Consider the following 143416-nt stretch of genomic DNA (forward strand, 5'->3'; position numbering starts at 1 on the left):
ATCTTCCCGGATCAGGGATTGAACCCATGTCTCCTGCATTGGCAGGCGGGTTTTGTTTTTTGTTTTTTGTTTTTTTTTACCACTGAGCCACCAGGGAAGTCCTGTAGAGAGAGGTTTTGATTCCTCCTCTCTGTCATGGAGAAGCCATCACCACTTCCCTTGTGGCACTTCTGTTGTGGGCAGATAATTCCTTAGACTTAAGACCACTCACTCCAACTAGAGCAGAAAACAGACTGCTCATATCAGGTACATCAGACTGCAGGTACATCACTTTGGATTTATTTAAGTGGCCAGAGAGTACCCTCCTTTGATGAGAGAATGGGGTATAATTGTTGCTTGAAACTGTTGATACAGCCATTTTCAGATATGAGTTAGGTGTCATGTTTCTTTTAGGGGGATACAATTTGTGCTTCCAACCAAATGCGTTCTTGAATCTAGTTATACATGTTTGTATCGGATCTTATCTAAATAGAGTACAGATTGCAGAGGCATCCCCATCATCCAATAGAAATAATGTTTGTAACATAGTTGTTAAGGAAGCAAGACATGAGAAAACAAGTCCAGTGTGAACCACTTACATGCTGTGTAAAAGATCTAGATCTGAAAACAGAAATACCAGCAAGGCCCTGAGGAGTAGGATTAGGTGTGCAGTTTTGTGGGCAGGAGAGAAGCAAAGGAAGGTGGCTCTATCCACTGCGTGTCTTGAGGGAGAAGGAAGGTGAGCCTCCTGTTCACGATGTCTGTTTATGAGAGGCAGGCCAATGGTAGGGAAGGGACGTCAGCAGCGTACTATGCAAGGGTGTGCCCTCTGCCCCTCGACCCACCCAAGCCATGGTTGGGTTCCCCGGCCCCTCCTTTACCTTATGGTTCAGAACCACAGCCTGAGTGCTCCTCACAGACCAAGCTTGGTGGGTGCTTGGGGAACCAATCAACTGATGAAAAGGACCAGAGAAGTCAAAAGGAATTTTCTTCTGTTTTCCTTTGTCAACCAACAAGACAAAGAAGAAAAGAGTATATTTGACATCATAAGAATTGCAATTTGGGGCTTCAATCATGGTCCAGTGGTTAAGAATCTGCCTTGCAATACAAGGGACACCTGTTTCACCCCTGGACCAGGAAGATCCCACATGCTTCAGAGCAAGGAAGCCCATGTGCCACAACTCCTGAGCCCACATTCTGCAACTCCTGAAGTCCACACACACCCTAGAGCCCACGCCCTCCCACAAGAGAAGCCACCACAATGCAAAGCCCATGCACCACGAGAGAAGCTCCCACTCACCGCAACTAGAGAAAGCCCATGTGCAGCAATAAAGACCCAGTGCAGCCCCCCAAAATAAATAAATCAATAAATCTTAAAGAAGTCACAGTTTAGAAGACACAGATTTGAGTATAATGGAAAGTGTGTTCCAGGGAAGAGAATCAGGGACTTATGAAGACAAATGCCTTGAGGCTGTACTCTGACACAAGAAAGGAAATAGTCCTTTAGGGATGATGGTCACGAGTTGTTTTAGGGTAAGGGTCTGATACAGATAGGCTGTCATGAGTTATATTTGGGTAAGGGTAATAAGCATTGAGTTTCTGGCAGATGTTTTGAATGCCTTCATTAGGACAGTGAGTGGTCAGAAGGTCAGACTTCACTGCCGTGCTGTGCTTAGTCACTCGGTGGTGTCTGATTCTCTGTGACCCCATGGACTGTAGCCTGCCAGGCTCCTCTGTCCATGGAGATTCTCCAGGCAAGAATACTGGAGTGGCTTGCCATTTCCTTCTCCAGGGGATCTTCCCGACCCAGGGATTGAGCCTAAGTCTCCCACATTGCAGGAGGATTCTTTACCACCTGAGCCACCAGGGAAGCCCTGGGGTCCAGAAGATACAGACACTGCAGACAGATAAGGGGGTCTTACGGAAGCCTTTTCACGGTGACTTCCCTGGTGGCGCAGACGGTAAAGCGTCTGTCTGCAATGTGAGAGACCTGGGTTGGAGGAGCCTGGTGTCCATGGGCGTCACAAAAAGTCAGACACGACTGAGCAACTTCACTTCACTTCTTCACGGAAGCCTTGCATAAGTTACACTTTATCAGTGGCCTTCCAGCTCCATTTTAGAGAGCTCTCTTAGCAATAATGACTCTTTGGATTTTCCTTTTACGCCATCTTTTCCTTTTTTCTTCTAATAATTTTTTTCCGATTTTAAAGTTCACATTTTCTTTGAGGAACATGAGCATCTGGGAAATACAGGAAAGTTTGGAGAAGAAATAAAAATTGTCCACAATTCCAGCATACATAAGTACACAAAAATACTAACCATGGTTTTTTTCTTGCCATTTGAGAAACCTTTTTAATAAAATTTAATCTTTTACATACTTTGTAATTGAAACTGAGTCTCCCCCACTCCTGAAACCAAGTTCCCTTACTGAGTTTATGATAAATCTCTCCACAACTTTACTCCCTTTCTTAACCTCCTCTGATCTCAGTCTGATGCTAACTGAACACTAATCAACCAGAGTCAGATGACTAAAATTGCTGTTGTTGATAACCTCATTAATGTAGTAAACTTGCTATTATAGATGTCATTGTTAAGGTACAAACTCAAGTTGTTTCTCCAGAGGAAGGTGAGCTAACAGATCCCAGAGGCATGGACCACGTGGCCAGAGAATTGTAAACTAGAGACATATCCTAACTCCCCAAACTACTATTTAAAAATGGCACAAGATGATGATTAATCTCTCTTTGTTCTTCCCCTCAAAAAAATCCCCTAACTCAAAGACCAAGTTGAAGGGACCTGAGGCTTGCCTCCCACTTCCTTGCTTGACACCCTGCAATAAGTCTTTCAGCTCAATTCAGTTCAGTCGTGTCCTACTCTTTGCGACCCCATGAATCCAGCATGCCTGGCCTCCCTGTCCATCACCAACTCCCGGAGTTTACCCAAACTCATGTCCATCGAGTCAGTGATGCCATCCAGCCATCTCATCCTCTGTCGTCCCCTTCTTTTGGCTCCATCCCTTCATTCTTTCTGGAGTTATTTCTCCACTGATCTCCAGTAGCATATTGGGCACCTACGGACCTGGGGAGTTCCTCTTTTGGTATCCTATCATTTTGCCTTTTCATACTGTTCATGGGGTTCTCAAGGCAAGAATACTGAAGTGGTTTGCCATTCCCTTCTCCAGTGGACCATGTTCTGTCAGACCTCTCCACCATGACCTGCCCATCTTGGGTGGCCCCACATGGCATGGCTTAGTTTCATTGAGTTAGACAAGGCTGTGGTCTGTGTGATCAGACTGACTAGCTTTCTGTGATTATGGTTGCAGTGTGTCTGCCCTCTGATGCCCTCTCGCAATGCCTACCATCTTATTTGGGGTTTCTCTTACCTCGGACGTGGGGTGTATCTTCACAGCTGCTCCAGCAAAGCGCAGCCGCTGCTCTTTACCTTGGACGAGGGGTATCTCCTCACAGCTGCCCCTCCTGACCTTGAACGTGAAATAGCTCCTCTCGGCCATCGTGCAGCCTCCATTCCTCTGGTGTGGGGTGGCTCATCTACAAATTCCCACTGTCAGAGTTTGGCTTTTTTCGCTTGGGGCACAAGAGGCCTTTACTCCATTACACATATGCTGCAAAGTATTTTTCAAAAAAAGAAAAGTATGCATCCAGCTGTTTATGTCATACAGCAGCTTCCCACTGTTTCACACATGGTGGTGTGTATATGTCAATCCTACTATCTCAATTCATCCCACGCTCCCCTTCACCTGCTGAGTCCACAAGTCCATTCTGTACATCTGCCTCTCTATTCCAATTTAATTATTTTTTTAACCAGTGATAACTGCCATTGGATAAATTCCTCGAATTGAAAAGAATGAATCAAAAGCTATGCACAATTTTAGGGTTTTTTTTTTTTTAATATCAAATTGCCACAATACTCTAGAAAGCTTTGCCTTAGTATACCTGCAGTGTGTGGGAGTGCCTAACACAATGTTTTTGCCATTCAATGGGTGAAAAGCATTTGAAAACTATTTTGCATGTCTTTGAGGAAATTTCAATATTGATCATATTGTCCATTGTCTTCATGAGTGCTCCTTCACATCCATTGCCTGTATTTTTTGTGTGACATTCATTTTCTTGTTAATTTGCAAGAGCTCTTTACATAGAGGGACATCGGTTTTCTAACCTGTTAGAAGTTTTGGTTGGGAGTTCCAAATCCCAGGCCAAACACCATCCTTAGGCTACTTAGGCCGAAGACCCGGCGGTGCGCGTCGCTGAGAAACTACTACCGGAGGTGTGAAGCCCTTCGCTCACAGCCCAGCCCTGTCTAGGGCCGGCGGACTGGCCACACCCTCGGGCTCCGCCCACTCGGCGCCGATAGGCTGCCGGCGTGCGCAGGAACGGAAGCTGGGCCGCCCCTCCCCCACCTGCTTCCGGCCGCGGCTCACTTCTCCCGCCTCCGCCTCCGCCGCGGCTCGTGGTCGTCCCGCCATGGCACTGTCGCGGGGGCTGCCCCGGGAACTGGCTGAGGCCGTGGCCGGGGGCCGGGTCCTGGTGGTGGGGGCGGGCGGCATCGGCTGCGAACTCCTCAAAAACCTCGTGCTCACCGGCTTCTCCCACATCGACCTGGTGAGGGCCAGGCGTGCGCGCGGACTGAATGGCGGGCTGTGGAGCCGGGGTCCGGGGGCTTGGGGCCCGGAGGTCGGGACTGGAGCTGAGAGCACGGGGCCAGACCCAGAGGCCCCAGGGTCGTGGCTGTCCACGGAGAGGGAGCCCTTCACAGCGACGGGGCGGGCCTTGCCGCTCGCCGGGCCCGCTCCGCATGCTGAGGCCGAGGGCCCGGGTCTTCCGGGCGTCCTGCGGTGGGCCTCCCTACCCCCCCGCCCGCGCCCCGCCAATTTGTGGCGGCTCTGGGCTGTGGAGGAGCCCTCGTGCTTTCGCTTCAGAGCGGTACGCCAGTTTGAACGGGAGGCAGGAGATGGTTGTTTCGAGTCCCTTGAGGATGTTGCGAGTGTTCAATTCAAAGTCCCTCTTAATATCCAGAGCAGAGTATGGCGCGGTAATAACAATCAGGACCTACTGAGCGTTTGTCCCGAGTCCGACTCTGTCCTGAGGTTTTTACTCGCCTTAACGTATTTAATCGTCACTGCTATCAGGCTTTATAAGCGCTGTTTTCATCCCATTTTATTTTTAACAAATAAGAGGAAAAGTGAGATGCAGTTTGGTAACTTACTTTGGGTCGCCAGGCAACTGGTAGGACTCCTTTGGGGCTTGCGCTCCTCTCTTCTGGGTACAGACAATCTGCCTGACAATCATTTTTATCACCATAGATTATTTCGTTAAAGGTATTGGTTAGGATTTTAACTTTTGCGTTGGTGTGCAGTAGCGAGAATCTGCTGCAGTTTTGAGTCAGGTTATTTCTGTTATGTAAACTTAAGAGGTTTGGAGTTGTAACCTACAATTTGGTTGTGAGTTTATAGCGTTTTAAGGTGTAGTGGAAACATGGAATTAGAGATGACCAACTGAACTAATAAATGGGTGACTGGAGGGAAAAGCATTTATGCATTTTCCTTTGGTTTTTATAGGGTTTGTTTTCCCATTCAGTTCTGTATCACAAATCCCAAAAATGAATGTGGCATAGCTGATAATTACTGATACTCGTTTAAAAGGTTCATTTTGTCATAGACAATGAGTTGGGGCATCTGAGAAATAAATGTTGATCTTTTTTTATTTGGTTTGGTTTTTGTAGTAATTTAGAAAGCACGAATAAAAAAAATGTTATGTGATTATATGTACTGGTAATTTTCACAAATTATAGCCAAAACCATGGATGTTATACAGAACGTTTGATTACCTTTCATGTAAGTTTATTGAAGTGGAATGAAAGTGGTTTTAGTTATAATTATTTTTTATTCCCTTGTATTTAACGTTTAAACAGCAATTAGGTAAGACTTAAAACTTGAGACACTTAACCTTGTGTAGAAGGTTCCCTCCACAGGCCTCAGGTAATAATTGTAAATAAAATTGTGGATGGGTAAGGACTTTTGAATTAAAGAACGTGCTAAAAATTCAATAAATCTGTCAAGTATCATTTAAGAAAAAGAAGGCACAGTTTATTATATTGGATTTGAAAGAGTGATGAGATTAATAGAGAAGTGATGGAAATTGAAAAAAGGAAAAAAATTTTAATGCATTTTCAACATGATTATGTGCCATCTAAGGAATTTCCTAACATATTTGCCAGGATGATTAAACAAGCAAATGAAGAAAAGAATCAGTTTTTTGGGGGGAGAGAGGACGTTATCTTTGAAAGTAAACCTTGTTTTTTTAAATATGTATTGAATTATTTTATCAATTTAACACTTTGGTATTAAGAGCCTTTTCTCCTCTATATGTAGCAAATACCAAAAGTTTTGGGTTATGGTTGAAGAGAATAGTGATATTTATTGCTCAAACATAAGAAAATTGGTGATTTATCTGATCTATGTATTTGTAGATTGATCTGGATACTATTGATGTCAGCAACCTCAACAGGCAGTTTTTGTTTCAAAAGAAACATGTTGGAAGATCAAAGGCCCAGGTAATTGTATTTCTCATATGGTTTCTATTTATCTGTTCATTATTATTTCTGCCCTTGGGGGATCTTCTATTTATGGCATTAGATTAACTTGGGGTTTCTAGCAGGAGGGAGAATATGGGGGAAATTGTCTCTTTTTCAGCTGAGGGATTATGAAGAATAGAAAGATCTGTCTAGTAAAGGACTGAAGGCTGTGCTGTCTTTTTTTTGTCTGCAGAGAAGATAAGTGCTTTTCCTGACCCTGTAAATGGGTCCCCTTCTTGCTTAAGTTTCGGAGTGTTTACTTAGAGTGAGCCTTGTGTTCTACATTCCTCAGAGGTTGGCTTCTGTATTTTGGGCAGGTGAAGCTACAACTTAGGCCATTGTTCACTTTAGAAGAAGACAGCGTCCCCTGAGTTCTTGCCATTCTGACCTTTCTTTAGTTCCTTGAATGTTCCATCTTGATTCAAGGTTTTGAAATACCTTTTGCCTTTGCCTTTTTCTCAGCCTTTTGGGTGAACTTTCACTCTTTTCCCCTTTTCATTTTTCACATTTTCTCTAGGAGTTCTTTCCTAAATCTCTAAATCAGATCTTCCTTTCATTACAGTCTCTGCTTTTTCTGTGTATCATTATCATATTTTGTAGTTACATGTATCTAGATGATTATTTGATATATGTCACTCCTATTCACCAAGTGCCATACACAAATTCTGATAATATGGAAGATGCTTAGTGAATAGTCGTTGAATGGATGAATGATACTTGGTTAAAGCATTTGATACTTTTGCTGAAGCTGGCCATTCACGTACAAGTGTGTATGAGAGGAGGCAGCTGTCCTGTTAGTTTATAAATAGGTATATATAGCTTAATCTTGTTGAAATTTTCCTGTTACATTTTTGTATTTTATTTTTAATGTAAATATTATATAAGGTGAAGTAGCAGTTGTCTGCCATAAATAGATTTTGTATATAATTAGAATGTTATAGTAATTTAGTACATTAGTAATTTAGTGTTGTTTGTTTTTCCAGGTTGCCAAAGAGAGTGTACTGCAGTTTTACCCGAAAGCTAATATCATAGCCTACCATGACAGCATCATGAAGTATGCTCTGATTATTATGTCACAGAATTGCATTTGCTGTGAATTTTTAATTAAACCTTCAAAGTATATTTTTCTTGGCTAAATATATGAACTCAAAGTCATTCTGCTTTCTAAGTTTTTCTGGAATAATAAAAATGCAGTAGGTTATGCCCACATAAGTTAAGTGGCATTCTTTTAGCAGTATATTTGTATATACATATGTATATATTCATACACAGACACATATGGTTTGAATGATTTAGATAAGTGAGATACTTTAATACTTTCAATAAATCTTAAATAAGTTATGAAAACTTAAAAGGAACTTATACTCCTGTTTTAAATATATAATTCTATGAAAAATCATTATATGTGATGATTCAGACCTTTCTAAATATATTACTCATTCTGGTTGACTTCAGCTACAGCCTTTCTCAGTTTAAAAGGTTCCTTCCACAAATAATTTGTTTATTAGGGCTGTGAGTTCTGTAATATAACATTGGGGATTGTGATGGGGCAGTAATTCTGATGGTACATAAGTATTCTCTGATCTCAGTAGAGATAGGATAAATAAATAATTTTGGAGGTGTTGGGGCAAAGGAACCCTGTGTCTAAAATAATCCTTTATCTGTAGTTGTCCAGCTAACAAGTATAAATGGTATTAAAAACAATGAGTTCTTTTTTGAGGCCTGGAATTAAAGAAAGTCTTATGCTTTCTCAGGGAATTTATGTCTCCAGGTTCCTTTTAATTCTCTGGATGTTTGCTCTACAAGCTTGCTGATAGCCTTACAACCTTCTTACCCTGTGTTGCTTTCCCAGTGCTTCTAAAAGCAGGGACCCTAGGGGCCTGAACCCTGCTGATCTTGACCATGTGAGGTGAAGCCACAGGCTAGGCAGATCCTGGGAATGTATTCTTCGTATGTTCCCAGGCACTTGCTGCCCCGGGAAGGCCTGGTGGAACTCGTAAGTCGTGCCAGTTTGGGTTTTCTGCTCAGTGCCCAAGGTAACTGGCCAAGAAGGATGTGTAGTTATTCACAGGGATTAAAGGGAAATAATTTCTTTTAAATCTGTTGATGGTATTTGGGGATAGTCAGACCTATATATATATGGTAGAGACCCCTAATACCAGTTATTTTTGCACTGTTATTAGTTTAATATGCTTTTTAGTACCCTGTTTTATTCTGTAAAGCTCATGTATAAGGCCAGTTGTTTTGGTGACTTGTTTTTGTTGTTTTACTTTGTAGCCCTGACTATAATGTGGAATTTTTTCGACAATTTATATTGGTTATGAATGCTTTAGATAACAGAGGTGAGATTATTTTAATAATTTTAAGTATTTCCTTTCTTCCGTAACAAGGTTGTTTATTCAATTAGTGTTAATTAAAATATTTCCTTAACAAGTTACATCTTAAAAGAGCTAAAGGGAAGTAAGATCAGGTTTAAAGATTGCCATTTGATTGTAGTTTTAACTGGAACTGCTGTGAAATAGGGGAAGCTAAAATTATTAAAGAGGATGACTGCGTATGTTGTGTGCATGTTTATTTGTTTCACATTATCCCAGCACTTAAACACAGTGACTTCCTTTGTTTATGTGGAGATCTAAGAAATATCAGGGTCCAGATTTCACCCAAGTCCAATTAAATCAGACTCTGTAAGTGGGACCTAATGATCTTTTTTTTTTTTTGTAGTTTCCCAGATGATCTAAAGGGCAATTAGGGCTAAAAACCACTGTTTTGAGAGTAAGGCAACAGGATGCCAAAGTTATAGAAGTCATAGCTCTTGAATTAGTTTCAGTATATCTGGTGCTGTGAGATACCAGACTGGATCCTGTTGCATGTACACATTTCAGACCATTTAAACTTCTACAAGTTGGTGATATTTCATATATCAAATACTGTATAGCCAGTTATTGTTAACAGATCTGTGTGTCTGAAATGTGGAATGAAAATACTTAGTCTTTTTCTAAGGACTTCCACATGTAAAAGTGCATCTGTCAAGTGAGTTTGTAACAATTTCAGGTCAGAAATATCAAAAGAAAAGACATACAAAGTAGCATAAGAAAGAGGCAGGATAACTCTTTAACCAGACTCATCTTTTTTCCCTTTATCTTGTTTCCGCACCCCCCCCAATTTTAAACTGCCTTAATAGTTCCAAGTTGATATTCCATATTCTCCATTCATTTCAATGTATTGTCTGATAATTTTAGTAGAATAAGAGCAAGTTAAGGGCTTGCAAAACATTGAAACAATGTTTTAGCCAAGTTTAATAAAAGGTAGCCACAGTAGTTGGAGAAGGCAATGGCACCCCACTCCAGTACTCTTGCCTGGAAAATCCCATGGGCAGAGGAGCCTGGTAGGCTGCAGTCCATGGGGTTGCTAAGAGTCAAGACACGACTGAGCGACTTCACTTTCATGCATTGGAGAAGGAAATGGCAACCCACTCCAGTGTTCTTGCCTAGAGAATCCCAGGGATGGGGGAGCTTGGTGGGTTGCCGTCTGTGGGGTCGCACAGAGTTGGACACGACTGAAGCGACTTAGCAGCAGCAGCAGCAGCCACAGCAGTAGAAGAGGAAGATGGCACTTTGGAATTAAAAAGTAGTATATAGTGGTGCTTCTCATATAGTAAATTTGTAATACGAATTTCTTACGTTAGAAATTTTACTGTTGCATGTCTCTTAAATGTCTATAATAGTTGTATTATTCTGGTCATAGTTGTAAGAGAATTGTACATGAAATAAAAACAGTAGAGAATGGTTCGGGTAAATTTCATTCTGATTACAGGTAACTACGTAACCTTTTTTTTTTTTTTTTCCCTATGAACTCCTGTTAATTAGTATTTTTCTTCCAGCTGCCCGCAACCATGTTAATAGAATGTGTCTAGCAGCTGATGTCCCTCTTATTGAGAGTGGAACTGCTGGTTATCTTGGGCAAGTAACCACTATCAAAAAGGTAAAGAACATCTTTTTTGTTTGTTTTTGCTCCCCAAATATTTATTTGGGACCTTAAGGAGGGAAGAAGTTAACTTTGGCTATGTATTACATGGGTTTGTCAGCCTCCAGAACGTAAGGATTTTTTTGTGCTCCTCTAAAACTTAGGATGCTATGAAGGTACGAAAGAGTACAGGCAAAGATCTTATGTATTAAAATCCTTGCATGTATTAAAATGTAGCTTGTGTATTAAAATCCTTAGGTTGGCAAGCATAAGAGACTACATGACATGTTGATGTATGCTAAACCAGCTTCTAAAAAGTTAGTTTTGGCTGGAGTCCAGATTTATAGTCTGGAGTACTTTGAAAAATTTTTTTGTCTATTTGTGAAGTATTTCAAGTATTTAGATAAAACTAAAGAGTAAGAACAAGTACCTGTATGTTCATAACTCAGTTTTCTATCATCTTAATATTGTTATTCATTTTCTGCTCAAATCTTTTTTTCTCTTAATTCTTTTAAGAAATTAAACAGATACATTGGAAGAATCATTTGCAGGTCTTGAAACTAAAAGAAGTTATATACTTTACTTGAAATTTGATACTTTTGTCTGTCTTTGGCAGTTTATCCATACCGAAAATGGTGGCTCTGCTTCAGTTGTTTTTAGTATTTAGTATTACTTTTTGGGAGCTTAATTCATATCATTCTACAAAAACTTGTAAATATTAATTTATGAGGGATAGACTGCTTGCTATATGGCTGGCCCCAAGAAAGCATGTTGGAAGGACACCAGAAATGGCATTATGGAGAAAACCCTGGATCTGCTGCAATTTTATTAAAATGGTATTTGCAGGTTTGGGGTCTTTAACCATTATTAGAAAGACATTGCTCATTACCATGATCCACTACTGAGACGCTAGTATGTATTAAGACTGAGATAGAGAACTGCCAGAATGAGGAATATTCATTTGAAGTTTTGAAAAATTATCACAGGTGTTGTAGACTTCTTTCAGAGATTCCTTCCAGTGTAAATTTAAACATAACCCTTTAGCAATGAAATGAAGAGTATTTGGTTTAGCAATACCTAAGACTTTTTTCCATGTACCTGGTTAGCTCTAGAAATTAAATGCTTTCGATTCACTTACTCTTTAGGAGCTTATAAGGGAAAGCTATAAATAATATTTAAATAATAGAGTTTCACAACTTTGGAAGATAACTGGTTGGAAAGCTGTTATTTGTCTTCCCAGTAGTTTCCTCTATTCACTGTGATCAAGATAAACTTGTGTTTTCTCCTTACTGGGCCAGGACTCAAGAGTCCTGGCTTAGCCTTAGCTGTGACTGGTAGATTCAGTTAGGTTTTATGTTAGAGTTTCTTATCTGTAAAGTAAGGATTTGGGGAGTCACTAATATTTTAAAATTTTCTTGATAGTTGGAATGTAAATGAAAGAATGGATTACAGTACTGAGAAACCATTGTCATGGGTTAAATGTTTTTCTCACATCTTTACTTTGCAGGGTGTGACTGAGTGTTATGAATGTCATCCCAAACCAACCCAGAGAACTTTTCCTGGCTGTACAATTCGTAACACACCTTCAGAACCTATTCATTGCATTGTCTGGGCGAAATATTTGTTCAAGTAAGAGTATATATATTTCTGGGCATATTTTTAGTACTGTTGATGAACAGTGGGGTTATTTATTTAAATACCGTGGAGAAATTGTACTTAACGATGATGGAGCTTACTCTGACTGGAAATAGGCATATAACTAAATGAGCACAAGTCTTTGTATTTGAAAACACTAAAACAGACTTAGAAGTAATTCACTGGTTAAATAAGAAATAATGGAAGTTGAAAATAGTTTGTAATAATACTGAAAATACATGTGGAACTTGTAGGATACGTTGTATGTGGTAGTTGAAAGAAGTTAACAGGCTTACACAGATGAAGAGTGGTGATCATTAATTGGCAAAGGATGCAACTTATGTTGGAAAAAGAATAACATAAAGTCAAAAAAATTAGGATGTAATTGAGATAAAAGTGGAAAATAAATTGTCAGGTTTGACTGTGAAAAGGAAAGAGGGGGACTTCTCTGGTGGTCCGGTGATTGAGAGTCCACCTGCCAGTGCAGGGGATGCACGTTCAGTCCCTGGTCCAGAAATACTCCACGTGCCACGGAGCAGCTAAGCCTGTGCTCCACGAGTGCTGGAGCCCGTGCAGCCAAGTGCCTGTGCTCCGCAGCAGGAGCAGCCACCACATCACACCTGGAGGACCCAGCACAGCCAAAAATAAAGTAAAAAGATCTAAATGGTGTAAAATGGAAAGGATGCCACGTTGTATTTATTCCAGGAATGCAAGCATGATTTAACACTGGAAAGATCTATAAATGCCGTTTATTTCATTAAGAAAGAGAAACTGTATAATCTTCATAGATAAAGGAAAAATGTTTGGTAAAATTTAGCAAATACTTTTTCACCTTCTTAGTAAACTAAGAAGAGAACGTTATCAAGTTGATTATCTTCTAGAAGTCTGCAGCAAACAGTTTTATGTTTTGATTAAGGTATAACATATTCACTCAGGAAAGTACACATATAACGGTATAATGACAAAATTTCACAAGAAATACACTTGCAGGTTTTATTTATTTGGGAAACTTTTTTTTTTCTTTTCAGTAGACTTTAGTTTTTAGAACAGTTTCAAATTTAGAAAACAGTTGAGAAGGTAGCAAGTTCCCACATTTGGTTTCCTCTATTGTCAACATCTTACCATACTAATGTATGATATACAGGTTAACAGTGGATCAATAATGATACATTGTTTATTAACTGAAGTCCAAAGATTATTTAAATCTCCTTAGTTTTTACCCAGTGTTTCTTTTCTATTCCAGGATACCACATAATTACTTCCCATGTCCTTAGATCCCCCTTAAGGGGGCTGTGACAGTTTTTCAGACTTTGCTTGTTTTTGAGGACCTTGTTAATTTTGAAGAGTACTAGTCAGGTATTTTGTAGGATGCCCCACTATTGGAATTTGTCTGATGTTTTTCTTATTGATATCAGTGTGGTTATAGGTTATTGGAAGGAAGACCTCAGAGATAAAGTGTTGTTTTCCTCATATCATATGAGGGATACATGTTATCAACGTAATTTATGACTATTAATGTAGGCCTTGATCACTTAAGGTAGTGTTTGTCATCCATGTAGATTCATTGATATTGAATGTATTTTATAGTTTGGGTTATAATCTAGTGGGTTTTTCCTCCCTGATAGCTCAGTTGGTAAAGAATCCACCTGCAGTGTAGGAGACCCCAAATCAATTTCCTGGGTTGGGAAGATCCACTGGAGAAGGGAAATGGTACCCACTCCAGTATCCTGGACTGGAGAATTGCATGGACTGTATAGTCCATGGCGTGGCAAAGAGTCAGATGTGACTGAGCGACTTTCACTATAATCTAATACACTGTTTAATTTTGTTGCTCAGATTGTTCCATCTTTGACCATTGGGAGCTCTTCAGTTGGCCTTGTGCTCTTTGATATGTAGCCATTAAAGTGTGACGGGGGGTTTTCTTTTGGAGTAATTCCTTACTTTCTGGGACTATAAGATGCTCCAGGTTCATCTTGTGTATTTCCTGCTTCAGCCCTAGAATTAGACATTTCTTCAAGGAAACCTGGTTCCTTTTATTGAAGAATGATATTAGAAGCCCAGATACAACTGCTTAGGCATAGATGTGGGTGCCATTTGTTTTAGGCCTTCTTAGCTGACAGAGCAAAATGTACATTTATTTTAGTTTGTGTATATAAAGTATTAATGATTCAGTACAATTCTGATTAAAATTTTATCAGGGATTTTGATGGAACTTGTTCATCTGATTATAAAATTTATATGGAAGACTAAAGCCTAAGTGGAACCAATGTGGAAAAAATTGTTCTCTACTTAAAACAATATGTGTAATTTAATAATGTATAGAAATTAAGTCCAAGTGGATTAATTATTCATATGTGAAAGGCAAAATTTTAAATTGTTCTGATATAGCATATAGGAGAAAATCTTTATCCTTTGGGTTAAAGAACAATTTCTCAAGATATAAAAGTGGTAATTATAAAAAAGGATTGATACATTCAAATTCATTTAGTATTTCATCATCAAGAGAGGTCCAATGATGTGTATACAATTAAGCTCTTACATGGGATGAACTAACTGCAACATAAGGAACTAAGATTGTGGTCTGGAATATAGTCCTGTAATAAGAGAAGGACAACCTGACAATACTTATAGACACTTTTTTTTTACTTAAAGGGAAATCTAGGCAATAAACAAAGATAATGTTCAACTGTATGATTAACTTGGAAAATCAAGAATAAAGCCACAGTAACATACTGTTGATATTTTATACTTGCTAGTTTGGCAAAATGTTTTGGAGAGATCGGTAGGAACTTATGCATGCTATTTTGGGAGTGTATTTTGGGGGTACAACCAGTGTTGGAAACAATTTTCTTGTAAAATATATCAAGATCTTTGGGATTTTAATGTAAGTCCTGTGCTTAAAGAAGGTTGAAAAGTTATTAAACAGTTTTTAGGATAGCTTGATTAATAAGAGGGAGTTTCAGCTTAATACTTTCCCATTATTTCAAATGACTCTTAAGTGGTAAAGATAGGTAAAGATACATATTACTATGATAAAATGTCTTACTGCTGAGTTTCCTGCACCTTCAGCAGTGCCTCACACATAATAGGTGTGTCAGTGTTTGTTTAATAGCTAGTTGCAGGTATACTTCACAGCTGTCATTCTCTAAGTGAAATATTGTCTGTTTTGGAATGTAAAGCCACTCACCTGTCTCTTGATGAGTGATTTTAACAGGAATTTGCAGAAGCTAGCAGACAGAAATGAATCTGGGTCTATTAAAATTTTGACTTCTCTGTGTTGTGGTTCAAATGAGAATGCAAGCTGTTTTAAACAGATTGGTTAAATACTTTGAGGTTTCTAGAATATAATTTATCAATTATTTAATTTTCATCCCTAACTGAAGATTTGAGGAAGCTTGGAAAAGGTAACATTTGTTCAGAATATTTTGGTATACATAAGTATTTACTATTCTTAAATTATAGCCAGTTGTTTGGAGAAGAAGATGCTGATCAAGAAGTATCTCCTGACAGAGCTGACCCTGAAGCTTCCTGTGAGTAAACTAGTTGGGATATATTTTTTTATTGATGACCACTGTCTTTATTTTGCTAATTTAATATTGGTAGCTTAAGGCAGGGAGAGGGGGAGATAATTGCTGTTATAAGCTAGATAATGTATTATGTTCTTGTTTGATCTTTAAATGATGTTTTAAAAAACAAGTCATGCCATTTTACTTGTGAAGAGACACGCTGCAGAGAAATCTCACAAATCTAGTAAATCGAGCTGGGTAGGAGTTGTTCCCAGGTCTATACTTGTACTACTCTGCATGTGGCCTTCAGAAACTGAAGTAGAAAAAAACGGTGATGAGCATGTTCTGATTCTTTCTCCTTGAATTCAGAATGTGTCACATGCTGGTGGCTTCCATGAGTGACCCCATGCTACCCCACACCTCAAAGGTGGGTGAGAGATTCATTCTACATGAACTACAGTTGAAAATAAACTAGTGTGTGTTTTGTAGGGGAACCAATGGAAGCCGAAGCCAGAGCCAGAGCGTCTAATGAAGATGGTGACATTAAACGTGTTTCCACCAAGGAATGGGCTAAATCAACTGGATATGATCCAGTTAAGCTTTTTACCAAGGTTAGGATTGCCTTTTTTATAACTGTGGATCGATTTTTATTATGCTGTTTTAAGCTAGTGTGTGATTTAATTGGGCTTTCCAGGTGGCACAGTGGTAAAGAATCCGCCTGCCAGTGCAGTAGACATGGGTTTGATCCCTGGACTGGGAAGATCCCCTGGAGAAGGATATGGTAACCCCAGTATTATTGGCTGAGAAATCCCATGGACAGAGGAGCCTGGTGGGCTACAGTCCCTGGGTTGCAAAGAGTCAAACACCACTGAGCACACACAGAGAACACAGCATTGTCTTAGTGAATTCATTGTGATGTAGTTGGGATAAACAGGTTTGAAATTTTAACATGAATACTAAATCAGTATAGCATCTTTATAGAAGATAAATACAGAGGCTTATTTATGCACTCTTACTTGTCTTTCCTTCCCTCACTTTCACTGATTTTCTTTATATAACTCACCTTTGGTTTCTGCTGTTTCTCTTCTTTCACTCCTTTGCTGATTTTGATTATGCTTAAAATCCAGTGTGCTTAACTCTGATATGGATAGTGACAGTATTTTCTAAACTAGTGTCCATATGCCTATTTCCATTCCAATTTGAGCAGTTGAATGCCAGAATAATCTGAAGTATGTCTCCAGTCTGTTGTTCAACAGGTAACTTTAAGCATCTGCTGTGTGCCACACACTTAAACTACAGAAGCTTTAACAGTGACAGAGACAGAAAATAGGGTCCCAGCTCTTTGTAGGGGAGAGAACTCAGAGTCTAGAAGGGAAGTCAAACATTGAACAAGCAGTTTCGAGTTCAGGGTGTAATGAGATTAAGTTCAAATGTATTGGAACCCTGTAATAATAAGTAGACTTAACCCTCCCTGTTATTAAACATTATTATTGACTGGAATGAGGGTTCAGAAGAGGCTGTCCAGAGGAAATGGCATTTCAACTCCAGATTTCAAAAAATAAGGGTGGGGATGAGAATGCAGCATGTAGAAAGTCAGTCTCAGGTTGAAGAACTGAAATAATTCCCATTAAAAGGGAGAGTGGAAAGAGGACTGTAAAGGTAAGCTGAGACTCTATCTGGCAGGATTTTCTAGGTCATGGTAAGGATATTACACCAAGACAGTGGGAATCCATTGAAGGGTAGTCTGTAGGGTCAGTATAAGGTATAGGAAATATGCAGTGCACTCTTGTAGGACCTGGTGTTCCTCTTGTAACCAGCATGGGACAGTGCCTTCTGGAGTAATTGGAAGTAGAACCCATCTGCAGTCCCATTGGAGTGTGGATTATCCATTTTATACAGACTGAACTTTGTATAACATGAGAAACCAAGAATACTTGCCGGTTTCCTGCTGGGCAGCAGGTGAATAGTGGTGCCAGTCTCTGAGGTAGCTAGGGAGACAGGTGGGTGCATAGGGATCGGGGGAGTGTGGAAGGCAACAGACAGAGATTCCTCTGTGGAGCATGAGCGAGATGATGCATGGTTCTGTGGGTAATTAACCAGTTTAGAGATTTGGTTGAGTTAGGTTTATAGAAAGAGACAGAGTGTGAAGATCTTAGTATTTAATAGTTGAACAGAGAAGGCTGTGGAGCTGGTGTTTGGAAATCCATGCTAATTCCCCATTGCCTGGCAGGCTTTACAGCCAAGCACTAAGGTTCCTCTATAAAATGTCTCTAGCTAAATTTGTTACGCAAATCATACAGGACCCCTTATTTCCTTCCTTTTATACCCATGTCAGATGTTACCAACTCTGACCCTGTTCCTCAAGTAGAACAGAATAACTTAACAGTACTCAGAGCTGTGTGATTTTCACACTAAATTGTACTATTATTTGTATATTTGGCTGATTTTCCAAAGATTAAGGATGTTTGATAGATACTCAGTTGAGTATATTTTGACAAATAGTTCTAACTTTTAGCCATATCTAAATTCATATCTGATATATTCAAAAAATGTGTGGAATAAATCAACAATAGGAAATACAACTAAGGAAAATGTAAAACTATTAAAATCATCTGAAATTCTATCACATAGAAAGTGTGATTCGTGTGATCGTCTCAATCTATATGTGGTAATGTTTGGTTTTAGTTTTGAAATAGGAACTGTTTTGTGTGTTTGAGGTTCTTTGTGGGGGGTGGCAGGGGAGGCCATTTCAAAAGTGTTGCAGGCGTTCTTAATTTCTGTTTGAGCACTTTTAAAATGTGTATGCTTTATTGGCAAGTGCCCACAAACTTGAAGGTGTTGCTAACTGGCACCTCTAGGCTCACTTCTGTGGAGTTGGTGTGTGTTTACTCAGTCCCTTGAATGGCATGGTTGTGATTGCAGCTGATCTGGGGAGCCAATATGGGGAAGTGGTTTGAGAGGACGGGGTCCAGTCAGCACAGTTCAGAGCTCCCTTACTCTGCTTTTCTCAGCATCTCTGATTTTAACTGTTTCAAGTGTAAGCGTTGTGTGTAAAATTTCTTTTTACACAAAGATTTTAGGTGCACACCTTCCCCCCTGCCCTTCCCCCTTGAGAATTGTAATCTACTGTTATATAACATGTCCTCAAATCTTTAAATCAGATTTTATAATGTGAAGTCAGCAGGGTAATTTTGTTATATTTTTATCAGGATAGGGACAGTAGGGTTCATGGAATTTATCTTTCTTCCTTTCTGTCTTAGCTTTTTAAAGATGATATCAGGTATCTGTTGACGATGGACAAACTATGGCGGAAAAGGAAACCTCCAGTTCCATTGGATTGGGCTGAAGTGCAAAGTCAAGGTGAAGGGTACATTTTTTCTCTTTGGGATTCCTAAGTTGGAAATTCTCTCACCTGAAGTCTTTAAATAGCCTTGTTATTTCTTGGTATACAGTGGTATACACCCATGGTAAGAAATTCAAACAGTTCAGAAAAGTTTGAAGAAGCAAAATCACTGGACACCTCATCACCTGGAGAAATAATTACTACGAATGTTTTAAGAATGTCTTGGTGATAACTGCACATAGACACAGGCAGTTGTGTGGTCACTTTATGTAAATAGAATCATACTACTTACATACTCTGACTTGCTGTTTTCAGCCAGTATCTTTTAAGCTAGTCCCTTATCAGTTAACATTTAATTGTTTCATATTCTCCCTGATGTGAAGTGTTGTTCCTTAAACTTTGGGACATATTTGTAGCTTTAAGTGAGGAAAAACTAATGTAGTAGTGACTGCTTCCTTACCCCTCTCAACACATTGTGTCTCAACTTGTTTTGCATAGCAGTGTTTAGCATATTGGAATTTAAAAGGTCCCCGGGAGATTTAGGGTGTCAGTTTGAAGCGGTTTCCTGTAGTTATCTATAGTAACAAATACTTCCTTTTACAGCTCAATTCTAGTATTGCTGTGATAGCTTCCACTTATTGATACTATGTTCTAGGCATAATGCTTATTACCTTGCCTACATTGTATTCTTGAATCCTCCAGTAATCTGAAATTCTGAGACAGTCTCACACCTTTCCCACGTCAAATATTGACCATTTTCTTGCTTAATTTTTCATAATATTGACCAATTTCTTGCATATGTATGCATAATTGTGTCATAGTGATAATTACTTTAATGGAATTTGTTTCATATTATATAATTTTTTTATTGTCAGGCATTGAATGTTAAACTGAGTAGGGGAAAGATGTTAGGAGTAAATTTTCTAATACTTTTTTTCCAGGAGAAGAAACCAGTGCATCAGATCAACAAAATGAACCCCAGTTAGGTCTGAAAGACCAGCAGGTTCTAGATGTCAAGAGCTATGCGTGTCTTTTTTCAAAGAGCATTGAGACTTTGAGAGTTCATTTAGCAGAAAAGGGGGATGGAGCTGAGCTCATATGGGACAAGGTTTGTGTCAAAAATGTGTGGCAGTTACTTGTATATCAAATGTGTGTTTCAGTTCTTGAGCTATATCAGAATCTAGTAATGTTGGGATATTGTTTTTATTCTACCAGATTTTGAGGACATTGATTTTGTTTTGATGTGTTCACCTCTAATTACTACATTGAACTATGAATTTTCTATATGTGAATTTAAGCAATATCATAAAACCTCATTTTAAATTCTAATATGTTCATGGTTTGTAACTGTTGACTAGAGAAATAATGTGACTTTACTGGAGTAAAATATTTCTCTGACTTAAGAAAATAGCCTTAAGAGAGCTTCTTACGTAATAGAGATTTATTAATAGAAGTCATAATATCCTTTTGGAGACAACAGCTTATAGGCCTTATTTGGCCTTGAAAGTAATAAAATTGCCTTTCTATTGAAATAGTTAATAATGCTTTGAGTTCTGAGAGACTTATCTGTACAATAAGGATATGTAATTATTCTTACAAGTTAAAACAATATTTAATAGTATCTTGCAGTTAAATGTTACATTTTGGTATTTAGTGAATTAATTTTACTTTTTTAAAATTATACTCAATACTTTCTATGAGTATAAGTGATTAATCTGCTAAAGTTTGTTCAGATGTTGGTAAAGATTTGCCATTAATTTCAAAGTAAGGAGAAAAGTTTGATCAGTTTTAGAGAACTAAGATAACTTAGAGAAGGCAATGGCAACCCACTCCAGTATTCTTGCCTGGAGAATCCCTTGGACAGAGGAGTCTGGCGGGCTACAGTCCATGGTGTTGCAAAGAGTCGGACACAACTGAGCACATGATAGCTTTATATGTGCAGATTTTGAAATGGGGGTTGAATCAGACATCTGAAATAAGGCTGGTAAATTTAGATTTTGGAGAGTTGCTAACATTAGTCTTTAGGTTTTGTGTGCTGTAAGGGATCAGTATTAAAACCTTTTTTCATTGTATTTTTATAACTGGTTTAGGAGATTTTCATCTGTATACAGGGACTCAATGACAAAACTTGGGACTGCAGATTGTTACTCTCTTTGAGTAAAATCTGTAACTAATGGATGTGATAAGCCAGTTGCCTGGGGAAGTACCTGTTGGACCCTGTTTTGGGTACTCTTAAGTAATCATACTTATCCTCACCACAGCCTTTTAAGATGTTTATATAATTTTTCCCATTTAACACATTAAAGAATTTGGGGTCAGGGGGATTTATTTGCCTGTGGTTACTCAGCCAGCCAGATAAGTATGTGAAGAACCTACGTCCTATCAGTGCTTTTTCTTTCATACTTTGGTGTTTCTGCATTATGGGCTAGGATGGTTTTTCTCAGTTCAAAGAACGAAACTTTGCTGAAATTGAATTAGAGTAGGATATATGCTTAGGAATAATGGAAAACTTTCTTTGTCCTGCCACATCTGAAAAGAATCAGCCAATATAGGAGTGCAGTGCTTGTGAAGGGAGTTTGGAGAAACAAAGCAAAAAGAGGTAGTCTAGGTATTTCTGAGGCTTTAATGAAGTAGCTTTCTTAAACCAGTCTGTGTCTTCATCCCTGAGTTCTGTACTCGTCAGACAAGCTTATTATTGACTATATGGACCCAGGGAAGGTTTGCCACCATCAGTAAATAGAATTGGTGTTCTGATCTTCTACGCTTCGTCTCCAGTGCATTTGTGGACGCAGGAGTGAGTTCCTAAAACCTGTTGGCTCTTGGCAGGCCCCATGCCTGTATCCCTGGAGCTGATGATCCCAAGCAAGCACTTGCTCACTTCTCATCCAGACCAGCCTTTCCCTGGAGGGCATCTCTTGTTCTAGTTGACGTGTTAGAAACTTGTGAAAGAGCTGTTCTGAAAGCAGTACTAGCCAAATTAGTAAATTTGTGGGGAGACTTGTTAAGTTGTTTAAATTATTGACAGGATGACCCATCTGCAATGGATTTTGTCACCTCTGCTGCAAATCTCAGGATGCATATTTTCAGTATGAATATGAAAAGCAGATTCGATATCAAATGTAAGTTGTTTGTACTTCAGTTGTATCATCTAAATTCTAAGTTTATTCTTTTGTTTTTTTTTAACAGCTAATCTTTTTTTTTTTCTTCCAGCAATGGCAGGGAACATTATTCCTGCTATCGCTACTACTAATGCAGTGATTGCTGGATTGATAGTATTGGAAGGATTGAAGATTTTATCAGGAAAAATAGACCAGTGTAGAACAGTGAGTGTTTCTATTTGCAGTTTTAAAATTAAAACAATAACATTCGGTTTAAAGCAATGGAAAAGTAATTGTTCAAGTTACCTTGTGAGTTGCATGTTTAAATAAGCTTCCTGGAAGTTACAAAAAGGAAAACACATTTGCTTCTCTTATTTTTGTCTAAAATGGAAGCAGAAGCTAGTTTACTTCTAACATTTCTAGTTTTACTGAATTCTTAGAAGAACTCATTCTGTGGGTCCTTTGTATTAACTTTTTTTCATTGTTTTCCAATTCTAAGAGTACTTTGGTTTTAAAATTCTGTTTGGTCACTTTATAGTCCCCTGTTCTTCAGGTATTTTTGTCAGTCTCCCGGTTTACTTTAAACTTTATGTTATTGTGACTTTATGTTATATTTGGTTGTGTTAATGCCTGAAATCTTTATGGATGAGCTTATGTCATTTCTGTTAGATCTCTCTCAAAGTGTTTTGTTTGCTTATGTGATTTATATATGTGTGTATATATATATATATTTAAACAATTATATTTGTTAACACTGTATCTGTGGTAATTCTTTAAGGACCCACTGAAGGTGTATTTCTTCAAAGAGGATTTGTGTTTGTTTATATCTGGGTACCTGGGGTTCTACCAACCTGAGACCACTTTTACATTCTGTTTTAGCTTCTTAACCCACATGTATATTCAGACAGCAAATCTGCATGAACCCTATCTTACTGTAATGAATTATAAAGGAAGATATTCTTCCCTCACGAAGCACCAAGTTTGAGATAATTTTTCTTGCTATTTCTGCAGGGAAGAAATTTTTCTCCTCTTTGTTTATACTCCCCTTACTTGATGTGAACATCTCCTATCATGAGTTTCCTGCATTAGTAGTGGTTGGACTGGATGTATCTCTTAAGAGTAAAGCCACTTGAATATTCCCTTTGGATTCCTGCTTTCTTTCTGAATTGAATTTGCATGTCTGAAGATACTTTGCTTTCATACCACTGAGGATTTAAAAAAACTTCCTATAAATATTGGAGCCAATATTTTGCTATTGTTTTAGGTTGTCCTTTTTACAGTAATGTTGAAATAAGTTTACTTTCAGGAATGTCTTCTAAAAACAAAAGCAAAAAACCTAGTCTAGTCTATGATGGTATTCTTACTTTTCAGTGTCATTATTAATGCATTCTTAAAATACTTTAGGGTAAGGGAATGTAGAACCATAATGCCAGTCTGACATCTTGGTTCAGCTTTCTCTTTAAATTATTTTGGCTATCATGTTTTTAATTTCTAAGAACTATATTTTTTTATGTCTTATCTTTTTATAGTAGCCTGAACAAGTGTCTTACTTTGTCCTGTAACATTTTTCTTGTTTTTTTTACTTGCTCATCTCTGTTCCTCTCTTGGGCTAATGATATCCATATGTCTGGGCTTCCTTTGTTCCCATTTATAAATGAATATCAGGATAGGTTAATAGAAGTGTTAGCCTGAGTATTAGTAGTATTAGCAGATGTTTTTATTACTGTCGATTTCTCTTAGCGGAGTTACCCTCCCAGTGAAGCTCAAGGTCAACCATTGTCCCCTATTCCAGCCTTGGCAGTACAAGTGTATATGCCTAGTATTCATGGTGGGGAGAGGCTACAGGAGGCCTCTGCCTAGCACTTAATGCCTGTCAAGGGATTTACTTAAGTTGGGGGGAATCGATAGGGTTCTTCTTTAGAGATAATTCATCTTAACAGATACCATATTACATGGTAGTTCCACAGTAAGAATTTGTGTATTAGCGTCCAGTGTTCTCTTGAGAATTGTAACTTCAGTGCAGTTTGTTTTTTATTTCCCTTGGTTCATGTAATTTTTTTTTTTTTGGTTTGGATATTAGGAAAATGGTAATAGTGCCAGACATACATTATTTTTCCTTTAGTTATGTGAATGTTAATATCACAATCATCAGAAAATTAGAAAAGAAATGCAGCTCATTTGGTCCTTGTATCTGTGCAGACATTAATTAGAGAAATTAGTGCACTGGTCTTGTTAGAAATTGACTTAAAGTTGATAAGAATAACCACTAGGAAGGCACTCCAAACTGATTCAGTGATGATACCAGAAACAAGTATGATTAGGCGCTTATTCATGCTAAGTTAGTTTGCAGAATAGTCTAGTCTTCAGTACAATGAGATTTCAGTAAGCTCAGCCTTATTTACAAGGTGGCTAATTTGAAAAGGTTGGGAAAAAAGTCAGCCTTTTTTTAAGGTCTTGATTTTCCTTATCTTTTGCCTTCTGGAAGGGAGTATTTAAGTGAATATTCTATGGTATATAAATTATAACTCAGATTACTGATTTCTGCTGGGTTTTTTTTTTTTTTTGCCAAAGATTTTTTTGAATAAACAACCAAACCCAAGAAAGAAGCTTCTTGTGCCTTGTGCACTGGATGCTCCCAACCCTAACTGTTATGTATGTGCCAGCAAGCCAGAGGTGACTGTGCGGCTGAATGTTCATAAAGTGACTGTTCTCACCTTACAAGATAAGGTAAGTGCAGAGCCTGGTTCTCTTCCACAAGGTTACTGTTTGTAAGAAAAAAAACAAGTCCCCTTTTGCCTTTTACAGTGTACTGTGATAAACTAAAAGCCAAATAATTACCCTGAATACTGAGGTGTGTTCCTTTGCCATCTGTGTCCTGTTGACTTTTCTCTCTGTGGTTCCAGAATGTGTGTTTCACATCCCAGAGAGGAATGTGTGTATTTGGCTAGAATGTGGACCACAGGTGGCACATAGATAGGTAGCATAGTATCTTTACAAGCAAATTCTGTGTTCCTTGGGTTTCTAGTGATGGTGTATTAAGCTAGTCCCTGAGCACACCTGGATTCACCTGTAGAGCTTTGGTGTGAGAGATGGACGGTTAAGGTATGGTTTGGTCCTATAGCCTGGTCCTTCAGTTCCTCCTAGTATTTTTTTAATTAGGAAAGAGCAAGTGACCTGAATGGTGACACTTCTCAGTTTGGAAATCACTTCACATAGTTCCTCTGATTATGTACATTGTGATGTTTCGTGTTTCTGTGCCTCCCGACAAGGAGGAGTAGACTTCGTGGCCCTAAAGGCTGCTTGAGAATGAATGGCCTTTCTCCCAGAACTGGTTACATTGGACAGGTTAATTTGAACTTATGTTTTGGATGGAGAAGGAGCTGGACTTGATATGTTGGCCAGCAGAGGGTGGTTGCCCCGTGTTCTTTCTTAGGAAAGAAATGATTATAAGTGGTGTAATTGGATCTTTAGAGAGTTATCTGTTGTTTGGTTTTTTGATTTGCTTGTTTGTTTAGGATCAGATAAGATTTAATAGTATTTTCACTCCTGATCCATCTTGGAATTTGCGAAGGGGATATGGAACTTGGGAAGAGATGGAGCTTGGGAAGGGGAAAGCTATTTATCTGAGAATCAGATTGATGATAAGTTTTTCATCTATAAAACATCTTCCAATATTGAGTTGTAATAGAGACTAAGATAAAATATGTTAAGTGTCTAGCTTAGTACCTAATCTGCTGGGAAGGACAAAATACCAAGAGTCAGCCAAGAGTTCTTAGTCTCTATCTGGAGGAAGTGTTACCTGATCTTTATCAGTGGTCAAACATGGGATAGAATGTGCTGCTGCTGCTGCTAAGTTGCCTCAGTCGTGTCCAACTCTGTGCGACCCCATAGACGGCAGCCCACCCGGCTCCCCCGTCCCTGGGATTCTCCGGGCAAGAACAATGGAGTGGGTTGCCATTTCCTTCTCCAATGCATGAAAATAAAAAGTGAAAGTGAAGTTGCTCAGTCGTGTCCGACTCTTTGCGAGCCCATGGACTGCAGTCCACCAGGCTCCTCCATCCATGGGATTTTCCAGGCAAGAGTACTGGAGTTGGGTGCCATTGCCTTCTCCGGATAGAACGTGGGCATGAGGTAATTGGATGAATTCCAGTGGAAGGAGAGAATTAAGCGCCTTTATAAGAAGTCGAGGCTATTTGTGGTCTTTTAATTCCATATGTTAACATTTTGAAGTTTTTTCTTTATAGATTGTGAAAGAAAAATTTGCTATGGTAGCACCAGATGTCCAAATTGAAGATGGAAAAGGAACAATCCTAATATCTTCAGAAGAGGGAGAGACAGAAGGTATTATACATTGCCTTGTTCACTCACCCTCATTTGGATGGAGACTGCCTGAGTGAAGGGGTGCACATTAGTTTTTCCATTTACTGTAAACAGTACTGAGGGTCACACTGGTCAATCTGAATAGACTTCGAAGTTCCCATACCTCATCTGTCTTGTTGGAGAGTGTCAGGATTCTTTTTGGCTATAGTTCCTTGCCCAGAAATTTGGGGGTATTGGGTCATAAGTAATTGGAGGTTGTGCTTTGGCTGGGTAGTAGTCTGTTTTTTATTAAAAGTCTAGTTAAATATGTTTTCACCAAAAAGAAAAAATGACTAAACATCCTCCCATTAGTTCTAGCCAGCTGTTTTAAAGGCTAGGACCTTAAAATGGAAACTGGTCTAGAATCTCAGTGGCTTAAATATGACCCTTTTCCACAGAATACATGTGCTATTGAGGGTGAGAGAGCATTTATTCTAGTAGCCTTTGGAGTGCTGTATTACAGGCATAGTTATAGATATTTGTAATTCAAGGATAAGTAAGATAATAGTCCCTGGCTTAAAGTATTTCACAGCCTAGAAGGAGATGAGAGATTAGCAACAAGTAGATTTAGTGTCATCTAAGAAATACTATAGAGAGAAGGTGTACAAAGTTTGAATTAAGTTTTGTAAAGGGAAGGTTAACAGGGCAAGGGGGCATATCACAGGAGAGAGGATTCCTGGGCCAATTCTTGAAGAACTGAGAGGGGAGATTGCATTTGGGCAGAATGAACAGCATCTGCAAAGGCATGAACTTACAAAGCAATATAAAGGGCTTTAGGAATGAGCAGCTGTTTTGTTTCCTGGTAGGTGGGGTGCTGTGGGGTTGGCAGCAGTGATGCAACTTGAGGATTTTGTGTGTCATGTGTGTAGTGTATGGGTGTGTGTGTGTGTGTGTGTGTGTCCCCCCCCCCCCCCCGCCGATTTCCTGCTCCCTCTAGGGTTTAAGCAGGGGCGTAATGTGTAGTCTGCAGAAGATTAAGGCAAGGATGTGACAGTGGAGGTGGGGAGCCAGTTAGAAAAAAATTGAGGGAAGTGAGAGATTTTTACTAATGCAAAAGCAAATGACAGTTTTGAGATTTGCAGAGTCTGAATATAGAGTACAGGTGAGGAAGAGTAGCATTGTTAGGCTTAGACAGAACTGTTGCCAAGACTCTGGCTTCGGAAGTGATGCTAATTTACCCGGATAGAATTGCTCAGAGGCTATTTCCCTTTTGAACATGTTGGGCTGTGGAATTTGAGTGAAAGAGCTTGGCAATGGAAGTCTGGGTAGGAATTAACTGTTCTCCAGAGACATTCCAGGTAGACTGAAAAGGTATAAAAGAAGAAGAAAAAAAAGATAGTTGTGCTGTGCTTAGTTGCTCAGTCATGTCCGACTCTTTGTGACCCCATGGACTGTAGCTCACCATGCTCCTCTGTCCATGGATTCTTTAGGCAAGAATACTAGAGTGGGTTGCCCTACCCTCCTCCAGGGGATCTTCCCAACTCAGGAATCAAAGTGGGATCTCCTGGATTGCGGGTAGATTCTTCACCAGCTGAGCTGCCAGAGAATCCATTGGATTATGTAGAAAACAACATAAATTTTAAAATTACAAGAAAAATCTAAGAATTTAAAATACATTTTACTTTGTATGTGCCAGGCACTGTGGCTATACAGATTCTATACAGTCCGTAGGCAAGAGCAAATTCTCAGTAAAGCAGACTGACTATTGTGAGGAGAGAGTGTAAATTGGGAGCTAAATGAGGAGGCAGTTTTGTAAATGAAATGTGAGCATTTGAACATGCAGGAGAGAAAGGATGGTTAAAGACAGGAAGGCCCTAGAATAGGCAGGAGGAGATGGTAACACCAAAAGTTTTATTGTAGAGTTTGTTCTTCACTGGAATATTTATAATCCATGAGGCAAAGGCTTACTGAGTGCTAGTGGGCGCTTGGCATCGTGTGCTACATCCTGGGGCTGTTCAGATTTAGCAGAAATGACATGGAAGAGAGGATTGAGTTGGAGTGATTAGCTTTTGGGGACCTCTCTGGCTGTCCATTGAGAAATGCAGAAAATTTATGTTGAAAAAATTATTGAAATAAAGTTTACAGTTCAATAACTGAATTGTAAAATTGGCTGATGGTTGATATTGTGGGTAGCCTTTTTAGAAATAGTATGTTTTGAACAATTCTAAAAGTTGTCGTTGACTGCTGTAGGATTCCATATTAATTTGGTTTCAAAGGGAGAAGTTTCTCAGAACTTCTCAGTTTAGTTTCCTTGTTTTGGTAGTTGAGTTTTCGGGGCTGAGTTCCTAAGTGCCTGAAATTTTAGTGAACTAGATTACTAGGGCCATCACACCCAAACACACAGACAAGTGACTTAACACATTTTATCCTGGTTCCAGAGGCTAGAAGTCTTAAGATGCAAGGGTCTAGCAAGAGTGTTGGAGGGGTGGTTGATGGGTTTGGTTTCTCCTGAGGCCCCTCTCCTTGGCTTCTTCTAAGGATACCAATTAGATTGGATTAGGGTCCACCCCAACAGCCTCATTTTAATTTAACGCCTCTTTAAAAAAAATATTGTCTCCAAGTACAGTCACATTCTGAGACATTTCAGCATGTGAATTTTGGGGAGATACAATTCAGCTTATAGCAGGGGATTTATCTTGTAAAAACTAAGGTTGACTGCTTCATGGAGATATAACTAAAGCATCTAAATTTCTTTAAAACAATTTTTAGCTAATAATCACAAGAAATTGTCAGAATTTGGAATTAGAAATGGGAGCCGACTTCAAGCAGATGACTTCCTTCAGGACTACACTTTATTGATCAACATCCTTCATAGGTAGGAACTGTTAATATTTTAAGTGCAAGAAGTTATTTGAATATATAAACTTAAAGTGGAGAGAAAATGTTTTCTTACCCTTAAATCCTACTGTTCATTTGAAGCTGCACCATACATATGCTCAAGTTGGCCATTAAGTTCCCTGAGGTTTGACCTACAGAAAAATCTGAGAATCCAGAAAGAAATGTTTGAGGGTAACTCATCAGTGGTAGCTGATCAGAAAGACCTAGAGAGGGTAGAAATTATAATCAGGGGTACATTCCTTTTCATAGTTGAACTGGAACAAAAAATTTTAATTGTTAGAGATTCATTTGGAAGGAAGAAATATCTCTCCCGTAAAACAAATATTTCTTTGTGATCTGGAAGAGTAACAAGAGAGCATTAAATATTACCATATACAGATCCCTGAGTCACATTTTTTTTTTCTCTTTATTTTATATCCTGCCCACTTTATTTGAAAAAGTATCCATACTGTTTGCATTACAGGATATTTGTACATGTGTAGCACAGCTTAAATACAGATGGTTCTCCATTTGGTGTGGTTATCTGTTGAATAAGGTTGGTTCATGCTCATTGATACCTCTAAGCTGCACCCTGGCTCATTTCTTCAGGTTATATCTAACTATATAGATATTTTTGCCAGTGTTGCCATCTATCCCCAAATATACAGAACTTGTATAATTGTTCAAGAGTATTACAGTATATATACTTAGTTTATAAAAAGCAGGAAAGGACAGGAAGAACTGAATGTGGGTTATTAATAATAGTATAAAATGAGACAGGTGAGTCAGAGATAGGTCTTGCTGGGGGTGATCTCTGGCCTCAGTTACACACTAGTTGGATGTCAGTGGTGTGCTTGTGTTCAGTTGTGGAAGGACATGTACAATGAAATGGAAATACATCAGTTGGTGTCTAAAAGAGGAGGCATAATTAGGGTCTTTTTTATCATATCTTTTAGCTCCCTGGGAACAGAACCCCCCTTATAACATGTAAGTCTTTTGTTTGACTTCCATGTGTTAAATTTTTGTACATGTTTTTGGGAACTCATTACAAAAGCAGGGTGCTGCCTGTGAAGATGGAGGGAAAACCAAGAAGCTGTGTAACTCTGCCCCCAAACACTCATCAGAAGAGTGTGTATAGAATCTTTTCATATAGCTGAAGAAAGAATGCCTAAGAATTACACCAGGCCTCACAATTTTTGACTCAAGTTTTCTGCTTTAGGTATAAAAGTTAAAAATTTTTTCCCTGAATTGAAAGGACAGTGTTATTGACCATTTGAATTGAGCTTCGAATACATAAAAACCTATTATGTGTCTTTTTTTAACTCTTTGAAAATCAGAAGCCAAATAAAAGGTGTGTATGTAGTATATGCCTTTCGAGGTTTGAGGACAATTTCTCTTTGTTGTGCCTTTTCTTTTGTAAGTAGTCATAGCAGTGGTTCAGTGTTACAGTATGCTATTCTCCTTACAGTGAAGACCTAGGAAAGGATGTTGAATTTGAAGTTGTTGGTGATGCTCCAGAAAAAGTGGGGCCCAAGCAAGCTGAAGATGCTGCCAAAAGCATAACCAATGGCAGCGATGATGGAGCTCAGCCTTCCACATCCACAGGTGAGTCACAGCCCCAGCCAGCAGTCACCCACCAAGCAGGACGGTTTACAACAAACTGATTGTCTTATGAACGTTGACCATAAAATAGAACTACTCACAGGACTACTAGAGGTGTGTGTTGGTTCGGCATTGTTTTAATGGAACTTTGAATGTATAACCCATGAAGATATTTAAGACTGGGTAAAATTTTTATAGAAAATACATAGATTTTATTGTTTTTACAACTGGAAATGTCAGTTTACTAGTGCGTAAAGATAGTTCATTCTCAGTACTACTACTTTGGGATTTTATATGCATGTTTTGGGGGACAGTGAATCAGTGCATCTGACTATTTTGAATGAACAGGTGCTTGGTAAGTACAGCATTTCAGTTTTCTCAGAACCAGTGACTTTGGTAGAGTGTGTCAGAAGCTCTGTTTCCTGGGTTTTCAGTGTTGGTGCTTTACTGTACTCCAGTGTGAATGTACGCTACCTGCACCACCCGCCCCCCAAACACACACGCACACCTCTTCGTTCTTTAGTGTCAGGAAACTAAAAGTTACTCATTTGTTCCTTCTCTATTTTCATTTCTTTGACCCTGTGTCTTTGGTATTCTTTGGAATATTGGTGTTTCTTTGGTTCTGATATTCTCTGAGCGTTGTGAAAATAAATTTAGTGATCGTCTAGAGCAAGGTTGCCCAACCTCTGGGCCATCAGCCAGTATCCTGTTAGATTAGCGGTGGCATTAGATTCGAAATAAAGTGCACAACAAATGTAATGCACTTCAGTCATCACCAAACCATCACCCCACCCTCAATCCATGGAAAAATTGTCTTCCATGAGGTTGGTTCCTGGTGCCAAAAAGGTTGAGGTCCAGACTGCTGGTCTAGAGTGGGCCATGACCCTTCACCCCTGCCCCCCCCACCCCCGAAAAATACAAAGGTTCATCATCCTATTTTGAGTAAAGGACTGGTAGTTTTCAAAAATCATAATTTGCAGCGTGCATTTATTTTCCACCATGTGGGCAGGTTTTTGGAGATTAGCAGTAAGGTAGGTACTGTGCCTTTGACTTGGTGGAATGTCGGGGGTGGGTGACACAATTCCAGCCATAGTGTAAGTTAAGCGCATGCACTGTAGAGCCCCCCTTCGTGGGTTTGAATCGATCCCGTCCTCTGCTGCTACTATGTGACCTTGGGCAAGTCTCTGTACCTCCGTTTCCTCTTCTGGAAAATGGATAATAATGTTATCTTCTTTATAGGGTGGTTGTGATGATTAAATGAGTTGTATATGCAAAGTGCTCAGAACAGTTCCTGGCACATTGTAAGTGCTATGTATATGTTGTTATTGTTGTTGTTTATTATTATTATCACTGCTACAAATATTAGGATATGCACCCTCCCCTTTTCTGTTGGAGAAATAGAAACAAGGAACTGTAACAGTTCCTCTGAATTATATAATGCTTGTTAAAATTTTTTGTTTTGATTAGGAAAGAAATAGGTGCTTGTAACAGAAAACAGTGAAACAGTACAGAAATATGTAATGTGTAAAGGTTCTCTAAGGGTAGGCATTCGGAAGTTTGATGTGTGTTAGAAGAGTTAGTTTTTCATGTACATAAAATTGTAGTGAGCTTCTAGTTGCCCCCCACTTTTAACCATTTCTTTTCCCTTTTTTTCTGAAATAAGCACAAGAGCAAGATGATGTGCTCATAGTTGATTCGGATGAAGAAGGTCCCTCAAATAATGCTGATATCAGTGAAGAAGAAAGAAGTCGCAAGAGGAAGCTAGATGAGAAAGAGAGTGTCAGTGCGAAAAGGTCACGCATAGAGCAGGCAGAGGAGCTTGATGAGGTTATAGCATTAGATTGAACAGAAATGCCTCTGAACGGAACCTCTTATACTCCATTAAGGCCTTCTGGGCAGAACCAGGTTATTTGTTACGTCCTTTGTTCCAAAGGGAAAAAATAGACACCAGTGACTTGAAGATGATTCTGCTCTCTTTGAAAGCATTCATTTTGCTAGAACTATTAGAAACATTGCAGTATGCTGTATTGAAAGTAGGAATATAGTTTTAAAACCCTTTGAACAAAGTATGTGCAGGTCCATGAGATGAAACAACACAATGCATGTTGCCTTTTTAATGTAAATACCCTTAGGTATCATTTGACAGTTTTAAAATATTGTGGTTTAGTAAAGTTGATACCTGGTTATAAATATTATGCTTTATTTTTGGTTAGAAGAAGAATTATTTTTAGCCTAGATCTAACCATTTTCATACTCTTAACTGACTGAAACAGATTCAAAGAAGTATCAAGTGCTATGCATTGAAACTTGTTTTTAAATGTTAACTGGCACTATGTATATTAATGTAAAACAGTTGTTAATTTACTCAAGTTTTCAGCTTGTACTGCCTGGTATGTCTGTGTAAGAAGCCAATTTTTGTGTATTGTTACAGTTTCAGGTTATTTATATTTGATGTTTTGTAAAACTCAAATACAACTATACTGTACTTATGGACCAAATAAATGACATCTGCATACTTGTTATACATGCCTGCACAGTTCATGTTTCTGCTGCCTTACTGGGTTTGTACATTGTATTTGCTGCAGGCATACTATTTTGTTTCCTTTTAGAAAATTAACTCAGAAATGGACATAGATGAGTACTGTTTACCACAGATGAGTACTTTTTAAAAGACAGTTTTTAAAGGCATGTTGCTTTTTAAATGATTGTAAACTGTTGGCCTTCTGTTGAGAACATTCAAGTGATCTTTGCTCAGCCCCAGTAACTTGGAGTCATGGATTTGAGATTTTACATGGCAAGTCTCCTCCACTCTGGGTGTCCCCAGGTCATCCAGGGCCCTTCTTGCATGTACTCTTCCGGGCCCAACTCTGACCAGCACATGTGGCCAGGCCAGTCCGACGGATCAGCTCTCATATCTCCTGAACCTCCCAACGCCTTGGCCCCTAGGCTGCTCTCCTGCAGATGTGCCTGGAGTTTTCAGATAACAGAAACCCATGAAGCTGTTGTCCCTGTTCTGTACCTCTGCCTTGGTGTTTTTGGCCACTGTCAATGAAATTTCAACTTGGTAATTCATTATGTTGTTTGCCGTTGTATAATTCTTACTCTGCCATCCAGCTTACGAAGGTTTCATTTTCCTCCAGAAAAAAAATTTTTTTTGAAATTATAGAACTGTGTTACAGATAAAAATGGAATATCCTGAAATACCCTCTCAGAAGCAAATTTTGGTTAACTGGTTGGTCACTGATGGTCATCTCCTGTTTTGAAATTTTGAAATCTGAAGAGTTGTCAAGAAAATCTGAATTTTGGAAGTCTCTCCATTCCTTTAAACCTCATCCATCCTGCATTTTTCAACACAGTTACCAACAGTGTATTTCTAGCATTTTGTTTATGTTCTATTTTCTTTCTTTTGTGAATGTATAGTGGTATTAAATGCCAGTGTGATTTGTAGAGATGTGTTTCTCTCTTGGCAGACCAGCAGTTTTCAGTTTTGCAACAACTCTGTTATTACTTTTCCAGCAGTTTCTGTTTTTATAAAATCTGGGTTTACCAGCAAAGCAGGCCTGACCGTAGTGGTCTTGTTTAACTAGACTAAGATCCAAACTGCTACTCTGTCCCTGGAGTGTGGAGGTACTTTAGATCTGGCCTTTGTATTCATGGTTTTCCCACGTGAGTTTTCTCAGTTTATGGAGCCGGAAGCAGGCTCGACAAGCATGTTTCCCGAGCAGCTCCATCCTGAAACAGTCTGACAAACCATATTCCAGCCTCACTGGGAGCAGTCCAGTGACTCAAGTTTACCTAGAGAGTCCATTGTCCCAAAGATCATGCTGCGTACTTGGCAGGTACCATGAAAGGATTTGATGTTTTAATGAGAGCCTGAACCATTAACAGAATAACTGATCAGGCCAAGATCATCTGTGGATGCAAAACCTAAAAGGCTACTAAGGAACAGAATCTTTGTGGAGTGCTCAAATGTTGCTATATAAACTTGCAAAAGTGAAAAGCTCTCTGTCTTGACAATAGACTGATCTATCATCATTGTAATCAAGTGATCAAACCTGGCATCACTAATGGGACAGCCTGGTATGTGCTTCCTGATAGGAGATGATGATTTGAAGGATCCAACATCTAGGCCCCTCACCACAAAAAGGTAACTTGAATTTAGCATCTAGAGACTTCCAAATAACAGGAAGCAGAGGGAGTAGAGAAAAGTTAAACATTAAGGGGAAATAATTGGATGAATATAGAATGTGTGACATTCTAGAGCTCAAGTGTAAAATAAATGATTCTTGTGACAATTGGAAACTTGAAAATGGAACAAATTGAGTGATAATGGAATTATTTTCTTAGCTATGGTATTGTTCTTATAGTTATGTAGGCCATTGTCCTTATTCTTGAGAGAGATTAGAGATGAAGCTCACAATACCTACAACTTCCAAATGGCTCAGCAAAATAAAAAATACAGGAAGAAAAACCAAATTAACATTGGATCTCAATGGAGCCTATATATATTGTTTATTGTGCCATCTAACTTTTCTCTGAGAACTTTAATAATAAAAGTGGAGATATATTTTGTATTTTCCTTTAGTGCCTCTGTGACTTTTTCAAGTTTTGTACTGAATATATATCCTATGATTGGAATCAGAAAAGTAATAAAGATTATTAAAAATGCCAGTTGGAATGAGAAAGTGTTACAGCAATTCCTGGGTTGGCATTGATGAAATCAGCTTTACTCATCCTTATTGCTAGGCTGTGACTTAGGAAGAAGTCTCTCTCATTTGATTTTCTAGGGAAGTCAAGAGAACCAGTTGCTTCCAGTAGGTTAGTGGTCCACTGGGAAGCTGCCAGAACACACTTGGTTCGTGATCGATGTTCCTGAAACTCACCTGTTGGTGGCACATATGTCTGAAGTGGACTTGCTCTATGACCCAGTTCAGTCAGCCATCCAGCCATCTCATCCTCTGTTGTGCCCTTCTGCCTTCAGTCTTTCCCAGCATCAAGATCTTTTTCAATGAGTCAGTTCTTCCCCATCAGGTGGCCAAAGTATTGGAGTTTCAGCTTCGGCATCAGTCCTTCCGATGAATATTCAGGGTTGATTTCCTTTAGGATTGACTGTTTGACCTTGCTGTCCAAGGAACTCTCAAGAGTCTTCTCCAACACCAGAGTTCAAAAGCATCAATTCTTTTGGTGCTCGACTTTCTTTATAGTCCCAACTCTCACATCCATACACGATTATTGGAAAAACCATAGCTTTGACCAGATGGGCCTTTGTTGGCAAAGTAATATCTCTGCTTTTTAATATGCTGTCTACGTTGATCATAGCTTTTCTTCCAAGGAGCAAGCGTCTTTTAATTTCATGGCTGCAGTCACCATCTGCAGTGATTTTGGGGTCCAAAATAATAAAGTCTGTCACTGTTTCCATTGTTTTTCCCCATCATTGTTCCCATTGTTTCCTATGACCCAGGAACATGGGCTTACACCTCTTGTAATAAACAAAAAGCAAATCTTAAAAACCCAGAAAAATCAGGGAAGAAGAAATGTTGGCACGTGTTTCTAGTCATTGTGGCTTGCAGATGTGAAGATCTCCCGTTTCCTTCGTAAAGTAGTGTAGCTAAGGACCAGAATCCATTTGACTGTCTTGCAAGATATATTTAGCAAAGTATTTTTATAGACCCTTTCATGCTGGGAATACATTATTTGTATTCTGCATACAGAAGGGACTTCTTTTGTTTTTCCTGCATGTAATTTAAGTTCTAGCCAAAAATTTGAGAAATGTTTGAACTGCTTCACTAAGCAACTGGGTTGAACTACAGGTTTCTGAGGCTACTGTGCACTTGCTTATATTTCTGAAGACAGTTATTAACTGGTAACATTTTTTGGAAGTTCTGCTAAATGTATCTCATAAAAGTTTTTTTTTTTTTTGTCAACACCATGCAGCTTATGGCATCTTAGTTCCCCAACCATAGACTGAACCCAGACCCTCAGCAGTTAAAGCTCAGAGTCCTCACCATTGGACTGCCACGGAATTCCCTATAACAGTTTTAAAAACTTTTAAATATTGCAACAAATGGTAACTTACTACATACGGAAAGACTGAGGAAAGTATATCAATATTAGAATATATAATGCTCCAAGAAGTTCCTCAGGATTTACTTTAGAAGAGTTCTTTCTCAGATCAGTTTCAGAAGATGTAGGCATTGTGCACACCATCATTCATTTTATAAACATACTGTTGTTCAGTCACTCAGTTGTTTCCAACTCTTTGCGACCCCATGGACTGCATCACGCCAGGCTTCCTTGTCCCTCACCAGCTCCTGGAGCTTGCTCAAACTCATGTCCATTGAGTCAGTGATGCCATCCAACCATCTTGTCCTCTGCTGTCCCCTTCTGCCTTCAGACTTTCCCAGCATCAGGGTCTTTTACAATGAGTCTGCTCTTCGCATCAGGTGGCCAAAGTATTGGAGCTTCAGATAGTAAATGTATTGCATCCCTACTTGGCACTATGCTTCATTTGGAAAACCTTGCCAAGTTTGACAGTCTGATAGAAGTCTTTGAAAGTCGAAAGACACTAAGTGCTGGTGTACACAGAAACGTAACTTCTTACTGTAGCAATAGGTAGGTAGTGGGAGGAGGATCTGAGAACCCACATCCTCAGTTGCCAAGCTTTCCAGTTGGTCCTGGCAGCAGCTTCTAGCAGTACTGCAAGTCATCAACACCAACCTCTTGCTTAATGTGATTCCAAAAGCTGTAGCATCCCCAAATAGCTCCTCCCCATGGAGCTGCAGACTGACTAGGGTTTTTGCCCTGTGAAGTTAATGCATACATTGCCATTCCTGAATGCAGGATAAGGTCCCAACCCTAATTCTTTGAAACTTCTGTGCCCCTGCTGCTGCTGCTAAGTTGCTTCAGTCGTGTCCGACTCTGTTGGACCCCACAGATGGCAGCCCACCTGCCTCCCCTGTCCCTGGGGTTTTCCAGGCAAGAACACTGGAGTGGGTTGCCATTTCCTTCTCCAAGGCATGAAAGTGAAAAGTGAAAGTGAAGTCGCTCAGTCATGTCCGACTCTTTGAGACCCCATGGACTGCAGCCTACCAGGCTCCTCCGTCCATGGGATTTTCCAGGCAAGAGTACTGAAGTGGGATGCCATTGCCTTCCCCGTCTGTGCCCCTAGAGAGGCCTAAGGGGTGTCTAGGACCAAGGGAAGTTGGTAGACTCAATCTGGTAGGAAGAGTTGGACCTCAGAAAATGGATGGAAAAATCCCTTTGGGCACAACTCCCAGTGCACAGCCTTCACAGTGGCTTAAGCAGAACATGCATGTTGGGTCTAGTGCAGTGTTTTGATGGGGTTGGCACACAGGTGCTGAGCTGGGAAGGGTCCATATGTGGTTTAGGTGAAAGATTCTGCTCTCCCCAGGAAAACTTATAAAGGTAGAGAAATGTGGATCTCAGCGATTCTTAGATGTGGTATTTGATTGCATGCCATCCCCTTCCCTGGTAACCCAAGTTACTTAGTCCACATTTGATTGACATCTGAGTGTGTCCCAAGACTGAGAAAACCCCTGAATTGTGATCATAATTGTGCCGTTCTTAGTCACTCAGTTGTGTCTGACTCTTTGTGACCCCGTGGACTGTAGCCTGCCAGGCTCCTCTGTTCATGGGGATTCTCTAGGCAAGAATACTGGAGTGGGTTGCCATTTCCTTCTCCAGGGGATCTTCCCAACCCAGGGACTGAACCAAGTCTCCCGCATTGCACAAGGATTCTTTACCATCTGAGCCACCAGGGATGCCCTTGGGGTCCAGAAAATACACTACAGACAGATAAGGGGGTCTTATGGAAGCTAGACTACAAGGAGAGACAATGGGATCTGTTTAAAAAAAAAAAAAATCACTGTTAGTGTAGACAGTGTGGATAGGATCAGCCTTAGAAAAAAAGATGGTGGCTCAGGATTTGGTGTGAGACTAGATTGAACATGCCCTGTTCTAGCCTTCTGAGTGTTGGTTTGTCTCAACAGAAGATCCTAGTTGAAACAATGATAGAATCAGAGAACTGGCAGTTCTATTGTGAAACTTTTCCAACAGTGGGATGCAGGCAGTAGTCATTGGAGCCAGCTCTATTCTAGCTTTCAAGAGCTGATTATACCCATTTCTTTCCAACTCTGTTTAATAACACCATATTTGCAGTTTAAAGTTGATCATGGGGGTACTTCCCTCATGGTCCAGTGGTTAAGAATCTGCCTTACAAGGCAGGAGACACAGGTTTGATCCCTGGTCAGGAAACAAAGATCCTACATGCCACAGGGCAACCAACTCACGATGCAGCCAAAAATAAATATTTTAAAAAATAAAATTGACCCTAGTGAAGGACTTCCCTAGTGGTCTAGTGGACTCCTCACTTATACTGCAGAGGATGGGGGTTAGAACCCTGGTTGGCAAATTAGAGCCCACATCCTGTGCAGTGCAGTGAAAAGAAATTTTTTTAATAAAAACATAAAATTGACCATGGTGTTATTGGCAAATGCTATAAATCAGGGGCCCTTCACTTCTCAGGCAGAAAGAGCCAGCTAACAGATCAGACACACCTTTAGTGAGGAAAGGAAGATGGGGTCTGGGACGCATTCAGTTAATGTATAAAGGAGAGCATACAATTTCAAATTCTACTTTGTATCCACTTCGTGGAATGATGGTAGGATTCCCCACTGCATTAAATATTTTAAAGGTATTTAAAATAATTAATGAGTTTCCCACTTCGTGGAAGTACTTTAATGTTGAACAGTGAATATTTATTTAAACAGGTTCTGGTTGACTTTATTAAAGAATAATTTAGTGTGATTTACTTTTCACCAGTCTGTTTGGGTATGTTTCTAAACAGGGTCACTTAGAATAATGATAGCCAGTGTTGGAACTCTGTAATATTTTCTACCCGTTCTGCTCAATTCAATATTATTGCCACTGCAGTAGTGATGGACACAAATTTTGGCCAACAGGTGTAGATCTCTATTTCAGATTTCCTCAGGGCTGGGACATTGTGGAGGCTATCTGGTTTTGTTCTGCCGTGTCTGATCATTTTCAGAGTTGGCGTGTACCCCAGCAGTACTTTCCACTTTTCATAATGATTAGGAGCCTAGAGTGGACTGACTCCAGCAACTTTTTCATCTTTGCTGCCACCAGCTTCCTGTCTTAGATGTGGGATGTCCCCCAGCCAAGAACAGCTGCCAAGCCACGACTGCCAGAAAGCAAACATATTTTAGGTTGCTTCTGTTCCAGTGTGTTGGTCGTTATTGTCATCTATCTATTTGAGTAAGAAAGCCCTTTAGGTGACCCTGGACGCCAATATATTATTTAAATATTGAAAGCTCTAAGTGGGCAGATAAGGGTGGAACTTAAGTTACATTGGAGGGCAGAGAGCTCCCTCTGAGCTCCAAAGGCTGGAGATTCTAGGATTGTATAGATTACATAAATAATGTGATAAACAGTTGTGCCTACACTGTCATCTGCGATGGGATTACTTCCCCGGAATAGATTCTTGGAGCATTACTGCTTTCAAGAATGTTTTTGTTTGTGAGGATGTTAACACCAAACTGCTCTTTCTGACAGGAGGTACCCAGCTTACACTCATTACCAGTAAAATACACACGTTTCCCCACAGTCTTGCCAATATTTCCATTTTTAGGTGGTAGATAATGTGATCAGTGGAATAGGATACCTTATTGTTGACAATTTATTTTCTTTTCGCGGAGTGGAAGATCATTTTTCACCAGGAGGCGCCTCTGGATTTTTTGCTCCCCACAAAGGGCTTGCCCCCACCTGTGCCTCCTTGCCACCCAGTAGGGGCTGGAATTCTCCCAGCTCTGAAAGGTGGAAGCAGGGAGGAGTAGCTGGGTCAGACATTGCTCCCCTCCCAGCTGAGAATGCGCCACAGCCCGCTCCTCAGCAACGTTGAGGCCAGACGCCCTGGTCAGCCTGCGCCCAGACCTTTCCCTACCCAGGCTCCCTGTTCCCTGAGGCACTGTAGTTGCCTTCCTTGAATTCTCTGAGGAATGAAGTGCCTGGAAGTAAGAGAACTCTTTCACTCAAGGTTGTTTTCTGGGATCCATCAGGTCCTGACAGATAATGGTTTGCTTTTCTTCCCTACAAGCTGTTTCAAATGTGTGACAAGGACTTTGTAGCTTGTGTTTTGGGGGACAAAGCCCTAGTCATCTCTCCTTCCCCTCCCCCACCTTCGCCCCCCCCCACTTCCCCCCAAAGGCCCCATCTGGTCCCAGGATGTGCTTTCAGAAGTAGCATCTCCTTGGTGTCTCACCTAAGCTCCTGTGGGCAGGTGTTGGAGAAACGAAGAGTCTTCACACCCCTTGGTGACTGAACCTTGGGTCACACCTGAGGCTTCCCCGCCCACTGGCTTAGCCTGATGCCTGTTTCCGGCCTCGTCTGGCCTTAGGCGCTTGTGCCCAGTGACCAGATTTGGAGACCAGTCTCCATCCAGCCGCAACTCCTAGTACAAGGCGCCTTCCTAACAAAGCAGGTGGGGACACCCGGAACCAGTGCGCAGCCGCATGGCCCTGGGAGGGGCTGGGGTCTCGGGGTCAAGTCAGGCAAGATGCTGTGGGCGCAAATGTCAGAGACGCGCAGTGGTCCCCAGTGTCCTGGGGTGGGCGGTTGCAGTGCTTCTGCCTAAGGCCAAACTTGTCCGGCCCAGCGCTTGAAACCGTGGCGGCGCAGAAAAGTAAGATGGGGGAGGATGTGGGAAACGTCTGTCAACTGCTCATATTTCTCTGGCCTGGACTGGGGGAGCCGCCTCTTGCTCAGCCCGCTGGAATACGGGACCTTTCCAGCGGCCCGACGGTCGGGGCGCACGACGGAGGCCGGGCCCTCACCGCGGCGCCACACACAGTTGGCCGCTCCTCCCCTCGAGGGCCAGCTCCAAGCCGCACGGCCCGGCGGCCCGGCCCAGCCCCCGCGCCCCTCCGAGCTCCGGGCGAAGCGCGGACAACGCGGCTCCGCCGCCGCCACTCCCCCCACATTCCAGAGGCCGCAGCGCCGTCTCCTTCCTCGCATTCCTGCCCCCACAAAGGAGTCCCTCCGCCCCCCGCACGGCCGCGGGGAGGAGGGGAGGCGGCCCGGCGCCTCCGAGCGCACATTCCTCCGCCGCGCGCGCCACCGAGCGAAGCGCCGCGGCCCCCGGACCGCGCGTGGCCGGCGGAGCGACCCCGGGCCCGGCTCCGGCCCCGCCCCACCCCGCGCCCAGGGGTCCCGGGGCGGGCTCCGGGCTTCGGGCGGACGATGCGGCGGCGCGGCCGGAGCGGCGGCGGGAAGCGGAGGCGGAGGTGACGCGCCGGGGCCGGCGGGCCGGGCCATGCAGCGCTCCCGGGCGGCCGCGGACGAGGCGGCTCTGCTCCTGGCCGGGCTGGCCCTGCGGGAGCTGGAGCCGGGCGGCGACTCTCCGGGCCGGGGTCGGCGGGGGCCGCGGCCCGGGCCGGCAGACGAGACGGCCCAGGCGTTGGGCCGCAGGGGGCAGGGCGGCGGCGGCGGTGGCCCCGAGGCCGGGGTGGACGGACTGAGCCGCGGGGAGCGAGGCCCGCGGCGCGCGGCGGCCCCGGAGCTCAGCGCGCAGCCGGCGGGCAGCCCACGGGCCAGCCTGGCGGGCTCCGACGGCGGCGGGGGCAGCGGCAGCGCCCGCTCCAGCGGCATCAGTCTCGGCTACGACCAGCGCCACGGCAGCCCGCGCTCGGGCCGCTCGGACCCGCGCGCGGGCCCCGGGCCGCCGTCGGTGGGCAGCGCCCGCTCCAGCGTGTCCAGCCTCGGTTCCCGCGGCTCGGCTGGCGCCTACCCGGACCTGCTCCTGCCCGGCGCCTGCCCCGCGCCGGCTCGCTCCCCGGAGCCCGCCGGGCCGGCCCCTTTCGCTCTGCCTTCGCTCCAGCTGCCCCCGGGCCGGGAGGGCGGCCCGAGCGCGGCGGAGCGGCGGCTGGAGGCGCTGACCCGAGAGCTGGAGCGGGCGCTGGAGGCGCGCACGGCGCGGGACTACTTCGGTGAGCGAGCTCGGCCGCGCCTCCCGCGCGCCTGGGCACCGGGGCCTCCGCTCTCCTCGTCGGGGGTTGAGGACGGCCTCCGGGTAGGCGGCCGGCTCGGTCGAGGAGAGCGCGAGGTGGGCCGGGATGCGAAAGGCGCGTCTCCCTCCCGAGGGACTGGGAGCCGGCGACGTTTGTTCCCGCAGACTGTGTGTGTTTGTGTGTGTGTGCGTGCGTGTGTGTATGTATGTGTGAACCACCAGTTCTGGGGCTTGTGCAGAACAGTGAGTTAGCCTCTGGGTCTCCGGGCCCGGAGTTCTGGCATCATTAGGGGATGCGTTGCTCCTGAGAGAAAACGTCAGGTTAATAAGCAGAATAAGCTATTTTCGAATAATTTCTTCTTAACTCTCGGTACTTGACTTCAGCTCATCGTATTCGGTGCTTGGTGATCAGCTGAAGCTGTTTTAGGGCCCCGCGGTCCCGGTGTCTTCCTTCCCTCAGCAGTAGGGGCCCTGAACAGGGTACAGGTACAGGGCAGGGAGGGAGGCGGCCGGCCAGATGCCACCGGGGCCCACCTGACCTGAGGCTTTGATAATGGTAGCGGCTGGAGGTAGAGGCCGAGGGACGGGAAGCCCACCCTGAGTGGGAGGGAACTGAGCTGGTCACACTGGGCTGGGCTGTGTATATGGCATGTTCCCCAAGGGAACCCTACTTCGCATCATTTGCAAAGATCATCAATCTCTGACAGCCTGCTTTGCCCAGTCTGACCTTGGCCCTTTGATCCCATCCTTTGGACAACTCTTGGGACTCTTAGGCTTGTGGTTCTGAGAGGAGGCTTGGGGAGGGGCTTCTGTCCCTCTTAGACTGATAAGCAGGCACCTGGCTTTGGAGGGGGTGGTGGGTATCATGTCTGGGAATGAGGCCCCTCCTGGGGTTTGTCTTTCATGCATTCATTCCAGCTGGCAGCTCCGGACTGGCCTGAACTGGATCTTGAGAGAGAAGGAGGTTGTAGACGACTAGTCAGTAGGGGCATTCCAGCCAGAAGGAAGAATGTGGGCAGAAGGAAGCAAGTAAGGAAGTGGACGGTTCAGTTAAGCTCCCAGGGCTGCAGCCCAGGAGGGGTCAGGTGGTCAAGGGAATGTGTACCCCACAGGGGTGTTCTGCCTTTGAGAGGGGACCTGTTCATCTTTGAGCATCATGGTAAGAATCTGTGGTCGGGTAGGTCCCGTGGCCGCTGTCAGACGGCCTGGGAGCAGGGTGGTGACTTAGGAAGCTGTTGTCTGTCATACCAGGTAGGTGCTAGGAGCAGAAGCTGAGTGCCTTTTGAAGAGAACAAGTTTCCAGCACTCTCCACTGGAGAAGCTACCCCTTTTCCTGTCCTCACTCACTGCAGGGCCTGGGCAGGGGTGTGTTCTCTGGGCCTCTGAAGGTACTACTGAGCTCTTCAATTTCTTAATTATATCTTTTTAATTGGAGGATAATTGCTTTACAGTGTTGTGTTGGTTTTTGCCATACAACAGTGTGAGTCAGCCATAGGTATACACGCCCCTTCCTCCTGAACCTCCTTCCCGCCCCCACACCTTCACGTCCCTCTAGGTTGTCACAGAGCACCAGGTTGAGCTCCTGGTGATCTGCAGCAGCTTCCCATTACCTCTTTGCTCTACAGGTAGTAATGTGTATGTTTTGGTGCTACTCTCTCAATTTGTTCTACCCTCTCCTTCCCTGGCTGGGTCCATAGGTCTGTGCTCTGTGCCTGCGTCTCTATTCCTGCCCTTCTAATAGGTTCATCAGTACCGTTTTTCTAGATTCCATGTATATGCGTTAATGTATGATACTTGTTTTTCTCTTTTGACTTACTTCACTCAGTATAACAGCCTCTAGGTCCATCACTGGAACTGGCTCAAATTCATTCCTTTTTATGACTGAGTAATATTCCATAGTATATATGTACCACAGTTGTCTGTCCATTCGTCTGTCGATGAACGTCTAGGTAGCTTCCAGGTCCTGGCTATTGGAAACAGTGCTGCAGTGAACATTACTTCTGAGTTTTTGTAAACTGAGGAGGCCAGGCCTGGGCAGGTAGTGGGAGAAGTGAAGGGGCTAATGGGTTGTCCTTTCTGAGGGGAACTGCTGTCACATGGGAGTGGGGGGGTGACTGATGATATAGATCTTTAGGTTTTTTTTTTTTTTTTTGCACCACATGGCATGGGGGAATCTTAATTCCCTGACCAAAGATTGAACGCACACCCTCTGCATTGGAAGCACCGAGTCTTTACTACTAGACTGTTGGGGAAGTCCTGCTCTTCAGTTTTTTTTTTTTTTAAGAGAAGTCAGATCTAGGTTACATTTTCCTGATTTTTAAAAATATGAGCAGCTATTTACTTGAACTGCTAGTATCTTACTGCCTTTATTCCATCTTTTAGAGGTATAAATGCGGTAGTTTCATACACGTCCATTTGTATGAAAATAATGTAACATTTTACAACAGGAAGTCTGCAGGTAGCATAGCTCAAGTGACCTCTGATAAACCTCACCCTCAGTGTGTTTCTTCCTCTCTGTCCATCCCTTTTTCTTGGCCCTAGAACCCACTCACCTCTTGGCCCTTCTCTGTATTTCGTGAGCATCTCTTCTGACCAGGTTCTGCTGTCACGAGCCAGCTAGCAGCTTCAGGATTTGCCTGAGGGTAAATCCTGGGTTTGCTCCACACCTGGATCTGCCTCAGCTCAGCTGTCTTCAGTTCTGACTGCAGCCTGCATCTCACCAGTACCTCTGATTCCTCTAATCTCTGCTCTGCAGAACCCTGGCTCCGAGTCAGTGCTGTGGCCCCCTTTTCAGTTGCTGTACGAGGCAACAGAGTCGTGGTCTTCAACCTCTTCAGGGTACCACCTATCACCCTAAGCCTTGGTCAGCTCCCTCTTTTAGTCCCTGAACAGCCTGTCTCTGTCCTCAGTGTATTTTTATTAAAGTGGTGCAAGCTCATATTAATAAAAAAAAAACAGAACCAAAAAGCAAATAATAATAAGGTTATAATTTCCCCTCTTGCCCATCCTTCTGTTTTGCTTCCCAGGGGCAGCTGACTTCTGTCCTTTTCACTGTATATTTTGGTAACTTAGACAAAAACAAGGTCAGGTTTTCAGAGTTGATGGAGTTGATGGACAAGAATGAAGGTGTGAGGGTGGGTCATTTTCACTTTAGAAAGATAAGTCTGGCTGCAGTTTTGGAGATGGATTATTGGGGGCCAGGATAGGATGCTGTAAGGAGACTGTTGAAACAGCAAGTGGAATGAGAATTGATGATGCTGAATCAGACCAGTGGGAGCGAGGGGAGAGAATGAAGTCTATAGTGGGAAACACAGAAACTGGATTCAGAGTTGGAGGTGAGAAAGACAGGGTAGATCTGGATACTTCCCTAAACCTGGCTACACAAAAGTGCTGTTTCCTGAGCAGCAACCCAGGTCTCTGTTCTGGGCCTGCAGTGGTCTGGGAAGTGGATCGGTAGCTCGGGAAAGGAATCTGGGCTGGGCAGAGTGCTAGGAGCCTCGGTAGGAGTGAGCAGTTGGGAGCAGATGGGACTTCTTCGGAGAGACGGGGTAAAGCCACGTGTGGAGACCTGCAGACATGGTGTGTTTGGCTTCCAAATTCTCACAACATGAAAGTTGATGATTTATTTCTCCATGGAAAGTTTTCATATATAAATCCAGATTTCTAGTTTTTCTGGAAAAATCAGACTCTCTAGCAGGGCTGGCCCTGCCTTCCCACCTGGTAGCCGTCAGTGGAGCCAATGGCTGTGACCTCCCCCGGCCATGGCTCTCTCCTCCATTCACCTGGGGCCTCATCAGCCACTTTTACATTCCTGCCTGGTTTGAGAGCATCTGCACTGACTGGCCCTTTCCTGGGGAGACTTAGGCATGGGAGGTCCAGGATGGAGCAAGGGATTGCCCAGTAGAGCTGGGAAGAGAGAAGAACCAGAAAGCCAGGCAGGTGTAGGTCATATCCTGGGGACCCGAGAGGAGGGGAAGGCCCCTGCCGGCAAGACCAGAAGAGGAAGTCCATAGAGCTCACCGTTAGGAGATGATGGGGTGTGGACTGAGCTTTCTTTCTTAACTGAAGGGAGAGGGAGAATGGGGTGGCTGATGGAGGTTTTTTCATTAGAAAAAGGTGGGAGAGGCTCAGCCATGCTAAATGTTAAGCAGAGAGATGTGATGGAAAGCAGGGGGGAAGGGGTGAGGGGAGTGTGTCCTGAAACTGCCAGAGGACTTAGGGTCCAGGGGGCCCATCTTAGGCCCTTTGTGGCCTGGGAGACCTTGGGTGAGTCTGAGAGAGAAGCTCTGGTGTCTGGGTTGGCCACCTTCAGTCCAGGTCCCCAGGCGGGCTGGCCAGAGAGTCCCTTAAGCTCATGCTGGCCTTTGCCCTGGCATTGCTGGTCAGCCCTCTTTTTACCACCCCTCCCTTGTCTGCTTAGCACCCCACACTGGGGTGGTCCCCAAGTCCACCTAGTTTTCCCTGCAGAGCAGCTTCCCTCCATTTTTTCCTGTAAATCTTGGCTCAGATACCACCTTATCACTGGGGCCTTGTCTGACACCCTCTTTAAACTTTAAAAGTCACACACTCAGATGTATTCCTGTTTGTTTTGGCCACACTGTGAGACACGTGGGATCTTAGTTCATCGACTGAGGATCAAACCTGTGCCCCCTGCATAAGAAGTGCAGTCTTAACCACTGGACAGCCAAGGAAGTCCCTAGATATATATATATATATTTCTTTTTCTTTTTCTTTTTAATGTGGACCATTTTCAAAATCTTTATTAAATTGTTACAATGTTGCTTCTGTTTTATTTTTTGTTTATGCTTTATTTTTTTGGCGCAAGGCATGTGAGATCTTAGCTCCCTCAACCAGGAATCGAATCCACAGCCCCCTGCACTGGAAGGCGAAGTCCCAACCACTGGACCGCCAGGGAGGTGCCCCCAGACATACTCTTAATCAGCCTTCTTTTCCTCCATAGCACTTTTTTCTACCTGAGCTGTGACTTACCTGTTGTCTGTTTCCCTCCACAGTCTCCTTGTGGGTGGGAATTTGGTGCCTTGCAGAATCTCTGGCACCTAAACTATGCGGGGCATCAGTATCCATGTGGGGACCGAACGAGAGATTAAACTGACATTACCGTTCAGTGAGGGAGGTGTGGCTGGGAGGGTCAGGGCTCTGCCCTCTTTGTGTCTGTGTGGTCTTCATTCTTTTTGGTTCATAGACAACAGAAAGGAGTTTCCCCCAGTCTGTTAGCAGGTCAAGATGAAGGGGCTTAGAACAACTTTCTAGTCATAAATGTGCCCTTGTAATTTTGATGGCACAGACAGTGTCACTTAGCTCTCACTTGCCAGGTGCGCTGCTAAACTCTATGAATCCTCAGACAACAGCAGCAAACCACAAACCCTAAGTAGTGGTACCCTTGTGTGTGTGTGTGTGGGTGTGTGTGTGGGTGTGTGTGTGTTAGTCGCTCAGTCATGTCTGACTCTATGCGAACCCATGGATTGTAGCCTGCTAGGTTCCTCTGTCCATGGAATTTTCCAGGCAAGAATGCTGGAGTGGGTAGCCATTCCCTTCTCCAGGGGATCTTCCAGACCCAGGGATTGGTTGGGTCTCCTGCACTGCAGGCGGATTCTTTACCCTCTGAGCCTCCAGGGAAGCCCTAATGGTACCCTTACTATCCCCATGTTAGCCATTAGTACTGGAGCCACGGAGGACTCTGGAATTCCCCTAGCCCAAGATCACGTGACTGGGCAGCACTGGGAGTCAGACGCATAGCTGTTCAAGTCCACAGTCATGGCGCTAACCGCTGCTCTCTCCTGCCTCTTTCTTCCATAGGCATTTGCATCAAGTGTGGGCTTGGCATATATGGAGCAAGGCAGGCGTGCCAGGCGATGGGGAGCCTATATCATACGGATTGCTTCACCTGCAACTCCTGTGGTAGGTAACATTCTCCGTTTCCAGCCCTCTTGCACTGTCAACCCTCTTGTGCCTAAGTTCCAGGCAGATGGATCACCCAGCTCTGGCCTAGGCTGGAGTGTGGAGGAGGCTGAGTCATGATGCCTTTCCTTCTGGCTTGGTCTGTTTGAGGGCCCTATGCGCCTGGGAGATCTGCTGGACCCTGGGGGTGGGGATATGTGGGGCCAGGGAAGAGCCTTTTGCTGGTCATGGGAAAAGCTGCCCCTCTAACCCTTGTTTTTTGTCTTTTTTAGAAAACGGTTTATTTTTGGCTGCTTCAGTTCTTAGTTGTAGCACGTAGGGTCTTCATTGTGGTGGGTGGGCTCTTCGTTGAGGTGCATGTGGGGCATGCGCTTCTCTGGTTGTGGCTTGTGGGCTCCAGAGCAGCAGGCTCAGGAGTTGCAGCACATGGGCTTACTTGCCCCGAGGCATGTGGGATCTTAGTTTCCAGACCAGGGATCGAACTTGAGTCCTCTGCATTGGAAGGTGAATTCTTAACCACTGGACTGCCAGCAATGTCCTAAGATTTTTTTTTTTTTTTTTTGATGTGGACAGTTTTTAAAGCCTTTATTGAATTTGTTACAATATTGCTTCTGTTTTATTTTATTTATTTTTTTTTTACCACAATGCCTGTGAGATCTTAGCTCCCCAACCAGGGATTGAACGCACATCTCCTGTGATGGAAGGGGAAGTCTTAACCACTGGAGCACCAGGGAAGTCCCTGAGCCTTGGCTTTGGAACCTCCGTCCTGAGCAGTGTACTAATGTCTCCTGGCTGCCTGGGTGGGGCTTGTGGAGCCAGTGATGTGCCTTCTGCCTGCCTATATATGGGGCTAGTATTTTTTTTCCCTGCAGCTTATTTTTTGTCCCGATTTTACACATGGTATAAAATATAAACATCAATTAACTTTAAAAAAGTTATAAAAAGTAACTATAATCCAACCAACCTAATAAATCTACATTCTTGATGTTCTTATTGTTCTTTCATACTTTGCCCCTGTGCAGACACCTTTTATTTATTTACACAAAACATTTTAGTATTTTATAGTATAAAAGTGTAATATGTGCCGAGTATTAAGTCAGATAGTCCTGAGAACCAATTTTTGCAATAGCAGAAAAGCACTTATCTTCCTACCCCTGGAGTCTTTCACTTGGTATTTTTTAGCAGCTTCTTCTAGTAGACACCTCCAGGTTCTGACAGTGCACACTGCTGTTTCTTGATGTATCAGTTTTAGAAATGATTTACTTGAGCTTTTCCATGGTTTACTTGAGTTTGCTGTGGTAACTGAGGAATTGATTCTTTTTTATAATTCATGTATTTCTTTTTTTTGGCTGTGCTGAGTCTTTGCTGCTGCATGGGCTTATCTCTAGTTGAGGCAGGTAGGGGCTTCTCTAGTTGCAGTGTGCAGACTTCTCATTGCGATGACTTCTCTTGTTGTGGGGCTTGAGCTCTGGGGCCTGTGGGCTTCAGTAGTAGGAACTCCCAGGCTCTAGAGCACAGGCTTAGTTGCTCTCTGGCATGTGGGATCTTTCTGGATCAGAGATCGAACCTGTGTCTCCTGCATTGGCGGGTGGATTCTTTACCACTGAGCCGCCAGGGAAGCCCTCAGAATAGGGGCTGTTTTTATACTGACTGTTCTCCCTTCTCTCCTTCCATCTTCTCAGTATAGTCATCATAAGTTGTGATTAAATCAATAAACTAGGTTTATATTACTGTATTATGTGACTTTTTAAATGTTATTTATTGCAGAGCTAAGAATTCCACTGTGATTAGATCTCCTTTGTTCTGTAGTCATTTACTTTTCCTGGAGTTTTTTCTTCTTTAAACTTTTTTTCTCCATGCATTGTCTTGACCTTTATCTTCAGGTCTTTCCCCACCCCCTAGCCCCAGATGTTCCATAGTAGCAGGCATTCTTCTGAGTTCCCCTCTTGGGAGTCCCGGGTCTCTGTAGTCTGAGCCTGCAGTCCTCTGAACCCCTGTGGCCTGTTCATTCTGTACCTTCACGTCCCCATGCATACTCTTTGGATTGAATCTAGAGCCTCCATAACGCTTTCAGCTGCAGGTAACAGGAAAACTTCTGAGGAGGCTTGAACTCTTTAAGAATATTTCTTAACTCAGTGAACTGGGAGCCCAGAGATAGGACTGGCTTTAGGCGGGGAAGGATCTAGAGGCTTAGGCCTTAAGAAAAGCTTGGCTGGGTTTCCCTCGTGCTTGGCTTTATCCTTAGGGCAACTTCTCTTATGAAACGTCTGAGGCAGCTTGAGACTCGCATTGCCACACCACTGGTCTGAAGAAAAAGTGGGCATTTCTTCTGGTCATGTTTTTGGGGTGGAGACACTTCTTTTCCAGAAAACACCTAGCAACAGTCTTCTTGCATGTCATTGGCCAGATCATCTCACACATGGATTCCTGAACCAATCCCTGTGGCTGGGGGGAGTGCTGTGATTTGATTGACTTTACTTGCCTGAGTATCGGAACCAATATAAAATATAAGGGAAGAAGACTTAGCTTTATACTAATCAGGCCCACCTGTGGATAAGGGGGGTGAATTCAAGTTTCCCTTAAACACAGCAAGCTGCCTGAGGTAAGGCTGGATACTGAACACTACTTGGATAAGTAGGGAAGACTCGAAGCTCTGAAACCACCCAAAGAGTGTCCAGCGTTTTGCTTTCGTTCTCTAAAAAAGGGCATGTGAGAGGTACATTTTCAGAATTCTGGTGTGTCTAAAATGTCTTTATTCTACCCTCACAATTTATAGTTGACCGAGAATAGTCTTCCAAATTGGAAATAATTTTCACTAAGCATTTTGTTTAGTGTGTGTGTGTGTGTGTGTGTGTGTGTGTGTTTCCTTTTGGCTGCACCACATGACATGTGGGATCTTAATTCCTCCACCAGGAGTGGAGTCCATGGCCCCCTGCGGTGGAAGTGTGGGGTCTTCACCACTGGACCACCATGGAGGTCCCTCACTAAGCATTTTGTAAGTTGTAGATTGATCTTCCAGAAGCCATGCTCCTAAATTTCGATGCCATTCTGAGTCTTATTTTTGTGTGTGTGACCTGGTTTTTCCTTTTGAGAGTCTCAGGAAGATGGCTGTCACTGCTCCGGCTCTGATAGCCTCTGGAAAGGGCCGTGAACTGCACAGTTCCAGGGAGTGCCATTTATGTAGATGCAGCAGGAATGGTGCTCTTGAAATTGTGCAGTGCAGCAACTGAGCTTAGGATACTTTATTTATGTTTGGTGTAGGCTTTGTGCCATTGGTTGTGTTGGGCACACACACAAAGTCCCATTAGACTGGAGACTTGCCCTTCAGTTCTGGGAATTTTTTCTTGTGCTATTTATTTTATTTACTCCTTTTTTTCCCCTCTTGAATTAAATTCAGCAGTGTATGAATCAAGATAATATATGATGACCAAGTTGAGCTTATCTGAAGAATACTTGAGTATTCTTATACAGTATACAGTAGAAAACTCATTAATGTAATTCACCTCATTAACAAAGAAGAAAAACTTTATAATCGTCTCAATAGGAGTAGAACAAGAGGTCAGTAAAATCTGACATTCACATTTTTAAAAATAATTTTTGTTTATTTATTTTTGGCTGTGCTGGGTTTCATTGCTGCGTGGTTGCTCTTGTTGCGGCAAGTGGGGGCTACTGTCTAGTTGCAGCCTGGGCTTCTCATTGTGGATGCTCCTGTTACTGTGGAGCACAGGCCCTAGGGCACATGGGCTTCAGTAGTCATGGCTCCTGGGCTCTAGAGCGCAGGCTTAATAGTTGTGGCACACAGGCTTAATTGCTTCTTGGCATGTGGGGTCTTCCTGGATCAGGGGTAGAACCCATGTCTCCTGCATTGGCAGGTGGATTCTGACGTTCAGTTTTTTTTAAAAGTTTGGATATTTGTTTTATTTTGACTGTTATCAGGTTTCAGTTGCAGCAGGCAGGATCTTTCGTTGGCAGTGCATGGACTATCTCGTTGTGGTTCGAGGGCTTAGCTGCTCTGTGGCGTGTGAGATCTTAGTTCCCCTATCAGGGATTGAACCCATGTCACCTGCGTTGCAAGGCAGGTTCTTAACCACTGGATCACCAGGGAAATTCCTGACATTCAGATTTTAGCAAGTTAGAAATAAAAAGGAGCTTTCTCAACCTGGTGAGAGTTGGTTACTAAAAATCTATGCAAACATCATACTCAGTAGTGAAATATAAGAAAAATGGACCTTTAAAAGAGGAAAGGACAAAGCCTGCAACCATATCTTCTGTTCAGCATTGTACTGAAAGTCCTAGTCATTGCACTAAGAAAAATAAATATACCATATTCATGTAAATATTTATGAATATATCCATATTCATGTACTATTGAACATGGGCATATTCAATGCCAGTTTTTTTAAATTGATCTATAATGCATTGTAATTCCACTTAAGCAGGTTTTCATGAATTTGCCAGGCTAATTCTGTAATTTAAATACAAGAGCAAAAGGCTAAGAATAGTCAAGATGATCTTGACAAAGAGTAAGTTGGGCAAGCTTCTACTACCAGGTGTCAATATATACTGTATAGTTGTATTAGTAATTTCATCTGGTCCTGGGGTAAGGATAGACAAATAGACCACTGGAACAGAGTGGAGAGTTTAGAAACAGACCCATGTCTGTGTGAAAACTTAATTGATGATAGAGATGGCATTGCAGATGGTTCTGGGAAAAGTGGTTATCCATATAAAATAATGAAATTAAATCCAAGTGGATCAAATACCAAAATGTGTAAAGAAAAACATGATAATTTTATAAATAAATATAGAAAATTACCTCTATCAATATTTTGGTTAAGAAAGTTTTTTTTTTTTTCCCCACTCACAAAAATCACCAAACTTAAGAAGAAAAGGGATTGACAAAATTGGCTACATTCGAGTTAAAAAACTGGATTTATTAAAAAGAGACTGACTGTGAAGCATGTGGGAAAACAGACCATATACTGCCACAATCATAGCTTCTAAGGATCATTTTCCAGAGTATTTAAAATATTTCACATATCAATTAGGAAAAAAGTACAGATAATTTAAAGTGTTCTTTTATAGCTTGATGGGTGTAGGTATGAGTTTTATTTGTCTGGGATTCATTTTGACTCCTGAATCTGAAAACTGTCAATATGAGAACAATCTTAGCTATTTTATTTTCAAAAATTTCCTTCTTTCCCATTGTTTCTATTATTTACTTATAAAATTCAAATTAGAAATATCAGTCCTTGTCATTCTATGCTGCTTTTCCCTTAGCCACTCCTTCATGTTGTCCTTGTCTCCTTTCCCTTTGCTGCATTGTTTCATTTCTTCAGATCTGTCTTCCAGAACTGGGAGTCTAGATCAGCGAACTTGTCAGCTGTGTGTAGCTTTAGCATGTGCGGGTGGTTACCACAGGAGACAGACCAGTTTATAATCCCATTGGCAGTGAATGAGAATTCCAGTTTTTCCTTATTCCTGCAAACACTTGGCATTGTCTTTTTAGCCATTCTGGTAGAGATAGAGTGATATCTTTCTCTTTTTTAATTAATTTTTTACTTGGAGGATGATTGCTTTTCAAAGTTGTGTTGGTTTCTGCCATACTGGAGTGATACGTTAATGTGATTTTACTTTGAATTTCTCTGATGAATACTGATGACTCATACACTTTTTCATGTATTTGGTGGTCACTTGAATGCCTTTCTGTGTAAAGTACCTGTTAAGTCTTTTACCCATTTTATAAAGAATTTATTAATTAATTTTCACCTGTACTGGTTTTTCATTGCTGTGTGGGCTTTGTCCAGTTGTGGCAAGTGCAGGCTGCTTCTCGTGCTGCGTGGGCTTCTCATTGCAGTGGCTTCTCTCGTTGCGGAGCGCAGGTTCTAGGACACTTGGGTTCAGCAGTTGCAGCTCTGGGGCTATAGAGCACGGGTTCAGTAGCTGTGGTGCCCAGGCTTAACTGCTCCATGTTGTGTTGGATTTTCCTGGACCAGGGGTCAAACCCATGTCTCCTGCATTGGGAGGTGGATTCTTGACCACTGAGCAACCAAGGAAGCCCCTTTTTGCCCATTTTTTAATTGGGTGGTTTGACTTTTTCTTAATGATTTCTGGGAGTTCTTTATGCATCTTGGATAAAAGTTTTTTGTTGGTTATATGTGTTATAAATTCTTTTCCTCATCTATTCTTGCTTCATTATTTTCTTCTTTTTTGTCTGCATCTCTCGGCTTTTGGGATCTTAGTAGCCCAGCCAGGGATTGAACTTGGGCCCTAAGTAGTAAAAGAGCAATTTTAAACACTGGACCACCAGGGTTTTCTAATTTGTGACTGTGGAAGTCTGTCTGTGGGAATTCATTGAGGTGTGTGTTGAAGGTGCATTCTCCTAGGGAATTTTTTTTTCCCACTTACCAATAGGACAAATTTTATAACGGAATAATTCTCCAATAAAGTTGATATAGTTCTAAACTATAACATGTTTTCCAGAAAACTTAAGGAGTGTTTGAAAATGTATGAGCAGGGGCAAATATATATTTTCTGAGAATTCTTATTACTTATGGATTTGCATTCATGTAATGTATTGCAGTGGAGAAGGAAATGGCAACCCACTCCAGTGTTCTTGCCTGGAGAATCCCAGGGACAGGGGAGCCTGGTGGGCTGCCGTCTATGGGATTGCACGGAGTCGGAGACTTCTGAAGTGACTTAGCTTAGCTTAGCTTAATGTATTGCAGTACCATCATAATTCTTTTGATGCACAGATTGTCTCAAATTTGGCCAGAGAAGTCCCTTCTTGCTGGCTCCTATGCCATTTTGACAGGTACCCACTTTGTTCTTTGAACACTGCTTTACTCTGGCATAAGATATACTCGGTTTATCTTTGTTTTCATTTTTAATTGAGTACAATTTATATATTGCTTAGCAAACAGATCTTAAGTATATAGTTCAAAGATTTTGCATAAATATGTACATTTATACAACTTACACCCCTAACAAAGATACAGGAAAAAAAACCACAAGAAACTTCTGTCTCCCCTTTTCTCCAGTTGATCTCCATATGATTCCCCCATCACATCCTTTCAACCAGTGTTCTAATTTCTACCACCATACATTAGTTTTGACTGTTCTAGAACTTCATTTAAATGCAGTTAATAGGTACTATTTTCTTTTTTTTATAGTGGTTCCCCCCTTTTTCTGCTAAACATTTTTGTTTTAAATGCATGTTGTTACATGTATCAGTAGTTCCCTCCTTTGTATCACTAAGATTCTGTTGTATGAATATATACCACACTTTGTTTTTCCATTTAACTGTTGGTAGATACTAGGTTGTGCTATGAACATTCTAGTACAGGTCATCTGTGGACAAATGTTTTCATTTCTCTTGGGTAAATTCCAGGGAATGGAATTTCTGGGTCATAGGCTAAGTGTATGTTTAATTTCATAAGAGACTGCCAAACTATTTTCCAAAGGGGCTGTATCATTTTAAACTCCTACTTGAAATGTAAGAGAGTTGGGTCATTCTACATATTAGCCAACAGCTGGTATTTCAGTCTGTTTAATTTTAGCTGTTCTAATGAGTGTGAAGTGGTAGCTCACTGTGGTTTTAATATGTATTTCCCTGAGAACTAGTGAGGTTTAAGCATCTTTTTTTCCTTTGTTTCTTGGCCATTTTTTTCTTCTGTTGTGAAGTCTATTCAAAGTCTTTTGCCCTGTTGTGTTTTTTTTTTAAATAATTTTTAATTTTGTTTTTACTCCCTTTTTGTTTTTAAAAATTCTTTGGGCTTGCTATGTACCATATAGGATCTTAGTTTCCCACCCAGGGATTGAACCTACAACCCCTTCACTAGAAGCTTGGAGTCTCAACCACTGGACTGCCAGGGAAGTTCCTCTTTTGCTTAGTTTTTAAATTGGGAGTTGTCTTTTATTGTTTAGTTCTAGGAATATATATGGTAAAATTTCTTTTTAGATGTTTTGTGAATATTTTCTTCAGGTGTTTTTGTTTGTTTGTTTTATGGTTATTATTTTTGGGACTTAAATTTTTCTGTCTCCCTTTAAGTCATGAAGATAGTCTCCTTTGTTTTTTTCTAGAAGTTTTAGGTCTCTCATTTTTATGTTTAGGTTGATGACTATTTCATCTTCTGTATGGTATGAGGTAAGAAATTGAGTCTTTTTTTTTTTTTCATATGACTGTCTGGTTGTTTCAGCACCATGTGCTGGAAAGACTTTTGCTTTCCCGCTTGCATGTTTCTTGAAATATTTATGGGTCTATTTTTGGACTCCATTCTGTTCCACTGATCTTTTTGTCTCTCCTTACCAGAATATTACACTGTCTTGACTTCTGTAAATCTTAAAATAGTTAGTCTTCTTGTTTTGTTGATCTTTTTCAAGATTATTTTGGCTATTCTAGGTTCTCTGTATTTCTATATAAATTAAAACATTGGAACATCAATTTACACAAAAGAAAGAGTGCTGGGAACTTGATTGGGTGGCAGTGAATGAACAGATCAAATGGGGCAGAATCAGTATGAGAACATCTGAAGCATGAAGATGGTTGTCAGGAACTATGCAGGATCTGAGATTTTTCCCCATGTGCAAGCTGACAAGTTAGCCTGCCAGTGTTTCACGGGTGCTGGCTGAAGACACGACCCTCCGGGGGAGATACTCACAGTGCTGCAAGCAGTGTGAGCTTCACGTTTGCACTGGTTCTGTGTGCCCTCCTTAGTCCCACAGTGGTGATGTGGGTACCAGGTGTGCGCTGCCTGTGCATTGGGTCTGTATGTCATGGCTGAGGAACCCTGAGCTTAGGGAACCCCAGGATTTTATAATGGGCTGCCAGCAAACCTGCTAGATTCTTCTCCCAGAGAAGCCCATTATCTTTATTAGATTGAACAGCAAACAGACTTGCCCTCTGCTTCAGAGGGAGATGCTGTCTCTGTCTTCTAAGCAGTTTGCTCCACAGATATCCTTGGAAAGATAATCCAAAATGAAAGCTACCAGCCCTGTGTTTGAAAGATGTGTTAAGAATGGAATCGGTCCAATGGAGAACTGTCTTGCAGCAGTGGTATATCTATTTATTAGCTCTTTTACAGTTTTTTCCAGCAAACTTTGGTTTTACTGAGTCAAATCAGACACATCTTTCATTAAACTTATTCCTTAGTATTTTATGGTTTTTCTTCAGGTGGTATTATAAATGTATTTTTAAAATTTTAAATTTATTTTCCAATCACTTGCTGCTAGATTATAAAAATATTTTTGGTTTTCATATACTGACCACCTTTACTACAGCTTGGCTAAACACACTGATTAGTTTTAGTAGTTTTTTTTTGTATATTTCTTATGATTTTCTATATAATAAAATTGTCATCTGTGTTCAAAGACTTTTTTTTAGCAATAATTTTCAGTTCACTAGATGAAACAGACTTGCAACATCATCAGCAGGAATGCAAAGTAAGCCATCTGTAGCAAATGATAAGGATAATGGGCAAAAAGGAAAAAGCATACATTGGAAAAAAAGCTTCTCTTGAAATACAAAATCAAACCATTATTATAAAGGAATTTACCAAGAACTGCTATATTTCCCCCATCCCATTTGCTGAAAGTTAACAAGAGCATCTAGCACTTTATGTCCCTGTCAGAAAAGGCAGATCAGAGCATCCTAATGCAAAAACAAAGAAGAAAATCCCTAACCCCTCCCCTACACCATAGAGGAGTTCAAATATAACTGTAACTCCAGAGTTATAGTTCTGGAGTTATAGTTCACTATAACTCCCGAGTTCAGATTCAAAAAGGAGAGTTCACTGTCTAGCACTTCTAGTATACTGTTGAATCCTAAGGGTAAAAGTGAAAAAAAAGTTTAACTATTAACGTCTGATGTTAGCTATGGGGCTTTCCTAGATGTGCTTCATCAAGTGGAGGAAGTTCCCTCTTGTTCCTGGTTAGGGGCTGTCATCTCCTGACTAATGAGAAAGCCTCTCATAGCTGCTGGCAGGTCTGCTGGGGCTGTGGTTTGGATTTGACAAGTGTGCCTTTTTCTTTTAAAGTTGTTTTTTTTTTCAATTTATTTAAACTAAAAAAATACCACATCACTCATTTTTCTCATCCCCAACCCCCTGCATCTTGGAACAGCCAAACTTTTCTCTGTATCTATGTTCTTGTGTGTGTGTGTGTGTGTGTGAAAGATTCCCTGTATAAGAGAGGTCATGGTGTATTTGTATTTCTTTGTCTGACTTAATTTCACTTAGTATATAATACCTTCCAGGTGCATCCATGTTGTTGTAAATGACAAAATTTCATTTTCATCCTTTGTCATGGCTGAATAATAATATTCTGTTGTGTGTGTGTGTGTGACAATTTCTTTATCCGTTGCATCCATCAGTGGATGCTTAGATTGTGTTCAATATCTTAGTTATTGTAAATAATGCTATAGTGAACATAGAAATGCAGATATCTTTTTGAATTAGTTTTCATTTTCTTTAGATAAATTCCCAGAAGGGGAATTGCTGGATCATATGTTAGTTCTATTTTTAATTTTTTGAGGAACCTCCATATTGTTTTCCACAGTGGTTGTACCAATTTACATTACATTCCCACCAACAGTGTATAAGAGTTCCCTTTTTTCTACATATTAACCAACACTTGTTATTTCTTGTCTTATTGATAATAGCCATTCTAACGGATGTGAGGTCCTTTGTTGTAAATCGATCAGCTGTATATATGTGTGTTTATTTCTGGGCTTGCTATTCTGATTCATTGATGACTGTGTCTGTTTTTATGCCAATAGCATACTTTCTAATTGCTGTAGCTTTGTAATACAGTTTGAAATCAGGGAGCATGATACCTCTAGCTCTGTTCTTTTTTTTCAAGGTTGCTTTGGCTATTTGGGATCTTTTCTGTTGCCATATAAGTTTAGGATTATTTGTTCTATTTCTGTGGAAAATACCATTGGAATTTTGATAGGGATTGCATTGAATTGATAGATTGCTCTGGGTAGTATGGACATTTTAATAATACTGATCTTGCAGTCCATGAGCATAGACTATCTTTCCATTTGTTTGTGTCTTCTTCAGTTTCTTTTGGAGAAGGCAATGGCACCCCACTCCAGTACTCTTGCCTGGAAAATCCCATGGACGGAGGAGCCTGGTAGGCTGCAGTCCATGGGGTCACAAAGAGTCAGACACGACTGAGCGACTTCACTTTCACTTTTCATCTTCATGCACTGGAGAAGGAAATGGCAACCCACTCCAGTGTTCTTGCTTGGAGAATCCCAGGGACGGGGGAGCCTGGTGGACTGCCGTCTGTGGGGTCGCACAGAGTTGGACACGACTGAAGTGACTTAGCAGCAGTTTCTTTTATTAATATCTTATAGTTTTCAATATACAGGTCTTTTACCTCCTTGGTTAAGTTTATTCCTAGATATTTTGTTCTTTTTGATACAATTGTAAGTGGACTGTTCTCTTCTCTTCCTGATAGTTCATTATTAGTTAAAGTAACACAAACAACACATTGTTATGTATTGATTTGGTATTCTGCAACTTTACTGAATTCATTTATTCTAACAGTTTTTGATGGAGTCTTTAGGATTTTTTGTATATTTCATCTGCAAATAGTGATCGTTTTACTTTGTCCTCTCCAATTTGGATGCCTTTTCTTTCTTTTGCTTGCCTAATTGCCCGGGCTAGGACTTCCAATAATGTGTTGAATTAAAGTGGTAAAAGTGGACATCCTTGTCTTGTTTTTGATCCTAGAGAAAAAACTTTTTACTTTTCACCATTATATATGGCATTAGCATGGGCTTCTTATATATGTCCTTTATTATGTTGAGGTATGTTCCCTCTGTACCCATTTTATTGGGAGTTCTTGTTATGAAAGGATCTTAAATTCCATCAGATGCTTTTTCTGTATATATTGAGATGATCACAGGATTTTTATCCTTTATTTTGTTAATATGATGTATCACACTGACTGATTTGTGAATGTTGAACTATCTGGCACCCTTGCAATAAAGGATAACTTTTTTTAATATATTGGGCTCTTTTACCTGGTGAGAGTTGTACTTCTAATGTTTTTAGATTAAGAAATTCATTCTGCGAAGTCTGCTCTTGAATTCAACTGAACTTAAAGCAAATGTTTTTTAAAATTACCAGAACTTCAATTTACATTTGATAAACAGGTCTTCATATATTTGTTATGACAACTTCTTATGACAGGTTTGTCAACAACATATTCTTAATTTTTAAAAACTATTAATTACTGTAATGATAATAACATAACATTAGAGGGAAATTAAAAAATTTGTCTGCATCCATTCCTCATCTGTTGGAGGAGGGTGCTGAGAAATGGCAGCAGAGGCATCATCCCTGGTTCCAGTGGTCCAGGGACCGCCTTCTCTACCCTCATCCTTGCAGGGAGACGACTTCGTGGGAAGGCATTCTACAACGTGGGTGAGAAAGTGTACTGCCAGGAGGACTTCCTGGTGAGTCAAAGCTGTGCCCTGGCTGGTGCTGTGGGTGGGAGCAGGGGCAGGGACCCTCCTGAGTCTCATGGAGACCTGAGGCCAGGAAGCAGATGCTGGCTGGGCAGTGAGTGCCCCTTTGTCATATAACATCCTGGATCCTGTGTCCCCCTCCCAGTACTCCGGGTTCCAGCAAACGGCTGACAAGTGTAGCGTGTGTGGACACCTCATCATGGAGATGGTGAGAACCTCCCCCAGGCTCCTGGAGCCCCTCTGACATGCGTGGAGTCTGAGGACCCCACCCTTTCACCTGTTGGAGACCTGCCAGGGGCTCAGAGCCAGCGTGTCTTCTGGGGGCTGTGCTGAGCCTTCCACCTGCACTGACCCTTCAGTGCCTCCTGCCCCCAGATCCTGCAGGCCCTTGGGAAGTCCTACCACCCAGGCTGCTTCCGATGCTCGGTATGCAATGAGTGCCTGGATGGGGTGCCCTTCACTGTGGACGTGGAGAACAACATCTACTGTGTCAGAGATTATCACACGTGAGTAGCTGGTGCTGTGGAGCAGTGTGACTCCCGTGGTTCCTCTGCCTCCCCTGGCAGCATTTTTCCAGCCTGCCTGTCTGTGTTCTTCATTCTTGGCCTGCTCACTTCCTGCCTCCACTGTGTGCTCAGTGGTTGAGGTGAGGCACGGGTCTCTGCCTGGAGCCATATGTCTCGGTCCTCTCCTCCCCTTGCCTTTGCTTACAGCCCCTTCTCAGATGCCCCACCTCATGTCTCTCTGCTCCAATGACCAGGTCAGGACTTTGCTGCCTGGAATGGGAACTTGGGGTCTCTGCAGAGTCTTTTCCTGCCTGTCTGGTACCCATGAGACTAGACAGTCCATTCTTCCTTGCTGTGGCTCCAGGCTCTGCTCTCAGACCTCTGGTCCTGTGCTGCTGCCTTGCATGGGGGTGGTGCTAGGCATTGGTTCCTGGTACTCGGTGTGGAGCCAGGCTTTGCAGGATCTCAGCTAGGAGAGACCCAAACCTGGACATTAGGGGGCAAAAACTCAGGAAGCATGAGGGAGAGGCCAGGGCAGAAGCCGTCTGGAGGAGGTGATGGGGTGGAGGTGAATTGGGGAGCCACAGAAAAGGCCAGTGCTGAGAAAGCATGGCAGGGAATGCTCCTACCTCACTCTGTCCACACAAGGAGAGAGGGCTTGTTGTTTGGGCCACATCATGGGCTACTGTGGGTGGACCTGTCCTCGTGCCCTTGACCTCTAGTCATTCAGCTGGTCACTTCTGGTTTCCTTTATTCCTCCAGGGTTTTTGCACCAAAATGTGCCTCCTGTGCCCGTCCTATCCTCCCTGCACAGGTAGGAACCACTCACCTGGAGATGATCAGTTGCCTGGCCCTGCTGGTCCTGCCTGGGTGGGCCCCAGGTCTTGGGCCCCGGTGGGAGGGACAGGCAGGTGCTCCTGCCCCATCGCCCTCTGGGCAGAAGGATGTGTATAGGAGGGGGACCACCCAGGGCGCACAGGGTGCAAGTGTTCCTGTATGAGTCAGAGGGACATGGTGGCCCCAGCTTCTCACCTGCCCCCCGCCCCCTCAACTCCATTGGCCATCCATATCAGCACTGTCCCCCAAATCCGTGAGCTCACAGCTGAGATGGTGGGCGGAGCAGATGAAGAGAAGGGTGCAGTCTGTGCAGGAAACAACCTTTGTGGGTGCAGCTCTCGGCACTGGATTTTCCTCATGTGCTGGCTCTGTCCCAGCCTACTGTGTCTGGGGAAGCAGGACTGGGAGTGGTCTTTCCTGACTCCAAAGAACTGATGCCCATGCGGTGTCTCATCAGCAAGCGTGTATGCTGTCAGCTGCAGGTGTGGGAGGAGGCCTACGGCACATGCACAGCCATCTGTGTGCACCCACCGATGCCTGTTCCGGCCCCACGGAAGCACCCGTGTCAGTGCTCACATGGGTGTGAACGCACAGCCCCCGTGACAGGAGCACGTGTAGGTGTGTGCCCACCACACAGTTCGCCTCACACCCTGTTTCTTCTTCCAGGGCTGTGAGACAACCATCCGTGTGGTGTCCATGGACAGAGATTACCACGTGGAGTGCTACCACTGCGAGGTGAGCCCGGGTCCCCCAGAGGGCTGGTGGCTGGGGCAGCCCCCCTCCTATATAGACCTCGTCCTCCCTAGGTGTTCTGTGGGCCTACATCTTTTTAATATTTCTTTGGCTGCACTGGGTCTTAGCTGCAGCAATGTCTAGTTCCCTGAACAAGGGTCAGGGCCCCTGCATTGGGACCAGAGTCTTAGCCACTGGACCACCAGGGAAATCCCCCACTTCCTCTTTTATGGTTCTACTCCATGATGCCTGCTGCTGCTGCTGCTAAGTCGCTTCAGTCGTGTCCAACTCTGTGCGACCCCATAGACGGAAGCCCACCAGGCTCCCCCGTCCCTGGGATTCTCTAAGCAAGCAACCTCATATGCCTGTCCTCCCCTTAGTGAGCTCTCTCCCTCTGCACCGTGCCCACCCCCTCCCACCCCCCCAACCCCGCCCAGGATATAGTTTCTCTCAGCTCAATTCTCAATCAAATTATTTCCACAGGATGTACAGTATCAGGGTGTTGTGGATGTAGAGAATAAAGACAGTCTGTACCCGCCAGAGAGACAAGTACTTAGGCAGTATTTAATAGAGCACCTAGGATGCCTTGGAAAATCAAGGAAGACTTTCTGGGGGAGGTGACACTCAAGCTAAGATTTGAAAGACGAATCAGAGCTAGCCAAGGAGGCAGGGAGAAGGGCATTTCCAGGGAATGGAAGCAGGATTGCTAAGTGTGAAGGTGTGTTGTTTTGTGTCACTGGAGAAGTTGGCAGGATGATGAAAGGCCTGAGGAGCCTGCAGTTATCCTGAGGACAGTAGAGAAGGATCGAAAAGGGATGACATGATGTCATTGGGATTTTAGGAAGGGCACTCACCTTGCCATGCAGAGAATGAATGGAGAAGGAGGGGGAAGGAGCCTGGGGTTCCCTGAGGACGCTGGTGGAGTGAAGGTTGTGACCCTGGGTTCTGGGAAGTAGATGGAGTGTTGGTTAGATAGTACAAGGGACTGGATTTGGTCAGTGACTGGATGTGGGAATTTGGGGGTTGGAAGGTGAGAGTGAGGACCCCAGGAGAATGAGTGAAGGTGAGAAGAAGGCATAAGATGTTCTCACTTTTGGTAGCTAGAGACATCTGAACGGAGATATCCAGGGAGCAGGCGGATGTGCTGGAGTATGAAGACTCTGGTACAGGATAGGAGTTTGGGAGTCATTGGCATATATAGCTCTTTCCTCTCTGATACTCTGTCCTGTGGTTTCTAGTTGCATTTACCTCCCCAAATTCTCAATTAAAGAAGGCCAATAGGCTCTCTTTGAGTACTCTGGAAAATCTTTCCAAGTAGTACAGTAACTTGGGGCAGTTGTGGGGCTTGCTTTATTAGTTTCCCTTCCATCACTGGCCTGCCTTGCTTGGTGTTCTGAGTCTGAGAATCATTGTTTTTTTGCCCAGCCTTTTTCATTGTTAAAGGCAGAATGGGAATTCCGGTCTTTGCTACTGTCAGGGCCAGAAGCAAGAGTCCCATCAGTCCCATCATGGTCAGGTACATGGCTGTTGAAGCCAGGGGAATAAATGGTCTTCCAGGGAGAACTGTAGAGGAAGGAGTTGGGGCTCAGGATAGCCCAGGGAGCTCCCAACATTCCAGGGATGCATACAGCCACACAGCAGGCCTAGAATGAGTGACCTGATGTGACCAGAGAGGTAGGAGAAAAACGAAGTGTTGGGTTTCAGAGTCCCGGGGAAGAGCAGGTGTGTCAGTGAGAAATCTTCTGTAGGAATCTAGGGTCCATTTGGAACCAGGTTGTGTTGGTGGACCAAGTGGCCCAAAGAGTAGGAATCCTGTTGGGAAGATGAAGGAAGGTGGACTGGGAGCAGGCATGGCCTGCGGAGGGCCCCCGATTCTCTAGCAGCAGTAGGAGGGCATCCTGCTCTGCTGTCTGGGGACTTGCCGGGTCCCCTTGGGATCACTAAGGACAGTCCTTAGGGGAAGCCTGATACTCAGAGTCCAGGAGCAGGTTAAGCTGTGGGCAGATCACAGCCAGTGCCTCAGGGCTGGGAGATGTGGTGCTGCTGTCCCTCTGGGGAGACCCCTGGATGGGAACTGGGGTCTCCAGGCCCCCTTCTTGTCCCCTCTCTCTGGTGTGTGGTGGTTAGTAGTAGGCCCAGTCAGGGGGCTGTGGCCAGACAGGACACGGAGGACATCTGGGATCTGAGCTGTTTGGGACATGAGGCTCCATGGCAGCAGTCCAGCTTTGTAATATGTGGGGGGTGGGGCAGGTATTAGTCTCAGGGCCTTTGGGTAACAAGTGTCAAACCTGACAGGCTGGAGTTCAGCCCTGAGTGCAGTGAGTGTGACCAAAGGGGCCTCCTTGGGGTAGGGGACAAAAGGAAGGAAAAAGTTGTTCACCTGGTGCCTCACTGTAGCTCACAGCACACTATTTTCCATGTCTGCCCTTCACATTTCCTGTCTGTTATTTATTTAAACACGAACCATGTAGCTTGTTAAACAGAGAAAATTAGCCCATAATATATCCTGCAGTGGTAAAATGGTAAGATAAAGGACATAAAACAAAATTCCTTGTTTACTTGATGTTTTCAGTTTCCATTATCTCTTAAGGCCACTCAAGTCAGCCATTTGACCTTCCCCGTTTCCCAAGGTCACCAATGACCCCCATGTGGGGATCCAGGAGACGATTCTCAGCTGTCCCTGCCCTAAGCTTGGAGTAACTGTCCTAGACTCTCCCCTCTCCTAGTTGCCCTCTTCACTGTGCCCTTAGGACAGGCTGTTTTTGGTCTGCCTCTTCTATTTTCCCCTGAAATCTGGGCGCTGGTCCTCTTCTTTCCTCTCTTAAAGTTGGAGCTCCACAACTCAGCTGTTCTCTTCCCTTTCCTAGTTATCTGCACTCCCAGTGGGAAACTCCTGTGGCTTTGTAAGAAGGGTCACATCTTTATGCTGATGCCCGCATTTACTGCCCAGCCCTGACTCCCAGACTCTAGGCTAGCGTCTCCCTCCCTCCCTCCTGGCTGGCTCCTCTGGATGTGCAGGAGGTTCTCCAAGTCGGGGTGTCCCAACACCGGGCTCCTGACCGCCTCTGCCAAAAGAGTAAAGGCCAAAGTCCTCTGGAGGGTGGGCAGGGTCCTACAGATCGCAGATGCACCTCTCCCTTGCTTACCCTGGAGCCGGGGCTGTGTTCTTCCCTAGGACTGCGGGCTGCAGCTCAGCGGGGAGGATGGACGCCGCTGCTACCCTCTGGAGGGCCACCTCCTGTGTCGCCGATGCCACCTGCGGCGCCTCCGGCCTGGGCCACTTCCCTCACCTGCTGTGCATGTCACCGAGCTCTGAGCCGGGGCTGAGAGCCGGACCCTGGGGTTGTGTTTATGCTTGCACGAGCCTGCGGTTTTGCGTGCGTGCCCATGCGTGCGTGGTTTTGCGTTGAACCGCGCATGTTTTTCTGCGCAGGCGCGTGTTTTCTGCGTTCGCGCGTGTTTTTCTGCGTAGGCGCATTTTTGCGTGTGCACTGGCGACGCGCGACCCAGGTCAGTGCCAGAGCTTTGTGTCAGGGTGGGCGCGGCGGCGGGCTCCCACCCCACCCTTATCCCCACCAGCCACCGAGCTGCTGTCCGAGGGGCCGGCCCCGCGGCGAAGCTATTAATATTTATTCACCGTCTGTGCCTCCTCAAGCCGCTTGTTTTCTTCCGGGCCCTGCCTGCTTCCCGCCCTTCCCCCCACCAGCGGCTTTCCCTTTCGGGACCCCCTCCCTGTGCCCGGTAGCCTCGTGGCGGGGGAGGCTCCCAGACCGGCTCTGGGTCGCGTAGCTGAAGATGGCCATTACCACGTGCAGGGGTGCGGGATAAACGGCCGCCGTCCTCCGACTGGCCTTGGGGCAGGAGCCAGTTTCCTTGAAGCGAAGGGGTCTGGGATCCCCTTCTAGAGCGCCCCGGCGCTGGGTGTGGCTTGGCAGGCGGGGATTTGGGGAAGGGCACGCGTATTTGTCTCTTAAGCGCCTTGCCTGCTGGTTGGGTGGGAAGGGTTCATTGTTTGGGTGGGGTCACTGGAGGGGGTGAGGAATGACCGCCCTCAGGGAATGGGGCCTGTGAAGGACCCCTGCCTTTGGCCTTTGGTCACTGCGGGTTTTGGTCACCAGGATTCCGATGGGTGTTTACAGCCGTCATCTCGCACTGGGCTCCTTACCAAACCCTCCCATCCTCAGCCTCGCTAAAATAACACCTTCTCACTCAGAATTCCAGTCACAGGTCTCGGTCAAGAGAGACCGCGAGGGGGCGCCCTGCCCACTTGTTGCAGGAAAGCACTGTGTATTAGGCTCCACGACAAAAAGCATATGAGTTGACTTAAATTAAGTTTTTCCTTTGAGAATATTTTCATTTTCTTTAAAAGAATATAGTTTTCTTTTAAAACCTTGGTCCACGGTTGTTATTTCTTAGGTGAATCACGAGCTCAAAAATGTCTAATTTATGTAGCATACAGCTAGTGTTCAAGTGGTAAAAAAGCATTGTAGTTTGACTATGTTTTTGTATAAATTCCTCTGAAATCTCAGGCTTTTGATTAGCGTGGGGTTTTGTTTGTGTCAGTGTCTTGAAAGCGGTGACCTAATGAAATGTGGTATGTGGAAATGTAGATTTTTCTTTTTCCCTCTGAAAGACACATCAGCATTGGGAAGCTTGGACTTCTCATTCATTCCTAATGTTGGATTTGCACTGGTGGGCGGCCCGGGCAGGCCCCTGCGGCTGAGAGACCCCCTAATCAGGGTAACCATCACAGTGATTTTCATGGAATACTTTAAGTCCACTTGTTCCTATGAGAACTGAACCACCTTCTCTTGACTACTGTTCTTATCCATGTGTGAGATTTGGGATCTGTCTTGTAGGATTATTCATCTGGGGGAGCCCGGCTGTAGGAAGTGAAGGTTGTCAGGAGTGCCCTTGGGGATAGGTAGGAGGGGAAGTGGCAGCCATCAGGGTCCAGCTAGTCTGAGAACTGGAACCGGAAGGCCTCCTAGTGGGCGGAGGGCGCAAGTACATGGTGAGTTTGGGGATTGTTATTTTAACGCAGAGGTTGTCCTGAGATGGGGAAACCGTGTGTCTCCTGAGGAAGGGGCTTCAGAAGGATCAAAGTGGCTTCTTGGAGGAGCCGATCCCAGTGGGACAGGTGAGAGTAAATTCCTGGGATGGGTGGCTGTTTCTGGCTTTCTCTTCCTTCTGAGCTGGGCTGCTTTGCTTTCTAGCCCATTATTGCAAAGCTTTTTTTCTGACTGCTTCCAGTGTCAAAGCTGCTTTGTCCTGGGTTTCTCCTTACTGCAAGTGCAGCTTGTATCTTTTCTCTTCCTTTGTGTCTGCTGTGGAGGTGACCCCCACCATTGCTTTCCTCGCCTGCTCTATCCTGGTTACTGTGGTCCCCCACACAGATGAACCAAGTCATCACAGCATGGAGCCCTCTTCGAGTTCATGTTTCAGACTTACCAAAAGTCAGAGCCAAGGGAATGCATCTCTGGCTGCTCTTTCTCTTTGGGCTCCAAATACAGAAGCCCTGTATTGGCTTTTCCTATGGCTGGTGACTGCCACCATCCCTCTGGCCCCACAGACTTTGCACATGCAGGTCACTCTGCCTGGACCCATTCCCTGCCCATAACTTTAATTCCTGATCAGAACCTTCCAATCTCAGCTACACAAATAAGCCAGCCTCCCAGGTATTAACATTTCACCAAACACCCAGAATTTAGGGCCCTGGTCTGTAAGCTCTTTTTAGGGAGAAGCATCTTCTAGTTCATTGTGAGGAATTATGCTGACCTGATGGCTGTGGAACTGAAGAAGCAGTGTGAGAGTCAGACTCTGAGGCAGGTAGATCACCCATGATTATATACAGCAGGGTGCCAAACCCACCTGTCCTTAGAATGTCTCCCCTGATGTTGACACCTGGTGACACCTCTGTCTTCTGTTAACTGCTGAACTTTCATGTACCTAGAGAATAAGAATTCTCTTGATGGTACATCTCCTTACTAGAGGGTAGAGACACTCTCAGGCCAGGTTCTGTCTGAGTTGTTTACTCTTATCTTCACAGTGCCTGGCCTGTGGTTACTGCAGCTTGAGCCAGACCCTGTCCTGACCTTTAGAGTCTCAGTTTAGGACCTTTCTCCCTCACCGATTTGCACCAAGTACAACCTGAGTTGCCAGATGAACGAGTCACAGGTGGGATAAAAGCACAAAAACAGGTTTCCACAAATACTGTACATGCTGCACATCAAGTGTGTGTCCTAGGAAGTACACACACACTTGTGCCTTTGTGGCTGGAGACTCTTGAGTGCTTGGTCCACTGCTGTGTGTGTGTGTTTGTGAGACAGAGAGGTAGGGAGGTTGGTTGAGGGGAATGAGAAGGGGAGGAAGGGAGAGGAGAGGAAGACATGGAGATTGGGAGTGAGATAAGAGAGGGGGCGTGAGATTGTGAGAGAGCTGAGAGAACTAGATGCTGTGAGGGATAGAGATGTTGAGAATACATTGTGAAAGAGATGGAATGTTTGAGAGTGACAGAGGGTGAGAGGAACATTGTGAGAGAGTTTGAGAGGGAGGTTCACTGTCTTGAGAGGATGAGAGAACGGTGGAGAGAAAGATTGAGAAAGACATTGAGAGATGGAGTGAGCCAGAGCGGGGGGAGAGATAGATTTAACCGAGGTGAACAGAACCTAGGGTCTTTCTCCCACAAGGCAGGGGGTCCCTAGGGCCTGGTGATTTGGAAATATTTGGATGACTTGGCCCACAAATAGATTCACCTTCTCTAAGTGACAAAGGCTGCGGTATGTGTGTACGTGATGTTGGGCTGGGATGGTTTCTTGGAGGTGGGTTTTGACCATGGGGTGCCTACATGGCAGAAAAGGAGTAAATGGTGCTCACTCCTCCTGGTTAGTGCTCCCTGCCTCTTTTGGGCCAGGAAATAAAGATGAGAGCTTGCTGAACCATAGATAAACTTTTGAGTGCCTCCTGTAGGCTTGTTCTGGAGGGACCTAGAAGCGAATAATAGGCAGTTGGGGTAATTATTTATGGGACCTGGGAGGGTCTGGTATAGGAATCTACAGTGGCAGAGGTCTGGAGTGCAAGGTGGGAGGAGGAATGACTTGGAGTCAGTGGGCCGATCCTGGTGGTGATGGACAGTTGAGTGGGATGATGAGTGGGGCTGTGCTCAACCACTCTCTCCTACCGCCTCAACTCCCATCCCTAAGGCTGGTCTTCTATAGCTAATGCCCCCTGGGGGGATGGCACAAAGGTGAGAGTAGACTCAGCCTTGGGGGCTTCAGGAGGGCCTTGGGTTTGTATCTGAGGACAGGTCTTGGGGTAGGGGCAGCGCCCATGTTGTTGATGACTTTCCAGCCAGCAGCTCTGGAGGACCTGCCCCTGTGTGGTGTGTGGACTTCGGGCCTGCATGTGCTTGAAGTGGGTATGTGGGTACCTGGCTGGGAGAGGGATGTGCATGCTCTGGGGACTCAGTGACTACTGGGAGCAGGCCTGGGTTCGGGGTTCTGAAATGGAAGGGTGCACATGACCTGGGGTGCACAGGAGGAGGCTCTTCTTTAGTTATCCCAGGAGTAATTCTGTGTGGCACCGTGGCCTGGAGTAGCAGACTGGTCTGAGGCTACAAGTGCTTATGAGGCCCCTGGTTCCTGGAGACAGAGCCCATGAAGTGTCTGGGAGCTTGGAGAACTGGAGGAACACAGCTGGAGTGGCAGATGCTTCCCCCTCCCATCTTCCTGCTCTGGTCCTGAGGACGCAGCTGGGCTTCCTTCTCTAACCCTGGGGGAGTGTGTCACAGGTGGGCCCTTTGCTGTCCTGCAATGAGGGTCACTGCAGAGGGCAGAGCAGGCCTGGGTGTCTCCCCAGGGACACCAGGGCCCTCAGGTCTCCCTGGGCTGTGGAGACTATGGCCCTGAAACATCTCGCACTTAGATGGGAAGCACTCAGCACTGGTGTTGGTGTGCCTGTCACATACACATTTGTCTGTCACTATCTGCTCACCTGTTGCTCCCAACATCCTACACTAGTGCACACCCTCCTCCACCTGTGCTGTGCAGGTGTACCTGCTCATGTCTCACACACACCTGTGCTGCCCACTGGTTACATGATGGTCCCACAAACTGTACCTTATCTTCCTGAAGTTACCTGCCACACACTTGTCACTGGCACCTGTGTGACCCAGCTGACTCACTCGTCTGTGATAGTGTCTGGGCCATCAGTGCTCCACCCACGGTTGGCCTTGTGGACACCAATGGTGGGGCTCAAACCCAGGAAGAGGCATTTCACTGGCCCGATGTTTACTCACCCTCCTTCAAACCCAGATTGCTTTGGGAACTTCCTTTTCCGTTTGAGCAACAGTACTAGAGGATTTCCAGGCCTCTTCAGCTGGGCTCTGCCTGCCCTGTGGTCTGGTGAGGCCACGTTCCTGAGCTGTGTGGGTCTCAGCCAGGGGCTGCTATCCTTGCAGACATGTAGGGCCTTTTGAGGCTTAACTCGTTCCTAAGCCACCCCTCCTTGTCTCCCTGCCCAGCTTGGCTCAGCTCTCTCCTTTCACATATGCGTATTCTGGTTCCCTGCAACACCTGAGTCACCTCTGGCCCTGGAAATGGGGGAATCACTGACCCTGGTGAGAAGGGCTCCCTCCAGTGTGGAAACAAGCTTTCATGGGGATAAAGGGAGTCCTATTGCCAGACTGGGGGGAGTCTTCAAAGAGGCAGAGGGCTGTGTCCATGATGGAGGAGATCAAACTGAGGAGGCCTGTACCATGCAGACTGGGACCCTGTCTCTTGCAGGGTTAGGAGCCTTATGTGGGTGAGGAAAGTCCTAAGGGAAGATCATGGAGCCCTGGGTGGGGGTCGGGGTATCTAACTGCAACATGTCAGTGGGAAGATTGCATTTAGCTCATGTGGACTGACCCACCCTCCCTTCATCTCCTTTCTTCATCCCTTCTTTTTAAAAAAATATTTAAAGACTTTATTATACTTCATCTGATTGGAGAAAAAATACCTTGTTGGCTTTGGGACTGAGCAACTGGGTGTATGTTTTCCATTTTCCTAAAGGTTAGGACAGGCTCGTGTGGGAGTGTAAAGAGAAAATTCTGTTTTACTCTTTAGAGATGTCTGCTGTGTGGAGCAAGCTGGTGGAGTTTGGAGCTCAGGGAAGATGAAGTCAGGGCAGGAGATATACATTTTGTAATTATGCGTTTATAAGGATATTTGAAGTTGTGGATGAGATCATGTGGAGGGAGGCTGAGATCAGAAAGGAAGAGGAGGCCCAAATCTGAGCTCTGGGCTCATTTTTCCCTCAGCAAAGGGGATAGAGCAGGGGGTGCTAGTGATGTGGGTGGGCATGGAGAAGGGGTGGTTGAAGGTGGTGGCATCAGAGAAGCCAGGGGGGAAAAGGGCAGGGAGAGGAGGACAGGAGGCTGCTGAAGGTGTTCAGACCTTGAACAAAGGTGTTTCAGAGCTGCAGTGGGGGTGACATAGATCTGAGCTCCTAGAGATGAAGAAAGGGAAGGAAAAAGGCAGCCAGCTCCCCCAGGTATATGGGGTGGAGGTGCAGCAGTGGGAGGAGTTGGGTCAGGGTGAGTTCTTATAGGATGCTGAGGCCTGTTTGAGGCTCCCTGCTCACATCTCTTAAAAGCATGTACACTCCATGTGGGCATTCCCAGGGTTATCTTCCCCACCAGACCCTGGTCCACATGGGGGCAGGGTCTGTAACTGCACTGGTCACAGCTGTGTCCACTAGGAGCCCAGCATCCACCTCCTAACGTGCTGGTGAATGTTGGTTAAGGGCCAATACTTGTAAAGCACTCAGGATGCTGACAGGTGAGTAATAAATACTCAGTAAAAATGCATAGCATATTAAAAAGCAGAGACATTACTTTGCCAACAAAGGTCCATATAGTCAAGGCTATGGTTTTTCCAGTGGTCATGTATGGATGTGAGAGTTGGACTGTGAAGAAAGCTGAGTGCTGAAGAATTGATGCTTTTGAACTATGGTGTTGGAGAAGACTCTTGAGAGTCCCTTGGACTGCAAGGAGATCCAACCAGTCCATCCTAAAGGAGATCAGTCCTGGGTGTTCATTGGAAGGACTGATGCTGAAGCTGAAACTCCAGTACTTTGGCCACCTCATGCGAAGAGTTGACTCATTGGAAAAGACCCTGATGCTGGGAGTGATTGGGGGCTGGAGGAAAAGGGGATGACAGAGGATGAGATGGCTGGATGGCATCACCGACTCAATGGACATGAGTTTGGGTAAACTCCGGGAGTTGGTGATGGACAGGGAGGCCTGGCGTGCTGTGATTCATCGCAAAGAGTTGGACATGACTGAGCGACTGAACTGAACTGAACTGAAAAGTGCATAACTGTTGGCTGCAGACCAGGAAGTAACTGAAGACTGAGTGGTTCTGGAGGTCTTGCTCCAGATCCTGAGGGATGGAACAGTTAGAGATGCTCAGTGGCACCATGCAGGCCAGCTTTGTGTGTCAGCACTGTAGCCAGCCCCTGAAACTGGACTGTGTCACCATCCAGGAATCTACTGCTCCATCACTACCCCCAGCCCAGGTCAAACCAGGAGAGAAGTAGGGAGGGACTAACTCAGGAGAGGAACCATTTATCAACCCCCATCAGGATGTGTCTCACACATTCATCCCCCAGCCTGGTTGATGTCTGTGGAAAGTGCCAACAGCTTCACTCTAATTGGGAGGTGTCTGACACAACCCCAGGGAGAACATTAGCTAAAAAGTAAAATCACTGGAGGCTTTCTGACTTCCTGTCAGGGCATACAGTTGTGGATCATCAGTGGGTAAGCGAGGCACAGACTCTGTTTTAGGCCAGGTGGACACTCAGCTGAATCTCCCTGAAGACAAGTGATAGAGCTGCAAACTCTGGAGATCTCAGAGCAAGTGAATGAAGATGATGGTGAACAGCTACACATGGAGCTAAAGGAACTGGCTTTGAGGGAGGAGAGGCTGATTAGGAGCTGAAAGAAAAGAACTTCAAGATAGTGGCAGGATATCTTGAGTGTGTCCAGGCTGAGGCTGAGACTAGACCAGGGGAAGCTCAGTATCAGAGGGAACACACTGAACTTAAACAATGACAGCTGGAAGGCGATGATGAGCTGAAGGGTGTAGAAAACCAGATGCCTTATATTCCTGGGGAATGAAACAAGCTGAATCCTGCTGGGAGCTGGATGGTGTTGCTACCAATGCCCTGGCCAATAGGATGGGTTTGAAGTTTTAGAGGTTTTGGCATGTTCCCTGTGGAGTCTGAAGTCTCAGACAAATGTAAGGAGCTGCTGATACACTGGTCTGGGGTCTGTGTTTTATCTGGAACAGTAGGTTTCCTGGGTTGTGTGCAGCAGTTTGCAGAAGAGGCTGAGAAAGAGGACTTCCTTACAGGCTGGATGTGAGAGGGAAAGATGGAAGACAGAGGAGGCAGTGGTGGCTCCAATTCTGTCCAACCCAGTTCAGCTCTGAGGAACGGTGGACGGAAACTCTCAAGTTCATATTGTTGAATGTTAAGTAGGGCCTTGCTTGGGTATCCTCACAGTTTCATAATAAATGAACTCATTTTTTTCCTTATGAAGATACTTGCTTTAAAGATGTAAATTTTTTGTTTTGTTTGCAAAAAAAAGTTGTACATTAAATTCAGGTCAAAAAATAAATTCATGTCATATCAAACAGCACATGTTTACAGTACAAAAAGAAGAAAAAACACAGGAAAAGCCACTCTTGCTGTAAAATATCCATTGATAGTTTCCAGAATTACAACAGGCCATGTATAGTGACCAGCCCATGTCATAATTTTGGCTCGTAACCCCATGCCTTCCTTTTCAAACTGTTATCTTCAAAGTGTCCAGTTTAAGTTTGCTTGTATTTTTTTTTAAAGCCTCAGTTGAATTGAGATTAGTGTGTTTTCACTGGATTTTATCTCTCTCAACTTCCTGTACTCAAAATACGAAATAGAAATTTTTATCTCCACTGAGATGATGAAATGTGTAAGCTACACAGTTGGGTAACGTGAGAAAATGACAACATATAAGCTTTGTCTCATCACCATGTGATGTGATTGAAAGTTTGTACTGTAACATGTCTCTCTTGGTACTAGGTTCTAGTACCGAATGGCCACTCTGCTCTGTGTTAGCGATAGGAAATGGTGTTGGTTACTATTTCCCACCCTGAGTCATGTGGCCATTTTGAGTCTTTTCCCCCTCCTTTTTCTGCTTCTGGGCCTCATCTCACCCCACAGTGCTGCTCTGAGCCTCCTTGCCTTTTCCAGTTGTCTCCCTTCCCACTCTGCTCAGGGCTGGGTATGACCCTCCCCTAGCCTTCATCAGGAGGAAGTGTGGGCTCAGTTCCTCCTCCTCCAGTGGAAACTCATTGGCCTGCAGCAGCCCTGGCCACCCTTACCAGGGTCATAGGGAGCATGGCTTGAAAGCTTGTTCATGCTGTCCCCACCCTAAAGATGCTCCCTAGACCTAGAGCCCTTTCCTTTTCTTCTCCTTTTAAATATTTTATATCAAGACATATGTACAGTGAAGCTAGAAAACATGTTCAATTTGAAGGAAAGAACGTGCGGCAGTGGATCTGTTTCCTAGTGAAAGGTTGCTGCTGTGAGCCGTGAGTTTCGTCAGGATTCGTGACCTCTGGAGGAGAGGATTTCATCCCAGGGTCTGAGACAAGGCTTGACTGCTGCTGCTGCTGAGTCACTTCAGTCGTGTCCGATTCTGTGCGACTCCATAAACGGCAGTCCACCAGGCTCCCCCGTCCCTGGGATTCTCCAAGCAAGAATTCTGGAGTGGGTTGCCATTTCCTTCTCCAATGCATGAAAGTGAAAGTGAAGTGGCACAGTCGTGTCTGACCCTCAGTGACCCCATGGACTGCAGTCTTCCAGGCTCCTCCATCCGTGGGATTTTCCAGGCAAGAGTAGTGGAGTGGGGTGCCATATCTGGCTTGACAACTTGGAGCTTTTTGTGTAGCAAAGTTTTATTAAAATATAGAGCTAGGGAAAGCTTCTGACATAGACATCAGAAGGGGACAGAAAGTGCCCCCTTGCTAGTTTTTAGCAAGGTGTTTTATGTCGTTAGAAAGCTATTAATCAGATAAGAGAGACACCTCAAAGCTGAAGGAGTTTTACCAGGCCCCTGTCCCACAATATGCATTTTTGAGATGGGATGGCACAAGGTGTGTCATCCCTTGGCCATCAAACAATTGACAGAATACTGGTTGGTTGAGTCATTATCAGCCCAAGGTTTGAGGAAAGAAAAAGTCTCAGGTGGAACCGTTTTGAAGAAAGGCAGATTCCAAAGTAAATGCATAGTTTCATCAGCATAGCTTAGGAAAAATGTTTCCGTAAGAAAAACACATTGGTTAGCTCAAGGCAGAACCAGGTGGAAGCCTCTTTTAATTTTGTATAGAGAAGGAAAAAAAAACGTTTGCCACTTGTGATTTATTTCCTCTTGCCACTTGGGAACCTCTGACCTTCCTGCCTGTTACCCTCTCATTCCCCCCTTTTCTTTTAGGAGAATTATATTGCTTAGGGATAGGGGTGCCATTCTCATTCCTTAACTGCTTCTGAGCTGACAAGGGGCATCGTCCCTAAATTGGTGAGGCAGCACATTGTCCTAACCTTCCTATTGAGGGTCTCTGATCCAGAGGCCCCAGGTAGTACCTGGAGGAAGCTGTGGCACTCATAGGAGTTTGGACAACCATTTGTAACTTAAAAGCCTTCATGCGCCTAGAAACAAATCCAGCTACACAGTTGCAGATGCAGGGAGCAAACAGCAAAAACAGAAGAATCAGAATTACTAAAATTAAGATAGTTTTCCACCATGGGCAACTAGTTAACATCTCCCAAAGTGAAGCAACTGAGGCTTCAGAGTACCCATAGCCTGAATCATCTTGTTCATGTATTTAATAAAGTGAGTGACATTAGTACTTATTGTAAATATTGGCACAAGTTTCTCCTCGTGTGACTGTTAGAATATCTAAGGCCAATCTGTTGTTCAGCATTAAGGGCTGAAATAGCTTTTTGAGAATCTTGGCTTGTTGAGTCAAGTTAGAGCATCAACTCTTAGCATAATGTCTGTAGTTCCCAGAGAGGGAACGAATATTGCAGCCAAATAATCATACCAATGAAATACAGACCTTGTCCAACGATTCTAAGGTGTGGCAAATTAGCAGGCTTCTCTGGAAGCTCTGAAAATATGAAGCCATGAGTAAAAGCTAGACCTAGGGTGCTTCTCCTTATCCAGCCAGGGGCAAGCCATGCCCATAGGTAAGAGCCACATATCCATGAGGTCCCACTTGGTGCAAGCCAGTGTGACTGAGGGATCCAGTCTCAGTCAATGCCTGGCTAGGCAAAAGGAGGACCTGTACTGGGGTTGGAAAACACAGGAATGGTTACAAGTGTATTTCTTGAGGCCAAAACCCCAATTGTTTCCAGTCATTATAGTTGTTCTGACTTTTGGGGATGGCTCTATTTGTTTCCAGCATATGAGAGCACTAGACATTAGGCGTCCCTTTTCAGGAGTTAGCCATATGACCTCATTCCATATTTTATAAATGTCAGGCAAAAATCGATCAGATCTAGACCCATTTGTCTTCTTAGGTGCAGCTAAATCATCATTAAACCAAGTTAAAACAATCCAAATTAAAAGTCACATTATGTCTGTAGTTAAGGTGTGAAGTGTTAACACCAGTCCATTTTAGGATTGTTAGATGTCATCAGATTAAGAAGAGGCATCACATATGATTGTTGTTGTCGAAGGTAGTCGCGACTAGGAGAAAGTCCTTTCCTTGAAGTGGAGACGCCCACCACAGGAAGTCTTCCACTGATGAGGAGGGGCATGCTCTGCAGATCCAGCAGTTTGATTGTGGAATATGGCTTAAGAATGAGCCCAGGACAGGAAGGCATTATCTTGAGAGTTAAACAGCAGAATCAGGATTTTGGAGTCAGCAGAAGCAGACCCATATATAGATTATCGGGCCCATTTGAAAAGTGAAAAAGTAAAAACAAGAGAATAAAGATAAAATGATTGGCTTAGCCTGAGGGGTCAGGATGCCACTTTTTAACTCGTGTGGTGCACCCATGAATCAATTCCTGGCGCCTTGACAGTTGTGGGAGAAGAAAGAATAACCTGGTTAGGGCCTTCCCAGAGGACCTCAAGAGATGCCCGCCCCCGCCCCTGGTCCCAGTGTTTTTATCAGGACTTTGGTTCCTGGCTTAAACCACGGCTTGTTTGACTCAAAGGCTGGGTCATGTGTCACCTCCTGGAGTTCTTGTGATGCCTGTTGAAAAGCTGAAATCTGCCACAAACTTTAAACTTAGTTATTGGTTCTAACAGCAATGATTGACAAGTTAAACTCTGACTCTGTGGGCAAGCTCAAAGCAGGCGCTTGCAGGAGAGCAGTTTATAGAGCTTTCAAAACCTTTTGAGTATCTAGAGACCAAACCAGTTTGTCGGTTTGGGTTTGCTGAGTTTCAGTTATAAGTTTGTATAAAGGTGGGGCAAGTTCCCCATAACCTGGAATCCAAATGAGGCAGTAGCCTGTGATGCCCCCAAATCCTCTTAGATGTCTTAAGTCGTAGGTAGGGGATGATTTAGTATAGGCTTAATTCTCTCAGGGCCTGTGGCCCTTGTCCCTTTTGATATGATTAGGCCCAGGTACTTGACAGATTGTTGACAAAGCTGAGCCTTTTCCCTTGATGCCTTCTAACCACATCCAGCCAAAAGGTTTAGGAAGCCTTCTGAGGCTTGTGAGCAAGCTTCCTCTGTCTCAGAACAGAGCAGAATATCATCTACGTATTGTAACACCAGTAGCCCCACTGCCTCGGGGATATTAAAGCTTTGTAGGTCCCGTGACAAACTCTGTCCGAGTAAGTGAGGGCTGTCATGAAACCCCTGGGGCAAAACTGTCCAGGTTAACTGAGAAGCTTGCTGGGTAGGGTCTTCAAAGGCAAATAAAAATTGACTTTCCTCTGCTAATGGTATAGAATTGAAGGCATCTTTTAAATCAATTACTGAAAAATATTTAGCTCTTCATGAATTTCAGACAATATAGAGTATAAGGATTAGGCACCATGGGGTGTAAAGGAACCACAGCCTCATTTATTATTCATAAATCTTGAACTAGTCACCGTTTATCATTTGACTTTTTCACACCCAAAGTAGGAGTGTTATGTGGACTGTTACAGGGAATTAATAGCCCCTGCTCCTTTAAATTTTCAATGATATCTTTTAACCCTTACTTAACCTTGAATTTTAGAGGATACTGCTTTTGATGTGGAAAAACGTGTGGGTCTTTGAGCTTGACAGTGACAGGAATAGCATTTTGTGCTCAACCCACAGTTTTTCCATCAGCCCACACTCTAGGATTTATATTTTGTTCAATTAATGAGGGAGAAGGAGAGGGCTCCATATTCATGAAAACAGAGGCATGGACCTTGCTCAGTATATCCATCCCCAAAAGGGGTGAGGAGACTCTGGCACGATCAGAAACTCATGTGAAAACAGCACAAAGTCCTAGTTGCAGCTTAGAGGACAACTGAAATAATAACGTTTGGCTTGTCCAGACATTGCAATTACATTAGTGGATTGGGGAGGAAGTGGGCCAGGGGCTTCAGTAAGCACAGTAATTTGCCCTGGTGTTCAAATGAAAATCGACTGATTGGCCCCCCACAGTCATTAATACCTTGGGTTTCTCGGGTGTAATTAGAATGGGAGCTTGTGTGGGGACCCTTGGGCACCTTTAGTCCTGATTGTCTTGAGGTCCAACCCCTGGGTCCTATGTCTCTGGGGGCAGTCTCTCCTCCAGTGTGGTTCTTTACAGATCGGACATGGACCTGGGGGCAACTTAGAAGACTGAGTGCAATCCTACTTGAGGTGCCCCTTTTCACAGCAATCGCAAATCTGTCCCTTTCCACCTGGGTCCCTCTGGGCACTTTTCTCAGGCTGTCTCAGAACGGTTCTGACCACCATTATTAGGGCTTCAGTCTGTCCCTTGGTCTTTCTCTGTCTTTCCTTCCTCTCCTCATATTCCTTGCCATAATAAACTGTCTAAGCCAGTTGTAACAGATTATCTAAAGACTGATTTGGTTCATATGCCTGTTTTAGTAGCTTTATAGTGGACATTAGGAGCCAACTGAGTGAGAAATCTATCCTTTAAGATAATTTGTCACTCTTTACTTTTGGGATCAATCTCTGTGAATCTGTGAAGGGCTTCTCACTGTCTAGAAATTTACTGGGTGCTTCCTTCTTTTCCTCTTCTATGTTTGCCAGTTTTGCATAATTTAAAGTCTTAGCATGTACTTGCCTGAGTCCTTCAAGAATACATCTGACAAAATGACTCTGATTCCATCTTCCTTTAGCCGTGTTATAGTCCCAGTCTGGTTCTTTAGTTGAGATTGCCGGATTCCCAATAGGGAGGGTGGCTATCTCGTCCTCCCTCTTTCCTGCTGATTCATTACCAAGCCATTCATCTCTACAGGCAATAGCTCTCTCCAAAACTGGAGTTTTTGAGTCAGGAGTTAGCGTTTGCCCCAGGATAAGACTGTGTGGATCACAATAAACTGTGGAAAATTCTGAAAGACATAGGAATAGCAGACCTCCTGACCTGCCTCTTGAGAAATCTGTATGCAGGTCAGGAAGCAACAGTTAGAACTGGGCGTGGAACAACAGACTGGTTCCAAATAGGAAAAGGAGTACGTCAAGGCTCTAAGTTGTCACCCTGCTTATTTAACTTATATGCAGAGTTCAGTTCAATTCAGTCACTCAGTCATGTCTGACTCTTTGCTTCCCCATGAACCACAGAACATCAGGCCTCCTTGTCTATCACCAACTCCTGGAGTCCACCCAAACTCATGTCCTTTGTGTCGGTGATGCCATCCAACCATCTCAGACTCTCTTGTCCCCTTCTCCTCGTGCCCTCAATCTTTCCCAGCATCAGGGTCTTTTCAAATGAGTCAGCTCTTTGCATCAGGTGGCCAAAGTATTGGAGTTTCAGCTTCAACATCAGTCCCTCCAATGAACGCTCAGGACTGATCTTCAGGATGGACTGGTTGGATTTCCTTGCAGTCCAAGGGATTCTCAAGAGTCTTCTCCAACACCACAGTTCAAAAGCATCAATTCTTCGGTGCACAGCTTTCTTCACAGTCCCAACTCTCACATCCATGCATGATCACTGGAAAAACCATAGCCTTGACTAGACGGACCTTAGTCGGCAAAGTAATGTCTCTGCTTTTGAATATACTATCCAGGTTGGTCATAACTTTTCTTCCAAGGAGTAAGCGTCTTTTAATTTCATGGCTGCAGTCACCATCTGCAGTGATTTTGGAGCCCAAAAAAATAAAATCTGACACTGATTCCACTGTTTCCCCATCTATTTCCCATGAAGTGATGAGACCGGATGCCATGATCTTCGTTTTCTCAATGTTGAGCTTTAAGCCAACTTTTTCACTCTCCACTTTCACTTTCATCAAGAGGCTTTTTAGCTCCTCTTCACTTTCTGCCATAAGGGTGGTGTCATCTGCATGTCTGAGGTTATTGATATTTCTCTTGGCAATCTTGATTCCAGCTTGTGTTTCTTCCAGTCCAGCATTTCTCATGATGTGCTCTGCATATAAGTTAAATAAGCAGGGTGGCAATATACAGCCTTGATGTACTCCTTTTCCTATTTGGAACCAGTCTGTTGTTCCATGTCCAGTTCTAACTGTTGCTTCCTGACATTATGAGAAATGCTGGGCTGGATGAAGCACAAGCTGGAATCAAGATTGCCAGGAGAAATATCAATAACCTCAGGTATGCAGATGACACCACCTTTATGTCAGAGAGTGAAGAAGAACTAAAGAGCCTCTTGATAAAAGTGAAAGAGGAGAGTGAAAAAGTTGGCTTAAAGCTCAACATTCAGAAAACTATGATCATGGCATCTGGTCCCATCACTTTATAGCAAATAGGTGGAGAAACAATGGAAATAGTGACAAACTTTATTTTCTTGGGCTCCAAAATCACTGCAGCTGGTGATTGCAGCCATGGAATTAAAAGACGCTTACTCCTTGGAAGGAAAGTTATGATCAACCTAGATAGCATATTAAAAAGCAGAGACATTGCCAACAAAGGTCTGTCTAGTTAAGGCTGTGATTTTTCCAGTAGTCATGTATGGATGTGAGATTTGGACTATAAAGAAAGCTGAACTCTGAAGAGTTGATGTTTTTGAACTGTGTTGTTGGAGAAGACTCATGAGCATCCCTTGGACTGCAAGGAGATCCAACCAGTCCATCCTAAAGGATATCAGTCCTGAGTATTCATTGGAAGGACTGATGTTGAAGCTGAAACTCCAGTACTTTGGCCACCTGAATTGAAGAACTGACTCATTTGAAAGACCCTGATGCTGGGAAAGATTGAGGGCAGGAGGAGAAGGGGACAACAAAGGATGAGATAGTTGGATGGCATCACCAACTCAGGGGACATGAGTTTGGGTGGACTCTGTGATTTGGTAATAGACAGGGAGGCCTGGCGTGCTGTGGTCCATGGGGTTGCAAAGAGTCAGACACGACTGAGTGACTGAACTGAACTGATACATCACATCCTTCCAAGTAAGATCATAAAGCAGAGTAACACCCTTAAGGCTTTAACATATTTTTCTGGGTCCTCCAAATAGTCTCCCAGATCTTCCTTGATTCTTTGTATTTCTTGATAAGAAAAGGGCTTATTAACTCTTATAGATGGGTTATTTTTCCCGGTGGGTGTTTCATGGAGAGGCAACAGCTTGTGTGGCTGTTCTTCAGCCTTTCTGACTGCCCTTTCCATATGATCCTAGAGGATGAACATAAAATCAAAGGTGTCTATAATAGCCAGGACGTGGGAGCAACCTAGATGTCCATCAGCAGATGAATGGATAAGAAAGCTGTGGTACATATACACAATGGAGTATTACTCAGCCATTAAAAAGAATACATTTGAATCAGTTCTAATGAGGTGGATGAAACTGGAGCTGATTATACAGAGTGAAGTAAGCCAGAAAAACACCAATACAGTATACTAACACATATATATGGAATTTAGAAAGATGGTAATGATAACCCTGTATGTGAGACAGCAAAAGAGACACAGATGTATAGAACAGACTTTGGACTCTGTGGGAGAGGGAGAGGATGGGATGATTTGGGAGAATGGCATTGAAACGTGTATACTGTGATGTAAGAAACGAATCGCCAGTCTAGGTTTGATGCAGAATACAGGATGCTTGGGGCTGGTGCACTGGGATGACCCAGAGAGATGATATGGGGAGGGTGGTGGGAGGGGGGTTCAGGATTGGGAACTCATGTACACCCATGGCGGATTCATGTCAATGTATGGCAAAACCAATACAGTATTGTAAAAAAAAATAAAAAATAAAAATAGTTACATGATGGGGGGAAAAAAAATCAAAGGTGTCCCTTCTGAGTGTCACTACACCAGTATGTGTGATAGCAGAAGAGGTGGTGAAGGGCTAGCTAGCAAGGATAAATTGATTTTTGTCCTCGAGCTATTAAGCCAATCCTTCCAAAGCCACCAATGAGCCTTCTCTGGCCTGCTAAGAGCTAGCTTTACCAAAGGAAGAAGCCCATTGCACTTCCAATCTGACCAGATCCTGGGATTCCCGATCAAAAACCTCATGGTCACCAGCGGTGCTACTGTCCATATAGATCGGAGGCACAGCCGTGATAAAGACTCACTTTCAGGTTGCTACCCTCTGAGGCAGGCAGCTAAGAGAGCAACTTCTCGCCTGAGAGACGTTCTGGGAGATAGAGCTGCATCCAGCTACCAGACGTGCTCTTGTAAGTAGTGCGCGATACAACAACCAACATTGTGGATTGCAAGTCCCTTGAAAGTCTGTCCTCAGGCAGTTACAAAATGGTCAAAAAGACCAGGGAAAGGTAACCGAGAAAGGAATGTTTGGTCCACATGCTTCACCCATTTCTGGCCACTTCCCTCGCAGGAATGTTGGGTGCCTCTTGGCATTGGCAGGTCAATATAAACCCCCGACAAGGCTCCCCTTTTTGGGGCTGCCTTCAGTCATTACGAGGCGCCGTGAAACCACAGAGCAGGGCTCAATACTTGCTTTGTGGCTAAATCCACCTCTTTCATGCTGCTTTCACACACATAGGCACACCGTAGAGTTAGTAAAGTAGAGCAGAAAATGTGTTGACTAGGAGAGCAAAGAGCTAGAGCTCCAAGCGTCCTTACCTTGTCTTGAGGATCTCAGACGAGCCCCCAAGATGAATGTTTGCTGCTGTGAGCCGTGTGTTACGTGACTGTGTTATGTGTGTGGGATTTGTGACCTCTAGAGAAGAGGATTTTGATTTGGAATCAGAGACAAGACTTGACTACTTGGAACTTTTTGTGTAGCAAAGTTTTATTAAAGTATAATAGATATAGGGAAAGCTTCTGACATAGACATCAGAAGGGGACAGGAAGAGGGCCTGCTTGCTAATTTTTAGCAAAGTGTTTTATGTCTGTTCAAAAGCTATTAATTGGATAAGAGAGAGACCTCAAAGCTGAGGGAGTTTTATCAGGCTCCTGTCCCACAATATGCATTTTTGAGATGGGATGGCACAAGGTGTGTCATCTCCTGGCCATCAAACAATTGACAGGAATACTGGTTTGTTGAGCCATTATCAGCCCAAGTTTTGAGAAAATAAAAAGTTAGTCTCAGGTGGAACCATTTTGAAGAAAGGCAGATTCCAAGGTAAATACATAGTTTCATCAATATAGCTTAAGAAAAACATTTCCATAAGAAAAATGTGTTGGTTAGCTCAAGGCAGAACCAGATGCCGTCAACACAGAATTAAAAGAAGCCTCTCTAATTTTGTGTAGAGAAAGAAAAAAATCGTTTGCCACTTGCAGTTTATTTCCTCCTGCCTCTTGGGGACCTCTGGCCTTCCTGCCTCTTACCCTCTCACTAGCTGGAGAGATGAAACATAACCAGCACCACCCTCCATGTGCCCTGCTCTGAACACACCCCCTTTAGTTACCCTCTCATGCTAAATCATGTTGATCCCTCCTTTACTTCTCTGTGTAGTTCTACCACCTGTTCATGTATCCTTAAACATTTTACTGTTAAGTATTGAATGCTTTGGGGTTTTATATTAGTTGACTCATCTAAATGTTTTCTTCTGTGTTTACTTCCTCTGCTCAACATTGCATTTTACGGATTCATCCAGGATTACGTGTTGGTGTAGTCATTGGTTTTGATTGCTGGGTAATATTCCACTGATGAAGATAACCTAAGTGATTTAACCATCATATTGTTGATGGGTATTTTGGGTAGTTTCTGTTTTGTAGAGAACATATATATGCATGTTATTATACATTATTATCTTGTTTAATATATTCAAGAGTCTCTCTAGGATATATACCAATGAATCCTAGAGTATATGTAATAGTTCACGTTTCTAGATCTTGTGAAATCATTTTTCAAAATGGTGGCTTTAATAATTTCCATCCAATCCAAATTTTAAGATTACAGCATTTTTACTTCTATTTCTCCCATATTACATCTAGTCCATATTATATATACAATCACGTGATGGCATGTGTCAATCATGCTGATACTTCCAATTCAAATTCAGGACTACAGCATTTTTACTTAACCTCTTTTCTCTCTTCTATGCCACAGATCAAGTGTTCTGTAATATCTTATGTTTTCTTCTGGAAGTTTTACAGTTTTAGGCCTTACCTTTAAGTCTTTAACCCCTTTTGAGTTAATTTTTGTGACTGGTATAAGATAGGTGTCTGATTTCATTCTTTTGCATATAAATATCCAGTTTTTCTAAGACCATCTATAATAATAGAAGTATCCTTTCCTCATTGAGTATTCATGACTTCTTTGCCGAATGTTAGTTAATCTTATGTGCATAGGTTTGTTTCTGGGCTCTTGATTCTATTCCATTAGTCTGTGTGTCTGTTTCTATGCCAGTACCATAGTGTTTTTGGTGGCTATAGCTTGGTAGTATAGTTTGAAATCAGGAAGTGAGATGCTGCCAACTTTTTCCCTCTTTCTCAAGATTGCATTGGCTCTTCTTGATCTTTTGTGGCTCCATATGAATTTTAGGGTTACTTTTTCTGTTTTTGTGAGAAATGCCATTGGAATTTTGATAGGGATTGGGATTAAATTTATAGTTAGCTTTGGGTGATATGGACATTTTAACTATTAATTCTTCTGACCCATGAACACAAGATATCTGTTTATTTGTGTCTTCAATTTGTTTAATCAATGGCTTATAGTATTTCATTTCATTGGTTAGATTTTATTCCTAATTATTGTGTTTTCAGTGCTGTTATAAACGGGATTGTGTGCTTTTGTTTTCAGATAGGTCATTGTTAGTATGTAGAAAAGCAGCTGATTTTGTATGTTGTTTTTTTACTTTGCAACTTTACTGAATTGATTAGTTCTAACAGCTTTTTGGTGGAGTCTTAAGGATTTTCTGTAGATAAGATCATATCATCTGCCAAGAGAGACAGTTTTACTTCTTCCTTTCTAAATTGGATGTGTCTTTTTCTGACCTCATTGCTCTAATTAGTATTTTCAGTACTGTGTTGAATAGGAGTGGTATGTCTAAGCAACTTGTTGTATTTCTGGTCTTAGTGGAAAAGCTTTCATTTTTTTCACCATTGAGTTGATGTTAACTGTGGGCTTGTCATGTACGGCCTTTATTATGATAAGATACCCTTTCTGTATACTTAATTTGTTGAGAGTTTTTAATCATGAAAGGATATTGAAGTTCATCAAATCCTCTTTCTGCATCTGTTGAGATGATCATATGATTTTTATCTTTTATTAATTGGGGAAATCATTTGCATTATATTGAATCATCCTTGTATCCTAGAGATAAATACCACAATTTATGGCATATAATTCATTTAATGTACTGTTGAATTTGGCTTGTTAATATTTTATTGAAAATTTTGCATCTATGTCAGGTATATTGGCCTGTAGTTTTCTTGTGTCTTTATAAGGGTAATGTTGGTCTGTACTGTGTTTTTGGAAGCGTTCCCTCCACTTAAATTTTTGAGAAAAATCTGAGAAGGATTAGTGTTAATTCTTTAAATGTTTGGTAGAATTCACCAATGAATCTAGCTGATCCTTGGCTTTTCTGTGTTGAAAGATTTTTGATTACTTATTCAATCTCCTTAGCTATTTATATTTTTTCTTTCTTCATAATTCAGTTTTGATAGGTTGTATGTTACTAGGAATTTGTCCATTTTGTTGGTTATTTTTCCTTCCAGCAATTTAAATACATTATTCCAGTCTCTTCTGAGCTGCTGATAGCCTTATGTGGGTTCCCTTGTATGTGATGATTCTAAATTCTTATCATTTGCTTAATAGAACTCTTCCTGGCTGTCACCTTAACAAATTTTATTTTGGTGGTTAAGTCAAACTGTCCCCTTCACTTTTAATATCTCCACAACTCAAGTGAAAGCTTTCATCCATCTGTTTAGTGTAGTTGATGCTGAGGCATAACAGGGTTTATTGTGTTATAATATTTTAAAATTTCATATTTCCCTGATGCTCAGCATCCTCACAAGCAGACTATAGAATGGTAAGGCTGGTCTGCTCCATAAGTTTCCCTTCCTGCCCTTCCATGACTGTAACCTAGAAACATTCAAATGCATCACTGAAATCTGCTCAAACCTTTCGCTTGTGTACTCTTCCCTGACCCTCATTTATGGCACTTATCCACTGGTCCTCCATCATGCTTGGTGGAACCTGTTCTCCTGGTGCTCTTCCCACGTGGCTCCCTAGGAGGTATGCTGTTCTCACTCTGAGACCTATGAGTACAATATTAATAAATCCTTTGATTTCATATGCCTCTTTGAGTATAATTTTTGCAGCCTTGTTGAAATGATCCTTAAAGACCCCACATTTACAACACACTCATCCCCTGTGGCAGTCTGTGGGGGCAGATCAGCTATGTCCTTGTCCTTCCCCATGTTTGGAGCACTTTATCTTTTTTGAGTCGTGCTAAGCTCTCCCTGGTGGCTCAGTGGTAAAGAAGCTGCCTGCCAATGCAGGAGATGTGGGTTCCATCACTGGGTCAGGAAGATCCCCTGAAGAAGGAAATGGCAACCCACTCCAGTATTCTTGTCTGGGAGATCCCATGGACAGAGGAGCCTCGTGGGTTACAATCTATGGAGTCGCAAAGAGTCAGACACCACTTGGTGACTAAACAATAACAAGCTTTCCCTTTAACATCCTCCTCCCACTCTTCTTCACCATTTTGTTGAAATTTCAAGTCCTGTAATGAACGCCTTCGCCTTGTCTTTGCTATTGTGAGGTTGTCAGTTTTAGTATTCCTTTATCCTCTGGTTTGGTCACTGGTGGGAGAGAACGTGAATGAAGGTGTTCAGCCCATCATCTGTAACTGGAAGTCAATATGATTTTGCTTTTAGAGGTGTGCTGACATGCTGCCATGGGTGCCTTTGTATGTACATGTTTCCGTTTTGGGCTGCCTTCCTGTTGGCCTGATGTGGCCGGGACCTTGGAGATGAATCCAGGATGACTGACTCTGAGAGTTGTTGCCTGGCACTGTGGAGACAAGAAGCTCAGCCTGGGAAACAGTAAGTGAAACCCACCCCTCGCCCCATCACCGGGCCTTCCAGGACTAACAGTTCCTAAGGGTCCTGAAGATTTGGACTGAATAGGAGTATGTACTGCCCCAGCACATACCCTTGTACTTCCAGTCTACAGTGGCATATTATCTAGAGAAATGCTTCTATAAAATCGACACTCTGGCAGTGGTTCCCAAACTTTTTCCAAGTAAGGACCTTGGCATACTTTTTAAAGCAATTAAATAGGATTCTTACTTTATGATTGTCTTCCTATTGGATTAGTCAGAAAGTTTCTTGGGGTTTTTCCATGACATCTTATGAAAAAAACCTGAATGAACTTTTTGGCCCACCGAGTACAAAGTAACATGTATTTATGCAGCCCATTAGGAAAATTTAAATAATTTACTTCTTATAAAAACACTGTCTGCTTTTCTACTGGGCATTTAAAACATTGTTTTGTAAATCAGTAGTGATAAATGACATGGAACCTAAGGTTTGTTTCTAGTCTTAATTATTTCTCTGGGATAAAGTCCTGAAGGTGGAAATGGTAGTTTGAAGAGTTTTCAGATTTGTGACGATTTTGATGCACACTGCCACCTTACCCGCCAGATCATTTGTGCCTGCTGTCATTTCCATCAGCAGTATGATGATAACCGTATTTTTCCTGGCACCCTCACTTATCCCTGGGTGGTGGTGGTGGTTAGTCACTAAGTCGTGTCTGACTCTTTGTGACCTCATGGATGCTGGGCTCCTCTGTCCATGGGATTTCCCAGACAGGAATACCAGAGTGGGTTGTCATTTCCTTCTCCAGGGGATCTTCCTGACCCAGGGATCGAACCCACATTTCCTTCATCTCCCACATTGACAGGGGGAGGATTCTGTACGTAACACTGAGCCACCTGGAAAGTCCTCCTAAGCATTTACTCTTGAAGAACTTTCAAAATCAGTCCATCACATTCAGTTCAGTTCAGTCACTCAGTTGTGTCTGACTCTTTGCGACCCCATGAATTGCAGCATGCCAGGCCTCCCTGTCCATCACCAACTCCCGGAGTCCATCCAGACCTATGTCCATTGAGTCGGTGAGGCCATACAACCATCTTATCCTCTGTCATCCCCTTCTCCTCCTGCCCTCAATCTTTCCCAACATCAGGATCTTTTCAAATGAGTCAACTGTTTGCATCACGTGGCCAAAGTATTGGAGTTTCAGCTTCAACATCAGTCCTTCCAATGAACACCCAGGACTGATCTCCTTTAGGATGGACTGGTTGGATCTCCTTGCAGTCCAAGGGACTCTCAAGAGTCTTCTCCAATACCACAGTTCAAAAGCCTCAATTCTTTGGCACTCAGCTCTCTTTATAGTCCAACTCTCACATACATACATGACCACTGGGAAACCTATAGCCTTGGCTAGATGGACCTTTGTTGACAAAGTGATATCTCTGCTTTTTAATATGCTGTCTCAAAAGAGAAAAAAATAGTATAAGAATTTTGGTTTGAAATACTTTCCAATGTTAAATTACTCTTGGAATAATTTTAATCCTTTTAATCCCTAGTAATTCCTTCTAGAATGCAGTTAATATTTGTCATTTATGAAAACTATTTGATATCACTAATCCTTTATGGTTTGGATCTTACTTCACTTCTTTTTCTGACCCTGTTTTATTGGTTAGAACTCCAGAACGATAAACGATAATGGGGTGATGGTTTGTTTGCTTTTCTCTTGGTTTGCATGGGAAGGCTGAGGAGGCAGGTCAAGTTTTGCCTTCACTGTCAATCTGGTTTTAGCTGTTGATTTCATGATGAACCCAGAGCTGCACTTTAATAAGGTAAATAAGATAAGAAGAAACCTACTGCAAATTCAAGAATGTTTTATGCATTGTGTTTATCATCTACCTACATTTGACAAAAACTGCATAGATATGTGAAGTTCTGGCATGCATATGATTTCAGGACAACTTGTTTAATATAAAAATTATGAGAAAACATTACATTTAATTTAAATACTTTTTTTCTGAGATGTTAATTGTTGCAAAAATAAAGACTTTAAAGAGAGGCAGGGGCATCCTTAGTCTTGTGTGGCTCATGAACCTGAGTCATGACTGTTGCTCTTATAGAACAGGACTCAAGGGTTAGTGCCTTGTTGGTTCTCCCTAACTTCCTATAGTTGCACCATTGTGGCCTTTTATCCATTCCGGATGTCAAGGCCAATGCTGAAGATGGGTATAGAAGTTCAAGTTACAGAAGGAGGGAGGTGGAGTTGGGGGTAGCAGATTAGGCTGACAGATGCCTGTCTTGACAGTAAGCTGGTCGTTCCCACCTTTCCTTCTGAGGTTAGTACCCACCACTTCCCACTTTAACTAAAACACACAAGCCAAAGTTTGATGAATGGCATGCAAAGTGTGTCAGCCAGCCTTGCCCTGCAGAGATATAGGTCTTGGTTGGGGGAGGAGGGGAGCGGTCAGTGAGTCACTGGGCCTGGCCCTGAATTGGCACAGCCTGCAGGAAGGAAGCAGCAGCAGCAGAGCAGCAGCCGGAGGACTGGGGCTGCCCGGGGGCCAAAGCAGACACTTGCCAGTCTGGATAGGCAGCCTGGGCAGCAACAGAGTTCTAGTTGGAGCCCATGTCATTGATGTGTACCTGAGGGAAGGGGTGGGAAGCTTATGGGAGGGATCTTACAGGAAGGAAAGCAAGGAATATAGGGGTATCAGAGAGGGAAGGCTAAGCAAGACTAAGACTAAGAGACCTAGCACCCCATGGTCACCATCCTGGGCAGCTATGCATCTACCCTGACACTTCTTGATGAGAGATGGATGATTGTTTGAGTTAAACAGGAGCTGTGCTGGCCACACAGTCCTGGAGTTGTGAGGCTGTGTTGACCTCCAGCTCCATTGGATGTTTTCACCAGTAGGCTGCATGTAGTTGTCCATGCCCTTGGTGAGAAATTTGTTCCTGACATCCATGGGTTGGTGAGAGTTTTAGATGGCCTCGGAGGAAGGAGCATAGCAGCTGGGTGTGCCCCCTCCAGTGAGGACTGCAGGTCACAGGGTCCAGCTGGGGACCTGCAAACTCCTCTTGCCTGTGGGTGGTGTGTTCCTTAAATTCCTGGTCCTGGGGCTTGGCTGGGAACATGACCTGAGCTACCCGCAGCGGGTGTTGGGCCTGAATTGTGGGTTTGGGGGTCCTGCTGGCCAGGCTTGGAGATTCCTCTCCCCATGCTCCCAGTGTCTCAGGGGCCACTAAGGAATTCAGGCCACTAAGAATGGGAGAGGGAAAGGCATTGCAGACTGATGCCCTAAGTGTCTAGGGAGTATAGTGAATGAAAGGGACATTATGTTGGGGTGTGTGTATCTACAGATGTTAGTGTGTGTGTGTTGTGTCTGCAGTGGGGCTTCTGACTGGTAGAGTGCATGGGTCTGATGTGACAGACATAAGCTTGAGATGTGAGAATTTAATTGTGTGTGGGTGTATTGAATCCTCTGTTGGGAGTATGGGAGTGTGTGTTTGTGGGGGCATATGAGACTTGGAGTGTGTGTGACTATGTGACTGCAAGAGCCCATTTGTCTCAGAATTTATGTGTGTGTCTACAAGTGTGTTTGAGATCATGTGTGTGTGACAGGGTGCATGTGCTTATATGCACATGATTATGGAGAAGGCAATGGCATCCCACTCCAGTACTCTTGCCTGGAAAATCCCATGGACGGAGGAGCCTGGTGGGCTGCAGTCCATGGGGTCGCCAAGAGTCAGACACGACTGAGCAACTTCCCTTTCACTTTTCACTTTCATGCATTGGAGAAGGAAATGGCAACCCACTCCAGTGTTCTTGCCTGGAGAATCCCAGGGATGGATCCCTGGTGGGCTGCCATCTATGGGGTCGCACAGAGTCGGGGACACGACTGAAGTGACTTAGCAGCATGGGGTTGTGATGGGGTATGTCCAGCTGACTCTGCCCCATGTGTCTGAGAGACATGGTGTGGGGGCTGTGGGATGGGCTGGAGGCTCAAGGGAAATGCACTGTGAACAGACTGCTGGGGTAACAGAGCAAGGTCTGAGGGCTGTGCTGTATGCTGTGCTTAGTTGCTCAGTCGTGTCAGACACTTTGCGCCCCCATGGACTGTATCCCGCCAGGCTCTTCTGTCCATGGGGATTCTCCAGGCAGGAATACTGGACCTAAGGCAAGAGTGCTCTTTTAGGAGAGTTTCTTCCTAGAGACAGAGACACAAGGATGATGGCAGCTGATAGATGTGGGCCCAGGGAACTGGACCTCTGGTTTTCCCCTTCCATCTTCCTTCCTTCTCTGGCCCTGAGTGCTCTGCTGCACTGCCCTCCCTCAGCTGAGGGGGCGGTGACATCTGGAGGGTCCTTTCGAAGCAGGAGGGTCACTCTGCAGGGCAGAGAGGGCTGGGTGCACTCCCTGAGGATGTGAGGCCACTCTGGATGTCCAACTGGGTGATTGTGGCCCTGACACACGCTGGCAGCTCAGAGGGAAGTGCTCAGGGCTGGTGTTTGTGTACCTGCCACCTTCACCTGTTTGTCCAACCCCTCACCCCTCACCCCATCAGCCCATACCCAGTACGCATGCTTGTCCATGACTGCTGTGCCGGGGCTGGACCTCCAGTGTCTCAGGCATCTCTCACATGCCTGCCCTACAACAGGCTGCGTGATGGCCTCATGAACCTCACCATACACGCCTGAGGTTAACAGCCACACACATAACTTCACTTCGATGACGCAGACAGGTAAAACACTTTTCTATGACAGTGCCTGGCCCAGGGGAAGGATTGTACCTCAACCCTGAGGACACTGCAGGAGTGACGGTGGCTGGAGGCCAGGGATATCACCCTGCTTGAGATATTTGCTTTACCTGCCTTTTATCCCACGGAACCTGATGACCTCTGAGTTGAGCCAAGAGAGTTAATAAGGCATTTCAAATTCCCAGCCAGGCTTCCTCCCTCTTTTGACCCAGTCCGTTCTCAGTCTGAGCCTGGTTGTGGGGCCTGAGTGTTGGCCTTATTCCTGAGCTGTGTGGGTCTCCTCCAGGAACCATTATCCTTGAGGCCAGACCAGCGCATGGAAATTTCCTCATTCAGAAACGATACCCTCATCCCTCCATTCGCGACTTCCTCTCTGTGCCCTGCTATGTATGTCAGGCTCCCCTTTCACACCTCCACTTCTTTGCCTGTTCTCTAGTCCTAGTGTGGAAGAGTCATGCTGACCCTGAGGAGAAAAGCTGCCTTGACTTGCGGGAGACGGTGTGATTGAGGGTGTTGGGGTATTTTGTGTAGGGATGATGAGGCTGAGGGCTAACTTTGACTGGGAACAGTCTCAGTGACCCTGAGAGCAGAGTGGGACGCTGATGCCACCCCACCCCAGGGGTGGGGGTGGCATTTGTACTGACCTTATTTCCCTTCACAGCAGAACTCCCTGTAAGACTTGACGACTCTCTCTATCTCCACTTCCACATCTTCCCCCTTGGTCCTCAGGCTTCACCACTTGGCTTTTGTTCCCACATCTGCACTGAAGTGGTTATTGGGGAGGTCATGCAGATGGGTGTTGCCTTGTCCTCCTGTGGGGAGAGATTTCTCCACCAAGGTCATGGTGGAGTATCCTGAGAGAAGACAATAGAGACAAGATAGGGTTTAGACACAGATTTTATAGGAAATCTGGTGGATTTGATGTGAATGGTGAGGGAAAGGGGGAAATCTAGGTTTCGGGATACTATTTATTGAGATGAAGAAGACTTTCTCATGGTTAGGAAGATACAGGTTATTTTGGGGGAATTAAGAGTTACATTTTGGACTTTGGATAAACTATTAATATATTAGAAGTATTGAAGACATCCAATGGGAGATTTCAAGTAGGCAGTTAGTTAGAATTTTGGAACTCATTGACTGAGGGTACAAACTTGAGAGTTCATACCATAAAGACAGTGTTTCAGCTTAATAATATCCATGAGATGATCTGGGGAAGAAAAGAGGAAAGAGGAAAAAGGTGGGTACCAAACATCTCTCATATGCCACTTTGTTTTATTTTTTAATTTTAATTGGAGGATAATTGCTTTACTATGCTGTGTTGATTTTTGCCATACATCAACAAGAATCAGTCGTAGGTATGCATATGTCTCCTCTCTCTTGAACCTCCCTCCCACCTCCCAACCTCTCCCACCCCTCTAGTTTGTCACAGAGCCCTGGATTTGAGCTCCCTGAGTCATACAGCTAATTCTCACTGGCTATCTGTTTTACATATGGTAATATATATGTTTCAGTGCTACTCTCTCAATTGGTCACACCTGCTCCCTCCCCACTGTGTCCACTTTGTGCGCCACTTTGAATCATGTCAGCCTTTCCTGTTACTCTGGCCCCTGCTGGGACTACAGGCTGCATGAAGGTTTAGACCATCTTAGGTTAGGAAGTGCTTTACTTGACATCAGTGGTGTCCTAGCCGGCATCCCCTCTGACCAAGGACTCACTTTACAGCAGATGTAGTGTGTTAGTTGTCTCATGCTCATTGACATTACTGGTATTTCCATGTTTCCCCTCAGCCAGAAGCAGTTGAGAGTATTTTGCATAGCCTTTTGAAGACTCAGACATACATGGTGCTGGCTGGGTAAGAGCACCTTGTGGGGCTGGCGCAGTGTCCTCCAGGATGCGGTGTGTTCTCTAAGTCAGCAATCAATGTCTGAATAACCCATCCCCTGACTGGAGGAGGCATATCACCACTTCTTGGGTCTTCTTGCAGGTTTTTTCCCATACAACCTGGATTCATGAGTCTTGACAATTGAGGGTTGTCTTCTCTACTACCCCTAGTGATCCAACAGCAACAATTTTTTTTTTTTTTCGCTTTCTGTCCCTGAAATTTTGGGATTTGGAAGTTTTAGTTCTCAAGGGAGGAATACTTTCACTGGGGAACACAGAACTAGTTTGAGACTGTTTCTTGGCCAGTGTGGTCTCCGATCCCACTGACCAGGCCAAGAAGAGGTTATTGTGGTGAGTGGGGTGATTGGTTTTAATTATAGAGGGAAAAGTCTGTTCCTATTATGTAACGAGAGTGAGGAGAAGTATGTCTGGAACACACGAGATCTCCTGTGGCATCTCTTAGTGCTCCCTTATATTGTATATTATTGTATTAATATACCTTACATATGTGGTAAAATTAATGAAAAACTATAACTCCCCACTATAGACCGAACTACTAATGTGCCAGACCCTTCAGAAATGAAAGTCTGTGTCACTCTGCAGGGAAAGAAGAATGACAAGCCAAGGTGTTTTCTGAGAGCAAAAGGTATATGGAGAAGGGTAGTGGATATGTAGTTAGAAACAGAATTCTATATACTAGCTATGATCACATGGTTTGCCTTGGAAACGAACAGAGATCACTCTGTTGTTTTTGAAATTGCATCCAAGTATTGCATTTCGGACTCTCTTCTTTACTATGATGGCGGCTACTTTTCTTCTAAGGGATTCTTGTCCACAGTAGTAGACACAATGGTCATCTGAGTTAAATTCACCCATTCCAGTCCATTTTAGTTCACTGATTCCTAAAATGTCAATGTTCTCCCTTGCCATCTCCTGTTTGATCACTTACATTTCGCTCTGACTCATTAACCTAACGTTCCAGGTTCCTATGCAGTATTGCTCTTTACAGCGTCGGACTTTACTTCCATCACCAGTCACATTTACAACTGGCTGTTGTTTTTGATTTGGTTCTGTCTCTTCATTCTTTCTGGAGTTATTTCTCCACTGATCTCCCATAGCGTATTGGGCACCTACCAACCTGGGGAGTTCATGTTTCAGTACCCTATCTTTTTGCCTTTCATGCTGTCATGGGGTTTTCAAGGCAAGAATATTGAAGTGGTTTGCCATTCCCTTCTCCAGTGGACCATTTTTTGTCAGCACTCTCCAAGATGACCTGTCATTCTTGGGTGACCTTACAAGGCATGGCTCATAGTTACATTGAGTTAGACAAAGCTGTGGTCCACGTGCTCAGTTTGGTTAGTTTTCTGTGATTGTGGTTTTCAGTCTGTCTGCCCTCTGATGGATCAGGATAGGAGACTTATGGAAGCTTCCTGATGGGAGAGACTGACTGAGGGGGAAACTGGGTCTTGTTCTGGTGGGCGGGGCCATGCTCAGTAAATCTTTAATCCAATTTTCTATTGATGGGTGGGGCTGTGTTCCCTCCCTGTTGTTTGACCTGAGGCCAAACTATGGTGGAGGTATTGAAGATAATGGCGACCTCCTTCGAAAGGTCCTGTGCATGCACTGCCTCACTCATTGCCCCTGCCGACCCACGCCTCTGCTGGAGATTCTGGGTCAGTCTCTTGTGGGATCGCTGCTCCTTTCTCTTGGGTCCTGGTGCCGCAAGGTTCTGTTTGTGCCCTCCAACAGGCTGTTTCCCCAGTCCTGTGGAAGTTCTGGCGGCTCTATGGTGGGGTTAATGGAGACCTCCTCCAAAAGGGCTTATGCCATACCCAGGTCTGCTGCACCCAGAGCCCTTACCCCTGTGGCAGGCCACTGATGCTGAAGCTGAAGCTCCAATACTTTGGTCACCTGATGTGAAGAACTGACTCATTGGAAAAGACCCTGATGCTGGGCAAGATTGAAGGTGGAGGAGAAGGGGACTCCAGAGGATAAGATGGTTGGATGGCATCACCGACTTGATGGACATGAGTTTGAGCAAGCTCCAGGAGTTGGTGATGGACAGGGAAGCCTGGTGTGCTGCAGTCCATGGGGTTGCAAAGAGTCGGACATGATTGAGCGACTGAACTGAACTTATGATCACATGAGAAGTTGCAGAAATAAAGACTGTGATAGTTACGAGTATTTCTTCCTTATTTTGATTATGCACATCTTTGTGTGAATGTACCTGCCTTAATATGGCAAGTTCACTTATCAAAAGAGAGTGAAGGGAACATTCTGAGAAGCTAGAGGGTAGTTTGCTGATAGCAACCTGAGTTATAGAGAATGAAGAAATGGGCTTTGAGGGGTTTGGAAAGGGCAGTTCAGACTGGCAGTGAGAACTCAGGTGAAGTTTGGGGTCAAGAGACTGAACCACAGTGGGTCAGCCCTGAAAGGAGGACACCTGGGAATACGGTGATGAGGATGGGCTAGGAAAGGCATACTAGCACTGCTTGGGGTGTGGCTCTCTGTAGCTGGGTAACAGGTAGGTTTTCTTTTATAATTCCCTCCAGCTTTCTCTAGGTAAAATTGTATGGTGGGGAATGAGGATGCCAAGAAAAGAAACAAAACTTGGTCTCCCCTGTACCACAATAGCTGGTGTCAGAGTGGAGATTGTAGGGGAAGGGTGGTGAGTTTTTATTCCTGCCTGTGCCTAGCAGCAAAGAGAGGTCCAGAACAAACCCAGGACCAGAGGGGCAGCATGTGCTATAGCAAAGAGGCCACCAGGTGAGGATACTCAAGAGCAAGTGTGAACCATTCTCTATCCCAAGTATCTGAGCAAAAGGTGGCCCTGAGGCCTGTGAGTGGATTGAGTCAGGAGTTAATCTGACACCTGGTTGCTGTTAGAAATGTCTGTGCTGGAGGATGGAGGGGAGGGAACACTTGGGGCGATCTCCACTGTGAGCTAGCTTCAGAGTGGGGGATGATCAGTGGTAGGTGAGCAGCAGAGAGGTCAGCGTGAGGACCAAGCAGAGTGAGCCAGGGAACAGAAGCATAGGGGAAACAGGCCTTTCTTGAGGGCCAAGTAGGGCCTGGGGGCTTCTCATAGTTGAGACCTTAGAGGTACCTGGACAGGGAGTTTTCACACCACAGTGGAACACAACAGGACACGACACAATGAAACACATCGGAGTAGTGCGTAGTTGTATTCAACTGTAGCAGAGCAGAGGAGGAGGGCCGCAGGGGCCAGAGGAAATACGGGGTAGACTGACTGCAGTAGGGTCCATTGTGATTATTGCAATACCTGGATCTTGATGCTGAGCATGGGAGTTAGCGGTGGAGTAGAGTGTGAGTTCTGGCATTGATCTCCCTGCCTCTCAGCCAGGTCATTTTGGGAACTGGGTGGTCTTCCAGCTGAGCCAACAGTGCTAATGGTATTTCTGGGTTTCCTCACCAGGCTTCCTGCCTCTCCAGCCAGACTGGCTCCCACATGAGCCTGGTAATGGGACTAAGCACCCTCTGTTTACGGAGCTGTGTGATTTTTCAGCCAGCGACTGTTGGTCCTGTGGCCAGGCTGGGCTATGGAAAAGAGCCTTGTCCCTAAACAGTTCATTCCTCACACAGCTCACTTCCTTTGCATTTCTGTGGCCCCCAGGGTGGGGAGTCATATGGACTTTGAGGGATTTGGGGGCAGGAGTTGGATAGAGACTGTTAGGCAGAGACCTCTGAGACTGGCGCCTGCTGACCAAGGAATGAGCACAATAGTACAGGAAGGGGGCGGGATGGATGGGGACCCTGGTGAAACCCTGAAGAGGCTGCCCTGGGAGCAGTTTGTTTTGAAGTTTGGGCCTCAGCCATCTTGCCAGTCTTTGTATCTACAGCATTTGCAAGAAGCAGCAGAATAGGGATTTTTGTTCCAGCTTCTTGCTTCAGACTCCTGAGGGGTTCCAAGAGTGTAATCACATACACATACAAGTTCAACACACAAAGCATACCTTCTTTAAGAGATGTCATGTCAAAGGCTCTTACATACCCAGGTCAAACCCTGCCTGGATGAGGACACCAGGCAGAATATGGTCATGAGGAATTCTCTGGAAGTGACTGAGAGGAGCACAAGACCACCAGGAACCGGTTAAAGAGTCAGCTGCAGCTTTTCCCTTCCGGAAAAGCTGGAGCCAGCACCTCTGTCGTCCCTGCTGAACTCCACCAGTGATCATAAAGTTGGCTGATCCAGGCTGCTGGTCTGTTGGCGGGGCACTATCTTGATCTCTGTGGTTTGCTCCAGCTGCTAGTTTCCGTAACCAGCTCTTTATCCCTTCTCAGCCCGGATTTTGATGTAGGCGAGTTGACATTCTTCCTTCCCTTCCCAACTTTTGTGTGATCTTCTAGAAAAACATTTTAACTTTATTATTTTTTTCTCATTAAACTTTTTTAATGGGTCTCAAATTCTGTGACAGATTTTTGGTCAAGTTGTTTTCATTAAAAAGTACTGATTTTAAAAACTAATAACTTAAACTGCCACACATAAAACATATGGTCCACAAAAACATTCTCCTTTCCTTCTGAAGGTTTTACGATGCATTGTTATCATTAACCAGTCTTTTACTATTAAACTTAAATGGCCAATTGAGACAAACAGTTCTGAGACCGTTCTTCCACCACTGATTAAGACTGGGGTGGCAGGTATTGGGGATAATATTCATTTAGCCTTCTGAGCTTTCTGGGCAGACTTGGTGACCTTGCCAGCTCCAGCTGCCTTCTTGTCCACTGCTTTGATGACACCCACAGCGACTGTCTGTCTCATGTCACGCACAGCAAAACGGCCCAGGGGAGGATAATTAGAAAAGCTCTCGACACACATAGGCTTGCCAGGAACCATATCAACGATGGCAGTGTCACCAGATTTCAAGAATTTAGGGCCATCTTCCAGCTTTTTCCCAGAACGACGATCAATCTTCTCCTTCAGCTCAGCAAACTTGCAAGCAATGTGAGCTGTGTGACAGTCCAGCACAGGTGCATATCCAGCACTGATCTGGCCTGGATGGTTCAAAATAATCACCTGAGCTGTGAAGCCAGCAGCTTCCATGGGTGGATCATTTTTGCTGTCACCAGCCACATTGCCATGACAGACGTCTTTGACAGACACGTTCTTGACATTGAAGCCCACATTGTCCCCAGGAAGGGCTTCACTCAGTGCTTCATGGTGCATTTCTACAGACTTCACCTCAGTTGTTACATTGACTGGAGCAAAGGTGACCACCATGCCAGGTTTGAGAACACCAGTCTCCACACGACCCACAGGGACAGTACCAATACCACCAATTTTATAGACATCCTGGAGAGGCAACGCAAGGGTTTGTCAGTTGGGCGAGTTGGTGGCAGGATGCAATCCAGAGCTTCAAGCAGGGTGGTCCCACTGGCATTGCCATCCTTACGGGTGACTTTCCATCCCTTGAACCATGGCATATTAAAACTTGGCTCCAGCATGTTGTCACCATTCCAGCCAGAAATTGGCACAAATACTACTGTGTCGGGGTTGTAGCCAGTTTTCTTAATGTAGGTGCTGACTTCCTTAACAATTTCCTCGTATCTCTTCTGGCTATAGGGTGGCTCAGTAGAATCCATTTTGTTAACGCCAACAATTAGTTGTTTCATACCCAGGGTGTAAGCCAGAAGGGCATGCTCACGGGTCTGCCCGTTCTTGGAGATACCGGCTTCAAATTCACCAACACCAGCAGCAACAATCAGGACAGCACAGTCAGCCTGGGATGTGCCTGTAATCATGTTTTTGATGAAGTCTCCGTGTCCTGGGGCATCAATGATAGTAACATAGTACTTGCTGGTCTCAAGTTTCCACAGGGAGATATCAATGGTAATACCTCGCTCACGTTCAGCTTTCAGTTTGTCCAAGACCCAGGCATATTTGAAGGAGCCCTTTCCCATCTCAGCAGCCTCCTTCTCGAACTTTTCAATTGTTCTCTTGTCGATCCCACCACATTTGTAGATCAGATGGCCGGTCGTGGTAGACTTCCCTGAATCTACGTGCCCAATGACAACGATGTTGATGTGGGTCTTCTCCTTTCCCATTTTGGCTTAGGTTTAATGGTGGTTTTCACGACACCTGTGTCCTGGCGGCAAACCCATTGTGAAAAAGCCATTTTAACTTAAAAATAGAAAAGTTATTGCATCAGTGTACATCCCTAGTAACAGTGTGTTAATTCCTGCTTGCTCTATAGCACCAATAAATAGCTGGTATTATAACTCTTTCTGATATTAGTCACTGGTAGGGAGATGTGCAATGATATCTCATTGTGCTTTCAATTTGCTTTTACTGATGTATTGAACACTGCATACATTTTTTGATAATTTTGTGAAATGCCAGTGGAAGTATTTTCTCCATTTATGTATTATATTTTCTTACTTTCCCCCCTCTAATTGAGTAATTAGAACCAGTTATTCTTTTTATATTCTGGATAAGAGACCTTGGTTGATTATTTGTTGAAAATATCTTTCCCAACACAATGAATTACCTTTTTTACTTTCTTAATGGTATTTTAATAAACCCAAGTTTAAAATTTAATATAATTGAATTTATCATGGCTATCCCTTAAGGTCAGGGTTGTGTGTATGTGTGTGTTTTGTTTTAAAACTCTTGTTATTCCCAAAGTTATAAAAATATTCTTTTATATCATTTCTAAAGACTTTAATTGTTTTGCCTTTCCCATTGAGGTCTATAATACATATAGTATTAAATTTTGTGTGTGGTTGTGAGGTAGGAGTCCAATTACTTTTTCATGTAGAAATCTTATTTTCCTGGTACCAATAGGAAAGTTTCATCACTTTCCCACTGCTTTTCAAGTGCTGTCTTTGTCAAAAATGAGAGTGCTGGGACTTCTCTTGTGGTACAGTGGTTAAGAATCTGCCTTTCCAAAAAAAAAAAAAAAAAAGAATCTGCCTTTCCATTTTTCACAGAACTAGAAAAAAAATTTCAGTTTGTATAGAAACAAAAAAGACCCTGACTAGCTAAAGCAATCTTGAGAAAGAAGAATAGAGCTGGAGGAATCAACTTTCGTGACTTCAGACTGCTTCTGCTGCTGCTGCTAAGTCGCTTCAGTCGTGTCCCCGACTCTGTGTGACCCGATAGATGGCAGCCCACCAAACTCCTCTGCCCCTGGGATTCTCCAGGCAAGAACACTGGAGTGGGTTGCCATTTCCTTCTCCAATGCATGAAAGTAAAAAGTGAAAGTGAAGTCGCTCAGTCGTGTCTGACTCTTAGTGACCCCATGGACTGCAGCCCACCAGGCTCCTCTGTCCATGGGATTGTCCAGGCAAGAGTACTGGAGTAGGTTGCCATTGCCTTCTTCAACTTCAGACTATACTACTACAAAGCTACAGTCATCAAGACAGTATGGTATTGTTACAAAACAGAAATATAGACCAATGGAACAAGATAGAAAGCCCAGAGATAAACCCACGCACCTATGGGCATTTTATCTTTGACAAAGGAGGCAAGAATATGCACTGGAGAAAAGATAGTCTCTTCAGTAAGTGGTGCTGGGAAAACTGGACTGCTATGTGTAAAACAAGGAAATTAGAACACTTCCTAACACCATTAACAAAGATAAACTCAAAATGGATTAAAGACCTAAATGTAAGACCAGAAATTATAAAACTCTTAGAGGAAAACCTAGGCAGAACACTCTTTAACATATATCATAGGAAGATCCTCTGTGACCCACCTTCTAGAGTAATGGAAATAAAAACAAAAATCAGTTCAGTTCAGTCACTCAGTCATGTCCAACTCTTTGCAACTGCATGGACTGCAGCATGCCAGGCTTCCCTGTCCATCACCAGCTCCCGAAGCTTGCTCAAACTCATGTCCATCGAGTCGCTGATACCATCCAACCATCTCATCCTCTGTCATCCCATTCTTCTCCTGCCTTCAATCTTGCCCAGCATCAGGGTCTTTTCCAATGAGTCAGTTCTTCACATCACGTGGCCAAAGTATTGGAATTTCAGCTTTAGCATCAGTCCTTCCAATGAATATTCAGGATTGATTTCCTTTAGGATTAACTGATTTGATCTCCTTGCAGTCCAAGGGACTCTCAAGAGTCTTCTCCAACACCACAGTTCAAAAGCATCAATTATTCGGTGCTCAGCTTTCTTTGTAGTCCAACTCTCACATCCATACATGACTACTGGGAGAAACCATAGCTTTGACTAGATGGACCTTTGTCAGCAAAGTAGTGTCTCTACTTCTTAATATGCTATCTAGGTTGGTTATAGCTTTTCTTCCATGGAGCAAGCATCATGGCTGCAGTCACCATCTGCAGTGATTTTGGAGGCCTCCCCCCCCCAAATAAAGTCTGTCACTGTTGCCACTGTTTCCCCATTGATTTGCCATGGAGCGATGGGACTGGGTGCCATGATCTTTGTTTTTTGAATGTTGAGTTTTAACTAAAATGGACTGGATGAGCGAATTTAATTCAGATGACCATTATATCTACTACTGTGGGCAAGAATCCTTTAGAAGAAATGGAGTACCGCTCATAGTCACCAGAGGAGTCTGAAATGCAGTACTTGGGTGCAGTCTCAAAAAGGACAGAATGGTCTTGGTTTGTTTCCAAGGCAAATCATTCAACATCACAGTAATCCAAGTCTATGCCCCAGCAAGTAATGCTGAAGAAGCTGAAGTTGAATGATTCTATGAAGACCTACGAGACCTAGAACTTACGCCCAGAAAAGCTGTCCTTTTCATCATATGGGACTGGAATGCAAAAGCAGGAAGTTAAGAGATACCTGGAGTAACAGGCAAATTTGGCCTTGGAGGACAAAATGAAGCAGGGTAAAGGTTACCAGTGTTGCCAAGAGAACCCACTGGTCATAGCAAACACCCTCTTCCAACAACACAAGAGAAGATTCTGCACATGGATATCACCAGATGGTCAACACCAAAATCAGATTGATTATATTCTTTGTAGCCAAAGATGGCAAAGTTCTATACAGTCAGCAAAAACAAGACCTAGAGCTGACTGTGGCTCAGATCATGAACTCCTTATTGCCAAATTAAGATTTAAATTGAAGAAAGTAGGGAAAACCACTAGAGCATCCAGGTATGACCTAAATCAAATCCCTTACGAATATACAGTGGAAGTGACAAATAGATTCAAGGGATTCGATCTAATAGAGTGCCTGAAGAACTATGGACAGAGGTTCATGACATTATACAGGAGGCAGTGATCAAAAAAACAAAAATAAGTGGGACTTAAACTCCAAAGCTTTTGCATAGCAAAGGAAACTATAAACAAGGTGAATAGACAACCTTCAGAATGGGGGGAAATAATAGCAAATGAAACAACTGACAGAGGATTAATCTCCAGAATACACAAGCAGCCCACGCAGCTCAATATCAGAAAAACAAACAGTCAAAAAGTGGGCAGAAAACACTGCCACTCTCCTCGCTGATCCTCTCTGCCACCATCAGCTTTTCTCTGTCCTCATACAACGCAGGGAAAATATTGGATGTAGATTTTGACAAGCAGCTTTTACTAAAGTCCCATAAGGATGTCTGAATTGTTTCTGTCACACAACTGAATGGCCTTTTTCTTGCTCAAACTGATATTCTTATTTTAGGCTAGTTTTGATTTTCAGCTCGTTTTTATTATTTCTAATTCAAATATCTATAATAACTTTTCAGAAACCTTTTCAACAATAAAATTTGTACCCCAGATTAAAAAAAAAAAAGGTGAGCAGGCAGAATACCTAAACAGACATTTCTCCAATGAAGACATCCAGATGGCTAATAAAACATGAAAATATGCTCAACATTGCTCATTAGAGAAATGTGAATCTAAACTACAATGAGCTATCACCTCATTCTGGTCAGATGGGCTATCATCAAAAAAAATCTGTAAATAATAAATGCTGGAGAGGGTGTGGAGAAAAGGGAACCCCCTTGCAGTGTTGGTGGGAATGTAAATTGATTCAGCTACTATGGAGAACAGTATAGAGATTCCTTAAAAAACCAAGAATAAGTCTACCAAATGACTCAGCAACCCCACTACTAGGCATGTATTCTGAGGAAACCATAACTGAAAAATACACATGTACTCCGGTGTTCATTGCAGCACTATTTACCATAGCCAGGACATGGAAGCAACCTAGATGTCCATTGACAGAAGAATGGATAAAGAAGCTGTGGTACATATATACAGTAGAATACTACTCAGCCATAAAAAGGAATACATTTGCGTGAGTTCTAATGAGTTGGATGAACCTAGAGCCTGTTACACAGAGTGAAGTGTCAAAAAGAGAAAAACAAATATCATACATTAACACATATATATGGAATATAGAAAGACAGTACCAATGAATGTATTTGCAGGGCAGCAGTGGAGATGCAAACATGGAAAACAAGACTTGTGGACATGGTAGGGGAAGGAGAGGGTAAGATAAATTGAAAGAGTAGCATGGAAACATGCATTACCATATGTAATAGCCAATGGGAATTTGCTGAATGACTCTGAGCTCAAACTGGTAATCTCTGACAACCTAGAGGAGTGGGATGGGGTGGGAGGTGGGAGAAAGGTTTAGGAGGGAGGGGACATATGTATAACTGTGGCTGATTCATGTATGGCAGAAATTAACATAATATTGTAAAGCAATTATCCTCCAATTAAAAATAAATAATTAAAAAGAAAAAAAAGAATCTGCCTTCCAATGCAGGGGACATGGGTTCTATCCCTGGTCAGGGAATTAAGATCCCACATGTCGCAGGGCAGCTAAGCCCACATGCTGCAATTACTGACTGCATGAGCTCCAGAGCCCATGCTCTGCAACTGTAGAAGGCCCATGTATCACAACGAAGACCCAGCACAGCCAAAAATTTTAACTGTTTTATATTAAAATATCTTATCTGTAGATTCTTTTGGACTTATATAAATATATCTAATACCTGTTTGTTTTTTCCTTTCCAATCTGCATAGATTATTTCTTCTCTTGCTTTACTGCCTCTGTGGGATCTCTGTGTGTGTGTGTTAGTTGCCTAGTTGTGTCTGATTCTTTGTGACCCCATAGACTGTAGCCCACCAGGCTCCTCTGATGGGGTTTTCCAGGCAAGGATAACTGGAGTGGGTTGCCATTTCTTCCTCCAGGGGATCTTAACCAACCCAGGGATTGAAACTGCATCTCCTATGTCTCCTGCATTGGCAGGCAGATTCTTTACCGCTGTGCCACCTGGGAACCCCCTAGGAATACTGGAGTGGGTTGCCATTTCCTTCTCCAGAGAATCTGCTTAACCTAAGGATCAAACCCAGGTTCCCTACATTGCAGGCAGAGTCTTTACTGACTGAGCTACCAACCTAATTTGTATACCTTTTATTTATTTTTCTTGTCTGTTTGCTGTGGCTAAGACTTCCAGTACTATGCTGAATTAAAGTGGTGAGACTGGACATTCTTGTCTTGTTCCTGAATTTAGTGCTTTCAGCTTTTCAACATTGATTATTATGTTGGGTGTTGATTTGTTATAAATGGTTTTTATTATTGTTGGGCTGTTACCTTTATACCCACTTTTGTTGTTTAGTTGCTAAGTCATGTCTGACTGTTAACCCACCTTGGTGAGGTTTTTTTTTTTTTTAGTTGTGAATGGATGTTGAATTTTGTCACATACTTTCTGTCTACTGAGATTGTAATGTTTTTGTCTTTCCTTTTGTTACTATGATATATTGATTGATTTGCATATGTTGACTTTTAAAAGAATTATTTGTTTATTTTTGGCTGTTCTGCATCTTCATTACTGCATGCAGGTTTTCTTAGTTGTAGCAAGTGGGGGCTACTCTTTGTTGCAGTATGCAGGCTTCTCATTGTGGTGGCTTCTCTAGTTGCAGAGTACAGACTCTAGGTGTGCAGGTTTCTGTAGTTGCAGTACATGGGCTCAGTAGTTGTGGGTCACAGGCTCTGGAGCTTGCAGGCTTGAATTGTTGTGGGATACAGGCTCAGTAGTTGTGGCTTTTGGGCTCTAGGGCACAAGTTCAGTAGTTAGAGCACATAGGCTCTAAACTAAAGAGTTGCTTCGTGGCATGTGGGGAATCTTCTCAGACCAGGAATTGAACCCGGTTCCCCTGTATTGGCAGACAGATTCTTATCTGCTATCTTCTTATCCACCAAGGAAGTCCTGGTTTGCATATGTTGACTTTCTTTGTGATCCTAGAATGAATCAAATTGATGGTGGTATATGATCTTTTTTTTAAAATGTTTCATTGGATTCAGTTTGCAAATATTTTGTTGAGGATTTTTATATCTATACTCATCAAAGATACTGGCCTGTAATTTTCTTTTTCTGTAGTGTCTTTGTCTGGTTTTGTATTAGAGTGATGGTGACTTCAGAGGATAAATTTGGAATTTGGATAAATTTCCCTCCTCTTCAGTATTTTGAGAAAGATGAATATAAGTTATTTTTGTAATGTTTGGTAGATTTCCCCAGAAAATCCACCCAGTCCTGGCCTTTTGTTTGCAGGGACTTCTTTTTTTTTTTTTTTTTCAAATTACAGATTCTATTTTACTTCTGCTGATTGATCTGTTCAAATTATCAGTTTCTTCTTGACTCACTCTTGGCAGGCTGTATGCTCCTAGAAACTTGTCCATTTCTTCTAGGTTGTCCAATTTGTTGGCATATAGTAGTCTCATGATTTTTTGTATTTCTGTGGTATCAGTTTTTTTTTTTTCCTCTTTCATTCCTTATTTTGTGTATTTGGATCCTTTCTCTTTTCTTCTTGATGATCCTGGCTAGAGATTTGTTGATTTTGTTTATCTTTTCAAAAAAACAACTCTTGGTTTTATTGACCTTTTCTATTTTTTAAAAAAATTTCTATTTTATTTGTTTCCTCTCTGATCTTTATTATTTTCATCTTTATGTTGACTTTAGGTTTTTTTTGTTCTTGTTTGTCTAATTCTTTTAGGTGGTAGGTTGTTTACTTCAGACTTTTCTTGTTTGTTTAGGACAACTTGATTACTGTGAACTTCTGTCTTAGAACTGTTAAAACTGCCACAGTTTTCATACTGTTGTGGTTAGAAAAGATGCCTGACATAATTCCTATCCTTTAAAATTTGTTGAGGCTAGTTTTGTGAACTAGTATGTGGTCCGACCTAGGGAATGTTCCATACTTGAGGAGAATGTGTACTTTGGCACCTTTGGCATCTTTTGGATATAGTGTCTTGTAGATATCAATTAAGTCCAACTGGTCTGTTGTGTCGTTTAGGATTTCTGTTGCTTTTATTTATGTTAGTGTTTGTTTTGTATATTTAGGTACTCCTATACTGGGTGCATGTACATCAACAAGTACAATATCCTCTTCTTGTATTGATCCCTTTATCATTCTGCAATGTCCTTTGTCTTTCTTTTTAATGGCCATTGTGTTAAAATTTTATTTTGTCTACTATGAGTATCACTACCTTTGCTTTCTCATCAGTTTCATTTGTATGAAGTATCTTTTTCATTCCCTTAGTTTAAGTCCTTGTGTGTCTTTCCCCTGCATTGAATCTCTTGTAGACAGCATATTACAGGTTCTTGTTTTTTAATTCAGTCTGACATTCTGTGTCTTTTGATTGGAACATTTAGACCATTGATGTGTAAAGCAGTTATTGACGAACATGTAACTATTGCCATTTAAAATCTGTTTTCCAGTTGTTTTTGTAGTTCTTCTTTGTTCATTTCTCCTTTTTTCTTTTTCCTTTTGTGATTTGATGATGATCTTTTGTTATATGCTTGAGTTCCTTTCTTTTTGGTTTTGTGAATTTGTTCTATGTCTTTGATTTGCAGTTACCATGGACTTCAAGTATGTTGACCTATAGCTATATCCACTTGCTTTAAACTGATAGTCCTATAAGGTCAAACATACTCTAAAAGATCTACATTTTTATTTTCCCCTTCCCCATATTTTTTGTCTTTTATGTTCTATTTTACATCTTCATGCTTACCCTTTTACTATAGATTACAGCTATAATCACTTATATGAATTTTTGATTTTTCTTCTTTGGCCATGCAGCTTGTGAGATTTCCCCAACCAGTGATTGAACCCAGGCCATGGCAGTGAAAGTGCCGAATTTTACTGGCTTGTGTACGTGATCTTCAGTCCTTTTGTGTATTTGCCTTTCCTATTGTGATTTTCCATTTCCTGGAAATTCTAGCCTCTTTTCTATTTGTAGACAATTTGTCATTGTTTCAGTGTAAGTTTGGTATTGCTGAATTCTTTCAGTTTTTGCTTGTTTGAGAAATTCTTTATCTCTCCTTCTAATCTAAACGATACTCTTGCTGGGCACAGTATCTTAGATTGTAGGTTTCTCCCTTTCAGGACTTTAAATGTATCACGCTACTGCCTTCAGACTGCAAAGTTTCTGCAGAGATATCAGCTAATAGCCTTTATGGGGTTTCTCTTATAATTGATTTTTTATTTTTCTCTTCGTTGTTGTTGTTTAGTTGCTAAGTCATATTTGACTGTTTGCAGCCCTATGGTCTATAGCCTGCCAGGCTCCTCTGTCCATGGATTCCCCAGTCAAGAAGACTGGAGTAGATTGCTATTTTCTTCTCCAGGGGTTGAACCTGTATCTCCTGCTTTGACAGGCAGATTCTTTACTGCTGAGCCACCAGGGAAGCCCCTAGCTTACATTTGTGCCATTCAAATTACTTACCTTTTGAATACAGCCACTTTTGAACCATGAAGTCCTCCAGGGTCCCTAATCTTACCATTACATCATGCTGCCTCTCTAGTTTGTTTCTTGAAGGATGCAGGTGTTCTATGAATAAAACAGGTGGGGAAGAGGGTTGGAGATTTCAGTGATTCCACATAGAAATTTCACACCAGTGACCTCTTTTCAGCTTTGCAACTTTATTTACTCTTATCCACTGCACTGCCCAGTGCCTCCGAAGTGCAAAGCTCTTTGAAATTAAAGAAAAATTGGCTCTGTCTGATTTGTTAGATACAGCTTTCTCTGCCTGCACTCACCACATCTCTCTCTGCTTTCTGTTCTCTGAAGATGTGTTATATTTAGTCATCTGGTGATAACCCCATATTGTTCTCTTTGTCTAGGTAGAATTATACTTTTAAATTCTTAAATTCCTAATACTGTCTTTTTCAGTGTTTTGAGACAGAAAGAGGAACTAGATATTTATTTTTCACATTTTTTCCAAAATTGAAGCGTTCAGTCAGTATGCAGGTAGAATGTTTTGTAAGCCTGTATTGCATACCACACAGCTGTGTACCATATTGCACCATTGTGCAAAGTTCCCCTGGACATTTAACCAGCAAGAAGTCTGCCTTGATTTATTGTTCCTGGCCTTTCCTCAGGATCTCTCTTAGTTTGAGGCTTCCTCAGTAATCTTGGGCTTTTCTCTCATTTTTTTCCCCTGGACAACTAGACCAAAATGATTCAGGTATCTCTCTGATTTATTATTATTCCTTCCATGCCTCTCCTGAAACAGTGCAGAATGGGCTAGCTCCTCACGTATTGGGTGTGGAAGATGCTCCTGAGTCTGGGCCAGCCTTGTGTGTCTTCTCAGAGCTGCTTTTGTGGTAGAAGCAGTGATAATATGAATCTGGGCTTGTCCTGCTATCATCAGCAGGGCCTCTTCACCTGACTGTGATATGTTGCCCAGGCCAGTTTCTGTGTCCCTGCTGCCCAAATACATGGGGCTATGTGCATCTCTGCAGGCTTTACAAGTGGGGCCCATTTGTCTAGCCAAGTAGTCAATTTGCAGTTAGCTCAGTAATCTGGGAATGGACATGATGCATCCATGTGTGTGCTTTCTATGCTGTCTTCACAGTGGAAATTGTGTTTCTGTCAACTCTTTGCTGTGCTGAGCATCCCTCAGGATCTGCTGAGCTGTGTGCCTTCCTCAGGTACCCTCTTGGGGCACATAGAGCATCTGAGCCTTCCAGATGTGAACCCCTTCAGATGCCTGGATTTCAAGCCCTGGCTGGATATCCTGTGTTCTGAGTCCATAAGCATGGCCAGCCTAAGGATGAGAGTAGATATGTCATAGCTTTAGAAGAGTAGTCAGTGTTATACAATATTTTAAAAAAGGAATTGAATATAAACTTCCAGGTTAGATGGTAACAGTGAAACAGTGCATTTATCCATGCAGCTCTTCATTGCATTCGTGTCCTCCACTATTGCTTGATTTTGGGCTTTTCCTTGTTGGGAACTTCTCTCAGTCCTGTTATTTCTATCCTGGCACCCAGAGCTTGCTCCCATCTCTCTCTGACTTTCTGGCTCCCAGGACTTAATCAGTGGGGCAATGTGTGCTTCTGCCTGGATTCTCACATGGATTCCTATGGGCTAGGATAGGGGTGCACCCTCAAAACACCTTGTCAGGACAGTTTGGGAATATCTCAGTGCAAGGTCCATAGAGAAACACACGGACAAAGAGCACCTTCCTCCCTGACCCAGGTTCCTGTTCTCTGTGTAGGGTGGTGATGCCTCTGAAGGGTTGACTATGGTATCCCTCTGCCTTCCTCCTGCTGCCTTCACTGAGCATCCTCCTCTTGAATTCTTGTCCTTTCTGATCAGGCAGATGGACATAGGACACTAAGAGACTATGTGTTCCCAACAGAGACCCATACACAGGAACTTGGGGGCAAGTAGGTAATTAGGGAGGTGATATCAGGTGCTTAAGAGAGGAACTAAGAACAGTGAACACCAAAGTGAGGAAGGCCAAGGAAGTGGGCAGGTGGGGCCCTAGGCCACTGGGTGCCTTGAGAGAGAGTGTGGAGCTCACCTCTGAGGAGACCCACCAGCAGTCAAGGAAGCTGGGGTCTGTAGTGTCTGAGGGTTGCCCTGTGGGCATGAATCCCCACACTTTCCACTGAGCTTACCAGTGGTTCAGCAAGCTCCCAGGTGCTGGAGAAATCCACCAAGCAGGTAGCGGAGATGCAGATGTTTGAGGAGCGGTGTGTCTGCAGTGGGGGATTATCCCACAGCTGCAGGTGAACTCAGGTTGGCCTAGGTGGCAGCGAGGTGGGGCGTCTGTGATCTCAGAGGCAGATTCATGTGAGAATCAGAGATCAAAAGCTACAGGTTTTTGACAGTTACCTTCCCACCCATCTGAGGTCTGGGATGTCAGACAGAAAAGGATTTGGGAAAAATCAGATGCTGCCTTTTCTTCTAACTCCAGATTAGATAAGGGTGCTGTGGATCAGAGGTAGGCATGGAGAGGGGAGTGGGCAGGTGGACAGTATGGAGGTGTCTCCCCAGCAGCCTAAGGGAATTCTCTGCAGCTGAGCACAAGCCAAGAGATGGTTTGTGTCTGTCCCAGGAGGACCAACTGCCCCTTACTTGTATTCGCCACATCCTTGTAAGGGTTCCCCTCAACCTGTGCACTCACTACAGAGCAAGGTCCGTCTTTATCCAAGACATTGTAAGGTGCACTCAACTCATCTGGGTGGCAACTGTCCTTTCAGAAGGCTTTTAGGTCAGTTGGGTGGGGGTGGGGTGGAATACACATCCTGAGTCAGATGAGGAGAAGGGCCCCTGCCCCAGGACATGCTCACACCCTCTCAACTCACCTTAGCTCCCACAGAGGCAGGTCTCCATCTTAGAAGAGCTGAGGTGGAGTGGTGGGCAGAGACAAGAACCTGGTGTCACCCTGGACAAGGAGACCTCCCCCGTGTTGCCCAGGGTCCCCTCCACAGGGAGAAGCAGCAGCTCAGGATCACCTTGGGGACCTGTCCTAAGCCTCCTCACCATGAGGACCTTAGAGATTCCCTGTCCTAGACCAAGCCCTGTGGGGTAAGCCCAGAAGATTCTTTTTTGGAGTGGGAATAAGCTCTTACAGAGAGGGTGGGGTCAGGTGAAGAACAATCAGACAGGGTGAGCATGGGGCCCAGTTAGTGGGCAGGCAGCAGAGAAACAGGAGGAGCAAGAAAACCCAGGCCCCTGGACGTCCACTCTGAGTGTGAGACCCAACTCAGTGTGTTTATGTGGAAGCAGCTGAGTCAACAACTGGTGGGTTGGATTTAGGATAAACTGAGGCCCAGGGAGTGATGGAGTTCAGCATGTGAACCTTGACCCTTTGTTCTTCCTCTCCCGTCAGGTGCTTAGGACAGGGCTCTTTCTCACCCATTATTTTACTTTGGTCTCACTCCAGCCTTGGAGAATGGAGTTAGTTTGATTTTGTTAATGGGAACCGGAGGCCCAAAGAAGGGCTGGAATATGTGCACAGTCACAGGGTGAGTTAGCCGAGCTTGTCTCCCCAGGGTGGACGGGTGGGGGAAGCTGTGTCTTTTTTAGCAGATGCTTCACCTGCTCTGAGCTTCAGATTTTCCCTTTAAGATGATCATGATTACTCCTACCCCTCAAGTTGCTGGGAGGCCTACATTTGGTGGATGATGCTCATGACCTGGGTCCCGGTGACGGAAGTGATCAGACACTCTGACTGATATAATGATCACCAACCCTACCCCCGTGTCCTGAATTTGTGGAGAGGCCTCTGACAGCACTGAAATCCAGCTGCAGTGGGAAGGCACACTGGTGGTCTCCACTGTGGTCACGTCCTCCCTCCCCCCACATCCAAAGCCCAATATCCATTGAGTAAGCACTCTCATGTGAATTGCAAGGCTTTTTATTGCTGGAATCCTTTAATAGACACTTGGATGTGGCAGGTTGCTGACATGACTTAGGGATCAGGCAAGAAGCTTCCTTGGGTTCCTGGCAGGGACAGTTCCATCAGCAGAGAGAACTTGAGTATACCTTATTCTGTAAAAGAAGGTACAGAAGCCTGGTGAGGCCTTGGGTGGACATGGCAGTTAACTGCACTGAACTCAGGGGCCTGGTGGCTTGTTTGGAGGGAGGCCTCGGGATATGAGCAAGTAAGGGTGGCTACATTCCAGTGAGGCTTCCTCCAATGGAACAGAGGTTGTGGGGTCTCCCTGCAGGGCTGAGGGCAGTCTTCTGCGATAGAAAGGGGAACATTGCTGAGGACCATCTGACAGGGCTCTGGAGTGACTCCTGGAAGTCTTCAGGGGTGAGCTGATCCCAGTCTGCTTCTTCCCTCTGGCCTTTGGAGACTTAGAGCTGAAATAGCTGCTTGTCCCACCACCTCTAGGGCAGCAGAGAAAGGATTCACCCTGACCCTTGACTCTGGGCGTCCCAGGCCTGAGGAGGGCAGGAGGGCAGCTTTTGGAACAGCCTCCTCTTAGGGCATGTGTGGCATAATGGCCCTCTGGCATTCAGGAAACAAAGACAAATGTGGGGTTTAGGTGAGATGGAGTAGGGACTTGAAGCACCTGATGTTTGGAGAGAGGAAGGACTCAATGGGAATGGACTGCGGCAGATTCAGTTTTCTGTGCTGGAGAGGCTGGAGTCAGGGAGGCTAGTGCTGAGGGCCTAACTCCAAAGATAGGTGGCGTCCCAGAGTCAGGAGGGCCTGGAGGGTCCCAGGCCTGTGACCAGGCAGAGCTGAGCAGTCAGGGCCAGCTCAAGAGCTCCAGAGTGGATTGAGTCTTCCTGCAGGATCCTTTCCCACACTGTGGTTGTTGGCCACACCCTCTACCTCCTCATTTATGAGGTTCTTTCTGCTCCCAGTTCCCCAGGGAAGGGCCAGGGTGGAGAGGAAATGATCTCCCCCACTTACCAGTGCCCTGAGCAGACCTCTGACACATCCCTCTCCACCCATCCCCCCCCACCCCCTGCCATAGGCCCCACAGGCACATTCACAGACAGCCTGACTCACCAGAGCACTGAGAGCATCCTGCTTATCCTCCGCTGTCAACCTCTCATCAACACAGCTCTTCAGGGTATTGGCGGTTTCCAGTACATCAGGGTTTTGGTTATACTTTTCAACTTGTTCAATATAGGCCTCATGGCTTCCTGATATAAACAGGTGAACAGTGTCCTTCAAGGCTGGGCAGATGTCATCACACTCTGAAACAGAAGGATATGGGGACACTTCCTGTAAAACACTCATCAGAACACCCTATTCCCTTCCTGCTCCCGACATGCTCAGTGCTGCCCTGGGGAGGTGTCAGAACCCTTGGGGAGCCCAGGTCGCAGCCACTCACTTCCGCCCGCGATGAGGAGCAAGGCAGCGCAGAGCAGCAGGAGAGCTCCAGCCCGCGTCATGGTGCCGGTGGCAGGTGCTCCCTACTCACCTGGAGCCCTTTTATACCTGTGCTTGTCCTCACCCCAGGGGACTGTGTTGCATGCTTCCTTTTTTCAGGAGATTCTGCCAGGCCACAGTGTGAGAGTGCCCGGGGCTGCACAGGAGAAGCTGTGTGTGTTGGCAAGATGCTAGTGCTTGAGTCCACAGAGGGCACTGGCTCAGCCTCCTCCCCGCTGGAGGGCTCTGTGGGAGGGGCAGCTGACTCAGGAAGCTTAACAACTGAAAATCCCCAGGTTGACCAAAAAGGGCAAAAGTGCTCCCAAATCATGCCTCCTGAATGATGGCCAGTGACAAGTCTGTCAGAACAACTGTGACCTTGAAGAGAGGCTGTTGTGGACCTTATGGGTCCTCACAAAGCTCAGTGCTTAGTGAATGGTCTCACAGGGAGTAAATTCCAGGCAAAGCCCCGAGCCCCTCGTCAGGCTCTCTGGTGGCTCCTGCCCTGCTGCTGTCACCTTGTCCTTGATCTTGTCAGTGGCCTTTGTTGGGCCACTTCCCTGAATAAGTATCTGGAACCTGGAAAGCTCTTCTATGTGCTGGCCCAGAAATTTCTAGTTTTCTCTTGACCAGTCCTGCCAACTGGTGGCTTTGATAGAACATCATTGTATACAGGATTATCCTTCACAATGTCTTTTTTTTTTAAATTTAACTTTTTCTTTTGTATTGAAGTTTAGCGGATTAACTGTTTTATGGTAGTTTCAGGTAGACAACAAAGAGACTCACCCATATATATACACACATGTATCTATTTTTTCCCAAGCTGCCCTCCCATCCAGGCTGCCGCATAACATTGAGCAAAGTTCCTGCGCTGTACAATTGGTCCTTATTGATAATCCACTTTATATATAGCATTGTGGACCTGTCCATACTGAAATTCCTAATTATCACTTCCCCTCATCCTTACTCAAGGCAACCATGAGTTCATTCTCTGCCAGTCTGCTTCTGTTTTGTAAGTTAGTTCATCTGTATCATGTTATTTTAGATTCCTAATGTGAAAGATATTGTAAGATATTTCTCCTTCTTTACTTAGTATGACAGTCTTTAGGTGCATCCATTTTCTGCAACTCTTCCTACTTTTGAATGTCTGTACTGTTCCCCTCATCTCCTCTCCAGAGCTCCCACTTGAGGAAAAGCCAGGCCCACTTTAGGCCACAATCTCTGGGCTGGTTGCACAACCAGCCCCACACTGCTGCTGCCTCTGTGAACTTATCCCTGCCTTTCTTTCTTCTCTCAGTGCCTCCTGTCTGCTCTTTGACCTGACCAAGTGTGCTCCTGCAGCAGGGACTCTGCACGTGGAGTCCTCCCAGCCTGGAAGGCTCTTCCTCCAGTGGCTGCATGATTCATTCCCTCATCCTCAGGTGTCTTCAAGTATCACAGGGCAGATTTCCCCAGACTTTTGAGCCCGCCTATCAAAGTGTCCTGCCTCCATCCTCCCGCTGCAGCCCTCTGTCTTCTCCCCCTGCCTCTTCTTCCCCCAGAGTGCCTCTTCCCATGGGGTCACTGTCTTTCACTCCCTCTTGGGTGATGAAGGGCTGCAGGAGAGCAAGAGCTGTGCTGGGTGCTGCTGCACCCCAGGACTAGGGGAGGGCCCACCATTTGGTAGATGTTGCACAGTGTTTGTTAGAATAATGGCAGGAATATTCCATTTCTTGAGGTGATAAGCAAGAACATCTTTAATTCTACTTACTCTAGATGCCTTTATGAATATTGCCTGGAAATAATTACATATGGTAAAGGTTTAAAATGTTTGATGAGTCATAATCAAGTAGTTTTTTGCTGGAGGCATCTGACTGGCCTTTGCCTGAATCACCTGTGGCAGATTAAGGTTTCCTGAATGCCTGATCTGAATTTGGGACACAAAGGTGTGACCACAGTCAGAACCCTATGCCAAATAGGATTCACATCCGGTAACTGCTCTTGGCAAAGAGGCACCAAGTACTGAGCTGCAGTGTCAGCTGACCTCCGTGCAGCCCCTCCTCACCATGGCTCCTGCTGCTGGAGGACCATCCCTCTGAAGGTCACCCCATGAGCTACTCAGGTGGCTGCAGATGTGCCTCAGAGGTTCCTGGGCAGGAAGGTGAACACCACAAGGCCAAGGCTGCATATGTGGCTCTTTATCTGTGGCAGCAGGACTTCCATGTTGTGGGACCCTGCCCATGCATCCCGTGCCTCCTGTCCTTCAGAAGACACTGCCCCCAGTGCCCTCCCCAACTATGTGAGAAGAGGAGCCAGGGCCTGGAGTGCTGAGTAACACAGGTGGCTGCTATGGATGCAGCCCAGTGCCCTTCCGAGGGTGCCACAGGATCCTCTGAGATGTTCCCCGATCATGGGGACATTTGATGACATCAGGGTGAAGAGCTGGTCAGGGTCAGTGGAGGAATGCCACCGATGTGGCCCTTTACTTGTGCAAGTTTTTTTAAAATTAATTTTTAATTTGTGAACTTTTTATTTCTTGAAAAGTTACAAATATTTCTCAAAACTGAGAAAAAACATGAGAAAATTACTATGGCAAAACCAATACAATATTGTAATTAGCCTCCAATTAAAATGAATAAATTTAAATTAAAAAAAAGAAAATTACTACTAACTAAACTCATACTTTCTTTGGATTTCTCCTGGTTGTCCATTAATGTCTCCTGCATTTCAGGATAAAATCCACAACCTATACTCGCTGCATTCATTGTGATGTGTCCCCAGTGTCCTCTGCTCTGTGGATTACTCATTCTCTCCTGGTCTGCCATGGCCTTGACAGTCGTGAGGAGGATTGGCCGGGGATGGTAGGAGGCCTCCAAGCTGAGTTTGTTTTCTGCTGTTCTCATAATGTCCCATGGGGTTCAGACTTTGTGGTTTGAGGAAGACACCACACAGGTGAAGTGCCTTTCCTGTCACCTCACATCAGGGTACACATGACAGCTGTGTGTCTTGCCAATGGGAATATCAGCCTTGATTAGTTGATTAATATTGTGTTTGTCCGGCTTCTGCACTGGTTTCCCCCGTCCCCTCCTGTTTCCTTTGGAGGTGAGTTAATAAACTTAGCCCACACTTGAAGGGGCAGAACAGTTAAGTTTGCCTCCTAGAGGGGATAATCTGCCTGTGATGTTCAGGATGTTTCTGTATGGAATTTCTGTCTCCTCTCCCACATTTATTTAGTTTCACTTATTTTAGTTTATTAATGGTTTAAGTGTGCTAGGTCTTGGTTGGGACTTGTGGGTTTTTTCTTTGCAGAGCACAGGCTTTCTAGTTGCAGTGGGATGCTTCTAGTTGCCTCAGGGCATGTGGGATCTTAGTTCCCCAACCAGGGATTGAACCAGCTTCCATTGCACAGGAGGGCATCTAGGGAAATCCTTATTTATTTGTTTAATCATTTCTTCATATCAGTTGAACTCACAGGTATTACTTTACACTTTGGGTTAGCATCTAATACTCTTATTTATTTTGTCTGTCAAACTGTTGCCAGTTTGGCCGTTGGGAGATTCTCAGACTTCCTTCAAGAGTTTTCAAGGTCAATCTCATTTTGTTTGTACCAACAAACTGCTTTCCTAGCCTGGAAGGTTGAGTTTGGCTCTTGAGAGTTTTCACAAGTGGAGTTCCACCTCTGGTGGATCCAGCAGTCTGGGCCTTAGAGCTCCCATCCCCTGTGTCCTGTAGGGCTGTGAACCTCATAGAGTCTCAGATATAGGAGACAAACCGCACAACCCCACAGCTGCTCACTGATGTTTCTGGATAGACTGCAGTCCAAACACCTCTTGAGACCAGGTTCACAGATGGAAGAGGACAGCCAGGAGAAGGGGCAAAGCTGGAGCCACTGGAGGTCCAGAACGTGCCAGGACTTGCTCTCTTAATGCCCAGATGAAAGCTGGTGGAGTTATCCAATATTACAGAATTACCAGCGCCTGGGAAAACCCACATGTCTTCAGGTTATGAGTTCCCAGGTTGGAATGATTTGGAGCCCAAGGCTCCAGTACTGGTACTGTCTACCAGTACTCAGGGCCCAGTGTAGAGACTGCAGCTGTTAAGATATTTGGAGGCTGTAGGAAGGCCCAGGTCTTCATTCTTATCTCCAGGACTTGGGGGGAAAAGGAAGGATTCTGGATGACCTTTTTTCTAGCCAACGGTGGTGTAGACCTGTCTTTGACCTTCCTGTGATTCCATCTGCTCAGTTTGTCAGAGTGCTGCCCCTGGGAATCAGGATGGGCTGGGGGAAGGATGACCAGGAAAACGTGATGGTTGGGGCTGGGACATCAATGCCCTTGGCTCCAAATGGAGTCACTTAGAAATGTCAGCTCCACTTGATCTTTGGCAAAGATGCTACCACATCTTCTCCAGGAGCTCTGTTCTCAGAGTAGGAAGGGCTTCTTCCATAAACACCCCAAGGGCCTACGGAGCCACCTGTGCCAGGAGCCTTGCCACATGCCCCTTCCTCCTGGGAGGGGCACGGGCTGGGCTCAGGGAGCTAGTTGTTTATAAAGTAACAGAAACCCTGCCCTGAGCAGAGCACTCCAGCCACCACCATGATGAAGGGAGCATTGCTTATGCTGGCCTTGCTGGTGACCAGAGAGCTTACCTTTGAGACACATGAGGGTAGGAAGGAGGGTCCAGATGGTCCTGATCCTTGCCCAGTTCCGTCTCACTGCATCCTTCCCAGTCCTGTTCAAGCCGCTTTTAGGGGCAGATTCTGAGGGCAGCTGCTGATCAGTTCCCAGGAGTCCTGCACAAACTTCTTGAGGCTTTCAGTCTTTGAATGGAGAGGGTGGTGTGGAGTTGGAAGGGTCATTAGCTGTGCACACCCTGGGGGATGGTTTGTTGGGTGTAGTGGTGCTCACTGGAAGGGTGGAAGCTGGCTGATATGCCTGGGAATGGTGGTCAAGGGCAGAGGCGTCTCCATACCTCACCCCTCTTGCTGCTCCCTCTGCTGGGAGTGCCTCATATGGAAGGTTTTCTGTCTGGGATGTAAGCAGTCCTGGGTGAGAGCAGGTCTGGAAGCTTTGGAAGGTGAGTCTGGAAGCTTTGGTTGTGTGAGTTCCTATCAAGTGGTGGGAAATAGGAACCTCCTACTCTGGTTATTCTTTTGATGAGGTGTTTTTTTGTCTGTGCCTTCAGCCAAAGCCTGCCCTATGTTTAGTGCAGCATTTAGCTCAATGGCCCTTGGAAGCAAAACATTGTTGAACTCAACGCTCAGTTTGGTTGATGCTACTGATGCAGAAAATGAAGCTATAGGAAGAATCCAGGATTGCTTCAATGAGGCGGGATTTGATGACAAACTGTTGAATATAAAAAGCATGGTAATTTACTCCCCTCACCCCTACCCTGCCCTGCCCACTAACATGCACAGTGCAGTGTGCCACGTGGTAATAGATCATGCAGTCATGGGGTATGTGGCAGACAAAGAAGCACATAGGCCTTTGCTCCACCCTGCAGCACCTGTAATATGCATGGACAGTCCACCTGCATGTCCAGCCTCTTCTGCTACCGAATATGCCTGTGTTATGTCAGTCAGCTCGCACACAATAGGGGACTGGCGTCAGGGCAGTAGGCCAAGTGTGTTAACTCATGTTTTTTTCCTTAGTGTGAGGAGCTAGCATTGGAGGAGTAGAGTTTTATTCTTGGCAGGAAAGGAAGCATTCAGCTCCCACACCTGAAGGAGTAATATCAGCTTCCTTTTAGGAATATTGTAAAGGAGCCCCTACATTAAGAGTCTCTTTCCAGGATGAGATTCTCTAGGTTTGTAAGGTTTATGACTTACCACCACTTCATCTTTTTCCCACTCTGATGGCCATTGCTCTGGCTCAGAACCCTGTTTCCACCGAGATGGTCTCAGTGCCTACAAGCCTGATTTTCCACTGTGGTATTTTGGTGCCTGAAACTACTGAGGGGGCTTCTAGGTCTTTGTGGCTGCTCACCTGAGCTAGCAGTCTATCTCCTGAAGTATTCTTTTTTCCCCTCTTTGTTCTTTTCATAAGTTTTGGAGATTTTAAATAGTCTGTCTCAGCATATTTTCCTCAAGTTGTTGATGTTTTGAAATGAGACATTTTCCAGGAACAGAGTTTCATGCACTAATATGAGCACACAGGGCACATGGGGTTGTTTACGATACCTGCATGCACAGTCCGTCCACCCAGCACACCTGAAAGAAGAGGATCAGGTGCAGGAGGTGTGACCCAAGCCCAGCCTCTCGCACCTTGCGCCTCCTCAGGGCCAGCCCCTGCTGTGCCCTCCTGACCCTTGTTATTTCCTCCTCTCCCTGGCATGGTTGGTGGCTCTGTCTCCCTCCTGACACCTGTGCCTGGGCTCTTAGGGAGCCATTCTCCCCCTGGTGTCTGCTGGCAGCCCCCTCTCCAGTGGTGGGTCTGTGGGCAGAGGTTTTTGCTGAGGATGGGGCTGAATCTCTGATGGTAAGGCATCAGGTGATCCTGGGGAGACAGGATGGCCCAGCTGTGGGCTCAGGTCCTGTCTTTACTCCTTCTTCTCTCTCCTAGATTTCCGTCATCTTGAGTGAGGATTGCAACAACTACGTATTGTCCTCGGTGGTGGATACTGTTTTAGGATTAATTCTCAGTGTGACATCTTTGGCGAGATAATCTCTGCCAGGGATGCCTGGTCGGCGCTTGATCTACCTGCCTTATTCTCCTCAACTAAAGCTGGAATCCAGACACCTGTTTCACATAATATGGTCTCTGTCAGGCTGACTCTAATAAAATAACTGCAGCTTTGCTCAGTGTGCCCAATGTGTGTGTGCTGTGGGAACGGTGTGAGGCAGGAGGTCTTGGGAGATGGTGAGAAGTGACACGTGGTCATTGAGAGCAGGGGGACCAGGGTCAGACAGAATGAGGAAAAACCTGGGACTGTGGACAAGTTTGCTGTAACTTTCTCAAGTCATTCTGTCATCTGCTAAACTTGGATTGTGTGTCAAGATTAAGCAGAGTAACATACATATTACTCCTGACTTCCAGTTACGGTTAAATGAATGTATTGTTTTTAACGTTGGCAGGATAAAAGTGTTGTCTGTGGGCACTGATAGCATGTCTCCCATTCTGGCCTTTAGCACAGTGACACATCCTCTAGTCCCTTTAATATTTCTCTGGTTATTGATGGGTGACTCAGGACATGACTTAAGCAGGCCTGTCACAGATCCTCTCTTTCTCCCAGTGGCATTTGCCTTTTTTTTTTTTTTGCTTCTTAGATGGATGTCTTCTGAGGATTCTGACATTTCACTGGGCACACTAAGTACCACTGCTGTTTGTGGTCCTACCATGAGGGCCAGGACCTCCATGAAGTCTTAGAACAGTAAGATGGGAGTGGATGGAAGAAGCTACCCCAGCGGGAATGTTGTTACTGTGGAAATAGCTCATGCTGTGAAGTGTGAATTGCAGGATGTGCCACATGGGCACATGTCCTGAACCCTCTAGCCTACTTTTAAAAGCATGAATGGGTAGTTGTATTACCACTAGGAGACTTGTGAGGCTACATGGAAAGCATTAGCTTTTATCTCTGTTTCCTGTCAGTCTGTAGTCAGACTGTATTCAGCGTGACCCACATGAAGAGTGGCATAAGTGGTAAAATCATTCTACCTTGTAGCCAGGCAGGCATAAGGTCACACTGGTATCTGCTAGACTTCATATTAAGTGTTCAAGTTATACTGCTGCTGCTGCTGCTAAGTCGCTTCAGACGTGTCCGACTCTGTGCGACCCCATAGACGGCAGCCTACCAGGCTCCCCCGTCCCTGGGATTCTCCAGGCAAGAACACTGGAGTGGGTTGCCATTTCCTTCTCCAATGCATGAAAATGAAAAGTGAAAGTGAAGTTGCTCAGTCATGTCTGACTCCTAGCGACCCCATGTACTGCAGCCTTCCAGGCTCCTCCGTCCATGGGATTTTCCAGGCAAGAGTACTGGAGTGGGGTGCCATTAAAGAGGTCTAAACTTTTGTTGAAAAGTACAAAATAAAATTTAAACAGATTAAGGGCTAAATCATATTCTTGTATGAGATTTATTAACATTGTATAAATGTCAACTATTCCCAAACCCATGTAAATTTTGTAATGTAGATTGACTTAGGTTTACCCTCCACCCCCACCCCAAACTACTTTCTTGACGTCAGTGAAGGAATTTGAGCAAAACAGGAACTTTAAGGAGGATTTGTTCTCACCAGGTATTGCAGCAGAAATTTATATCTCCATAAACACTCTAGTTTTAATGGAGGAATAGGTACCTGCTTTTGGTAACAGAAAAGACATAGATAGAGTCAAAGGTAGTTTAAGATATAATAATAACAGTTTTATTGAATCATGAAGAAGGAACGGATATTTTAAAAAATGGCAAATGAGAAAAATGACCAAACATTAAAATAATCTAGATGGATTTGCCAAGCCTTTTCCTATGGATTTATGTGGAATAATGATTACTGGGGCTTCCTTGATAGCTCAGCTGTTAAAGAATCCCCCTACAATGCAGGAGACCCTGGTTCAATTCCTGGGTCAGGAAGATCCCCTGGAGAAGGGATAGGCTCCCCACTGCAGTATTCTTGGGCTGCCCTGGTGGCTCAGTCAGTAAAGAATCTGCCTGCAATGCAGGAGACCTGGGTTTGATCCCTGGGTTGGGAAGATCTATTCCAGTGTCCTTGTCTGGAGATTCCCCATGGACAGAGGAGCCTGATGAACTTCAGTCCATGGGGTCACAAAGAATTGGACTTGACTGAGCGACTAAGCACAATGATTTAATTGCCATAGTTCTAATGTTTAATTATTCATTTGTCACAGCTCATTCTCCCCCACCCCCACCCCCAGTTGCTCTTTTAGTTTGACTTTCATGACATCACAGTTTTCTTGTTTTTCTCCTGGTTTACTTGAAGATCCTTCTCAGATTGAAACTGTTTACCACAGATTGGGACTTGAACCTACCTGGCTGGGACTTGAACCCAGGCAAAACCGACAGTACCTGGTTTCAGGACCTAATAAGCTCAGGTTCTTGATGTCTCATCGCAGAAAGAATTCAGTGAGAGACAAAGTGATAGATAAGAAGTGGATTTATTCAGATACAGAGAGAAGCACACTCCACAGACACAGTGTGGGCGATCGTAGAGGGCGAAAAGTGAAAGTGAAGTCACTCAGTCGTGTCTGCTTTGTGACCCGGTGGATTGTAGCCCACCAGGCTCCTCTGTCCATGGGATTCTCCAGGCAAGAATACTGGAGTGGGTTGCCATTTCCTTCTCCAGGGGATCTTCCCGACCTAGGGATAGAACCCAGGTCTCCTGCATTTTTGGCAGACGCTTTAGAGGGCGAATGCCACCCTGAAACTTGGTGTGGTGTTTTTTTCGGCTGGATAATTTCATATGCTAATGACTGCAAGGATTATTCCAACTGTTTTTGGGAACGGGCAGAGATTTGCAGGATTTGGGCCACTGCCCACTCCTTGGTCTTTTAATAGTGTCATGGCACTGTCATGGCACCTCTGGTTGTGTCATTTCACTTGTTGATTGAGGACCAAGGTCTAATCTTGTCTGCCATCTTGGTTCCATTTGATTCCAGTAGGTTTTATGTTGTGTCCTTGGGCTATGTCATTCTTTCAAAAATTGTGCCCTGCCCCTTTCCCTCCTGTTACAAGATCTTTAGGGTTGTACCCTATAGCACAGAGCATCCTCTTTCAGTGTCTTTCCTTTCTTAAGTATGTTCACTTACTAAATGATATCATCCAGCTTCATTTTAACTTTGTTTATAGTTTTTGACAGTAAATCTCCATGTCCACTTTTATTGCAACATACAAATGTGTCTCTCACTTAATATTTGTTAACGAATATTTTTTTTTAAAAGCTCTAAAATTTTTATGAGGTGCAAATAACATTAAATAAATGAATAGACTATTCAAAGGGAATTTTCAACCAAATAAAAGTGTAATTTTTCTCTTACAAATGGCAGTTAGTTAATGGCACCCCACTCCAGTACTCTTGCCTGGCAAATCCCATGGACGGAGGAGCCTGGTAGGCTGCAGTCCATGAGGTCGCTAAGAGTCGGACACGACTGAGTGACTTCACTTTGACTTTTCACTTTATGCATTGGAGAAGGAAATGGCAACCCACTCCAATATTCTTGCCTGGAGAATCCCAGAGATTGGGGAGCTGCCTTCTGTGGGGTCACACAGAATCGGACACGATTAAAGTGACTTAGCAGCAGCAGCAGTGAAAATCACTACAGGATTTTTCAAGGTATTTTATTCTTACATAATTGGTATTAAAGTTATCACATGATCCAGAAATGTCCTCTTTAGGTTTACACTCAAAAGAAATGAAAATTTAAATAAGTTCAAATAAAAATCCTGCCCACTGATGTTTCTTGCAGCTTTATTCAGCTCTGTTTATCAAAACTGTCCTTCAGCCAGTGAATAGATACACAAAGCTTGCCACATTCCTACAGTTGAATGCTACTCAGCATTTAAAATTGCGGGGAGAAATAACAATCTCAGATATGCAGATATTATCACTCTAATGGCAGAAAGTGAAGAGGAATTAAAGAGCCTCTTGAGGGTGAAAGAGGAGAGTGAGAAAGCTGGCTTAAAACTGAACATTCAAAAAAACTAAGGTATTGACAACTGCTCCCATCACTTCATGGCAAACAGATGGGGAAAAGTGAAAACAGTGGCAGATTTTATTTTCTTGTGCTCCAAAATCCCTATGGAGGTTGACTGAAGCTATGAAATTAAAAGACATTTCTCCAGGCTTCTAGTTCAAGATGGCAGAGTAGAAGGACATGCACTCATCTCTTCCTGCAAGAGCATCAAAACTGCAACTAGCTATTGAACAACCATCTACAGGAAGATGCTGGAACACACCAATAAAAGGTGCTGCATGTCCGAAGACAAAGAAGCCACAACGAGATGGTAGAAGGGGCACAGTCATGATAAAATCAAATCTCATACCCACCAGATGGGTGACCCACAAACTGGAGAACAATAATACCAAAGAAATTCTCCCACTGTTGTGAAGGTTTTGAACCCCGTGTCAATCTTCCCATCTTTGGGATCTGACAGTGAGACTGGGAATCCCCAGGGAATCTGACCTTGAAGGCCAATGGGGTTTGATTACAGGACTTCCAGAAGACTGGAAGAAACAGACTCCAGTCTTGGAGGGCACAAACAAAATCTTGCACATGCCAAGGCCCAGAGCAAAAGAGCAGTTACCCCACAGGAGACTAAACCAAAACTACTTTCTAGTGTTGGAGGGCTTCCTCTGGAGGTGTGGATCAGCAGGGGCTCACCACAAGGGCAGTGGTAGCAGCAATCTGGGAAGGTCCTCCTTGGCATAAGCCCTCTTGGAGATGGCCATTAACCCTACCATAGAGCCCATAGATGCCAGGACTGGGTCACCTCAGGCCAAACAACTACCTGGGAGGGAGCACAATCCCACCCATAAGGAGATAATTGGATTAAAGCTTTATTGAGCCCCCTGAAAGCCTCCTCCTTTCTGTAGCAACAGGATTAATTAATTTTTGGAAATCAAGTGCAATATTAAAAGGAAAACAAACCACACTGCATTACTGGAAACTATTTCTGCTAATTTTATTGCAGTTTAAAATTTATGGTTTGATTTGAATACTATCATGGGAGAAGCTCTGAGTTGGGAAGATACCGCTGACTTAATTGATAGCTTAAAAGAAACCCAGAGTATATGCACTGAAAGAGTGGAGCAAGCCTTCACAGCAAGTGATCATGGAGATTACTATTTGGAAGGCTACCGAACAATGGATACAAAGACTTAGCCTGGAAGCATGGCAACATACACTTGTCAGCACCTTGCATTTATTCTGAAGTTATGGAAGCATTGAAATTTCAACCAGGATTGTATTTTCCTAACCTGGAAAGTGAAACTGTATATTTAAGTTCAACCATGGGCTTAATTTTAGATAATTTTATTTTTGTAAAATTCTATTTTAAAAAGGAAAAAGAAAAAAAAAACACATTACAGAAAGTTAATTGGGATGAAAAAGCAGAAAGTTATGTCCCAGATGAAGGGACAAGATAAAACCCCAGAAAAATAGCTAAATGAAGTGGAGATAGGCAACCTTCCAGAAAGAGAATTCAGAATAATGATAGTGAAAATGATCCAGGATCTTGGGGAATCAATGGAGAAGATGTAAGAAATGTTTACCCAAACCTAGAAGAACTAGAACTAAACAACAGAGATGAACAATGCACTAGATGGAATCAATAGCAGAATAATTGAGGAAGAAGAATGGATAAATAACTTGGAAGACAGAATGCTGAAAATCACTGTCACAGAATGTAATATAAAAAATAAAATGAAAAGAAACGAGGACAGCATAAGAGACATCTGGGACATCATTAAACACACCAACATTCGCATTATAGAGGTCCCAGAAGGAAGAGGAAGAGAAAAAGCATCTGAGAAAATATTTGAAGAGATAATAGCTGAAAACTTCCCTAATATGGGAAGGGAAATAGTCAACCAAGTTCTGGAAGCATAGAGAGACCCAGGCAGGATAAACCCAAGGAGGAACACACCAAGACACATAGTTATAAAACTGACAAAAATTAAAGACAAATTATTAAAAGCAACAAGGGAAAAATGACAAATAACATATACGGGAATTCCATCAAGCTATCAGACGATTTCTCAACATAAATTCTACAAGCCAGTAGAGAATGGAATGATATATTTAAAGTGATGAAGAACCTACAACCAAAAATACTCTACCCAGCAAGACTCTCCTTCAGATTTGATGAAGAAATCAAAAGTTAAGAGAAGACAAGCAAAAGTTAAGAGAATTCAGCGCCACCAAAGAGGTTTTACAATAAATGCGAAAGGGACTCTCTAGACAAGAAACACAGGAGAAGGAAAAGACCTAAAGAAAATAAACCCAAAACAATTAAGAAAGCAGTAATACGATCATCAGTTCAGTTCAATCACTCAGTCGTCTCCAACTCTTGGTGACACCATGAATTGCAGCACCCCAGGCCTCCCTGTCCATCACCAACTCCCGGAGTTCACTCAAACTCATGTCCGTTGAGTCAGTGATGCCATCCAGCCATCTCATCCTTGGTCGTCCCCTTCTCCTCCTGCCCTCAATCCTTCCCAGCATCAGAGTCTTTTCCAGTGAGTCAACTCTTCTCATGAAGTGGCCAAAGTGCTAGAGTTTCAGCTTCAACATCAGTCCTTCCAAAGAACACCCAGGGCTGATCTCCTTTAGGATGGACTGGTTGGATGTCCTTGCAGTCCAAGGGATTCTCAAGAGTCTTCTCCAACACCACAGTTCAAAAGCATCAATTCTTCGGCGCTCAGCTTTCTTCACAGTCCAACTCTCACATCCATACATGACTACTGGAAAAACCATAGCCTGACTAGATGGACCTTTGTTGGCAAAGTAATGTCTGCTTTTCAATATGCTATCTAGGTTGGTCATAACTTTCCTTCCCAAGGAGTAAGCGTCTTTTAATTTCATGGCTGTAGTCACCATCTGCAGTGATTTTGGAGCCCCCCAAAATAAAGTCTGACACTGTTTCTACTGTTTCCTCATCTATTTCCCATGAAGTGATGGGACCAGATGCCATGATCTTTGTTTTCTGAATGTTGAGCTTTAAGCCAACTTTTTCTCTCTCTTCTTTCAGTTTCACCAAGAGGCTTTTTAGTTCCTCTTCACTTTCTGCCATAAGGGTGGTGTCATCTGCATATCTGAGGTCATTGATATTTCTCCCAGCAATCTTGATTCCAGCTTGTGCTTCTTCCAACCCTGCGTGTCTCATGATGTGCTCTGCATATGAGTTAAATAAGCAGGGTGGCAATATACAGCCTTGATGTACTCCTTTTCCTATTTGGAACCAGTCTGTTGTTCCATGTCCAGTTCTAACTGTTGCTTCCTGAGCTGCATACAGATTTCTCAAGAGGCAGGTCAGGTGGCCTGGTAGTCCCATCTCTTGAAGAATTTCCACAGTTTATTGTAATCCACACAGTCAAAGGCTTTGGCATAGTCGATAAAGCAGAAATAGATGTTTTTCTGGAACCCTCTTGTTTTTTCGATGATCCAGCAGATGTTGGCAATTTGATCTCTGGTTCCTCTGCCTTTTCTAAAACCAGCTTGAACATCTGGAAGTTCATGGTTCACGTATTGCTGAAGCCTGACTTGGAGAATTTTGAGCATTACTTTACTAGCGTGTGAGATGAGTGCAATTGTGTGGTAGTTTGAGCATTCTTCGGCATTGCCTTTCCTTGAGATTGGAATGAAAACTGACCTTTTCCAGTCCTGTGGCCACTGCTGAGTTTTCCAAATTTGCTGGCATATTGAGTGCAGCACTTTCACAGCATCATCTTTCAGGATTTGAAATAGCTCAACTGGAATTCCATCACTCCACTAGTTTTGTTCATAGTGATGCTTTCTAAGGCCCACTTGACTTCACATTCCAGGATGTCTGGCTCTAGGTGAGTGATCACACCATTGTGATTATTTTGGTCGTGAAGATCTTTTATACATACATATATATCATCTCCCTCTTGAACCTCTCCTCCTGAATTCCAACCCTCTAGATTGTCAGAGAGCTAGGCTGGGCTGTCTGTGCTATATAGCAGCTTCTTGCTAGTTGTCTATTATACACATGAGAAAATATTGAATGCTTCACAAATTTAGATGTCATTCTTGTGCAGGGGCCATGCTATCCTCTCTGTGTTGTTGCAGTTTTAGTATATGTGCTGCTGAAGCAAGGACCGTCACTGTCTCCCTCTTCTGTAAATCTGTTTATTTATTCATGCTCAGCTCCGCTGGGGGTTCGTTGTGGTGCACAGGATCTTTGTAGTGGCAGCATGTGCGGTCTTTTGTTGCAGTGCTAAGCCTTCTCTTTAGTTGTGGCACACGAGTTTTAGTTACATTATGGCATGTGGCATCTTAATTTCCCACCCAGAGATCCAGCCAGTGTCCCCTGTATTGGAAGATGGATTCTTCACCACTGGACCACCAGGGAAGTTTCATCAGGGTTGCTCTTAGTTCTGGGCTTCCTCCGAAACCTTTTAGGGTTTTGCTCTAATAGTTTCCCTTGAACAGGTAGGCCAAAATCATTTTGGTATTTTTCTGATTTATTATTATTCCTTCTGTGCCTCTCCTGAAAGAATGTAGGATGGGCTGTTTCCTCATGGATTGAGTGTGGAAGATGCTGCTGAACCTGGGCCAGTCCTGTGTGTCTGCTCAGAGCTGCCTTTGTGGTGGAGGCAGTGGTGATGTCCTGGTATCTGGGCTTGCCCTTGCCCTGCTGTCATCAGCAGGGCCTCTTCACCTGGCTCTGTTGTGTTGACCATGCTAGTTTCTGTGCCCCGGCTGCCCAGATACAGGGGCCTGTGTGCAGTTTTGCAGGCTTTACAAGTGGGGCATATTTGTTTATCCAAAATAGTGAGTTTGCAGTTACCTCAGTAATCTGGGAATGGACATGATAAATCCATGTGTGTGTTTTCTTTGCTTTCTTTCAGCGTGTAAGCTGTGTTTCTGTCAACTCTTTTTGTCTTTTGAGCGCTCCTCAGGATCTTCTGAGTCCTGTAGCCTTCTGGGGTTACCCCCTTGGGGCACATAAAAGAACATTTTCCCATTCCATGTGGACCCCTTCAGAAGCCTATGTTTGAGACCCCAGGTGGGTATCCTGTGTTCTGATTCCATGAGCATGGCCAGCTTAAGGATGATTATAAATGTATTATACCTTTGGACTAGTAGTCACTGTTATACATTATTTTGTAAGAAATTGTGAAGAAACTTCCTGGTTATGATAACACTAAAGCAGTGCATTTATCCATGAGCTCTTCATTGCATTAATGACTTCTGCTATTGCTAGATCTAGGGCCTTTCCTTTGGGGCTTGGCTCCGTTCTGTTATTTCTGTCTTGGCGCCCAAAGCTTGCTTCCATCTCTCTATGACTTTCTGGCTAGCAGAATCAGGTAGTTTTTCTCTGAAAGCATCTGACTGAACTTGCTCTGGGTCACCTGTGGCGAAATAAGGTTTGCTGAGGGCCAGAACTGAGTTGGGACACAAGGCATGATCACAGTCAGACCCTTTACCAAATAAGATTCACATCCAGTAACTGCTTTTGGCAAAGAGGCACCAAGTACTGAGCTGCAGTGTCAGCTGACTTCCATGGAGCCTCTTCTCACCATGGCTCCTGCTGCCTGGGGGCCACCTCTCTGAAGGTCACCCCACGAGGGGCTCAGGTGGCTGCAGATGTGTCTCAGAGGTTCCTGGGCAGGAAGGTGAACACCACATGGCCCAGGCTGCACATGCTGGCTCTTTGTCTGTGGCAGCAGGACTTCCATGTGGTGGGACCCTTGCCCATGTATCCCGTGCTTCCTGTCCTTCAGATGACACTGCCTCCAATGCCCTCTGCAGTGCTGTGAGGAGAGGAGCCAGGGCCTGGAATGCTGAGTAACACAGGTGGCTGCTATGGATCCAGCCCAGTGCCTTTCCGAGGGTGCCACAGGATCCTCTGAGATGTCCCTGGACTGTGGGGACATTTAGTGACATCATGGTGAGGAGCTGGTCAGTTTCAGTGGAGGAATGTAGCACATGTAGCCCTTTTCTTATGTAAGCTGTTTATAAAATAAAATTTTAATTTGGGATAATTTTTGATTTATTGAAAAGTTACAAATATTTATCAAAACTGAGAAACAATATTAGATGATTACTAAGACACCACCATTATGGCAGAAAGTGAAGAGGAACTAAAAATCCTCTAGATAAAAGTGAAAGAGGAGAGTGAAGAAGTTGGCTTAAAGCTCAACATTCAGAAAACGAAGATCATGGCATCTGGTCCCATCACTTCATGGGAAATAGATAGGGAAACAGTGGAAACAGTGTCAGACTTTATTTTTTTGGGCTCCAAAATCACTGCAGATGGTGACTGCAGCCATGAAATTAAAAGACGCTTACTCCTTGGAAGGAAAGTTATGACCAACCTAGACAGCATATTCAAAAGCAGAGACATTACTTTGCCAACAAAGGTCCATATAGTCAAGGCTATGGTTTTTCTAGTGGTCATATATGGATGTGAGAGTTGGACTGTGAAGAAGGCTGAGCGCCGAAGAATTGATGCTTTTGAACTGTGGTGTTGGAGAAGACTCTTGAGTGTGGCTTGGACTGTAAGGAGATCCAACCAGTCCATTCTAAAGGAGATCAGTCCTGGGTGTTCTTTGGAAGGACTTATGCCAAAGCTGAAACTCCAGTACTTTGGCCACCTCATACAAAGAGTTGACTCATTGGAAAAGACTCTGATGCTGTTAGGGATTGGGGGCAGGAGGAGAAGGGGACGACATAGGATGAGATGGCTGGATGGCATCACCAACTCAATGGACATGAGTTTGAGTGAACTCTGGGAGTTGGTGATGGACAGGGAGGCCTGGCGTGCTGCAGTTCATGGGGTCTTAAAGAGTCGGACACAACTGAGTGACTGAATTGAGTAAACCTCACAGTATATTTGGTTTTAACCAGGTTGTCCATTAATGTCACTTTGAGTTCCAGGATCTAATCCACAACCTATACACGCTGCGTTCACTGTCATGTGTCCCCCGTGTCCCCTGCTCTGTGGAGTTACTCATTCTCTCCTGGTCTGTTATGGCCTTGGCAGTCCTGAGGAGCACTGGCCAGGGATGGTAGAAGGCCCTCCAAGCTGAATATGGCTGCTGTTGTTCTCATAATGTAGAGTGCGCTTCAGACCTTTGGTCTTGAGGAACACACCACAGAGGTGAATCACCGTGTCCCATTACCTCAGGGTGCACGTGACAGCAGAGGGTCTCACCACTGGGAATATCACTTTTGATTAGTTCACTGTATTGTGTCTGTCCAGTTTCTGCACTGGTTTCCCCTCCCCTCCTCTTCTCTTTGGAAATAAGTTACTAAGGCTAGCCCACAATCAGGTGATCATGGCAGTAATTTCCTCCTCCTTGCAGGGATGATCTATCTGTGTTATTCAGGATGTTTCTTTAAGGAATGGTTGTTTCTTCTCCCACATTTGTTTATTTAGTCATTTATTTATATGAGTATGGACTCATACATGTTACTTTATACTTTGGGTTATCATCTAATTCTCTGTTATTTATTTTGTCTTCAAACTGCTTCCAGTTTGGCAATTGGGAGCTTTCTTAAACTTTCTCCTAGAGTTTTCAAGGTCCATCTTATCTTGTTTGTGTCAACAAACTGTTTTCCTAGTGTGGAAGGTTGACTTTGGCTCTTGAGAGAGTTTTCACGCACAGAGTGGCACCTCTGGTGGACCCCGCCCTCTGGGCCTTAGACCTCCTATCTCCAGTGTCCTCGAGAGCTGTGGCCCTCAGAGTCTCTGACACGGGAGGCAAACACCACAGCTTTACAGCTTCTCTTGAGTTTCTGGATAGACTACAGTCCAAGCACTTCTTGAGACTAGATTCACTTATGGAGGAGGGTGGGACAACCAAGAAAAATGCCAAGACTGGAGACACTGGGCATCAAGAATGTACCAGGAACTTGCTCCGTTAAGGGTTTGAGAAAAGCTGGTGGTGTGATCTGTTGTTACAGAATTAGCAGCACCTGAGAAAATCCACGTGGCCTCAAGTCCTGAGAGTTCCCAGGTCGGAATGATTTGGAGTCCAAGGCTGCTGTCCACTAGTGCCCGGGGTCCAGTCTGGAGACTGCAGATGTTAAGATATTTGGGGGCTACAGGAACGCCCAGGGCTGCATTCTTATCTCCAGGACTTAAACTTGGGGAAAAAGGAAGGATTCTAGATGACCTTTTTTCTACCTGGTAGTGGTGTAGACCTGTCCTTGGGCCTCCTGTGATTCCATCTGCTCAGTCTGGGAGAGTGCTGACCTTGGAGCCAGGATAAGTTGGGGGAAGGATGACCAGGGAAACAGGTGTCCCAGTTGGGGCTGGGACAACAGAGCACTTGGCTCCAAATGGAGTCACTTAGAAATGTCAACTCCACTTGGTCTTTGGAAAAGATACTACCACAAGTTCTCCAGGAGTTCTGCTCTCAGAGTAGGAAGGGCTTCCTACAGTAGACACATGAAGGGCTGAGAACGACCTGTGCAGACAGGCCTGTGGAGCTCCTGGGAGGGATGTGGGCTGGGGTCAGGGAGCTAGTGGTTCATGAAGCGGCGGAAACCCTGCTCTGAGCAGAGCACTCAGTCTGCTGCCTCCATGAAGGGAGCACTACTTGTGCTGGCCTTGATGGTAACTTAGAGAGCTCACCTTTGAGATGCATGAGGGTAGGAAGGAGGGTCCAGTTGGCCCTCCTGATCCTTGCCCCATGCTGTCTCACTGCATCCTTCCCAGTCCTGTCCAAGCTGCTTTGAGGGGCAGATTCATAGGGCAGGTGGCAGATCAGTTCCCAGGAGCCCTATAGAAACTCCTGAGGCTTTCAGTCTTTGAATGGAGTGGGAGGTGTGGAATTGGAAGGGTCATTCGCTGTGCACACCTTGAGGGATAGTTTGTTGGGTGTAGTGGTGCTCTTTGGAAGGGAGGAAGCAGTCTGATATGCCTGGGGATGGTGGTCAAGGGCAGAGGGGTCTCCAGGCCTCACCCTTCTTGCTACTCTCCCTACTGGGAGTGCCTCATAAGGAAGGTTTTCTGCCTGGGATGTAAGCAGTCCTGGGAGAGGGTGGGTCTCTGTGGGAGGTGAGTCTGGAAGCTTTGGATGTGTGAGTTTCTATCAAGCAGTGGGAAACAGGAACTTTCTGACGTGGTGATTCTTTTGACAAGGTGTTTTCTGTCTCTACCTTTAGCAAAGCCTGCCCTGTGTTTTATGGTGTGTTTATTTAGCACAATGTCCTTTGGAAACAGGACACTGTTGGACCTATTCCTGGATGTGGTCAATGCTACTGATTCAGTAGAAGCTGCCATAGGAAAAATCCAGGATTGCTACAGTGAGGCAGGAGTTATTTTCAAGTTTTTGGTTCTGAAATTCTTGGTAATTATTACTTCCCTGACCCCCACTCTGCCTTGCCCACTCACATGCATAGTGCAGTATGCCACATGGTAATAAATCATGCAGTCATGGGATATGTGACAGACAAGAGCTATAAACAAAGAAGCACATGAACCTTTGCTCCAGCCTATAGGACCTGTAATATGCAAGTGCGGTCCGCCTGCACATCCAGCCTCTTCTGCTACTGAGTATACCCATATCATGCCAGTCAGCTTGCACACAATAGGGGACGGCATCAGTGCAGTAGGCCAGTGTTTTGACCTATGTGATTGCTTTTTTAGTGAGAAGAGCTAGCACTGGAGGAGTAGAATTTTAATCTTTGGCAGGAAAGGCAGCATTTCCTAGCTCCCACACCTCTAGGAGTCATGTCAGTTCTGTTTAAGAAATATGGAAAAAAGCCCCTGTTTTTAGAGTCTCTTCTCAGGAAGGCTTTATAACATTTACGGCCTATGGTCACATCACCTCCTTTTTATCACACTTTGATGCCATTGCTCTGGCTCAGAGCTCCATTTCCACTGACATGGTCTCAGTGCCTACAAGCCAGAAATTCCCTTGTGGTGTTTTGGTGCTGAGGCTCCTGTGGAGGCTTCTAGCTACCTGTGGCTGCTCACCTGAGCTAGCGTGTATCTCCCAGAGAACTTTTCCCTCTAGTTCCTTCATCCTACCAAGTTTTGCGTGGTTCTGTATATTCTTTTCCAGTGGTTCAGGTACTCCTGTCTGCTCTCAGCTGGTGCATCTGCAAGTACTTCTGTGTCTGAAGGTGTATTCCTGATGTATCTGTGGAGAGAGATGTACTCCACGTCCACATACTCCTCCACCATCTTGTTCTCCAAATGTGCTTAATTTTATTTTGCTTGTATTTTGATTTTTTGTATTTGCTTGTACATTTAACTTGTATTTTGCAATATCTTCAAATCACTTATATAGATAATGATGTTTTTGTAGATTTTTAGGATTTTCTCTGTATATTATAATTTGCTCTCTATATTTAATATTTTCTGTGAATGAAGAGAGTTTGACTTTTTCCCTTCCAACTGTACTTCGTTTTCATTTTTTCTTGCTGTTTTTCAGTTGTGAGAGTTTTCAGTCCAATGTTGAACAGAAATAGAAAAACAGGCCTCTTTGCTTATTCTTTTTTTAATATAAATTTATTTATTTTAACTGGAGGCTAATTACTTTACAATATTGTAGTGGTTTTGCCATACATTGACATGAATCCGCCATGGGTGTACATGTGTTCCCCATCCTGAACCCCCTCCCACCGCCCTCCCCATCCCATCCCTCTGGGTCATCCCAGCGCACCAGCCCCGAGCACCCTGTCTCATGCATAGAACCTGGACTGGTGATTCATTTCACATATGATAATATACATGTTTCAATGCCATTCTCCCAAATCATCCCACCCTCACCCTCTCCCACAGAGTCCAAAAGACTGTTATTTACATCTGTGTCTCTTTTGCTGTCTCGCATATAGGGTTATCGTTACCATCTTTCTAAATTTTATATATATGCATTAGTATCTTTGCTTATTCTTAATCTTGGGGGAAAAATTTGGTCTTTGTTTATTAAATGCCATGTTAGCTGAAGTCTTCCTTGTTATTTTTGATGCCTTTTATTAGATTGAGGAAATTTTCTTTTATTACTGTTGTACTGAAAGGCTTAATGATGTTGATTTTTAATTAATATATTTATTTTAACTAGAAGATAATTACTTTATAATATTGTAACTTTTTTGCCATACATCAACATGAATCAGCCATAGGTATACATGTGTCCCCCCGTATCCTGAACCCCTTTCCCTCCCCCTTCCCTATCCTATCTCTCTAGGTTGTCCCAGAGAACCAGCTTTGTGTGCCTTGCTTCATGCATCAAATTCGCAGTGGTCATCTGTTTTACATATGGTAGTGTGTATATTTCAGTGCTGTTCTTTCCCCTTCTGCCACTGGGTCCCAAAGTCTGTTCTTTGTGTTTGTGTCTCCTTTGCTGCCCTGCACGTAGGATTGTTGGTACCATTTTTCTAAATTCCATATGTATGCGTTAATATATTAAGTATTTGTCTTTCTCTTTCTGACTTACTTCACTCTGTATAATAGGCTTCAGGTTTATCCATCTCATTAGAACTGATTTAAATGTGTTCCTTTTTATAGCTGAGTAATATTCCATTTTGTATGTGTACCACAAGTTCCTTATCCATTAATCTGCCCGTCAGTTTTTTTCCTGCATGTTTTGATGTTTTTTGTACACTTTTACCTCCACCTTTTCAGTGTGTGTTTCTTTTTTATTTTTTTGCTTCATTGGTCAGTACTGCCAGTTCCAGAAAATTCATGAAAGTGGGCATCTTAGCTTTTGTCTCAGTTTTGGGGGGAAGGCATTCAATATTTCACCAATAACTTTTATGTCAATTGTAGGGTGTGTGGGCCTCAGTAGTTGTGGTGCATGGGCTCGTTAGTTGTGGCTTGTGGGCTCTGGAGTTTGGGATCAGTCGTTGTGGCACACGAGCTTAGTCATCCATGGCATGTGGAGTCCTCCTGGACCAGGGATCCCACCTGTGTCTCCTGCATTATTATGTCTTTTGTAGGTGCAGCTCATCATGTTGAAGAACTTTCTTTTTATCTTAGTTTACGGATATGTTTTATTATGAATATTTTGACTGTGTCAAAACATACTTTCAGCTTCAATTGAGATGATCATAAGACTCTTCTCCCTTATTCTGTTAATATGGTGGATTACCTTGATTGACTTTGAATATTAAATGAATCATATATTCCCTGGATAAATAGTACTCTGTCTTTATGTGCCACTTCTCTTATATGTTGCTGGATTTGAATTCCTAATATTTTGTGAGTATATTTTTACAAAGGGTATGAATTTCTACTTTTCTTGTAATATCTTTTTCCTGAAAATATGATGAAGAGAATATTGGCCTCAACAGATGAGTTAGGAAGGTTTGTTTGGCATTCATTTTTTAAAGCATTTATAGAGGATTGTCTTTATTTCTTTAATATTTTATGACATTCACCACTATAGATCTATGGGCCTAGAACTTTTTATTTGTGATGATTTAATTAAAATTTATGTTTCCTTTTGCATTGAGTCACTTTTAATAATTTTTATCTTTAAGAAAGTTGTCCATTTCATCTAAGCCATCCAATTAATTGGCATAATTTGTTCATAATGTTTTCTCCTTATTTTTATGTAAGTAGAACCAATAAAGACATCTCTTCTTTACTTTATTATAATTTGTGTCTTCTTTCTTTCTTTCTTTTTTCATTTACAGTGACCTTTATTTTTTTATTTTTATTTTTTTTTCTCCTTTCAAAGACAATGGGCTCCTTTTCTGGGTGCCTGATGTCCTCTGCCAGCATTTAGAAGTGGTTTTGTGGAATTTACTCAGCGTTTAAATGTTCTTTTGATGAATTTGTGGGGGAGAAAGTGGTCTCCCCGTCCTATTCCTCCGCCATCTTAGGACCGCCCCATCTTATTTCTTTTCTTGAAAAGTGATACAGGTTTCTCAACTGTTTTGGTTTTTTAGAGATCCTAATTTTGATGGTTGTTGATACTTTTTTTTTTGGACTGTACTGGGTCTTCATCACAGACCATGGGCTTTCTTTCTTCGTGGTGAGCTGGGGCTGGTGTCTATTTCTAGAGGATTGACTCTGATCCTCGAGGCATCCCAGGCCTGGGGAGGGCAGGAGGGCAGCTTTTGGAAAAAGATTCCCCTTAGGACATTTGAGGCATAAATTCCCCTTTGGGGTCCAGGGAATAAGGAGAAATGTTGGGTTTAGGTGGAATAGAGAAGGGTTTCAGGCAGTAAGGGAAAGAACTGATATTTGCAGAAGGGAAGGACTCAATGCTAATGGATTGCAGCAGATTCAAGTTCGTGTGCTGGAAAGGGTGGAGTTAGAGAGGCCAGTGCTGAGGGCCTAACTCCAAAGGAGGTGGCACCACAGAGTCAGGAGGGCCTGGAGGGTCCCAGGCCTGTGACCAGGCAGAGCTGAGCAGTCAGGGCCAGCTCAAGAGCTCCAGGGCTGGACTGAGTTTTCCTGCAGGATCCTTTCTCACACTGTGGGTGTTGGCCACATCCTCTCTACCTCCTCGTTCATGAGGATCTTTTTGCTCTCAGTTTCCCGGGGAAGGGCCAGGGTGGAGAGGATATGATCCCCCCACTTCCCAGAGCCCTGAGCAGGTCCCTGACATCCCCACCCCCACACAGGCCCCACAGGCACATTTACACACAGCCTGACCCACCAGAGCACTGAGAGCATCCTGCTTATCCTTGGCTGTCAAACTCTTATCAGCATAGCTCTTTAGGGTATCGGCAGTTTCCGGTACATCAGGGTTTTGGTTATACTTTTCAACTTGTTCAATATAGGCCCCATGTCTTCCCGATATGAACAGGTCAACCGTGTCCCTCAAGGGTGGGCAGATGTCATCACACTCTGAAACAGAAAGATAAGGGGACACTCCCTGAAAGATACTCATCAGAATGCCCTATTCCCTTCCTGCTCCCGACATGCTCAGTGCTGCCCTGGGGAGGTGTCGGAACCCATGGGGAGCCCAGGTCACAGCGATGAGGAGCAAGGCAGCGCAGAGCAGCAGGAGAGCTCCAGCCCACATCATGGTGCTGGTGGCAGGTGCTCCCTACTCACCTGGAGCCCTTTTGTACCTGTGCTTGTCCTCACCCCAGGGGACTGTGTTGCATGCTTCCTTTTTTCAGGAGATTCTGCCAGGCCACAGTGTGAGAGTGCCTGGGGCTGCATAGGAGGAGCTGTGTGTGTTGGCAAGATGCTAGTGCTTGAGTCCACAGAGGGCACTGGCTCAGCCTCCTCCCCGCTGGAGGGCTCTGTGGGAGGGGCAGCTGACTCAGGAAGCTTAACAACTGAAAATCCCCAGGTTGACCAAAAAGGGCAAAAGTGCTCCCAGATCAGGCCTCCTGAATGCTGGCCTGTGACAGACTGTCAGAACAACTGTGACCTTGAAGACTGGCTATTGTGGACTTTATCAGTCTTCAGGAAGCTCAGTGCTTAGTGAATGGTCTCACAGGGAGTAAGTTCCAGGCAGTGCAAAGCACAAGCCCTGAGCCCCTGGTCAGGGTCTCTGGTGGCTCCTGCCCTGCTGTTATCACTGTGTCCTTGATCTTGGTCAGTGGCCTTTGTTGGGCTCCTTCCAGCAATCCCTGTCTGGAGCCCTGAAATGTCATCTATTGCTGGCCTAGAAATTTCTGTTTTTTTCTTGATCAAGAACTGCCAGCTGGTGACTTTGATAGTACCTCATTCTACACAGAAATATTTTCTGCAATCTCTTTTTAAAATATTTATTTATTATTTGGCTGTGTTGAGTCTTAGTTGTGTCACATAGGATCTTCCTTTTGTCATGTGAGGTCTTCTGTTGTGGCACATGGGTTCTCTAGTTGTGGAGCATGGGCTCAGTAGTTATGACCTGCAGGCTGAGTTTCTCTGCTGCATGTGGGATCTTAGTTCCCTGACCAGGGATCGAACCCATGTCCCTTATGTTGCAAGGTGGATTCTTAACCCCTGGACCACCAGAGAAGTCCCTCTTTTTTCTTTTAATTTTTTTCTTTTGTATTGGAGTATAACCAATTAACAATGTTATGATAGTTTCAGGTCAACAACAAAGGCACTTAGCCGTAAATACACACACACACACACACACACACACACACACACACGCATCCATTCTTTCCAAAATTCCCCTCTCATCTAGGCTGCCACATAACATTGAGTAGAGTTTCTTGTGCTCTACAGTTGGTCCTTGTTGATAATCTGTTTAAAATTTAACAATGTGCATCTGTCCATCTGAAACTGCCTGACTATCCTTGCCCCCTATCCAACCTGGGCAAGCAAAGTTTTATTCTCTTAAGTCTGTGAGTTTGTTTCTGTTTTGTAAATTAATTCCTTTGTATCATGTCTTTTCCAATTCCCTCTATAACAGATGTCATGAGGTATTTCTGCTTCTCTGTCTGACTTGCTTCACTCAGTATGACAGTCTTTATGTCCATCCATTTTCTAAAGTCTCTTTCTACTCTTGAGTGTCTGTTCTGTTCCCAACATCACCTCTCCAGAGGAAAAGCCAAGTCCTTTCTAGCCACAATCTCTGGGCTAGTTGCACAACCAGCCCTGCACTGCCTCTGTGGACTTATCCCTGCCTTTCCTCCCTCAGTGCCTCCTGTCTGCATCTTGACTAGATCAAGTTTGCTTATGCTGCAGAGCCTCTCTGTGTGGTGCCCTCCTCCAGTGGTTGCATGATTCATTTCCTCATCCTCAGGTGTCTTCAGGTATCACAGGGCACAGATTCCCCCATATCTTGAGCCCTTATTTCAAAGCATGCTGCCCTCCACTCCTCCCCCCATGGCCCTCTGTCTTCTCCCCCTGCTTCATCTTTGCCCAGAGTGCTGGGGTCCAGCCCCAGTGGATCCAGGGAATTCAAAGCAGGCATGCTCTCAGTGAGGAGAGATTTGTTTATTTCGAGATATAAAGAGAAATTAGGAAAGAATAGTATAGTGGAGAAAATAGAGGAGAAAAGAGGCTGTATTCCTTGGTTTACATAGAAAGCCAATAAAGCCCCAAGACAAGGGACTTGCACCATCTACACAGGCCGCAGGTGCCTGCTTGAATAGCGGAGGGTGCCCCACCTTGGGCTCCCTCTTGTGTGGGTCTTAGAAGCCCAGGCAAATAAGTAGACACAGTGAGCCTCTATGCTCCAGATGGGAATTCAGCCTGAAAATGGAGAATAAGAAAAGAAGGACATGGGGGAGCCAAGCATCGGTGCAAGACCCATAACTTTATTTTCAAAGGCAGCTTATATACTCCAAGTTGTGCATAAAGAAATAATGGAATATGCAGAGTTATGCAGGGGCAGCAGTCCTGACCCTTATTGAGACCAGGCTTTCTTTTTGCATACCTTACCATATACAAAGTGTCTCAGGTGATTTACATTATCTTCTGGCCAGGAGGCCTGTTAACATTTTTATGGGTCTTTTCCTAGATAAAAGTCTATCAGCCAGAAAACTCATTTTCCCTTGAAGTGTTTTTTCTTTAATCTGCATCACCCTTAAAGTACTAAATAAAGTTACATTCCTGTAGAACAAAGATGCAGTGGGCTATAACAAAGAAAGTGCTTAACTCAAAGATCTAATGTTGCTAATGCCAGGGCTACTACCTGTTTTATCTACATACCAACTATATCAACAAATAAAAGATATGAAAACTTGGCAGCAAGCATTGGCTCAACAATGAAACCCTTAATCAGTCCTATTCTAATGATTTTGACTCCTTGGAAGGCCTTACACTCCTAGGATGTTTTAAGCTTCCTGTGCCTCTCGCAGGCAGTCGGGAGGCTGTAAACAATCACATGCGTAGCTGTAAGAGTCCGGATAAACCTGTCAGGCAGGCTAGAAAGCCGTCAGAGGGGTTTTTGGATTGAAACACTCTTATTATGCCCAGGAGACTTATTATCTAAAAGCTCTAAATTAACTTTTTCCAGAAAAAGGTGGTGGGGGGACAGCCCCCTGTTAATGTCAGAGGAGTTGGTGAAAGGCATAATATAGTAAGGCAGACAGATTCTGGTTTTGGGGTAGATGCTCGAGTAAGTCCAGGGAGGTTCCCTCGAGATCCGATTCGCCTTTGCCTGTCGGGTCTCTTCCTCATGACCTTTGCCATGGGCGGGATTCCTCGTGCTGGCTCCTGGCACCAGAGCGCTTCTTCCTGTGGGGTCACTGT

The 143416-nt window shown here is 44.0% G+C and overlaps 2 protein-coding genes, 1 non-coding gene and 3 pseudogenes across 3 annotated transcripts; 3 read left to right on the forward strand and 3 right to left on the reverse strand.

Moving 5' to 3' along the window:
* The first annotated feature begins 4460 nt into the window (after nucleotides 1-4460).
* Nucleotides 4461-35463, forward strand: UBA2 (ubiquitin like modifier activating enzyme 2). Its single transcript, XM_068991824.1, has 17 exons — nucleotides 4461-4598; nucleotides 6466-6549; nucleotides 7554-7624; nucleotides 8848-8912; nucleotides 10451-10551; nucleotides 12041-12162; nucleotides 15631-15698; nucleotides 16164-16285; nucleotides 18935-19034; nucleotides 19959-20125; nucleotides 22043-22136; nucleotides 22228-22340; nucleotides 24687-24842; nucleotides 26360-26456; nucleotides 29184-29289; nucleotides 30760-30896; nucleotides 32557-35463. The coding sequence occupies exons 1-17, from the start codon at nucleotides 4461-4463 to the stop codon at nucleotides 32736-32738; spliced, it is 1923 nt and encodes a 640-aa protein (XP_068847925.1). The 3' UTR covers nucleotides 32739-35463.
* Nucleotides 35464-39720: 4257 nt separating this feature from the next.
* On the reverse strand, nucleotides 39721-40043 carry LOC138096776 (large ribosomal subunit protein eL30 pseudogene; annotated as a pseudogene).
* Nucleotides 40044-42240: 2197 nt separating this feature from the next.
* On the forward strand, nucleotides 42241-66818 carry WTIP (WT1 interacting protein). The gene is made up of 8 exons (XM_068992759.1): nucleotides 42241-42913; nucleotides 48751-48852; nucleotides 61251-61318; nucleotides 61476-61538; nucleotides 61706-61836; nucleotides 62599-62650; nucleotides 63340-63408; nucleotides 66581-66818. Exons 1-8 carry the CDS (start codon nucleotides 42241-42243, stop codon nucleotides 66719-66721), a joined length of 1299 nt encoding a protein of 432 aa, XP_068848860.1. The 3' UTR covers nucleotides 66722-66818.
* A 7015-nt stretch (nucleotides 66819-73833) lies between these two features.
* Nucleotides 73834-74670, forward strand: LOC138096777 (beclin-1 pseudogene; annotated as a pseudogene).
* Nucleotides 74671-100133: 25463 nt separating this feature from the next.
* LOC138096147 (elongation factor 1-alpha 1 pseudogene) lies at nucleotides 100134-101688 on the reverse strand (annotated as a pseudogene).
* Nucleotides 101689-130349: 28661 nt separating this feature from the next.
* LOC138097282 (U6 spliceosomal RNA) lies at nucleotides 130350-130451 on the reverse strand. The gene has a single exon (XR_011146481.1). It is a non-coding gene; the product is annotated as a U6 spliceosomal RNA (small nuclear RNA).
* Between the last annotated feature and the right edge of the window lie 12965 nt (nucleotides 130452-143416).

This window comes from Capricornis sumatraensis, chromosome 20, assembly GCF_032405125.1.
Source record: "Capricornis sumatraensis isolate serow.1 chromosome 20, serow.2, whole genome shotgun sequence".
In the NCBI taxonomy this organism is placed as follows: Eukaryota; Metazoa; Chordata; class Mammalia; order Artiodactyla; family Bovidae; genus Capricornis; species Capricornis sumatraensis.

Excerpts from the sequence above, each read along its gene's own strand:
- UBA2 (XM_068991824.1), top strand. The coding sequence starts at position 4,461 with ATGGCACTGTCGCGGGGGCTGCCCCGGGAACTGGCTGAGGCCGTGGCC. Across the intron at positions 20,126-22,042 it reads CTGAGCTCATATGGGACAAG|GATGACCCATCTGCAATGGA; the intron begins GTTTGTGTCAAA and ends AATTATTGACAG. Across the intron at positions 30,897-32,556 it reads TCAGCCTTCCACATCCACAG|CACAAGAGCAAGATGATGTG; the intron begins GTGAGTCACAGC and ends TTCTGAAATAAG.
- WTIP (XM_068992759.1), top strand. The coding sequence starts at position 42,241 with ATGCAGCGCTCCCGGGCGGCCGCGGACGAGGCGGCTCTGCTCCTGGCC. Across the intron at positions 42,914-48,750 it reads CACGGCGCGGGACTACTTCG|GCATTTGCATCAAGTGTGGG; the intron begins GTGAGCGAGCTC and ends TTTCTTCCATAG. Across the intron at positions 61,837-62,598 it reads TGTGTCAGAGATTATCACAC|GGTTTTTGCACCAAAATGTG; the intron begins GTGAGTAGCTGG and ends TTATTCCTCCAG.